Source organism: Cetorhinus maximus, chromosome 17, assembly GCF_964194155.1.
Source record: "Cetorhinus maximus chromosome 17, sCetMax3.hap1.1, whole genome shotgun sequence".
Lineage (NCBI taxonomy): Eukaryota > Metazoa > Chordata > Chondrichthyes > Lamniformes > Cetorhinidae > Cetorhinus > Cetorhinus maximus.
Window position 1 is genome coordinate 5,862,538 of NC_135895.1, and position 137,270 is coordinate 5,999,807.

General features: G+C 45.7%; 1 protein-coding gene across 1 annotated transcript; it reads right to left on the reverse strand.

Annotated features, from left to right (window-relative positions):
* Positions 1–392: 392 nt before the first annotated feature.
* dnai3 (dynein axonemal intermediate chain 3) lies at positions 393–115,864 on the reverse strand. Its single transcript, XM_078561804.1, has 21 exons — positions 115,740–115,864; positions 109,997–110,181; positions 109,075–109,179; positions 105,835–105,975; positions 100,426–100,625; positions 96,566–96,682; positions 91,756–91,946; positions 89,975–90,099; positions 81,567–81,656; positions 81,015–81,104; positions 57,576–57,698; positions 55,479–55,552; positions 52,439–52,586; positions 50,057–50,141; positions 35,879–36,006; positions 29,856–29,919; positions 21,230–21,360; positions 7,769–7,973; positions 4,933–5,024; positions 2,398–2,520; positions 393–753 (listed from the first exon to the last, which is right to left on the reverse strand). Exons 1-21 carry the CDS (start codon positions 115,831–115,833, stop codon positions 637–639), a joined length of 2,628 nt encoding a protein of 875 aa, XP_078417930.1. The 5' UTR covers positions 115,834–115,864; the 3' UTR covers positions 393–636.
* Positions 115,865–137,270: the final 21,406 nt, after the last annotated feature.

Consider the following 137,270-nt stretch of genomic DNA (forward strand, 5'->3'; position numbering starts at 1 on the left):
CCTTACCTGGTCCTGACTTAGATCCACAGCAATGTGGTTGACTCTGAAATGTATTCAGTCTGAGGGGCAATTAGTGATGGGGAGCAAGTGTTGGCCTTGCCAGTGATGTCCATGTCCCATGAAGAATTTTTTTTAAAAAGGCACCTGTCAAAGAGAGCAGTGGTCCCAACACTGACCCCTGGAGGACCTCACTGTATACTTACCTTAATCTGAAAAACCACTGTTCACCACGACTCTCTGCTTTCTGTCTTTGCCAACTTTGCATCCCCGCAGCCACTATCCTTTTAATCCCATTAGCTTCAAGTTTGCTTGCAAGTCTATTGTGTGATATTTCATCAAACGTCTTTTGAAAATCTAGATTCCCAACATATCAAATTAGTTCAACACAATTTGCCTTTTAAAAAAATCTGTTCTGCTGTTCGTTTATTAACCCTTAATTTTCTAAGTGGCACTTAATTTTTTATTTTACAATACTGAGGTCAAGGCTTTGATGGTAGCCACATGCGACTGCACTTTCTCATGCTTGATGGCCAAGTTATTTCTGTGCTGATAACACCATCGCGGTACTTATGTTTTTAATCCGATTACATTTTAATTTTTAATAGAAAAATATACATCAAATATTTTCGGCCTCCTTCACAATTTCCCAAGTTGAGCAAAGATGATCTTCTTCTCTTCCTGTAGGTAAGCTGCATGTTCCTTTTTTGCTTCCTCTTCCAATTGTTCCAATGTCTTTATTTCTACCTCGGGCGCCTGTGAAGATGGAACATAAACATTGTCCAGAAAAGCAAACAAGGATATATCCCTTTTCTTACACCTTATGCACCAATCCCTTCCGAAACTCATTCAATTGTCTGATGAGCCCATTTATACACTCCGCCTTAACAGCACCATATCTGGGCCCAATTTTAACTCTGCATAAGTGAGTGGGTTAAAAACTATGTCATCCCTGATTTTTAATAACATCAGAGTAAATTTTTTTTAAAAAATTCAACATTCATCTTCAGGTAGATCTTCGGGATTATAATAAATAAAGAAACAAAATACAGCTGCTATTCCAAGCTTAACAGCAAGGGTTGTGGTAATTTAATTGAAACACTTGTACATTTTTGAACAAAGTGGCTGGAATACAATGACTGTTTGAAACAAGCTATCAAAGCCTCCAGGGCGTAATGAGATGCCTACAAATTATGGAAGCCATTAATCGCATTCAGGTATATTTTTGTTTTAAAGTTGCGTTTGATTTTTTTTTTTCCTTTTCCTTACTCCCTCTTCTTTTTCGTTTCACTTTTACTCACTGCTCCATGAGAGCTCTTATCCCTCCGAGGGGTACCACTCCCCAAGTACCCATCCTTCACGCGTGTGCAGACAATCACCAGGAGTGTGCTTGATGGAGGGATGGCAATGTTGCTGCACAAAGGTCTAATCTTCTGATGGGGACAGTGCGTGTGTGTGTGTGTCTGTTTGTGTGTGTGTCTGTGTGTGTGTGTATCTGTGTCTGTGTGTGTCTGTGTGTGTGTGTCTGTGTGTCTGTGTGTGTGTGTGTGTGTTTTTTTAATTCCCTTTGACACCCTCTGACAGGACAAAGCAAGTGTTCTGGGTCAGATCCCCCTGATTCTGTGCTGGGCACTGAGACTGTGCATGGATGAGAGTCCTGCCTTTTAAATGAAGCCCCTCAATTTTCTTTGCCAACATGGAGTGTTTGAGGCGAATGGCACAGGTGCATTTAAGAGAAAGCTTAAGCACAGGAAGTAGGTGAGGGAGGAAGGAATGGGAGGTTATGGTGATAGGGCGAGATGAAGTAGAGTGGGAGAAGGCTTCGAGGAGCATAAACATCAAGACAGACCAGTTGGGCCAAATGGCCTGCTTCTGTGCTGGGAATTCGTTGTAAGATCGTATGCGCTGACAGACGACTCCGTGAATATCACATCACAGGCACCTCTCTCTTGTACTTGCCCAATAGTCCACCCGTGAGCTATTTCCAACAGGGCTTGTTGGATAGTGAGGAGAGGCAGGGAATCCTCACTATCCCCCCATCGCTCGCCTCACTACATTGGGGACACTGAGACCGATTGCTGTACTGCTATAACCACCTAACAGGAATTCAGCACAGAGCAACCTCACTGTGTGGTTTAAAGAGTTCCACAGACCTCATAAAGGTTTCCATGGAGGAAGTACTGCATTAACAGAGTAAAGTCAGGTCATAATTGCCCCATTGATTTGACTGCAGTTTTTTTTTTGCACTCACTGAGAATGTGAGTTCCAGCAGTACAAATAAATAATGGCAGGCAGAAAACATTAAAGGAAAACAGATGTGCATTTGGGTGAGGTGGCAAGTAGTAAACTTTGTGCATTCATTCCCAAGAATCTTTGAAAGGACCAAATTAATTTGCTCACAGGTTTTTCTTCCTCTTCCTCTTCCTCTTCCTGTTCTTTCTTTTCACGTCTTAATATTTTTCTTGCTTCAAAATATTCCAGTCGTTTAACTTCCCTGTCAAAATAAGCCTCAACGTTGGATTTCTGGAAGAAAAGAAAATATATTTTTTAGTGGTTTGCTTGAGCGAGTAAGAGCCTTTCAAATCAGTAGGTTCCTCCTCACTCTTTTTATATCCGACCTTTTTCAATCTATTCCAGTGGAAGATGCTTCATTATACAACCTGGCTTACCTTTCTTACCTGTACTGAGAGGCTGTGCTTATCACTACGGAGCAGTTCACCAAAAAGAAAACTCAATCCTGTTTCCAATGTGTCACCAAAGATCATATCGACAGAGTGGAGCAGCCAAAAGATTATGTGCTAAAAACTACCCTTTCACCCTATTTTTTTTGGAGTTGGTTTTGGCGAGATCCCAGACAGAGTTTTGATTTTTTTTTAATGACCTAACAATTCCTTCACCAGAAACAATTCAGCTTGTCCTAATCCAGTTCCCAATTCACGCCTAAAAGCACAATTTACAATGGCAAGATGGCTGAATAAAAGTGTAACATGTTAGCCAGAAATGATGATGCATGGGTTACTGGTAAATGCACTGGGAAGTGTATCCAAAGCCACACGTCTTCCATCGCCTCTCGCCTCTCCTCTTCTGAAAACACTGGCTCCTCCTGGGTTACGGATCAATATTTATTGATATGCCTCACTTACCCCACTTAAAGGCGTAGGCTTTACATGTGAGCCAAGGCAGTGAGTGTCAGAAGGTTACCTGACCACAGTGGGCACCATTGCTAAACACAAGTCTGTTCCCATATGACGCCTTCATTTAACGCCTCCCTCCCTACACACCCCGCCCCTGGCCTGGGTCTAAATAACTATAGCTCAGTTGGTGGCACTCTCACCTCAGAGTTAGAAGGGTGTGAGTTCAATCCCACTCCAAACACTTCAGCACAGAATCTAGGCTAACATACCTAGCACAGTGAGGGAGTTCTGTTAGATCCACCGTCATTCAGATGAGGTGTGAAACCAAGGTCCTGTCTGACTTCTCAAGGTGGGTGCTAATAATTCCACGGCACAATTTCAAAAAAGAACAGAAGTTCTCCCTGGTGTTCTGGCCGATATTTATCCCTCAACCAACAGATTATCAGGTCATTATCACATTGCTTTTTGTGGGAGCTTGTTGTGCAAAATGGCTGCCACATTTCTGACATTCCAATAGTTTTTTTATTCTTTCGTGGGACATGGGTGTCACTGGTTAGGCTAACATTTATTGCCCATTCCTAATTGCCCTTGAGAGGTGGTGGTGAGCTGCCTTCTTGAACTGCTGCAGTCCATGTGGTGTAGGTACACCCACAGTGCTGTTAGCCCAGAAGGAATTAACAGTTCGGACCAATATTCTTACTTCCCAGTTTTCACTGTTTTTTTCTTCTGGAAGGGAGGGAGTTCCAGTACTTTGACCCAGCGACAGTGAAGGAACGACATTATAGTTCCCAGTCAGGATGGTGAGTGACTTGGGAGGGAAACTTACAGGTGGTGGTGTTCCCATGTGTCTGCTGTCCTTGACCTTCTAGGTGACAGAGGTGGTGGGTTTGGAAGGTGCTGTTGAAGGAGCCTTGGCGGGTTGCTGCAGTGCATCTTGTAAATGGTACACCTTGCTGCACTGTGCGTCGGTGGTGGAGGGAGTGAATATTTGTGAATAGGGTGCCAATCAAGCGGGCTGCTTTGTCCTAGATGGTTTCAAGCTTCTTGAGCGTTGTTGGAGCTGCACTCATCCAGGTAAGTGGAGAGTATTCCAGCAAACTCCTGACTTGTGCCTTGTAGATGGTGGACAGGCTTTGGGGAGTCAGGAGGTGAGTTACTCATCACAGGGTTCCTAGCCTCTGATCTGCTCTTGTAGCCACAGTATTCATATGACTAGTCCAGTTCAGTTTCTGGTCAATAGTAACCCCCAGGATGTTGATAGTGGGGGATTCAGTGATGGTAATGCCATTGAACGTCAAGGGGTGATGGTTAGATTATCTCTTGTTGGAGATGGTCATTGCCTGGCACTTGTGTGGTGTGAATGTTACTTGCCGCTTGTCAGCCCAAGCCTGGTTATTGTCCAGGTCCTGCTGCACATGGACATGGACTGCTTCAGTAACTATACTTCAAAAACAATTTAGTTGGCTGTAAAGCATTTTGCAATGTGAAATTGTGCAAGATGCTATATAAATGCAAGTCATTTGTGTGATTAGCAATCAAGGACTTTTGCTCACTTGGGTGCTGATGAAAGACGGTGAAGCACGTTGCACAATCGTGCTTTTATTGTGAAGGGGTTGGATCATTACAGGAAGCTGCTTCACAGTCCACACTGCCAGACCTTAACCCTGCATCGTTCTACTAAAACAAAGCGACTTCAAATAACCAATTGAAATGCTTCAGGGGACAGACAGATTACTTGCAAGAACTTGTATTTTTTTAAAATTAAAATCTGAAAGTGCCACAGTAATATCCCTTCACTCACCTCCTGAGTTAATGGATGTCGCAAAGCCCAGGGCACCTCCAGTATGTGCAGTGTACCAAAGTCATCAGATACAGCCAGTAAATGTTGTCTTGCTGATGAAAAACGGAGATTAGGTTGGGGACAATGCAAATATTCCAACTGTTTACTACAGCTGAATACATTAAAATATATTTATATTATATTTCACTGGCTTATAAATCAAAGCATTGAGTTTTGTGTAGGCTTCAGTTCTAGTTCTTGTTGAAAACCACGTGCATCAGCGATCAGATTACAGGGACAACACTTTTCTAAAATCGCAATGCCCTCTGGATATGTGGCTCTCAGTCTGTGGCTATAAGCAAATTATCAACCCGGTGCCCTCAATTAATCATCCATGTATCATGGAATGATACAGCACAGAGGGAGGCCATTCGTACCATCGTGTTGGTGCCAGTTCTCTAAAAGAGCTTTCCATTTAGTACCAATAGCCCGCTCTTTGAACCCCAATAACAATTTGTATTTGTATTTCACACTTTTGAAGGAGTAAAACGTTACAAGGCACACCACAGGGGTGTTATTAGATAAAATATCATATTGAGCTACAAAAAGAGATGTCCGGGCAGATGACCAAGAGCTTGGTCAATGAGGTAGGCTTTAAGGAGTGTCTAAAAGGAGGAGAGAGAGGTGGAGAGGTTTAGGGAGGGAATTCCATAGCTCCGGGCCCAAGCAGCTGAAATCATGGCAGTAAGGGTGGAGTGATTACAATCAGGGATGTGCAAGAGGCCACAATTAGAGACATCCAGAGATCTTGGACGGTTGTGGGGCTAGAGGAGGTTACAGAGATGGGGAGAAGCGAGGCCGTGGAGGGATTTGAAAACAATTGTGAGAATTTTAAGACTGAGACATTGCTTAACTGGGAGCCAATATAGGTCAGTGAGCACAGAGAGTGAAGGGAAAGCTGGACCTTCTGCGATTTACAATATGGACAGCAGAGATTTTGATGACCTCAAGTTTCTGGAGGGTTTTCTGAGCCATTTCCCCATAGCTCTGTGATTTCTTTTCCTCCTTCACGTGTTTATCCAATTCCTGTTTGAAAGCTCCTATTGAATCTGCTCCCAGCACCCTTTCAGGCAGCACATTCCAGAACGTCTGTCGAGGGGCGGTGTTAGAATCGATCATTAAGGAGGTTATAGCTGGGCATTTAGAAAAACTCAAGGTAATCGGGAAGAGTCAAGATGGTTTTGTGAAAGGGAAATAATGTTTAACCGATTTATTGGATTTTTTTTGGAAGGAGTAACGTGCTGTGGATAAAAGGGAGTCCATAGACGTGCTGTACTTGGATTTCAAGAAGGCATTTGATAAGGTGCCTCATCAAAGGTTACTGCGGAAAATAAAAGATCATGGTGTAGGGAGTGAAATATTAGCCTGGATTGGCTGGCTGGCAGAAAGCAGAGAGTATGCATAAATGGGTCTTTTTCTGATTGGCAGGATTATGAAGAGTGGAGTCCCACAGGGGCCTGTGCTGGGGCCTCAACTTTTTACAATTTACATCAATGACTTAGATGAGGGGAGTGAAGGCATGGTAGCTAAATTTGCAGATGACACAAAGTTAGGTAGGAAAGTATACTGTGAAGAGGACATGAGGAGGTTGCAGATGGATATAGATAGGTTGAGTGAGTGGGCAAAAATCTGGCAGATGGAGCTTAACGTGGGAAAATGTGAAGTTGTTCATTTTGGCAGGAAGAATAAAAAAGCAGAGTATTACTTAAATGGAGAACAACTGCAGAATTCTGAGGTGCAGAGGGATCTAGGTGTTCGAGTGCATGAGTCACAAAAGGTTAGTATGCAGGTACAGCAAGTAATTAAAAAGGCTAATGGATGTGATCCTTTATTACAAGAGGAACTGAACGTAAAGTGAAGATGTTATGTTTCACTTAAACAGGGCATTGGTGCAACCACATCGCGAATACTGTGTGCAGTTTTGGCCTCCTTATTTAAGGAAGGATTGAAATGCATTGGAGGCGGTTCTGAGGAGGTTTACTAGATTGATACCTGGAATGAATGGGTTGTCTTGTGAGGAGAGGTTGGACAGACTTGGCTTGTTTCCACTGGAGTTTAGAAGAGTGAGAGGTGACTTGACTGAAGTATATAAGATCCTGAACGGTCTTGACAAGGTGGACGTCGAAAGGGTGTTTCCTCTTTTGGTAAGTCCAGAACTAAGGGGCCACCGTTATAAAATTATGGGTCATCCTTTTAGGACAGAGATGAGGAGAATTTTTTCTCTTAGAGGGTTGTGCAACTTTGAAACTCTCTGCTTCAAAGGCATTGGGGGAGTGGGGTGGTAGAGGGGGAGGCAGAGGTAGACAAATTCTTGTTAGGCAAGGGAATCAAAGGTTATCGGGGGGTGGGGTAGATGGGAATGTGGAAATCTAAACACAAACAGATCAGCCATGATCTTATTGATTGGTGGAGCAGGCTTGAGGGGCCGAATGGCTGACAGCTCCTATTTTGTATGTTCATATGTAGAACAGAACAACTTGTGAGGAAAGTTTTTCCTCAGGTCATAGAAACTCAGAGCAGAGAAGGAGGCCATTCTCCCCCTCAAGCATATGCTGGCTTTTTGAAAGAGCAGTCATGCTCAGGCTTCATCAATGACCTTCCCTCCATCATAAGGTCAGATGGAGTCTATTTTATGTGGCTCGGTGTCATATTTTGTTTTTGTAATACTCTTGCAAAGTGCCTTGGGATATTTTATTCCATTAAAGGTGCTATGTAAATATAAGTTGTTGTTGTTCACATAACATCCAGACACAAGCTTTGGTTGGTTTGGTGTCTTTCTTGCCAAAACGATACATACTTGAGACAATCCAGGGTCTGATGCAACTTATTGGAAGAGAAGAAATATTCTGTGACTGTGAAGGCTCATGTGTTTTTTCAAGTAAATCCCAAATATCAATGTTCCCATCTTCTCTTCCGATGATAATGACCCCTGGCCTGCTAAGGGACCAGTGACCAGTCTGACAGCGTTTTGTTGCACAGGCGGAATGTAGGAGGGGTCCAAGCTGAACATGTGACAATAGAAAAACAAACAAGGTTATATTCACAATAAACTCGATCACGTGCATTCAGGATTAGGCCCAGGCTGTTTACCTACAGCTTAGCCTGTCCTTTTTATCTTTGCTATTCACAAAAGCATGGAGGACGGTTCAGTGGCTGCTCAGATCTTCAACCGTTCTTGTTACCTTTGGCTCAAACATTCCAATGGTCTCCTGGTTAGCATCCCACTTCCCACCCTTAGTAAACATGAGCGTATCCGAATCTCTGCTGCCTGTATCCTAACCAAGTCCTGTTCCCCCAAAACGCTTGCACTCGCTGACCTATGTTGGCTTTGGCTCCATCTATACCTTAAATATAAAATATTCTTCCTTGTGTTTAAACCCCCTGCCCCCTCTACTTCGGTAAGCTCTTCCTGAAACCCTCAAAAAAAAACTCTGCGCTCTTCCAATTCGTCCCTGATTTCCTTTGTCCCAAATGTTGGGGGCTGTGCTTTCAGATGCCTTGGCCCTATCTTGTGCCAACTTTTGTTCCATAACAACCCTGTGAAGTACCTGGAGATGTTTTACTACATTACAGGTGATGCATGACCATAGATAAAAACTATTATAAAGGCTAAACAAGCTGGAACTGTCTCGCTCAGGGATTAATCTCTGATTTGTCCAGGGGTCACTCTCTGACATTGTTCAGGGGTCACTCTCTGACCTTAGTCAGGGATCAATGTCCGCCCTTGCCCAGGGGTCACTCTCTGATCTTGTTCAGGGGTCACTCTCTGACATTGTTCAGGGTCACTCTCTGACTTTGTTTGGTGTCACTCACCTTGCTCAGGGTCACTCACTGACCTTGTTCAGGGTCACTCACTGACCATGCTCGGGGTCACTCTGACCTTGTTCAGGGGTCACTCTCTGACCTTGTTCAGGGATCAATCTCTGACCTTGCCCAGGAGTCACTCTCTGACCTTGTTCAGGGGTCACTCTCTGACCTTGCTCAGGGACACTCACTGACCTTGCTCAGGCTCTGACCTTGCTTGGAGTCACTCTCTGACCTTGTTCAGGGGTCACTCTCTGACCTTGCTCAGGCTCTGACCTTGCTTGGAGTCACTCTCTGACCTTGCCCAGGGTCACTCTCTGACTTTGCTCAGGGTCACTCACTGACCTTGATTAGGGTTACCCTCTGCCCTTGCTTGGAGTCACTCACTGACCTTGTTCGGGGGTCAATCTTTGACCTTGCTCAGGGATCACTCTCTGACCTTGGTCAGGGATTAATCTCTGATTTGCCCAGGGGTCACTCTCTGACCTTATTCAGGGGTCACTTACTGACCTTGCTCAGGGATCACTATCTGACCTGGCTCAGTGTCACTCTCTGACCTTGGTCAGGGATTAATCTCTGATTTGTCCAGGGGTCACTCTCTGATATTGTTCAGGGGTCACACTCTGACCTTAGTCAGGGGTCAATGTCTGCCCTTGCCCAGGGGTCACTCTCTGACCTTGTTCAGGGCTGCTCTCTGACTTTGTTTGGTGTCACTCTCTCACTTTGCTCAGGGTCACTCACTGACCTTGCTCAGGGTGACTTTCTGACCTTGCTGTGGGTCACTTTCTGACCTTGCTCAGGGTGACTTTCTGACCTTGCCCAGGGTCACTGACTTTGTTCAGGGGTCACTCTCTGACCTTGCTCAGGGATCAATTCCTGACCTTTTTCAAGGGTCACTCTGCCCATGCTCGGGGTCACTCTCAGACCTTGTTTGAGGTCAATTTATGACCTTGCTCGGGGTCACTCACTGACCTTGCTCGGGGTCACTTTCTGACCTTGCTCAGGGTGACTTTTTGACCTTGCTCAAGGATCAATTCCTGTCCTTGTTCAAGGGTCACTCTCCCCTTGCTCGGGGTCACTCTCAAACCTTGTTCGAGGTCACTTTATGACCTTGCTCGGGATCAGTCACTGACCTTGCTCAGGGGTCACTGTTACCTTGTTTAGGATTCAATCTCTGATATTTCTCAGGGTCTCTCACTGACCTCCCTCAGGGTCTCTTTCGGACCTTGCTCAGGGGTCACTCTCTGACCTTGTTCGGGGTCACTGTCTGACCTTGTTCAGGGTCACTCTCTGACCTTGCTCAGGGATCACTATCTGACCATGCTCAGGATCATTCTCTAACCTTGCTCAGGATCATTCTCTGACCTTGCTCAGGGTCACTCTCTGACCTTGCTCAGGATCATTCTCTGACCTCGCTTGGAGTCACTCACTGACCTTGCCCAGGGTCACTCCCTGACCTTGCTTGGAGTCACACTCTGACCTTGCCCAGGGTCACTCTCTGACCTTGTTCATGAGTTAATCTCTGACCTTGCTCAGGGCCACGCTCTGACCTTGCTCAGGGCCACGCTCTGACCTTGCTCTGGGCCACTCTCTGACCTTGCTCTGGGCCACTCTCTGACCTTGCTCCGGGCCACTCTCTGACCTTGTTCGAGGTCACTTTATGACCTTGCTCGGGATCAGTCACTGATCTTGCTCAGGGGTCACAGTTACCTTGTTTAGGATTCAATCTCTGATATTTCTCAGGTCTCTCACTGACCTCCCTCAGGGTCTCTCTCTGACCTTGTTCAGGGGTCACTCTCTGACCTTGCTCAGGGATCACTATCTGACCATGCTCAGGATCATTCTCTGACCTCGCTTGGAGTCACTCACTGACCTTGCCCAGGGTCACTCTCTGACTTTGCTCAGGGTCACTCACTGACCTTGCTCAGGGTCACTCTCTGACCTTGCTCAGGGATCACTCTCTGACCTTGCCCAGGGTCACTCTCTGACCTTGCTTGGAGTCACTCTCTGACCTTGCCCAGGGTCACTCTGACTTTGCTCAGGGTCACTCACTGACCTTGTTCAAGCGTCACTCTCTGACCTTGCTCAGGATCATTCTCTGACCTCGCTTGGAGTCACTTACTGACCTTGCCCAGGGTCACTCTCTGACCTTGCTTGGAGTCACTCTCTGACCTTGCCCAGGGTCACTCTCTGACCTTGCCCAGGGTCACTCTCTGACCTTGCCCAGGGTCACTCTGACTTTGCTCAGGGTCACTCACTGACCTTGCTTGGAGTCGCTCACTGACCTTGCCCAGGGTCACTCTCTGACCTTGTTCATGAGTTAATCTCTGACCTTGCTCGGGGTCAATCTCTGACCTTGCTTGGGGTCAATATATGACCTTGCACAGGGTCGCTCTCTGACCTTGTTCATGGGTTAAACTCTGACCTTGCTCTGGGCCACTCTCTGACCTCACTCAGGGTCAAAGTCTGACCTCGCTCAGGGTCACTGTCTGACCTTGCTCAGGGTCAATATCTGACCTCACTCAGGGTCACTCTCTGACCTTGCCCAGGGTCACTTTCTGTCTTTGCTCAGGGTCACTTACTGACGTGGCTTGGAGTCACTCTCTGACCTTGCCCAGGGTCACTCTCTGACTTTGCTCAGGGTCACTCTCTGACTTTGCTTAGGGTCACCCTCTGCCCTTTCTTGGAGTCACTCACTGACCTTGTTCAGGGGTCAATCTTTGACCTTGCTCAAGGTCTCTTACTGACCTTGCTCAAGGTCACTTACTGACCTTGCTCACGGATTACTCTCTGACCTTGCTCAGGTTCGCTCTCTGACCCTGTTCGTGGGTTAATCTCTGACCTTGCTCTGGGCCACTTTCTGACCTTGCTCAGGGTCACTCTCTGACCTTGCTCGGGTTCAATATCTGACCGTGTTCAGGGGTCACTCTCTGACATTGCCCAGGGGTCACTCTCTGACCTTGTTCAGGGGTCACTCTCTGACCTTGTTCAGGGGTCACTCTCTGACCTTGTTCAGGGTCACTCTCTGACCTTGCTCGGAGTCACTCTCTGCCTTTGCTCAGGGTCACTCACTGACTTTGATTAGGGTTACCCTCTGCCCTTGCTTGGAGTCACTCACTAACCTTATTCAGGGATCAATCTTTGACCATGCTCAAGGTCACTTACTGACCTTGCTCACGGATCACAGTCTGACCTTGCTCAGGGATCACTACCTGACCTTGCTCAGGGTCAATATCTGACCTTGCTCAGGGTCACTCTCTGACCTTGTTCAGGGGTCAATCTTTGACTTTGCTTGGTGTCACTCACTGACCTTGTTCAGGGGTCACTCTCTTATTTTGCTCAGGTTCACTCTCTGACCTTGCTCAGTGTCACTCTCTGACCTTGGTCAGGGATTAATCTCTGATTTGCCCAGGGGGCATTCTCTAACCTTGTTCAGGGGTCACTCTCTGACCTTGCTCAGTGTCAATATCTGACCTTGCTCAGGGTCACTCTCTGATCTTGTTCAAGCGTCACTCTCTGACCTTGTTCAGGGGTCAATCTCTGACTTTGCTTGGTGTCACTCACTGACCTTGTTTAGCGGTCACTCACTGACCTTGTTCAGGGGTCACTCTCTTATTTTGCTCAGGTTCACTCTCTGACCTTGCTCAGGGTCACTCTCTGACCTTGCTCGGAGTCACTCTCTGCCTTTGCTCAGGGTCACTCACTGACTTTGATTAGGGTTACCCTCTGCCCTTGCTTGGAGTCACTCACTAACCTTATTCAGGGATCAATCTTTGACCTTGCTCAAGGTCACTTACTGACCTTGCTCACGGATCACAGTCTGACCTTGCTCAGGGATCACTACCTGACCTTGCTCAGGGTCAATATATGACCTTGCTCAGGGTCACTCTCTGACCTTGTTCAGGGGTCAATCTCTGACTTTGCTTGGTGTCACTCACTGACCTTGTTCAGGGGTCACTCTCTTATTTTGCTCAGGTTCACTCTCTGACCTTGCTCAGTGTCACTCTCTGACCTTGGTCAGGGATTAATCTCTGATTTGCCCAGGGGGCATTCTCTAACCTTGTTCAGGGGTCACTCTCTGACCTTGCTCAGTGTCAATATCTGACCTTGCTCAGGGTCACTCTCTGATCTTGTTCAAGCGTCACTCTCTGACCTTGTTCAGGGGTCAATCTCTGACTTTGCTTGGTGTCACTCACTGACCTTGTTTAGCGGTCACTCACTGACCTTGTTCAGGGGTCACTCTCTTATTTTGCTCAGGTTCACTCTCTGACCTTGCTCAGTGTCACTCTCTGACCTTGGTCAGGGATTAATCTCTGATTTGCCCAGGGAGCATTCTCTAAACCTATTCAGGGGTCACTCTCTGACCTTGCTTAGGGTCAATCTCTGACCTTGCTTGGAGTCACTCTCTAACATTGTTCAGTGGTCACTCTTGACTTTGGTGTCACTCACTCACCTTGCTCAGGGTCACTCACTGATCTTGCTCAGAGTCACCCTCTGACCTTGCTCGGGGTCACTCTCTGACATTGTTCACGGGCCACTCTCTGACCTTGCGGAGTGTCTCTCTCTGACCTTGGTCAGGGTCAGACTCTGACCTTGCTCAGGGATCATTCTCTGAACTTGCTCAGGGATCATTCTCTGAACTTGCTCAGGGTCACTCTCTGACCTTTCTCAGGGTCACTCTATGACCTTGCTCAGAGTCACTCTCTGACCATGCTCAGGGATCAATCTCTGACCTTGCTCAGGGTCACTTTATAACCTTGCTTGGGGTCATTCTGACCTTGCTCGGCATCACTCACTGACCTTCCTCAGGGTCACTGACTTTGTTCAAAGGTCAATCTCTGACCTTGCTCAGTGATCAACCTCTGACCTTGGTCAGGGATCAGCCTCTGACCTTGCCCAGGGGTCACTCTCTGACCTTGCTCAGGGTCACTCTCTGAGCTTGCTCAGGAACCATTCTCTGAACTTGTTCAAGTGTCAAGCTGTGACCTTGCTCAGGGGACACACACTGACCTTGCTCAGGGGACACACTCTGACCTTGCTCGGGGGACACACACTGACTTTGCCCAGGGGACACACACTGACCTTGCTCAGGGGACACACACTGACCTTGCTCAGGAGACACACACTGACCTTGCTCAGGGGACACACATTGTCCTTGCTCAGGAGACACACACTAACCTTGCTCAGGGGACACACACTGACCTTGCTCAGGAGACACACACTAACCTTGCTCAGGGGACACATTCTGACCTTGCTCAAGAGACACACACTGACCTTGCTCAGGAGACACACACTGACCTTGCTCAGGGGACACACACTGACCTTGCTCAGGAGACACATACTGACCTTGCTCAGGAGACACACACTGACCTTGCTCAAGAGACACACACTGACCTTACTCAGGAGACACATACTGACCTTGCTCAGGGGACACATTCTGAACTTGCTCAGGGGACACACTCAAACCTTGCTCAGGGGACACACACTGACCTTGCTCAGGGGACACACACTGACCTTGCTCAAGAGACACACGCTGACCTTGCTCAGAAGACACATACTGACCTTGCTCAGGGGACACACACTGACCTTGCTCAGGAGACACATACTGACCTTGCTCAGGAGACACACACTGACCTTGCTCAAGAGACACACACTGACCTTGCTCAGGAGACACACACTAACCTTGCTCAGGAGACACACACTGACCTTGCTCAGGGGACACACACTGACCTTGCCCAGGGGACACACACTGACCTTGCTCAGGAGACACATACTGACCTTGCTCAGGAGACACACACTGACCTTGCCCAGGGGACACATTCTGACCTTGCTCAGGGGACACACACTGACCTTGCTCAGGGGACACACACTGACCTTGCTCAGGGGACACACACTGACCTTGCTCAGGGGACACATTCTGACCTTGCTCAGGAGACACACACTGACCTTGCTCAGGAGACACACACTGACCTTGCTCAGGGGACACACACTGACCTTGCTCAGGGGACACATTCTGACCTTGCTCAGGAGACACATACTGACCTTGCTCAGGGGACACACACTGACCTTGCTCAGGGGACACACACTGACCTTGCTCAGGGGACACACACTGACCTTACTCAGGAGAGACACACTGACCTTGCTCAGGGGACACACTCTGACCTTGCTCAGGAGACACATACTGACCTTGCTCAGGGGACACACTCTGACCTTGCTCAGGAGACACACACTGACCTTGCTCAGGAGACACACTCTGACCTTGCTCAGGAGACACACACTGACCTTGCTCAGGAGACACACACTGACCTTGCTCAGGAGACACACACTGACCTTGCTCAGGGGACACACACTGACCTTGCTCAGGAGACACATACTGACCTTGCTCAGGGGACACACTCTGACCTTGCTCAGGGGACACACACTGACCTTGCTCAGGGGACACACACTGACCTTGCTCAGGCGACACACACTGACCTTGCTCAGGGGACACACACTGACCTTGCTCAGGAGACACATACTGACCTTGCTCAGGGGACACACACTGACCTTGCTCAGGAGACACACACTGACCTTGCTCAGGAGACACACGCTGACCTTACTCAGGGGACACACACTGACCTTGCTCAGGGGACACATTCTGACCTTGCTCAGGGGACACACACTGACCTTGCTCAGGAGAGACACACTGACCTTGCTCAGGGGACACACACTGACCTTGCTCAGGGGACACACACTGACCTTGCTCAGGGGACACACACTGACCTTGCTCAGGAGACACACACTGACCTTGCTCAGGGGACACATTCTGACCTTGCTCAGGAGACACACACTGACCTTGCTCAGCGTTCACTCACTGACCTTGCTCAGGGGACACACACTGACCTTGCTCAGGAGTCATTCTATGTCTGTGTGGCCCAGACTTGCAATGTACACTCACCCATGTATTTAGGCACATCTTGAACAATGGAAATATTTTCTTCCACTGAATTTTTTGGCTTGACCCACAGACTTTAGTATCTGTTACATTGGAAGAGGAAGATGCCATTCAGCCCCTCAATGCTGTTCCAGCGTTCCAATAGATGATGGTTGATCTGTATATTAACTATACTTACCTGCCTTAGCTCCGCAACGCTTAATACTGTTGGTTCATAAAAATCTATCAATCTTGGTTTTGAAATTTCCAATTGACTTCCCAGCCTCAGTCGCTTTTTTTGGGGTGAGAGCGTTCCATATTTTCCCACCCCTTTGTGTGATGACGTGCTTCCTGACATCACCCCTGAACAACGTGGCTCCAATTTTAATGTTCTGCCCCTTTGTTCTGGACTACCTCCCCCCTACCCCTCTCCCCACCGACCAGAGGAAATATCCAGACGGAATAAACGGTTTGGACTAGTATTCTTATTTCCCAGTTTTTACTCTTTTTTCCTTCTGGGTGGTTTCTCTCTACCTACCCTGTTGATTCCTTAAATACCTCAATTAGATTGCTCTATAATCTTAAAAACAAAAAGCTAAAAGCTACTGCGGATGCTGGAAATCCAAAACAAAAACAGAATTACCTGGAAAAACTCAGCAGGTCTGGCAGCATCGGCGGAGAAGAAATCAGTTAACGTTTCGAGCCTTCATGGCCCTTCGGCAGAACTGAAGCATAGTTAGAAGAAGGGAGAAATATAAGTTGGTTTAAGGTGGGTGGGGGGGGTGGTGGTGGGGGGAGAGACACATTGAGGGTGTGGTGATTGTGGAGATGAGCAGATAATCAAAAGATGTCACAGACAAAAGGGTCAAAGAGGTGTCGAAGGTGGTGACATTTGTCTGAGAAAAGTGCTAATTAAGAATGGAAGACAGGATATTCAAAGCGACTGTCTCTTCTGCCCTGCTCACCTTCATTGCTTTCCATTTCTCTCCTGGTGTTTGACAAGGTGTTTACTAAAACCCGCTTTCACAGCCATATCTCCTTTCTCAGTGACTGTCTCCGTCTCCGACTCACCCCACGTGGATTTCAACTGAAATTCCATCCCTCTTGTTTCGAACCCACCCAGGATTACAGGTATCTCCGGGACATAAAACGTTTCTCGGACTGCTGTTCCCGTCGCATTCTGAGATCCACACTCAATGCCATGCGCCGCCATATGAACACACTCGACCTCTCCCTCCAGCAGCACCGCCGCACCCTTTTTCAAAGCTGCGCGTGCCCCCAGTTTCATTTTATTCTTCGCCTCATCCGTCGCCTCAACAAGAAACTTTTTCTCTTTCTCTCAAGTGCTAAGGAACGCAAGCTCCAACAACTCATCGACTCCAACACCCATCTGGGACCCTCCACCCCTGCTTGTCCCTCCGTCCTCACTCCATCTTCCAATCCCAGCCCCAGCCGCGTATTCACTATACCCCCTGACCTTCCCCTCTCCGATGCTGAACGTTCAGTGCTCAGCAAAGGACTTAGTTTCATACCCTTACGCCCTCATCTCAATGAATTTCGGGCTCGGCATGATGCTGAACTCTTCTTCCACCGTCTTCGTCTCCGTGCTCACTTCTTTGGGCAGGAGTCCTCTCCCCGTTCAACGGATCCTTTTACCTACCTCCAATATTCTCCCTCCACTTGGACCCCTCCCTCTGGATTCTTACCTTCTCTTGATCTTTTCATTGAGAACTGTCGGCGTGACATTAGCCGTCTCAATTTCTCTGCTCCTCTCACCCATTCTAATCTGTCTCTCTCTGAACTCACTGCACTCCTTTCTCTCAGGTCCAACCCCAACATTGTCATCAAACACGCTGACAAGGGTGGTACTGTTGTTGTCTGGCGCATTGACCTCTACCTCGCGAAGGCTGAGCGTCAACTCGCAGACGTTTCCTCCTACCTCTCCCTGGACCATGACCCCACCACAGAACATCAAGCCATTGTTTCCAGGACTGTCACTGACCTCATCTCCTCTGGAGATCTTCCTCCCACAGCTTCCAACTTGATAGTCGCCCAACCTCGGACGGCCCGCTTCTACCTCCTACCCAAAATCCACAAACAGAACTGTCCTGGCAGACCGATCGTGTCAGCCTGTTCCTGCCCCACGGAACTCATTTCTCGTTATCTTGACTCCCTTCTCTCTCCCCTTGTCCAGTCCCTTCCCACCTACATCCGTGATTCCTCTGACACCTTATGTCACATCAACAATTTCCAGTTCCCTGGCCCCAACCGCTTCCTCTTCACCATGGATGTCCAATCCCTCTACACCTCCATCCCCCACCAGGATGGTCTGAGGGCCCTTAGCTTCTTCCTTGAACAGAGGCCCCAACAATCCCCATCCACCACTACTCTCCTCTGTCTGGCTGAACTTGTTCTCACACTGAACAATTTCTCCTTTAACTCCTCTCACTTCCTCCAAATAAAAGGTGTGGCTATGGGTACCCGCATGGGCCCCAGCTATGCCTGTCTCTTTATGGGGTATGTGGAACATTCCTTGTTCCAGTCCTACTCCGGCCCCCTCCCACAACTCTTTCTCCGGTACATCGATGATTACTTCGGTGCTGCTTCATGCTTTCGTCGGACCTGGAAAAATTTATTAATTTTGCTTCCAATCTCCACCCCTCCATCATCTTCACATGGTCCATCTCTGACACTTCTCTTCCCTTCCTTGACCTCTCTGTCTCAATTTCTGATGATAGACTGTCCACCAATATCCATTACAAGCCTACCGACTCCCACAGCTACCTCGACTACAGCTCCTCACACCCCGCTTCCTGTAAAGACTCCATCCCATTCTCTCAGTTCCTTCGCCTCCGTCGCATCTGTTCTGATGACGCTACCTTCAAAAACAGCTCCTCTGACATGTCCTCCTTCTTCCTTAACCGAGGTTTTCCATCCACGGTCGTTGACAGGGCCCTCAACCGTGTCCGGCCCATATCCCGCGCATCCTCCCTCATGCCTTCTCCTTCTTCCCAGAAACATGATAGGGTCCCCCTTGTCCTCACTTATCACCCCACCAGCCTCCGCATTCAAAGGATCATCCTCCGCCATTTCCGCCAACTCCAGCATGATGCCACCACCAAACACATCTTCCCTTCACCCCCCCTGACGGCATTTCGTAGGGATCGTTCCCTCCGGGACACCCTGGTCCACTCCTCCATCACCCCCTACTCCTCAACCCCCACTTATGGCACCTCCCCATGCCCACGCAGAAGATGCAACACCTGCCCCTTCACTTCCTCTCTCCTCACCGTCCAAGGGCCCAAACACTCCTTTCAAGTGAAGCAGCATTTCACTTGCATTTCCCCTAACTTAGTCTACTGCATTCGTTGCTCCCAATGCGGTCTCCTCTACATTGGAGAGACCAAACGCAAACTGGGCGACCGTTTTGCGGAACACCTGCGGTCTGTCCGCAAGAAAGACCCAAACCTCCCTGTCGCTTGCCATTTTAACACTCCACCCTGTTCTCTTGCCCACATGTCTGTCCTTGGCTTGCTGCATGGTTCCAGTGAAGCCCAACGCAAACTGGAGGAACAGCACCTCATCTTCCGACTAGGCACTTTACAGCCCTCTGGGCTGAATATTGAATTCAACAACTTTAGATCTTAAACTCCCCCTCCCCACATCCTCACCCCGTTTCTTTCCCCCCCGCCCCCGCTTTTTTTTTTCAATAATTTATATAGATTCTTCTTTCCCCACCTATTTCCATTATTTTTAAATCTAAAACTAAAACCTTTAGTCTTTCCACCCCACCCCCACTAGAGCTGTACTTTGAATATCCTGTCTTCCATTCCTAATTAGCACTTTTCTCAGACAAATACCACCACCTTCAACACCTCTTTGACCCTTTTGTCTGTGACATCTTTTGATTATCTGCTCATCTCCACAATCACCACACCCTCAATGTGTCTCTTCTCCCCCCCCCCCCCCCCCCCCACCTTAAACCAATTTATATTTCTCCTTTCTTCTAACTATGCTTCAGTTCTGCCGAAGGGCCATGAAGGCTCGAAACGTTAACTGATTTCTTCTCCGCCGATGCTGCCAGACCTGCTGAGTTTTTCCAGGTAATTCTGTTTTTGTTTTGCTCTATAATCTTCTCAACTTGAGGTAATCGCTGTTAGGCTCAGGCGTTCAGCACCTCTGCAGGTGATCTTGAAAGTGTTGAAGTCCCTGGGATGTCCCTGGGGAAACAGGAGTGCTCTCAAGTATTGGTTCATGAGGCCGGTGAAGAACTTTGGGTCTTGTTCATTTAGTTCCGAGATGCCGATTTTCCCAATATCTGCACAGCGTCACTATGAAAACACTCTTTACCACATCGACCCTGCTTGTGGTCTTTCCAACTGTGGCTAAACCTGATCCCGTGCCCACAAGAGTTTAGAGTAACTGGTGGCTGAACTCCACGTATATCAGGTTTCGGATGGGCAGAGAATGGAGACTTTCATCTGATGGGGTTTGTGTTTGGTTCAGACTCAGGCCCCAGCAATGAATGAAAGGTTTTATAACTCCGTGCGGAACCTCAAGCACTGAAATTCAATCCGGTTTTAATTCTATTTCTGTGAAGCGGTGTTTGAAACTGATAGCCTCAGCAGCTCTTCACTGCGAGAAAAACCCTAACAAGACCAAATGGTGAGAGGAAATCACAAGACCAGGATTGAAATCTCTCATAAATCAACAGGGTGTGGAATTTCTTCCAGTCTTCCATACTTTGGTGAAAAAAAACCTTTGACATCACTTAAATACAATTAGGTTTTAAAAATCTTAATAAAAGTTTCATAAAAACACAGGAAAATGGAATCAAAGCACGGAAGGAGGCCATTCGGCCCATCATGTCAGTGTCCATTCTCTGCAAGAGCAACTCAGCTTTTCCCACTCCCCCGCCCTTTCCCTGTCACCCTGAATTTGATTTATTTTCAGATAATTATCCAATTCCCTTTTGAAAGCCACGATTGAATCTGCCTCCACCACACTCTCAGGCCGTGCATTCCAGATCCTAAAGACTCGCTGTGTAAAAATGTTTTTCCTTGTGTTGCCTTTGGTTCTTTTACCAACCACCTTAAATCTGTGCCCTCTGTTTCTTGACCCTTAAGCCTATGGGAACAGTTTCTCTCTATCTACTCTGCCCAGACCCCTCGTGATTTCGAATGCCTCCAGCAAATCTCCTCTCAACCTTCTCCTCTCCAAGGAAAACAGCCCCAGTTCTTCAATCTATCCATATAACTATGTGTGTGTGTGTGTGTGTGTGTGTGTGTGTGTGTGTTTGTGTGCATGTGCACGTACGTGCAAGCGTGTGTGTGTGTGTTTGCAGTATGAATTGGGCTCTCAATGAACAAAGAATTTGGTGATACTCTCTGTCTCTGCTCACACATGAAGACCTCTGGAAGAGGAAGACAGTGGGACTGTACCTTTCAGGAGTGCACAGCAGGAGGTTGGGAGATGATAGTGCATTCTGGAAACCAGCATTCAATAATTGAGCAGAAAAACCGAAGTGGGGCGACTACTCACAGTGACGCCTTCTTTCCAAATGGCAAATGTCCATCCTCCTACAGTCAAAATGATATCCCTGAAGAAAGGTGACCTTTGCACTGTGTTTACAGGACCGTCATGGATTGCATAGCACTGAGTTGGTTTTGGAACTGTAATATTAATATACACCAAAGTATGAGTATGCATAATTTTTTTGAAAAAAAGGCTAGTATGAGGCTAAGAATTCAACTTTTCATCAAAGGAAAAATGTATCGAATGCAACGTGGGCTTTTTAGTTCCAATATTCCGTAAGTTCAATATTATTGAAGAACCTTCACAATCAACTTAATTCTATTTAACAAAACTGATGTTCATTTTTAATTATCAGGCAAATGGCTTAAAAGGGTTGGATAGAATTGTTATTAAACAACATGTGGCTATCAGTATTGCAGATACAAACAAGTTCTGTTTCTTTTTATTTGTGCACAGGATGTGGGTGTCGCTGGCTGGGCCAGCATTTATTGCCCATCCCTAACTGCCCTTGAAAAGGTGATGGTGAGCGGCCTTCTTAAACCGCTGCAATCCATGTGGTGTAGGTACACCCACAGTGCTGTTACAGATGGAGGTCCAGGAATTTGACCCAGCGACGGAGAAGGTACGGCAATATAGTTCCAAGTCAGGATGGTGTGTGGCTTGGAGGTGGTGTTCCCATGTGTCTGCTGCCCTTATATGAAAGTAAAATACTGCAGATGCTGGAAATCTGAAATAAAAACAGAAAATGCTGGAAAAAAAACTCAGTATGCCTGGTAGCACCTGTGAAGAAAGAAACAAAATTAACATTTCAAGTCCATCTGACTCTCCTTCAGAGCTGAAGAGAGGTAGAAATGTGATGGATTTTATATTGTTGAAGAGAGGGGTTGGAGCTGGTGGAGCAACAGGTCAGGGATAGGTGGGAGCTAAGGAGAGATTTGACAAGGATGTCATGGACACTTACGTCTTTTTTAATCCGTTTTTTTCCCCAACCCCACCCCACTCTCGCCACAGGGACCAGTCTGTCACTTGTCCACAGAGTGCTGACCCTTGTTCTGCTATTAACACATTCTGCTATCTTACCTTTATGCCACTATCAGCACCTTCTTCAGTCTTTAACACTACCATTAATACTCCCTTTGTCCTGTGTCAATGACATCCTTGTCAAATCTCTCCTTCACTCCCACCTATCCCTGACCTGTTGCTCCACCAGCTCCAACCCCTCTCCTAAATAATATAAAATCCATCACATTTCTACCTCTCTTCAGCTCTGAAGGACACTCAGATGGTCTCAAAACGTTAACTCTGTTTCTCTCTCCACAGGTACAGCCAGACCTGCTGAGTTTTTCCAGCATTTTCTGCTTTTATAGCTGCTGCCCTTGTCCTTCTAGGTGGTTGAGGTCAGCGGTTTGGAAGGTGCTGTCTCAGGAGGCTTGGTGAGTTGCCACAGTGCATCTTGTAGATGGTACACATGCTGCTACTGTGCGTTGGTGGTGGAGGGAGTGGATATTGAAGGTGGTGGATGGGGTGCTTTGTCCTGGATGGTGTTGAGCTTCTTGAGTGTTGTTGCAGCTGCACTCATCCAGGCAAGTGGGGAGTATTCCATCACACTCCTGACTTGTGCATTATAGACGGTGGATCAGAGTGTGGTCAAGGGCAAACACATCTGCATTAAGAGTCATACGGACTCGAAACGTTAACTCTGTCTTCCTCTCCACAGATGCTGTCAGACCTGCTGAGTTTTTCCAGCTATTTCTGTTTTTGTTTCACATCTGCATGAAATGTTTGTGGCTGAAGGAATTTTGGCTCCCAGTTATTGAGCTGGAGGCCGAACTGCAGACACTGCGGCATATCAGGGAGGGGGAAAGTTACCTGGACACTTTATTCCAGGAGGCAGTTACACCCCTTAGGATAGAGTCTTCTGATTTGGTCAGTGGTCAGGGACAGCAGGGTGTGACTGTAAGTGAGGCAGGTAAGGGGACCCAAAGGGCAGGAGTGCAGGAACCTCAACCCTTCCAATTGTCCAACAGGTTTGAGTTTTTTCCAGCTTGTTTGGATGTGAGTGGGGGCTGCAGGGTGGATGAGCTGATTGGCTATAGCACCGTGGTACAGGAGGCCATCCAAACAGGGGGAGTTACAAGGAATGAAGTGGCAGTAGGGGACAGTATAGTCAGAGGGATTGACACTGTTCACTGTAGCAAAGAGCGTGAGTCCAAACGGCTGCGTTGCCTGCCCCATGCCAGGGTTCAGGACATCTGCTCAGGGCTGGAGAGGAACTTGCAGTGGGATGGGGAGCATTCAGTTGTCATGGTCCATGTTGGTACCAATGACATAGGCAGGACAAAGAAGAAGGTTCTGCATAGTCAGTATGAGGAACTTGGCACCAAATTAAGAAGCAGGACCTCAAAGATCATAATCAGAAAATGCTAAAAAAAACTCAGCAGGTCTGACAGCATCTGTGGAGAGAGAAACAGAGTTGATGTTTCGAGTCTGTATGACTCTTAGACAGATGCTGTCAGACCTGCTGAGTTTTTGAAGCATTTTCTGTTTTTGTTTCAGATTTTCAGCATCCGCAGTATTTTGCTTTTATCTCAAAGGTCATAATCTCTGGAAATGAAGAACAGACCGTGACAGGATGGGACAGAGTGTACAAATCTAACAGTAAATCAACAGTAAAGCAGAGCTGGCTAAAGTGAATTGGCAAATTAGGTTAAGGGATAGGTCATCAGAGATGCAGTGGCAAACATTTAAGGGGATATTTCAGAATACACAGAATAGATACATTCCAACGAGTAAGATAAAGTCCAAGGGGCGGACACACCATCCGTGGTTAACTAGAAAGGTTAAAGATAGTATCAAGCTTAAAGAATTGTGCAAAGATAGTCGGAAGGCCAGAAGATTGGACAGAATATAAGGAACATCAAAAGATGACTAAAAGATTAATAACGAGGGAAAAATTAGAGTACAAGAAAGCTAGCCAGAAATATAAAAACAGAAAGTAAGAGTTTCTATAAATATTTTAAAAAGAAATGAGTTAACAAAGTGAGCATTGGTCCTAAGGAAAGTGCATCTGGGGAATTAATAAAGGAAAACAAGGAAATGGCAGATGAATTGAACAGGTATTTTGTATCAGTCTTCACTATAGATGATGCAAGTAACATCCCAGAAGCAGCTATAAATAAGGAAATGGAAGGGAGGGAAGAACTCAGGAAAATTACAATCATTAGAGAAGTGGTACTGAGTAAATTGTTGGAGCTGTGGGCTGATAAGTGCCCGGGTCCTGATGGACTTCATCCTAGGGTCTTAAAAGAAATGGCTAGTGAGATAGTTGATGCATTGGTTTTAATTTTCCAAAACTCCCTAGATTCGGGGAAGGTCCCATTAGATTGGAAGATAGCAAATGTAACTCCATTATTCAAAAAGGGAGGGAGACAGAAAGTGGGAAACTATGGGCCAGTTAGCTTAATGTCTGTCATAGGGAAATTGTTAGAAGATATTATTAAAGAAGCATGGTATAGGGGGTAACGTATTGGCATGGATAGAAGATTGGCTGGCTACCAGGAAGCAGAGATTAGGCATAAATGTGTCTTTTTCAGGTTGGCAAGATGTAACGAGTGGTGTGCCACAGGGATCAGTGCTGGGACCTCAACTGTTTACAATTTATGTAAATGACTTGGATGAAGGGATTGAAGGGATGGTTGCCAAATTTGCTGATGACACAAAGATAGGTAGGAAAGAAAGTTGTGAAGAGGACATAATGAGGCTACAAAAAGATATAGATAAGTTAAGCGAGTGGGCAAAGATCTGGCAAATGGAGTAAATTGTGGGAAAATGTAAAATTATCCATTTTGGCAGGAAGAATAAAAGAGAAGCATGTTATCTAAATGGTGAGAGATTGCAGAGCTCTGAGATGCAGAGGGATCTGGGTGTCTTAGTGCATGAATCGCAAAAGGCTAGTATGCAGGTACAGCAAGTAATTACGAAAGCTAATAGAATGGTATCATTTATTGCGAGTGGAATTGAATACAAAAGTAGGGAGGTTATGCTTCAGTTATACAGAGCACTAGTGAGACCACATCTGGAGTACTGTGTACAGTATTGGTCACCTTATTTAAGGAAGGATGTTAATGCATTGGAAGCAGTTCAGAGAAGATTTACCAGACTAATACCTCGAATGGACGGGTTGTCTTATGAGAAAAGATTGGACAGGTTAGGCTTGTAGCCACTGGAGTTTAGAAGAGTAAGAGGGGGCTTGATTGAAACATATAAGATCCTGAGGGGTCTTGATGGGGAGAATGTGGAGATGATGTTGCCTCTTGTGGGAGAATCTAGAACTAGGGGTCACTGTTTAAAAATAAGGGGTCACCCATTTAAAACGGAGATGCGGCAAAAATTTTTCTCTGAGGGTCATGGGTCTTTGGAACTCTCTTCCTGAAAAGTTGGTGGAAGCAGAGTCTTTGAATATTTTTGAGGCAGAGGTGGATAGATTCTTGGTAAGCAAGAGGTTGATGGGTTATTGGGGGTAGGTGGGATGCAGATTTGGGGTTACTATCAGATCAGCCATGATCTTATTAATGGTGGAGCAGGCTCGAGGGGCTGAATGGCCTACACCTGCTCCTTGTTCATTTGCTCGTATGATCATATCACAGGCTGCCCCTGGAAAGTCAGGAGGTGAGTTCCTTGTCGCAGGATTCCTAGCCTCTGACCTGCTCTTGTAGCCAAAGTATTTATATGGCTAGTCCAGTTCAGTTTATGGCCAATGGTAACCCCTAGGATGTTGATAGTGGGGCATTCAGTGAAGGTAATGCCATTGAATGTCAAGGGACAGTAGTTAGATTCTCTCTTGTTGGAGATGGTCATTGCCTGGCACTTGTGTGGTATGAATGTTACTTCCACTTGTCAGCCAAAGCCTGGATATTGTCCAGTTCTTGCTGCATTTGTACATGGACTGCTTCAGTATCTGAGGAGTCGCAAATGCTGCTGAACATTGTGCAATCATCAGCGAACATCCCCACTTCTGATCTTATGATGGAAGGAAGGTCATGGATGAAGCAGCTGAAGGTGGTTGGCCAAGGACACTACCCTGAGGAACTCCTGCAGTGATGTCCTGGAGCTGAGATGACTGACCTCCAACACCCACAACTATCTTCCTTTGTGCTAGGTATGACTCCAACCAGCGGGGAATTTTCCCCCTGATTCCCATTGACTCCAGTTTTGCTAGGGCTCCTTGATGCCACACTCGGTCAAATGCGGCCTTGATGTCAAGGGCAGTCACTCTCACCTCACCTCGGGAGTTCAGCTCTTTTGTCTATGTTTGAACCAAAGCTGTAATGAGATCAGGAGCTGAGTGGCCCTGGCAGAACCCAAACTGGGCATCAATGAGCAGGTTATTGCTGAGTAAGTGCCACTTGACAGAACTGTTAGTGACACCTCACATCACTTTGCTGATGATCGAGAGTAGACTGATGGGGCAGTAATTTGCCGGGTTGGATTTTGACATACCTGGGCAATTTTCCACATAGCCGGGTAGATGTCAGTGTTGTAGCTCTACTGGAACAGCTTGGCTAGGGGCGCAGCAAGTTCTGGAGCACAAGTCTTCAGTACTATTGCCGGAATGTTGTCAGGCCCCATAGCCTTTGTTGTGTACAGTGCCTTCAGCCATTTCTTTATATCATGTGGATTGAATCAAATCGGCTAAAAACTGGCATCTGTGATGCTGGGAACCTCTAGAGGAGGCCAGGATGGATCATCCACTCGGCATTTCTGGCTGAAGATGGTTGCAAGTGCTTCAGCCTTATCTTTTGTACCGATGTGTTGGACTCCCTCATCATTAAAGATGGAGATAGTTGTAGAGCTTAGATCTGACCTGTTGGTTGTGGGATCGTTTAGCTCTGTCTGTCGCTCGCTGCTTCTGCTGTTCAGCATGCAAGTAGTCCTGTGTCGTAGCTTTTAGGTCTGCTGCTCCTGGCATGTCCTCCTGCACTCTTCATTGAACCAGGCTTGATCTCCTGGCTTGGCGGTAATGGTAGAATGGGGGATATGCCGGGCCATGAGGTTGCCCATTGTGTTTGAGTACAATTCTGCTGCTGCTGATGGCCCACAGCATCTCATGGATGCCCAGTTTTGAATTGTTAGTTCTGTTCGAAATATATCCCATTTAGCATGGTGGTAGTGCCACACAACATAATGGAGGGTATCCTCAATGTGAAGGTGGGACTTTGTCTCCACAAGGACTGCATGGTGGTCACTCCTACCGATACTGTCATGGACAGATGCATCTGCGACAGGTAGATTGGTGAGTATGAAGTCAATAAAGTTTTTCCCTCCTGTTGGTTTCCTCACCACCTGCTGCAGACACAGTCCAGCAGTTATGTCCTTTAGGACTCGGCCAAGTCTGTCAGTAGTGGTGCTATAGAGCCACTCTTGGTGATGGACATTGAAGTCCCCACCCAGAGTAAATTCTGTGCCCTTGCCACCCTCAGTGCTTCCTCCAAATGGTGTTCATCATGGAGGAAAACTGATTCATCAACCATGGTACAGTACATGGTAATCAGCAGGAGGTTTCCTTGCCCATGTTTGACTTGATGCTATGAGATTTCATGGGGTCTGAAGTCAATGTTGAAGACTCCAGGGCAACTCCCTCCTGACTGTATACCACTGTGCCGCCACCTCTGGTGGGTCTGTCTAGGGATGGTGATGTTTGGGGCATTATCTGTAAAGTAGGATTCCACGAATGTGACTATGTCAGGCTGTTGCTTGTCCAGAATGTGGGGCAGCTCTCCAATTTTGGCACAAACCCCCAGTTATTAGTAAGGAGGACTTTGCAGGTCAATAGGGCTGAGTTTGCCGTTGTCATTTCCAGTGCCTAGGTCGATGCCAGGAGATCTGTCTGGTTTCGGTCCTATTAGACTTTGTAGCAGTTGATACAACTGAGTGGCTCGCTAGGCCATTTCAGAGGGCAGTTAAGAGTCAACCACATTGCTGTGGGTCTGGAGTCACATGTAGGCCAGACCAGGTAAGGACAGTAGATTTCCTCTCCTAAAGGACATTTTTATGAGACTAACTTTTTATATTCCAAATTTATTAATTGAATTTAAATTCCACCAGCTGCTGCGGTGGGATTTGAACCCATGTCCCCAGAACATTATCCTAGGCCTTTAGCTTACTAGTCCAGTGACATAACCACTATGCCACTGCCTCAACCAACATATGCTGATGTGTAATGTTGGTGTGAAAAAAACATGAAAATAAATCAAATGCAGGTACCTGGTCAGCTGCTAGATGAACACTAAATAAATAAATGGTTGTGTTTGTTGGTGGGTATAAGTTAATTTACCAAATCTTCAAGTGCCTGGTTTCCCTCGCAGCGTTTGTAGTTTATAAATGCAAGATCGAACTGATGTGCAAAGACCACTGAATAATTATATAGTTCAGTGAGTCTGCAGACCAACTGCTTGCAAATAAATCAAATAATGAATCATCTGCCAACTATCAATTAGTGAATTAAGTTAAAGCCTGCAGAGTTTAATTTATTTATTGGCTACATGTCTTCCTTCAAAGTCTGTGTGAAATTGTTCGAATAATGATCTTCCTCTGCGCTGTAAACCTTTATGGTTCTAAAAACGTGTACACATAAAATTAAATGATACTCCCAGGCTGCAAACTCAACATGGTAAAAGCACAAATTCAGAGAGAGCACCCTGTACTGGCTAAGACATCGTAATCCACTTCTCTGCTCACTTTCCTCTTATAAGGGGCTTCTTAAAACCTATTTCCTTATGTAGCTCAGTGTCAGATTTTGTTTCTAATGCTCCTGTGAAGGGCCTTGAGACATTTCATTACATTCACTCCTCCTTCAGATACCATGGTCTAAGAGGGAGTTGGTAACCATGGACTTCCATTGATTGGTCCATGATTATGCTTGCCAAAGTACTGCTGTGGTTTGCCATTGCCTTCTGCAGTATGGCTGACTAGGTAACTTTCCCACTCATCACCCCCTGCCATCAGGCATATTGGAAGGATTTTCAGGCTGCTAATCAACCTGTTTGGCCATGTTACAAATGTACTTTGCATAGTCATCAAGTCCTGAAGTGGGACTTGAACTCACAGTTTCTAGCCCAGGGGTGGGGACATTACCACTGTGCCACAAGACTTCCTTTCATTACGTAAAAGGCACTACATAAATATAAACTCTTGTCATTGTTTAGGAATTTTCTTTCCATATTTGATGTCACCATGAGATTGACTGGTGTATACAGTACTGCCCAAATCAGCCAGAAACTGCACATTTACAAATCAATTGATGCCAATTTGACCCTTTTAAAAGAGTTTTTTTAAAACGAGTTTCTTTCCTTTATCAGTTCTGACAAAAAGTCTCACCCAATCTGAACCATTGACTGTTTCTTTCCCATTGCAGATGCTGACAGACCTGCTGAATCCCTGGTCACATTTCAAGAATTTTCAGTTTTATCAATTTTTTGATGACATTTGATTGTAGTTAACACTGTGCTTTTACTGTGCCATAAATCATCCTTCCCAAACCATGAACAAGACCTCGAGACACACGGGATTTAGAAAGTTTCATTTGACAGTAACGTTTTCCAATATTTTGGAGCACTGTGAAATGTATACTTACTGGTCATTTTTCCAGTATCCATGTCTTTTTCAACTTGCCAGTCTACAGAAGTAACCTCTCCATCCTAAGGGATCCAAAATGAATTGTATATTTTCAACAAGGTTTCTACCCACAGATGTTCAATGTTACATATTCTATTTGAACCTGTTCCAACAACACCTTGATTTTAAAATTCCCATCCTTGCTTTCAATTCCCTTCATGGCCTCACCCCTCCCTATCTCTGTTAATCTCCCCCAGCCTGACAACTCTCCTGCGCCCCTCCAATTCTGGCGTCTTAACCACCTCCCATTTTAATCAATCCACCACTGGCAGCCATGCCTTCATCTTACCTGGGCCCCAAGCTCAGGGATTCCCTCTTTTAACCTCTGCCTCAGTACTTCTCTCTTCTCCTTTAAGATGCCCTCTAACACTTACCTTTTAGATCAAGTTTTTTGTCACCTGCCCTAATATCTCCTGAAGTGACCCGGTGTCGTACGTTGTTTTACAATGTTCTTGAGGCTGCTGACTGACAACATGACCGCCACTGTCCTGAGTGGAGGATCTGAAACTGACTCCTTTCACACCTGGACCAGGGTCAAACAAGGTTGTGTGATTGCCCTCCATGTTGTTCACCATTTACCTGACTGTCATCGTCCACCTCATCTGAAATGACCTACCACCTGGTGACAGCATTCAGTATCGTCTGGATGGGAAGCTCTTCAGCCTTGGTTGCTTCCGGACAAAAACAAAACTCCCACCACGGTGGTCATTCAGTTTGTGGATGACTGCTGTAATGGCTCACTCTGTACAGGACATGCAAAGGCGCTTGACCTCTTCAACACCTCATATAAGGGGCTTGGTCTGTCCTTAAACATCACCAAGATGAAGGTCCTTCACCAACCTTCCCCGGGCCAGTTGAGCATCCCCTGCCCCATCCACATAAGAACATAAGAAATAAGAGCAGGAGTAAGCTATTCAGTCCCTCAAGATTGTCCCACCATTTAATAAGATCATGACTGATCTGCCCCAGGCCTCAACTCCTCTTTCATGCCAGCTCCTCATAGCCCTCAACTCCCCGATATTTCAAAAATCTATCTATCTTCTCTTTAAATACTTTCAGTGATCTAGCCTCCACAACTCTCTGGGGTAGAGGATTCCAAACATTCACTACCTTCTGAGAGAAGAAATTCCTTCACATCTCAGTGAGATGAGTGACCCCTTATTCTGTAACTATGTCCCCTAGTTCGAGATCGCCCCACAAGTGGAAACATCTCAACATCTACCCTGTCAACACCCCTCAGAATCTTGTACATTTCAATGAGATCACCCCTTATTCTTCTAAACTCTAATGAATAAAGGCCTAACCTGTTTAGCCATTCTTGATAAGTCAACCCCTTCATCCCAGGAATCAGCCTAGTGAATCTCTTTTGAACTGCCTCCAATGCCAATATATCCTTTCTTAAATACGGGGACCAAAACTGTACACAGTACTCCAGGTGTGACCTCACCAACACTCTGTACAGTTGTAACAAGACTTCCTATTTTTAAACTCCAACCCCCTAGCAATACAGGCCAAAATTCCATTTGCCTTTTTAATTACTTGCTGCGTCTCCATGCTAACATTTTGTGTTTCATGCACAAGAACACCCAGGTCCCTCTGTGCTGCACTTTTTTGGAGTCTCTCTCCATTTAAATAATAGTCTGCCTTTTGATTCTTCCTACCAAAGTGCATGACCTCACATTTTCCTACATTAACTCCATCTGTCAAATTTTTGCCCACTCACTAAACCTGGCTATATCCCCTTGCAGATTCCTTATGTCCTCATCACAACATCACAACATGCCCTCCCACCTATTTTTGTATCGTCAGCAAATTTGGATACATTACACTCTGCCCCCTCCTCCAAGTCATTAATATAGATAATAAATAATTGAGGCCCTAGGACTGATCCTTATGGCACCCCAATAGTTATGTCTTTACAACCTGAAAGAGACCCATTAATCCCGAATCTCTGTCTTCTATGTGTTAACTAATCCTCAACCCATGCTAGTACATTACCCCCAATACCGTGAGCTCCTATCTTGCGCAATAACCTTTTATGAGGCACCTTACTGTATGCCTTCTGGAAATCCAAATACATTACATCTACCAGTTCCCCTTTATCAACTCTGCTGGCTATATCCTCAAAGAACCCTAGCAAATTTGTCAAACATGATTTTCCCTTTCACAAAACTATGCATTAAGCTTTTTTAAATGTCCTGCTATTTCTTCCTTAATAATGGACTCTAGCATTTTCCCAATGCCAAATGTTAGGCTGACTGGCCTATATTTTCCTGCTTTTTGTCCCCGTCCCTTCTTGAACATAGATGGGGTGGTTCTGGAGTATGTGCAGCTTCCCTTATCTCGGCAGTCAACTCTCCCAAGGGACTACCATCAATGAGGATGTCCAACACCGAGTCTGTTGTGCCAGCACTGTCTTCCTCAAGCTGCGCCAATGTGTCTTTGACAACAGGGACCTTTGGAAGTCAACAAAGGTTCTGGTTTATAAGGTGGTTGTGTTGACCACCCTCTTCTACTGCAGTGAAACATGGACTGTCTACCGATGCCACATTAAGATCCTTGAGAGCTTCCCTCAGAGGTACTTGCGTCAAATCCTGGGGATCAAATGGGAGGACCGGCGGACTAACGCAAGCGTCCTCCATGAAGCCGTGCCTGCCAGCATTGATGCCCTCCTCCTCTGCAACCTACTCCGATGGACGGGCCATTGCATCCGGATGCCTGGAAACCACCTCCCTCGGCAGGTTCTCCTCTCACAGCTCTCCGTTGGTCAACACTCAAAGGGTGGCCAAAGGAAAAGGTACAAGGATATGCTCAAGGTCGCCCTAAAGCACGGAGGCATTAACACCGCTGACTGGGAGGAGAATGCTGCCGATCGCTCGGCATGGCACCACCTGGTCCACCAAGGCGCAAGCCACCTCGAGGCTCAGCGACTCGACAGCGAGGCAGAACGGCAGGGGGCAGAGGAAGGAGGAGGAAGCCAACCCGGGGACTCAGTCATCTGAAGTCTCACCAAGCCTGATGGACGTCATCCTCGATTCTGATGGACCGACCGCCGCTGCCTCTGACAATGACGATGAAGCGCCTTGGGCCATTTCATTACATTATAGGCGCTATGGAAATGCAACTTAATGGTAGAAGAACAGGTGGAACATAAAAAGGCTAACTTGGCCATCAAAACAGTGCCTTACACAATCAGCTTTGTGGTGGATACTACTCCACTTATTTACTCACCTGATTGTCAGCTTTGCAAAGTTTCTCCCACACCTCCCCCACCCTCCAAAGAGAGAATTCCTACTCATTCCTCTTTTATTAAATTTGGACTGATGACAACTGTGCAGAATGTATTGTAATGTTTGAATGGAGTATTCAGACTTTAAAAGGAGAAATTGAATTTGTGGGATGCAACTTGTTGAGGTTTGACCTCATCAACCTGAAATGTCAACTCCATTTTTCTCTCCCTCCAAAGATGCTACCTGACCTGCTGAGCACTTCCAGCACTTTCTGTTTTTTTTATTTCAGATTTCCAGCATTTGCAGTATTTTGCTTTTGTGTTTGTGTTGTTGAGTTTCGAGTTCCGCTCCTCCCAGTGATGAGTTTACTGCGCGGTGTGCTGGACGCAGAGGAAACCCTCCTTCTCCCCCTGGCCCACAGGCAGTGCTGTAAAGACACTTACCTCATGAATTCAGCCCCTCTCACTTTTTTCAGCTGCCAGGTTTCCCAAGGTTGAGGGAACTTGGCAGCCTGTAGTTAAAATAGTTAAAATGAAAGCAGGCAGCCTCGTTATTAAATATAAGTAAACACCACGCTTTGCACGAGTGGATTGGCCACTCGCTCCTCGTGAGTGGGTTGAAGATTCAGATTGTTTGCTAGGTTCTTTACATTCCAACCTCTGACACAACCCATCCGTTTTTGGGATTGAAGTTTGAGTCCAATGTCTCATTGAGCGACAATGGAACAGGCTCTCTAGGGAGATGATGGAAGCTGTTAGTATTGAATCATTAAAGTGCAAATTCGATCGAGTTCTCCCAGAAAATAACATTTTGGGCTTCAGTATCTGAGTAATTGGAGACGTGGTGAATTTAATATGCTTGAGAGCAACCCACAAATTTGTACCTCTGGTTCCCAAGGCTCTTCAGCACTGGGGGTTTTCCTCACCTCATGTTTGGGTCTGTTGTTATCTCACTGATAAGAGGTTGATCACTGTCAACAGCCAACAGTAAAAACGATGCCGTCTATATTCTGTTAAATCAGGGGTGGAAAACCCCCGACCCAGGGAGCAGGTCCGGCCCACGGGGCGACGTCAAAATCGGGCCCTGCCCTCCGCCTCCGCCCCTCCATCCTCCCACGCACTGCATTCTGGGCCAGCCGCTGCCATCTCCTGTTGCCTGAGCCTCGGGTGCAGTCACCAGAGGCGTAGGCTGTGGGGAGAGAGAGCGAGGCCCAAGATCCAGGATCAGGAGCGGGGTTGGGGACAGGCAGCTACCAGCTGCCCATCGGGTGGTGAAGTGTGAGTACCCTGGACAGCCACAGTGAGTGGCCAACTCAATAGCCTTAATAGGAAAGATCTGAGAACAGATCTCTAGATCAACCATGGCTAGGCTGGTCAGAATGATGTGTGCTGTTGGGGAAGAGGAGAATAAAGGAGGGCAGGAAAAATTATTTTTATACCATGGAACAGAAAGAAGACAAACACATACTTTGGTATTCTTTATCCGCTTCTAATAATTTCCTGTTATGTTATCTACTTTTCAATAGGACAGTCAGTGTGCTAAATGATCTCAACTCGGAGAAGTTCATTCCCTGGATGGATCTGACAACAGAGAAACAATCCTTTTTAGGACAGGTGGCTGGTTTGGGGTGAGACAGAGTGGGAAAGGAGAGGGAGGGAGAGTGAAAGAGCGAGAGAGCCAGAGACACAGACAGGGAGAGAGAATGGGAAAGGCAAGCAAGCAAAAAGTTGGGCTGAATTTCCTGAGTGCTGTGACTGAGACACAGAAGCTGTGCTGCTCATTAAGGAAAAGCAAACTCGGCCATTGCATTAAGGCAGTGGGCAAATTGAGCTTTTCTGTATTCTCTCTCAAGAAAAATAAATTAAGTTGTTTTTTATGTGTGTGGCCCACGATTGATTTTGTCTATGTGCGTGCGGGTGGCCCTTGATAAGATAAAGGTTCCTCACTCCTGTTTGAAATAAATCACAGTTCACAAAGACAAGCCAACTGACCTCTAACATAAAAACAAAATACTGCAGACGTTGGAAATCTGAAATAAAAACAGAAAGTGCTGGAAAAACTCAGCCGGTCTGGCAGCATCTGTGGAGAGAGAAACAGAGTTAACGTTTTGGGTCCGATATGACTCTTTGTAACTCAGTTAATGTTAACCCAGTTAACAGGTTAACTCAGTACTGAAGAAGAGTCATACTGAACTCAAAATGCTCACACTGTTTCTCTCTCTACCAATGAGTGAGGTGGTAGTATAGTGGTAAGGTTGTTGGTCTAGTAATCCAGAAGCCCAGACTGGGAGACACAGGTTTAAATCCCATCACAGCAGACAGTGGAATATAAACTCAGTTTATAAAATCTGGAATTGAAAGCTCGTTTCAGTAATGGTAAGCATTTTGCGAAACTCCCATCAATTGTTGTAAAAAGACATCTGGTTCACTAATGTCCTTTACAGAAGGAAATCTGCCGTCCTTACCCGGTCTGGCCTACAGGTGACTCCAGGCCTACAGCAATGTGATTGACTATGGCCTAGCAAACCACCCAGTTCAAGGGAAATTAGGGATGGCAACAAATGTTGGCCTTGCCAGCAATGCCCACATCCCATGAAAGAATAAATAAAGATGCTGCCAGACCTGCTGAGGCTTTTCCAGCACTTTCTGTTTCTCAGTCAACTGGTCTGTTACCTTCTCATGAGTGGTATAGTACTGGGAAACTTACTGCCCTTGACAAACAAATAATCAAGGCTCAGGTTAATCAGACTTACTTCAGTACCAATAAACAAGAAGGTATTAATTTCAGTCAGATTTGTCAGATCCCTGTTCGAGGGAATATCCATGTTGCCATACACTGGAGTTTCCCCTTTATTCTTTGCAAGGTTCAACTGGGCCTTTTCTGTAGAAAAGAGAAAATAGATCACTGTAAATCTTACTGCAATTACTTTTAAAATTTAATTGTATAAAAAGAAGTTTAAAAAGTGCTTAAATGCAAAGAATGGTTTAAAGGTCTTTAAAAGGCCCTTGTGAAAATGTTCAATCTGGTTAGACGTAGAGAAATGTTTCCATTTGTTTGGGGAGGTCAAAACTAGGGGCTATAAATATAAGAAAGGCACTAATAAATCCAATAGGGTAATTCAGGAGAAACTTCTTTACCCAGAGAATGATGAGAATGTGCAACTCACTACCAGAGGGAGTGGTTGGGGTGAATAGTACAGATACATTTATGGGGAAGCTGGATAAACACATGAGGGGGAAAGGAATAGAAGGATATGCTGATAGGGTGAGATGAAGAAGGGTGGGAGGAGGCTCGTCTGGAGCAGAAACACCAGCAAGGACTTGTTGGGCTGAATGGCCTGTTTCTGTTCTGTAATTTCGAAGTGATTCTATGTATGTTAACAGTGTGTCTTGCCTGAAAGATATAATAATGTTATTGGAATTTATTGGAAAACAGTGGTATCTGTGTGTGTGTGTGTGTGTGTGTGGCGTGTGAGATTTAATTGGATTAAAGGCAGCTGGTCTGGAGGCTTTGATGTAACAAAAGATAAGCCAGGTTTGAAATGTTAAATAGGTAACCATTGGGGATGTTTAGCATGTAAGATATAAAAGGACATCTGCATTTTTAAATAAACCAAACTAGATTGTTTTCAAAGGAGGGGTGAAATGTGTCACCTAGCCAGGTGAAGTTCAGAAACAGTGTGTTTATTTTTCCCAAAGATTACTGGTAAAATTGGTACTATGATAATTTTTTATGATCAAGGAGGTAAAGCCCAAAGACATAGTGAAACAATGGGAATTTGCATTCAAAGGGGAAAATATGTATAAAGGAGAGAAGGCTGTGTATAAAGGCAGGCATTTTAAGATCTAACAAGTGTGAAATGCCTTCAGCATCTAAGCCTCAAGCCGCAGTCTACAAAGAACTGAAGTTAAGGAAACTCACTTTGAATTGAGTTGTTCAGAATATCATGACTCTTTGCCTGGGTCTTTTAAAATCTGTGTTTTACTGTTGCCTTAACGGAGATGTAACTGGGATTCAGATTAATTAGGGGATTTAGAAGTTATTATCGTAGTAATTTATAGACATATGTATGTGCTTAAAATCATTTCTGTTATTAATAAATGTTTAATTTAGTTTTGTAAAAACCTATAAGGCTCGGTGGTCTTATTATTACTGAATTCAAAGCCCGCATCTCGAAACATACAAATTGTAAAAATAGTTGTGGTAAATGTCTCAAGTTTCCCTCTGGGATTTGAACAACTCAGCCCTTACCATCGGCTGTGCCATAACAGTCTTTATTGGAATGGCAATGAAATGATTTAAGAAGCTGCCTTTCAAAAAAACTCTATTATAAAACACTTCGGCATGTCATTTTAATGCAGTAGAGAATGTATTTACATAAAACTACAGAAGAGTTTACAGCACAGAAACAGGCCATTCAGTCCATCTGGTCCATGCCAATGTTTATGCTCCACATGAGCCTCCTCCCGCCCTACTTCATCTCACCCTATTACCATATCCTTCCCCGTCTGTTTATCCCGTTTACCCTTAGATGTATCTATACTATTCACCTCACCACTTCCCTGTAGGAGCGAGTTCCACATTTTCACCACTCTGGGTAAAGAGGTTTCACCTGAATTCCCTATTATTAGCGACTATTTTGTTTTCGTGTGCCCTCGGTTTGGGTTCCTCCACAAATGGAAACATTTTCTCTACATCTACCCTACATAACCTCTTTAGAGTTATCAAAATCTCTCTCAGGTCACCCCTCAGCCTTCTTTATGTAAAGAAAAGAACACAACAGCTTGTTTAATCTTTCCTGATAACACTATCCCTTCAATTCTGGTGTCATCCTGTGATTCTTTGTTGCAACTTCTCCAGTGCCAAATACCATTTACAATATGGAGACCAGAACTGCGCACAGTGCTCCGAATGTGGTCTAATCAAGGCATACAAGAAGGGGCGGGGGAAAATGGAGTTGAAGCCCAAGATCAGCCAGCATTGTAATGAATGGAGAAGCAGGCTTGATGGGCCGAATGGTCTACCCCTGTTCCTATTTCTTCTGTTCTTGACTTCATAAGAATTAGGAGCAGGATGAGGCCATGCGCCTCTTCAAGCCTGCTCTTCCATCCGATAAGGATCATGGCTGATCTGATTGTGGCCTTAACACCACTTCCTTGCCTGTCCCCCATTGGCTCCCTTCTCTGTCAAAAGTCTATCCCAGTGAGACTAGGTCTGTGCACTGTGCTCCAAATGTGGTCTAACTAAGGCATATGGAGTTCAGAGCTATTCACAGCGTTCCTAGTGCAGTCTAAGCAGGTTGAAAGTCAGTGAGTCATACTGCTGCTGGGCCACCACGTCATTATAAAAACAAAAAACTACTGCGGATGCTGGAAATCCAAAACAAAAACAGAATTACCTGGAAAAACTCAGCAGGTCTGGCAGCATCGGCGGAGAAGAGTCGACGTTTTGAGTCCTCATGACCCTTCAACAGAACTGAGTATAGTTAGGAGAGGGGTGAAATATAAGCTGGTTTAAGGTGGGGGGGTGGGGGAGGGGGGAAGTTGAGGGTCGGGTGGTTGTAGGGACAAGCAAGCAGTGAAAGGAGAAGATAATCAAAAGATGTCACAGACAAAAGGATCAAAGAGGTGCCTCCTCAGGGGTCGCCTAAGTGGGTGACCGCTTTGCAGAACACCTGCGGTCTCTCCGCAAGAAAGACCCAAACCTCCCTGTCGCTTGCCATTTTAACACTCCACCCTGCTCTCTTGCCCACATGTCTGACCTTGGCTTGCTGCACTTGACAGCCTTCCGGGCTGAATATTGAATTCAACAACTTTAGATCTTAAACTCCCTCCCCCCATACCCACCCAGTTTCTTCCCCCTCCCTTTTGTTTTTTTCAATAATTTATATAGATTTTTCTTTTCCCACCTATTTCCATTATTTTTAAATCTACAACTAATACCTTGTCAGTCTTTCCACCCCACCCCCACTAGAGCTGTACCTTGAGTGTCCTGCCATCCATCCTTAATTAGCACATTTTCTTAGATAATATCACCACCTTCAACACCTCTTTGATCCTTTTGTCTGTGACATCTTTTGATTATCTGCTCCTATCACTGCTTGCTTGTCCCTACAACCACCCCACCCTCAACTTCTCTCCCCACCCCCCCCCAACCTTAAACCAGCTTATATTTCACCCCTCTCCTAACTATACTCAGTTCTGTTGAAGGGTCATGAGGACTCGAAACGTCGACTCTTTTCTTCTCCGCTGATGCTGCCAGACCTGCTGAGTTTTTCCAGGTAATTCACCATGTCATTATGTTTTAGTCTAAGTGGTCACAGAATGAAAACTGGCTTAAATCCAGCAAAATCAGGATAGCTGATGATTTTAATGCAGACAGAGCTATGATAATTCTTGGTGAGGGTAGTGGAGGAAAATAAGGAGACACATAATGTCACAAGTCACTGACTTCATCGTTTTCCCTTTTCCTTTTGCATTCTTACTGGGTCCCCACGACATAATAAAAAATAAAGTGCTCACAAAAATCTCAGCCAATATTTCCTTCCTCCTACAGCTCTCTGTTCTTTTACACTTTGCATTTTTCTGTGCCAAATTCTCAGTCTGTTTGTACTCCAGCCTCTCTCTCTCTGTCTCCCTCTCTCTGCCTTGCTCTCTCTTTCTGATACTCTTTCACAGTCTTTCTTCTAGTATCTTTCTGTAAGGTATCTTTTTCTGTTCTTCTGTAGGTCTCCGATTTCTCTTCCTGGCTTGTGCACATACCTTTACTGCTGCACTTCACTTCTACATAGGGAGAGGAGGAGGCCATTCAGCCCCTCAGTTATTCAGTGCAAACAAAGTGGATCTGTGTCCTAATTTGGTCCACCCACATTGCCTCCAGATCCCTTAATACCCTTGCTAGCAAAAATCCAGCAATCTCCCACTTAATATTGTTAATTGAGAGCGTTCCCTGCTTCTGCTGCCCTTTGAGAGAAGAAGTGTTTCCAAATTTCACTCCTGAACGAACTGGGTCTGATTTTAAGGTTATGGCTCCTTGTCCTAGACTCCCACCACCCCACCCCCACCCACTGCCCTGCACTGGAAAAAGCTTCTCTCAATCTGCCCTTTCAATTCCTCTCTCAATTCTACAAACCTCAATCAAATCACCCTTTGAACTTCTATGTTCCAGGGAATTCAAGCCCACTTTATGTCATAGCTCCTCATAATCGAACCCTTGAAGCTCAGATTCTGGTGAACCTGAGCTGCGCTAGTGCCAAAGCTTCCATAAGACCATAAGACATAGGAGCAGAAATTAGGCCATTCGGCCCATCGAGTCTGCTCCGCCATTCAATCATGGCTGATAAGTTTCTCAACCCCATTCTCCCGCCTTTGATCCCCTTACCAATCAAGAACCTATCTATCTCGGTCTTAAATACACTCAATGACCTGGCCTCCACAGCCTTCTGTGGCAATGAATTCCATATATTTACCACTCTCTGGCTAAAGAAGTTTCTCCTCATCTCTGTTCTAAAAGGTCTTCCCTTTACTCTGCTGTGTCCTCGGGTCCTAGTCTCTCCTACTAATGGAAACATCTTCCCCACGTCCACTCTATCCAGGCCTTTCATTATTCCGTAAGTTTCAATCAGATTCCCCCTCATCCTTCTAAACTCCATCGAGTATAGACCCAGAGTCCTCAAACGTTCCTCATATGTTAAGCCTTTCATTCCTGGGATCGTTCTCGTGAACCTCCTCTGGACCCTCTCCAGGGCCAGCACATCCTTCCTGAGATACGGGGCCCAAAATTGCTCACAATATTCTAAATGTGGTCTGACTAGAGCCTTATAAAGCCTCAGCAGCACATCCCTGCTTTTATATTCTAGTCCTCTCGAAATAAATGCCAACATTGCATTTGCCTTCCTAACTACCGACTCAACCTACAAGTTAACCTTAAGAGAATCCTGGACTAGGACTCCCAAGTCCCTTTGCACTCCAGATTTCTGAATTCTCTCCCCATTTAGAAAATAGTCTATGCCTCTATTCTTCCTACCAAAGTGTATGACCTCACACTTCCAACAGATCCTTTCTAAAGTGTGCTGCTCAGAGCTGTACACTGGGATCCAGATGTGACCCATAAACCAGATATATAAAACCAGGGTTTTATATAGTTGTAGCAAAACATTCTACCCATGATATTCTAACCCTCTAGATATAAAGGTGAACATTCCATTAGCCTTTTTGATTATTTTTTAAAAATCTGACCACTACATATATTATCCTATACATAAGGACCTCTTTTGGAACTCGACTGTTTTCAGCTTTTTATTACTGAAATAATGCTGTTCTTTTGTCCAAAATGGATGACATTGTTCTCACCCACATTGAAATCCATCTGCCACAGTTTTGCTCACATACTAAATCACCTTATCTTTGTTAACGCCCAAAAGGTGTCAGCCAACATGCTGCACATATTAGCAGGATCAAGTTGGGGTGGGCTCCAGACCCCACACAGTAATTGGTATTTTCTTTTTAAGACTGACAGTGAAAGCCCAAGTAAAATAATGCACTGCAGCTGAAACAAACTATTCAATGATGAATTATCGAGCAGATGGTAGCAGTGCCAATCAGTTCTCGTGATGTCCACTCTAAACGTATTTGTGTTGGACATAAATGAAGCTATTGTTTATTCAGTATTTGCATTTGGAACAGAATTAATGAAACTCTCTTGCATCACTCCACAGTTCAATGGTCTATGTTATAATCTCTGCCAGATGAATGAGATGATCTACATTCTCTAGGGATAGCATTGTAAATGTAATAATTGTTTCTCCATTGTGGGGTAGCACTATGACATAAAGGATGTTGACACTCTGTGCATTGTTGCTTTATTCTTCGACCTTTCAGGAGATATCTGTTAGCCTGGTAAGTGTTCAGCTGTCATTGTGTTCCATCATGTGTTTTTAATCCCAGATTAAATCTCTATCGTCTACTTCCTACCTGTAGGAAACTCATTCGAGTTACCAACAGTCACAGATTGCAACTCTTTTCGAGTACAATCACAATTCTTGGTTTCCGGGAGTGGGACATGAACCCACAACCCTCTGATTCAAAGGCGAGGGTGCTATGAACTGAGCCACAGCTGACACCTCCATCATGTGGCCTAAACATAGGGCAAGATCGTCCCAGTGCGGGAGTGGGTGGGTAAAAGTACGACCTGCTGGCCAAAATGGGGGATTTTCGCACCATATCATCCCATTCACAGCGTGTCCCACCTCTTTAATAATTAATTCCTGGAGAACACGCCGGATCGCTGCCAGGGCAGCATTGGATTCGCCCGCCCCATTGTCACCTCAGGCCTTCAGTAATCCGGGTGCCATATTTAAAGGGTGCTCCTGCATAGAGCTGGTGCTCTCTCTTAGGCATCGGAAGCTGCTGGAAAGTCATGGCTGCCAAAGGGAGGACACATGCTGCTCCCAAATTTAGCGATGCCTTCCTTGGGTACCTACTGGACATTGTGAAGGCCCGCTGTGAAGTCCTCTAGCCGAACTTTGGCCGAAGACCAACAAGCAAGGTCACCAATCCAGCATGGGAGGTGGTGGTCAGCGCCAATGCCCTGGAAAAGAGGACAGCTATCCAGTGTCGAAGGGGGATGAATGATCTTCTCAGTTCCACCAGGGTAATTCACTCTTCTCATCCCTCTCAACTAACACACTCACAAGGCCATCACATATCCACAGGGATCTCACTCACTGCCAGTTCAAGGGACATCACCATTCACTCTCTCACACACACCTTCACCTGCCCTGTGGATCGTGTCCTCATCCCATCCATGGCACCACTCACCACCCACACATACCAGGCATACTTATCATCTGGCCTGGCAGGTGTCTTGCTTACACTCTCTCCTTCTGTATTCATGCAGGATAAGCTGGTACACAACAAAAGGGAGAGGTCACAGGCTGGCGGAGGAATGCCTGACATCAAGGTCCTCACAGACTTTGAAAACAGGGCCATCCAGCTGGCCGGCGATGATCTGGACCGTTCCTGTGCTGATGGTGAGGTCGGTGGCCCTCGACCAAGTGAGGATCCAGAAGTGCAACATCCATCAGATACCCATGCTGTGAGTCAGTTCCCCTGTTCCGCAGCCCCCTGCCATACACTAATTATCTCTCCTTCTTTCACAGGCACATCTGGGAAGCAGCCAATCCAGACAACCACATCTGGTCCACGAGCCGGGTCCTCGACTCACATCCCGAAGGCACCTCGGAAGAAGAATCTAAAGACACCCTCATTGAATACCCGTCACAGCGCTCATCCACACCCTCCACCAGCACAGAGACACACACCTCGGTGGGACCTAGATCTAGAGTAGCCTCGGGGTCACAATCTGGTGAGCAGATCGCATTGTCTGATCCACAGCAGGCGGAGGCAGGGACTTCCCAGGTCCCCGTCACTCAGAGGATTGCTGGAGGCCAGAAATCTGCTGAGTCTGAATCAGATGAGGAGCCTCTGGACTCGGTCCCACCTCAGTTGCTGGAGCTGTAAAGGAAAACTCGGGAACATCAGGAAGGGATGTCTGCTGCACTCCTCAGGTTGCAAGGGGTGATGGACGAGTCCATCTGCCTTCAGTCTGAGGTGATAGCACCGACATGCCAATGTACTGAAGTCAACACTGGTAGAATGGCTGCCACCATGCAGACCTTGGTCCAGGACATCGGTTGCTGCGTAGGCTGAACTCCATTGCTGACACCATAGTTGGCCTCCAACAGTGTCAACACAAGCTGCAGGGCAGCTCGATCTCACTCAAACTTTCTCTTCTTCTCAAGGAATCAGCCAGGGGCCCTCACGGCACCTATAGGGAGGAGGATCAGCACATGCACACCATGGGACCACCCACCAGGTGACTCTGGGAGTGTCCAGCCCACCTGAATCCCCTCTCCCTGTGTCCCCAGCAGCTCCAGCTCCACAGGCCAAGGAGGGTGCCTCTTCCACACAGCAGGACCCCGAAGGCAGGCCGGGGCCCTCCAGGTCTCAGCCCTCCAGAGGACACCGGTCAAGATCATCACAGACAGCAGGCTGCCTCCACCTCCGCTGTGGATGTTGGGAGAGCACCAAGACATAGCGGCAGGGTTAGGAATGTTAAGAACAGTAGTTGCGCAGTCTGGACACGGATGTTAAACACTTGTACATAATGTTCGCTTTGTTAATACAATCTCAAGAATGTCTCCTTGCCTATGGCTCCTTGTTCTGATGAGCAGTGTTCGTGTCACTCAGATGCTAAAACTTGGTTCTTGCACAAGATAAGGGCAGGTGTCTCAGACCAGGGCCTCTTCCCTGTGCAGTGTGTAACCTTCAGACCAAAGTGATTGCAATGATTGTAAGTTAAACCATTTCTTACTGTTATGGGGATCATGTGACTATATAGACCAATCAGCCCTAAGTGTGGGAAATCTCAGGGACAGAGTTTTCTAGCCTTGGCATGGGGGAACAAGCATGTAGCCTTATCTGGAGTCTGTAAATAAAGTTTACTGTTTTTTATAAGAAACCTGCCCTGCATTCCAGGTTTATTACAACTGGCGATGAGGATAAATAGCTCCAACGCAGCACCTCACCTCGCCACTGTGAGAATTCCGATAATTTAAGGGAAGAAAGGAAAGAAGTATACTCACCAGCAATGCCTCTCTTTGGCAGAATTGACCCATACAACTTATCTGTCGAGGAGTGGGATCAATACATTGAGCGATTAGGTTAACGGAGGAGGAGAAACAGAAGGCAATTCTCCTCAATGTCTGTGGGAGCAAAATGTATAACCTAATCTGCAGCTTGATGGCTCTGAATGAACCAGATTCCAGTTCCTTCACCGAGCTAGCAGACCTCATGAAAAGACATTTTCAGCCTGAACCCTCAGTGATCATGCAAAGATTCAAATTTAACTCTCGGGTAAGGGGCCCCAGTGAGTCGATTGCAATGTACATCGCGAAGTTAAATCAGTTAATGGAGCGCAATGACTTTGGTGATACTTTAAACAACATGTTGTGAGATCATCTGGTTTGCAGCATAAACGATGATGCCATTCAGCGCCGTTTGCTTGCAGAAGTTGAGATAGACCTGAAGCGCGCCATGGAGATAGCGCTAGCAATGGAGAGCGCTGAGAGGGACTCACAGGCTCTGCACAGTGTGCAACATGGCACCGTTCTGCAGCTAGGGCAGGAACCTGCCGCCAGGTATGGCACAAAGACCAGGGAGGCTACAGTAAAGCGGGACATGGCCCCTCCTGCTAGAAAAATAAAAAGAGATGCTGGAAGCAGCTCACCAGTAACCTAGGAGTTAAAGTGTTACCGTTGTGGGGGAAATCATGTACCCGAAGTCTATAGATTTAAAGAGGCAGAATGCCACTACTGCCACAAAAAAGGGCATGTTGTTAAACAGTGCAGGACTAGATCAAGGCAGCCATTCAGACATCCGGTCAAGTTAAATAAAGTGCACAATATCGATGAGCCAGATGTCACTGAGGCTGATGTTTATTCCCTACACAATCTGAAGGCCAGGAAAGCTGAACCAATCACTGTTACACTTCAAGTAAATGGAAAGCCTCCGCTCATGGAGGCTGACACAGGAGCATTGACCACATTGGTGGGAGAACACATTTTTAAATACCTCAGAGAAGGTACCCAGCCATTGAGTTTGGAGAAAACCGCTGATCAGTTAAAAACATATACAGGCGAAGCAGTACAGGTGAAAGGCATCACCTCTGTACCTGTATCCTACAGGTAATAGACAGCTCAGCTGCCAATAATTGTTGTAACAGGAGAAGGACCTAGCCTCCTGGGCCGTGATTGGTTGAAAGAAATCAAACTAACCCGGTCAGAAATTTTTCAGGTCAGGACAGGAGGAATTCCAGAGTTGCTGAAACAATATGACAGAGTTTTCCAAGATGAGTTGGGGAAAATCAAATGTCTAAAGCTAAAATATACATGGACCCTGAAGCAACAGCTTGGTTTTTTAAGGCAAGACCTGTGCCTTACACTCTAAAAGACAAGGTAGGTGCGGAATTATGTCATTTGGAAAAGTTAGGAATACTACAGCCAGTCCAATTTTCAGAATGGGCAGCACCCATAGCCGCTGTGATGAAAGCGGACCAAACCATTCGCATCTGCGGGGATTATAAATTAATTGTGAATAAGGCTGCAAAATAGACAAATATCCAATCCCAAAGATTGAAGATCTGTATGCTAAACTTGCAGGAGGAAGATCCTACACTAAAATGGATATGAGCCACACGTGTCAACAGCTTGAGCTGGACAACACATCAAGAAGTTATAAACATGCTCAAGGGTCTGTACCAATACACATGCCTACCTTTTGGTGTGACATCTATCTGTGCGATTTTCCAAAGAACCATGGAAAGCCTGCCAAAGGACTCCCCTGAGTTATAGTTACCTGCACGACATCCTAATCACAGGATTGATGGAAGTCGGACATGTGGTCAACCTGGAAGAGGTTCTGAAGAGAATTTTGGAGGCTGGTGTTCATTTAAAAAAAGAAAAGTGCACTTTCCAAGCAAAGGAAGTTATGTATCTGGGTCATCGAGTGGATACCCAAGGGTTGCATCCATTAGGGGAGAATGTCAGGGCAATCAAGGAAGCGCCCTCTGCTACCAACGTCACGGAGCTCAAGTCTTTTTTAGGCATGGTAAATTATTACCGTCGATTCTTGTCTAATCTATACACAGTGTTAGCTCCTTTACACTTATTATTGAAGAAGAACCACAGATGGTCCTGGAAGGCACAGCAAGAGGAAGCCTTCACAAGAGTCAAGAAACTTTTACACACGTCGTGTCTGCTAGTGCACTATGACCCGTCTAAGGAACTGATACTCACTTGTGATGCAGCTCGCTATGGAGTGGGAGCAGTACTGTCACACAGGGTGGAGGATGGATCTGTAAGATCGATAGGATACGTATCCGGAACCCTTTCTGCAGCTGAGAAAGGTTCCTCACAAATTGAAAAAGAGGCTTATCTATTGTATTTGGAGTAAAGAAGTTCCATCAATATTTGCACAGTCAACATTTCACCTTCGTGTCAGATCACAAGCGACTGTTGGGTTTGTTTAGTGAAGATAAGACAAGCCCAATGATAGCCTCTGCTGGAATTCAAAAATGGGCTTTAATTTTGTCGGCATATGAGTACACTTTTAGGCACCATCCGGGTGTCATATAGCAAATGCAGATGCCCTCAGTTGTCTCCCTTTGCCAGACAGTATTACACATGTTCCAGTACCTCAAGAGGTAGTACTCTGTGTTGAATTTCCTGGACTCCTCACCGGTCTGCACGAGACAGATAAAGAATTGGAAAAATCGGGATTCAATTTTAGCAAGAGCCCGCGAATAAGTATTGCAAGGATGGTCAAATGCACAAATCTCTGAAGAATTAAAACCATTCTTTGCCAGGTGCACACCTTTTCAAGGCAGTTGTGAAGCACGCTATTCTGGAGTCACACCAATGTGGGCGGTAAATTTGACGTGGGGGGATGATTCCAGTGAGCAGGGCTTATTGTTAGATGCAAATGTATTGAAATGATATTCCCAGCATCCGGCGGTGTGAAATGCAGCCTGCCATTGATGGTGTTATGACCACAGCCGATGTGAATTGCTGAGCAAACCAAATCCCAGAGGGAAACTTGGCTTACGGACCATAACCCTTTTCTCGTAATCTGAAAACAAGAAGATGTACTGATCTCATCGATAAGAGGTCCAGTGACATGTTTGGGATTTTAAAAATTAAAAGCAAAAGTTTTATTAACAAGAATAAAATAAAACTTAAGCACACAAGATTACAGTTACACAATTAAGGTTAGTCTTACAAAACATTGCAAAAAACTACCCGCTATTTGGTCAAACCCACGGCCAACCCTCCCTTATAGATGTCTAACTATGAAATCCAGTAATATTACACAAGGCAAACTGCTGCAGCTTTACTAAAGGCATACCACATGACCTTTACCCTCTTCCACTCCACTGTGGAATCCAATTCAGAATAAAACTGCTTGTTGCAGCCCAAGAGTTTTCTGTCTTGACTGGATGGCTGATTCAAACAGCATCCTCTCCCAGCCCAGAGCTCTAGCTAGAGTTTAACAGCTCAAACAGCTCCAGCTATATCTATAGCTCCAGCTCAACAGCTACTCCAGCTATCCACAGTTAACTCTAAAATACCTCTTTTCCCTTTCATCTCTGGTTCCATTGTTCTCAGACCTCTTTGAAACTCAAATCCATCCAAATATAAACTCCTTTATGTCTCTATCTTGTCTTTGATTTTGAGTTGGCAACATATAATATTCCCACTGCTATTTACCTATGGAACCCCTTTGATATTCAAACAAACTCTCAACTTATCTTAAAATGCAAATGTTAGATCTAACCTATGCACTTGTACCCGAAATTTAACACCGCTATCCCTTTCATGTTTCAAACCTCCCAAACAACCTGACTCCTACCAATCTCTTGCCCAACTTAACTAAATCTCACACACGCACACACACACACACACGCACACACACGCACGAACACCACCCCCCCCAGTCTTCTTTACAGAATAATGCAATATTCCCCAAAAATATGTTTAAAAAAATCCATCCTCACAACAGATGGAGCAGACAATCGCAAACTGCTTTCATGACAGTGTAAAACCACTTTTTGGCTTTTTCACCATATTGTCCCCCACCCCGCCCACCATGACACCCAACGCCAATGGGGCCGGAAAATTCCGGCCATAGTATAAATTGGACAGCAGTTACACATTATAAATGGGTTGTTTTTCACATTGGTATAAGGGGAGAGAGAGTTCAAGTGACCGGTAGGATTTGGTGATTTGCTGATTTCTAAACTGATGGAAAACAACTCAAAATATTCCATGTGTTCATTGCACACCCTGACATTATTGTTTGCCAACAGGGTGGCCGCTGCCAAACCTCAGGAATACTGGACATCCCTGCCAAATCCCACACACGCATGTGTGCACTTTTATTTATTAAAATAAAATACCACACATAATGAACCCGGGGGCCCAGATTTTTGCAGGACTGTGGACACTCCGCAGACCTTTAAAAATGGCAGGCAGGATCCAGATCTGGAAGTCCTGCCCCCCATTTCCGACAAATCCCATTTTCACCGGGAGGGGAAAGGGTGGCGGGGTATGTGACCCAGACATGAGGGAGACCCAAGCTCAGCGGGGGCCATTTAAACTCAGTGCTGGGCCGGGCTCCACCCCACCACTGGCATTTTGAAGAATGAGAAGTGATCTCGTTGCAACAAACAAATTCTGAAGGGGGCTTGACGGGGTAGACACTGGGAGGTTGTTTCCCCGAGCTGGGTAATCTAGAGCACGGGGGTTACAGACTCAGGATAAGAGGTCGATCATTTTGGACTGGGAGGAGGAGAAATTATTTCAATCTGTGGTCTGTGAATCTTTGGAAGTCTCTTTCCACAGGGTTCTGGATGCTCCACATTCAAGACTGAGATGTTTTTGATCCCCATGGGATATGGGGAGCGGGCGGGAAAATGAAGTTGAGGCCGATCAACCATGATCATATTGAATGTCAGAGCAGGGCCGAATGGCCTACTCCTGCTCTTGTTTCTTATGTAGAGGGTGAAGAATTCTCTCAGTAAGAGTTGATGAACTCTCAGTGTAGCTTGATGAGCTCACAGTATGGGGTAATAATCGGATAATTACTGACACATTCAGTGCTCAAATTCAAATTAAAATGTAAGTAATTGTCACAAAAATATCCTAGTTTCAAGAAATGTTTGTACCAACTTGTCCTGTGAACATTCCCTTCACTTGATTAAAGAAACAAAGGACTTGTTTTTTTGGATCTAACAACTGAAGATATTTCTTGAAATATTTTTGTAAATCCTGATATTGTTATAAGTAGAAGGTATGAGATGTAAGTATATTTACCATAGGCTTTGTCAGTGCATTTCTCCCTCAAGCTAATTTTCAAAGGGCTGTATTCTCCACTGGCTGTAACCTTAGGTAATACCACCTGTTGGGGGTTTGGAATAAAAAGACTTATTCACACAATCGTAGAATGATAGAACAAGACTTATCAGCCCATGCCAGCTCTAAGATAGAGCTATCCAATTAATGCCATCTCCTGGTAATTTTTCGTTCCTGTTATGTTCTACTGTTGGGGCACTTTGCTCACAAACTCAGTTGCAGGCCTATCTAATGTCTGATGAATTGGCAGCAATATACTGCAGACTCAGGGACCAGTATAAGATGAAGCACATGCTGCTTATTTACACAGATAACAGGGCACTAACATGATAGGTGCTTCTCCCCAACTAGACCCTACTCTAAACTACCCTTAACATTGTAACCCGTGCTACACAGCCATTGGGTCATACAGTCACGTGGTCAATCTGCTCACATTCTCTTAAAGGTGTATCACACCTCAGATTACCACAGTTTCCTTTTGAGAATTTATCCAATTCCCTTTTTGAAAGTTGTTATTGAATCTCCGTACGCCGCCCTTTCAAGTGGCGCGTTCCAGATCACAACAACTTGCCACGTAAAAAAAAAATTCTCCTCCTCTCCCCCTCTGGTTCTTTTACCAATTATCTGCATCCTGTGTCCCTCCGGTTTTTCATGAAACATGTGACCCAGTAAATTGTAATTAATCCAAGTAAATTTATCTGTTTTGATTGGATTATTCACCTTTGGGCCCTGGCTTTCAGGTCTGACCCAGCCTTGTGTCCATGGTAACCAGGATCTTACAGCCAGAGATTTTGTATTGTCTCAATCCAATACCTCTCAGTATGAAGCCAGAGAACAAAACTGCCTCTAATTTGGCACCAAATTGGCATTCTCACTTCTTGGAAAAGCACAATATGAGTGGGAAAATGTTACACCAGGGTTACTATTTTTCAGGTTGGGTCTGAGTCATCCTATTGGATGATGTGGAAGGAGCTTTACTGTGTACCTAACATGCACTGCACATGCAAGAATGGCCGAATGTATAGCACCTCCTCAGGTGTGGCTAGCCTATTGGGCTGCAGTAACATCACAAGAATTGCTGCTTCAGCGACCCCAGTGCATTTGTACAGACTATACTTGATGGCTCACAATAAGCAAAAATCAGATGGGAATCTTTCTTCACTCATGTGTGCCATACAAGTGCCAGGCAATGACCATCTCCAACATGAGAATTTAACAATCTCCTCTTGAGTTCAGGAAATAAAACAGCGAGAGCTAGGGGGATAAAACAGCGAGAGTTCAGGGGATAAAACAGCGAGAGTTCGGGTGATAAAACAGCGAGAGTTAAGGAGATAAAACAGCGAGAGTTCTGGGTATAACGTAGCAAGAGTTCGGGAGATAAAACAGCGAGAGAGTTCGGGAGACAAAAAAGCGAGAGTTGGCGGGAAGAAACAGTAGCTGAACAATGGGCTACCTTCAAAGAGGAGATGGTTTGGGCACTGTCAAAGTATGTTCCCTCAAAAGGGAAGGGTAGAACAAACAAATCCAGAGCTCCCTGGATGACAAAGGAGATAGAAATTAAGTGCTTATGACAGGTATCAGATAGCAAATACAATTGAGAACCAAGCTGAATACAAAAGGTTCAGAAGGGATGTGAAAAAGCAAATATGAAAAGCAAAGAGGGATTATGAAAAAAGACTGTCAGCTAACATAAAAAGAAATCCCAAAGTATACTATAAGCAAGCAATAGTAAAATGTTGGTAAAAGGAGGAGTAGGGCCGATTAGGGACCAAAAAGGGGATTTACACATTGAGGATAGAGGCATGGCCGAGGTTTTAAATTAGTACTTTACATCTGTCTTTACCTACAAGGCAGATGCTGCCCAGGTCATGGTGACAGAGGAGGAAACTCAGTCACTAGAAGGGTTTAAAATTGATAAGGAGAAGATATTGGATAAGTTGTCTGTACTTAACGTTGATAAGGCACTGGGACTGGATGAGATGCATCCAAGAATATTGAAGGAAGTGAGAGTGGAAATTGCAGAGGCACTGGCAATAATCTTTCAATGTTCCCTGGATTCAGGGGAGGTGCCAGAGGACTGGAAAATTGCAAACATTACGCCCTTGTCAAAAAAGGCTGTAAAGATTTAGATGGGGGAGAGGGGAGGCACTGCCTGGTGATTGGCATTTAAATGTCAGACTAGATATTGCATTCAAATTCCTAGAGTGGGACTCGACCCCACAACCTTCTGACTTGGCCACATGAGTGCTACCCACTGAGCCCCAATGGTAAGATGGCTTTCACCAAGAGTATAATTCAGCCTTGGCTATGTCTTCATTTTCATATTAAATATATTCACCTTACCCTATGCATGGGCTTCCAATAGAGATCAATATGCTTAAAAGTGTCAGGTATTCCTTCAGGATTCTGAAGCTCTTTCTCCATTTTCTGTTTCTCGTGTCTTGTCAGTACGGTGGATTTGGGTCTTCGAATATCCCAGAACAATATAGAGCTGCAGGAAAGTGATGCCATAAACATTCCACAGCATGTGTACACTGACTCAGACAGAGGCCATAATAATGGCAGGCATTGAAAGATGGAAAATTCACCCTGTTACAGTGAGGAACAATCTTCCTAAGTGATGCTACAGGGACATTTACCTGGGTTGCGAGGACTGTCCTTTGAGGAGAGATTGAGTAGAATGGGTCTTATATTCTCTGGAGTTTAGAGGTATGAGAGGTGATCTCATTGACAGATGTGAAATTCTTAAGGGGCTTGACATGATAGCTGCGAAGAGGTTGTTTCCACTGGCTAGGGAACCTAGAACAGGGGAGCACACACACTCAAGGGGTTGGCTATTTAGGACTGGGATGAGGAAACATTTCTTCAGTTAGAGGGGCGTGAATCTTTGGAATTCTCTATCCTAGAGAGCTGTGGATGCTCAGTCATTGAGTATATTCAAGAGTGGGATTGATAGACTTTTTTTCTGGGTACCAAGGGAATTAGGGATATGGGAATTGGAAAAGAAAGGGAAGTTGAGTTAGTGAATGGCAGAGCAAGCTGGAAAGGCTGTATATTCTTATATTCTTAATATTGGGACAGATTAGAGGGGGATATTTGTAATGCACTGCTGTACCTAGACAGGAAATTGACCTTGGGTGACAGAAAGTGAGCAGCTTGGATTTTCCAAATTCGATTATAGTTCTCAGGAGAACATAACTTTGCTGATCTGTGGCGCCACTGTTAAACTGGTCTCCCAGTGGCCGAGAAAGGCAGGTACCCTGTGCTCATTCCTGAGTGCTAAACACCCTCCTGACACCCCAAGATGGTGGGCAGGAAGCACATGAGCTGGGAGCCTGCTGCCCGCCATGTTGGGTATGATGGTCTTCACTCCCATCAGAACTGTCCGTCAGAACAAATCAAAGTGGAAATAATTTGTTTAAATCAGAGCACTGCTTGTCTTTCGGGATCCGTTCTCAATGCGCAAATATTCCAGCCCCTCACACGCCGCGTGCTGAACTCTCGTAGCACAAAGTGACATAAAACAGACAGGAAGCCACCTTAACTCAGTGTGGAGCCAGGCGAAGCAGGAGCTCACTTTCCAACCCCCACGTTAAAGGAATACGTCCCCCTCCCACCCTCATCCACTGGGCTGGATTTTACAAGATAATGTGGTCTCCGTTCTCCACAACCACCACCACCCCCCCACCCCCTCCAGCTAAAACGTTGGGCTGAGGCTCCCCACCATTCTGAAGGTTGCCCTGAGGCAATTTAACGCTGGGAGCAGTGTTAATTGCTTTAAGGGCGAGACTGGCCACTGCTGGGACTACAGGCAGTCCCACCATGCTGAGGAACTCAGGTTCAGTTGAGGGGTGGGGTGGGGTGGGGAGGGAGAGGGGTGGGGGTCTGGATTCAAGAGGCAAGGGGTGGGGATGGGGGTAACCTCATGAGCAGTGATTCTGATAGGCCCAGGGGGTCTCCAAAGGCGTTACACTCCCTTACCCGACACCGGCACATGCAGCTAAAACTGCCGGGCTTCCCACATGGCATAAGCCTCCCCCCCAACTGCGGGTAAAATACCAACAGGGGGCATGATGACACCCTTATTAGCCATTAACTTAAGGGACTAAGTAGGCCCAAGGATGAGCGTGTCTCCTCTACCCCGTAAAATTTCAGATAGATTGGCGGCCGGATGCGTAGGTGGCGGGAATGCTACCCACTGCATTTCATGTGCCTCCCCGCCTTCAAACCCATTGGTGGGGGGAGTGTAAGATCCAGCTCTTTGTGTCTTCAGATGGTGCTGTAAAGGGGTAGCGTGCAGATGAGAAATAGGAGGGGGGCAAGGTTAGAACCTTGAGGGAGCGGTTCAAGAACAGGAAGAAGAACCAGTGCAGGCGATTCTCTATCTATTGTCTTGTTTCTTTTTTTAATGATGCACACAGTCCGTCGACATTGTAACTGAGCTAACATTATTGACAACACATTTCCCTAACATGAACACATATCTGCAGTGTCTGAATTCTATCAAGACAGGTTCCAACATGTGCTATCTGACCTTCAACCCCCAGGTCAGGTGACCCCGCATATAGTAGAGCACCGCATAGTATCTAATGCTGCAGTCCACAACCACAATCAGTTATTAGATAGATAAGAATGGAACCGGGTGAGAACAGTTCCACCCAGCTGGATGACAGGGGAGAGGTGTTGGCGGAGGATGGTTTGGTCAGCTGTGTCAAAGGCTGCAGACAGGTCCAGAAGGATGAAGAGGAATGGTTTACTAAGGCTGCAGTCAGATAAGACATCATTCATGATGTGGGATTGGAAGGCTCATTCCTGCTGTTCCTGGCTACACACAGAGTTAGGTTGGTTGGGTAAGTTACTGATGATGAGTGCAATGCTATGCTGTGTGATTTCAGTGCATAACAAGTGAACCACAGAGGGGAGAGTGGGTTGGGGGGTGCATTTGAAAATGGACAACAGGTCCCACGATTCAGTCAGGCTGTTTCAGTACTGTGGAAAGGTTGGAAAGCAGATTGGAAAGGTTCGAACATGGAGTTACATGAAAGATGGACACAGATTTGGAATAAGTGAAAAAGACACATATTACGGTGAGTCATTGACCAAGAGGGTATGCTTGACAAATTCCTTTCTCCTTTGCTAGCCAAGGCTCAACGAGAGCAGCTAGTAACCCTGCTGCCCTAACTGAGAGCGGTCACACTCTGCAAATTCTAAGAAATGAAGTGAGGATCTTCTGCGAATGTACCAAGGAGAACCTTTATCTGCTAGGCAATTGTGGCACAGGACCAAATCTTTGAAATTATGAAAAACTATCAGTTAAACCTACTTTAGAATTATGACGACTTGCAGATTGACAATAAACTAAATACAAATATTGCATACTTACCAATCGGGAGAGCACGTGACAAGTTGGACACAAACCCCTTCTGGATTCTCAATTGGGATTCCAAACTTTGTTATCTTGAAAAAGAACCAAATTGTTTTCATCAGCAAAGTGATCGACTTTGTACAGTGTTACAACAACAACCACTTGCATTTACATAACCCCTTTAATATAGTAAACCATTCAAAGGCACTTCACAGGAGCATTATCGGAGAATATCTGACACTGAGTCACATAAGTAGACATTTGTCGAGATAATCAATTGCTTGGTCAAAAAGGTAGGCTTTAAGAAGGATCTCAAAGGAGGAGAGTGAGATTTAGGGAGGGCATTCCAAAATTTAGGGCCTAGACAACCAAAGAAATGGCCACCAATGGTGGAACAATGAAAATTGGGAATGCACTGGAGGCCAGAATTACGTATTCTCTAAGAGTTCTTTTTTCAGTTTTAGTCTGGTGTGGTTAGAAATGCAGTGAATAAATATAAAAGCACAAAATTCTGAAAATACACAGCGTATCAGGAAAGAGAAATGGCAGATAATGACATTTCAAAGTAGGGTATGAGCTTTGGGTGGCAGTCTCAACTCTTGAATCAAAAAGTTGTCAGTTTAAGTTTCTCTCTACAGATATAAGCGCTTATTCCAGCTAACTTTCCCAGTGTAGTACTGAAGGAGCACCACAACGAGAGGAGATGTTAAACCAAGGCTCTGACCACCTTCTCAGGTAGATGTAAAAGATCCCACGGAACGATTTGAAGTAAAAACAAACCTGACATTCCAGTGTTCCTGCCAGCCAGCAACCAACATCCAACAAATTATCTAGTCATTTATCTCCTTTCTGTTTGTGGGACCTTTGCTGTGTTCAAGTTGGCTGCTGCATCTGCTGACATAGCAATGCTGACAAACCACTCCAGAAGTTCAGTCTTCAGTTCCATTTGTGACTCCTCAGTTACTGAAGCAGTCTGTGCCTGCATGCAGCAAGACCTGGGACAACATTCTTGGGCCCATAAATGGCAAGTAACATTCATCCTGAACAAGTGGCAGACAGTGACCATCTCCATCAAGACAGAAGATAGCTAACTCCACTTGATGTTCAATGGCATTACCATTGCTGAATACCCCATCATCAACATGCTGGGGATTAACATTGACCAGAAACGTAATCGAGCCAGTCATGCAAATACTGTGGCTACAAGAGCAGGTCAGAGGCTGGGAATTCTGCAGCAAGTAACTCACCTCCTGACTCAGCAAAGCCCGTTCACTAACTTTGTTTATTATTCTTTCATGGGATGTGGGTGCCACTGGCAAGACCAGCATTTGGTGCCCATCCCTAATTGCCCTTGAACTAAGTGGCTTGCTAAGCCATTTCTGGGGGCAGTTAAGAGTCAACTCATTGCTGTAGGTCTGGGGTCACATGTAGGCCAGACCAGGTAAGGATGGCAGATTCCTTCCCAAAAGGACATTAGTAAACCAGATGGGTTTTTACAAAAATCGATGGTAGTCTCATGGTCATCCATTACTAGTTTCCAATTCTAGGATTATTAATTAATTAAATTGAATCAATTATTTGAACTTAAATTCCACCAGCTGCCATGGCGGGATTTGAACCCATGCCCCCAAAGCATTAGTCTGGGCCTCTGGATTACAACATTATCACTGTGCCAATGTCTCTACCTACAAGGCAAAAGTAAGGAGTGTGAAGAAATACTCCTCACTTGCCTGGTTGTGTGCAGCTCCAACAACACTCAAGAAGCTCAATCCAGGACAAAGCAGTCGCTTGATTGGTAACCCCATCCACAAACATTCACTCCCTCCACCACTGACGCACAGTGGCAGCAGTCTGTACCATTGACAAGATGCACTGCAGGAACTCACCAAGGCTGCTTAGGCAGCACCTTCCAAACCAGCAACCTACACCACAGGGACTGCATCGGTTCAAGCAGGCAGCTCACCACCAGCTTCTCAAGGGCAATTAGGGATGGGCGATAAATGCTGGCCCGGCCAGCGATGCCCACACCCCGTGAACGAATACAAGAAAAGCAAAATAGCCACTAAACGGTAAAGTATCAATAACCATCGAGTTCCATATGAAATGTTTCCTTACCTCAAAGTGGTCTGGCAGCCAGCATAAATCAGTAATAAAGGATTTGTGTCCATTTGCGATTGATGACACTGCACAGTGGTGAGCAACGGGCACCTCCTGGTGAGGTACAGGATCTAACTCGGGCTGTAAGATGTAACATGAAAAAAAAAACCTTATCCAACATCTATTACACAAATTTCCAAAAAGCAGGATACATAAAATGGTTTCAACAGTGAGTTTGATCGAGTTGATAACATCTGACACCCAAGGATGCTTCCAGAATGAACCACATCTGTAATTCCAGTGACGTGGACACTGGGTACTTTAACAGCTCACTCATCATCGTTCCATCAAAAACCCGGGCTCATCTCAGCCTGGACTCCCCGTGGAATTCCTCGGGCTGGTACATTTCACCCTCTGCGTTGGCCAAAACAACAGATACCACCCCCCCACCACCCTCCCTCCCCCTCCCCCTCCACCCAGCCGTTGTTTCCAAGGCAGGTCAAAGCTACGGCAGGTTTTGACAGAAAAATTATATTTGCTGCTCAGTAAGTCAGTAACTTGAAGGCTGTAAATTTAAGGCTTTCACTGGAAGTGTGAAGGGTGGGCTAGGGAGAATATTTTTATGATGAGACATGCCATATCTTACCAGAAACAGTGGTATTCAATGGGTAAATATATTAGAGAAGGAGACACGTCATAGAGTATGGGGAAAAGAGAAGAGCTGTAAAAATAATCCCTTGACTCTAATTTTGAATATTGTTGAACAAATATGTTTATTTAAGCACGCAAGTAGCATTTTTATTCTAACATAGGATTTGATAGGATAGGAATGATCACTGGTTCAAGTGATTTTCTTATGCCCATTGTCTTACGTCATTGACTTGTTTGGGGTTGAGTTTCTGCTTTGGGTGCAATCAGAAAATTGTCCCCAAAATGCTCTTGAACTTTGTGCAGGTTAGTTTATGCTTCATTTAATTTGCATAATCGCTAACGTATGTTCTCCCATGAACCTGTGCAATTGGGCAGCAGAATAGAATATCCTTATTTGGTTTTGTTTCATTCCATTAAAAAGTATTCCTCAATGTGTTTAAGAGTCGTGCAGTTATTCTAATACAGCTGACAATAACCTTACACCAAAAATAAGCATTTTTAATAAGGGTGTCCAGTCCTCAACCTGGGAGCGACTTGATTTGGAATCACTGAAAATAACTTAGTGAATTGATTATTCTTTTGGAAATGAAGCAAGTTTTAAAATGTGCTGACCAGGTTCTGTGAAAAGAAATACGATTGAAGAGCCTTCCGGAACCAGCACAGCCTCGCAGTTTCAACTTGGCGGCCTGACCAGTTTAGCTGGAGGGGCCCGACTGGGAGAATTGAACCATGAACAATCATGGAAAACACAAACGTTTGTTGTTTGGGTCGTAAATCACCTCCGTTTTAAAAGTCACACAAGAGCAGAAGAATAGGAGCAGGGCCCTTTGAGCCTGCTCCGCCATTCGATAAGAGAATGGCTGATCTAATTGTTGCCTTAATTCCACTTTCCTGTCAGCACTTGATTTGCTTGTCAGTCAAGAATCTTTCTAACTCAGCCTTGAAAATACTCAATGACCCAGCTCCACCGGTCTCTTGGGAGCAGAATGCCAAAGACGAACGACCCTCTAAGAGAAAAAAATGTCTCCTCATCTCCATCTTGAATGAGAGGCCCCTCATTTTTAAACTGTGTCCCCCCAGTTCTGGACTCCCCCATAAGGGGAAATATCCTCTCAGCATCAAAAGTCTGATGGATCATATCAAACAGCATGTCCCTTCCGCTGTTTGCAACAGGCTAGGTACAGACCATACCCAACCAGCCCGTGCTTGCAAAACGCAGTGTCCAGCATTAGGCGTGATTCCGTGATTGGACAACATTTGCTAAATAATCCTCAGGGCGCTAAAAATTACGCTGACAACCAATTTAACACCATTAGTCAGGCTTGCAATGTGGCACATTTGCGTGTACTGGAAGCTACATATATTAATACACAGGGCCCTGTTCTTTGCAGACAGAAAAAACATGTACACACATTGTGCCTGTTTCAGCTAAACAAAATAAGTGACAGTCATTCGCTGACTCATTCCTCAGGGCAATGCCATGACCAAGCAGAGTCAAGCTGCCTGGTTTAAATTTCAAACAATGCTTGGCAGTTAACTGTCAGTCACCATTAACTGGTGCATTATCCATGGCAACGTCTCTACCAATCAGAGTCCACTTGCCAACCAATCAGCACTCCCTTCTAATACAATATAAAGTTGTTGCTTCCCCTGACATGGATAGTCTTGATGAATGCTGGACAAAAAGCTTTGACAAAATGTCTTTTTTTCAGCAATACCTATATGTTTCAATAAGATGACCTGCTCAACCTTTCCTCATATGATAACTCCTTCATCCCAGGAATCAGTCGCGTATACCCTGATTCTTTACCCCTACACTGATATAACCAGCAGAAATTCAACCCCTTTTATCTTTAACATGTTTATCAAAATAGCAAACAGAGGAATACCATTACAACATATTCAGTATTCCTCCACTGATACTCCCAAAAGTTACTTCTAGTCTCACCTCCCACCTCACAAGAATAAAGAGTCTTGCTACAATTGTACAGGGCTCTGGTGAGGCCACAGATGGAATACTGTGCGCTGTTTTGTTCACCATATTTAAGGAAGGATATACTTGCATTGGAGGCAGTACAACCAAGGTTCACTAGACTGGCCTAACCCTCCTATGATAGATGCCCAATAAATTGGGTTTATATTCTCTGGGGTTTAGAAGAATGAAGTGATCTTATTGAAACATAAACGATTCTGAAGGGGCTAGATAGGGTGGAGACTCAGAGATTGTTTCCCTCAGCTGGGGAATCTAAAATGCGGGGGCACAGTCTCAGGATAAGGGGCTGACCATTTAGGTCTGAGATGAGGAGAAATTTCTTCACTCAAAGGATAGTGACTCTTTGGAATTCTCTACCCAAAGGGCTGTGAATGCTCCATCCTTGCATATATTTAAGCCTGGGATAGACAGATGTTTGGTCCATCAGGGAATCGAGGAATATGGGACGTCAGGGGTGGGGTGGGGTGGGGTGAGGGGGAGAAAGTGGAGTTGAAGCTGGAGATCAGCCATGATCGTATTGAATAGCAGAGCAGGCTCGATGGGCCGAATGGTCTACTCCTGCTCCCATTTCTTGTGTTCTTATGTTATGTTCTCTTGCTATACATAGACTGTGTGGAACGGCAACTTAAAATATCTCCACGCGCCTTTCTAATTCCAATGGTTACAAAAATAAAGGTAAATAATTGGAAAGAAAATTAAAATGTGCATCAGTGTCAAGGTGTACAATGGAGTGACTCAACTGGTTGGCATGAGCTATCACTGTACTATAACCGTATGAGCTATTAATGTAATAGGTTCAACTCAATCAAGTTATAGATGAAGGACAGATTTAATTGTACCTGAAGGCATTAAGAACACCTGGAAGTTAACACCTGTGCAATGTTACAATGCACACACCTGAGCCAGTCAGATCTAAGTGGTTTAAACCACTCAGCATGTCAAATCTTTTTAATATATGTGAGAAAGTTCCCAAGAAAACTTCAATTAAAAAAGAAATCACATCAAAGGATAATATTTACACATATCCCTTGTAATCCATATAAAGAGTCTGGTTTCTTTATTGTTCAGAATATCACATGGTGATGATTAGTTACAATCATTATGGATTGAAATTGAATGTGTCTGGGCACTCTTTTTCTGAAGCAGTCTCTTTATCTATAATGATTTATTTATAAGATTTATAAGGTTTATCTAAATGGAGAGAGAATGTAGAACTCTGAGGTACAGAGGGATCTGGGTGTCCTGGTACATGAATCATTGAATATCTTTAAGGCAGAGGTAAATAGATTCTTGACCAACAAGGGGAATCAAAGGTTATCAGGAGTAGGCAGGATAGTGGCATTGAGGCCACAATCAGATCAGGCATGATCTTATTGAATGGCAAATCAGGCTTGAGGGGCCGAATGGCCTTCTCCTACTCCTAATTCATATGTTCATGTCTGAAGCAAATTAATTCCAATCAACAATTTAATGGACTTACAAAAATGAGGCTTGAAAATCTCAATCTGATTGTTGGCTGACCTGGAACAGAAGACCATGAACTTATATGCAGAAAATAAGTGTTATGCAGAGATTTGGTTCAGGGTCAGCCTGGAGTACTGGGTTCAGATCCTGGGCACCGCACATTAGGAAGGCTGCAGCAAAGATTCACCAGAAGGATACCGGGGAGGCAGCAGAGAGGGGTGACTTTGAGGGCTGTATATATATATATATATTTTATTCATTCACGGGATGCGGGCTTCGCTGGCTGGGCCAGCATTTATTGCCCAGCCCTAGTTGCCCTTGAGAAGGTGGTGGTGAACTGCCTCCTTGAACTGCTGCAGCCCATGTGATGTAGGTACACCCACAGTGCTGTTAGGAAGGTTGTTCCAGGATTTTGACCCAGCGACAGTGAAGGAACGGTGATATATTTCCAAGTCATGATGGTGAGTGACTTGGAGGGGAACTTCCAGGTGGCGGTGTTCCCATCTATCTGCTGTCATTGTCCTTTTAGATGGTAGTGGTCGCATGTTTGGAAAGCGTTGTCTAAGGAGCCTTGGAGAATTCCTGCAGTGCATCTTGTAGATGGTACACACTGCTGCTACTGTGTGTTGGTGGTGGAGCGAGTGAATGTTTGTGGATGTGGTGCCAATCAAGTGGACTGCTTTGTCCTGGATGGTGTCAAGCTTCTTGAGTGTTGTGGGAGCTGCACTCATCCAGGCAAGTGGGGAGTATCCCATCACACTCCTGACTTGTGCCTTGTAGATGGTGGACAGGCTTTGGGGAGTCAGGATGCAAGTTACTCGTCACAGGATTCCTAGCCTCTGACCTGCTCTTGTAGCTACAGTATTTATAAGGCTAGTCCAGTTCAGTTTCTGGTCAATGGTAACCCCCAGGATGTTGATAGTGGGAATTCAGTGATTGTAATGCCGTTGAACATCAGGGGGCGATGGCTGAATTCTCCCTTGTTGGAATTGGTCATTGCCCGACACTTGTGTGGCGTGAATATTACTTTCCACTTGTCAGCCCAAGCCTGGATATTGTCCAGGTCTTGTTGCATTTGGACATGGACTGTTTCAGTATCTGAGGGGTCACAAATGGTGCTGAACATTGTGCAATCATCAGTGAACATCCCCACTTCTGACCTTATGATGGAAGGAAGGTCATTGATGAAGCAGCTGAAGATGGTTGGGCCTAGGACACTACCCTGAGAAACTCCTGCAGTGATGTCCTGGAGCTGAGATGAATGACCCCCAACAACCACAACCATCTTCCTTTATGTTAGGTATGACTCCAACCAGTGGAGAGTTTTCCCCCTGATTCCCGTTGACTCCAGTTTTGCTAGGGCTGCTTGATGCCACACTTGGTCAAATGCGGCCTTGATATCAAGGCCTCACCTCACCTCAGGAGTTCAGCTTTTTTGTCCATGTTTGAACCAAGGCTGTAATGAGGTCAGGAGCTGAGTGACCCTGGTGGAACCCAAACCTGGCGTCAATGAGCAGGTTATTGCTAAGCAAGTGCTACTTGATAGCACTGTTGATGACGCCTTCCATTACTTTACTGGTGACTGAGAGTAGATGGATGGGATGGTAATTGGCCAGGATGGACTTGTCCTACTTTTTGTGTACAGGACATACCTAGGCAATTTTCCACATAGCCAGGTAGATGCCAGTATTGTAGCTGTACTGGAACAGCTTGGCTAGGTTTATATACCCTTGAATATGGAAGATTGAAGAGTGATCTGATTGAGGTTCTAAAATATTAAAAGGCAGGTGGAGAGAAACCATTTTCACTGGTGGGCAAATCAAGAACGAGGGGACATCACCTTTAAATGAAAGCTGTGCCATTCAGGGGCAAAATCAGGAGACAATAAACATGGAGATGTCACAAACAATCAAAGGAAAGTGAATCAGTGTACAGGAAGCTGGATGAGTTGGGGAGTTGAGCTGTGAGGTGAAGAATTATATACAATGTCTACAAGTGCAAAGTGACAGGACCAAGGAAGGCGAATAAACACTGGCACGGTAAATAAACACTGGCACGGTAAATAAACACTGGCACGATAAATAAACACTGGCACGGTAAATAAACACTGGCACGATAAATAAACACTGGCATGGTAAATAAACACTGGCACGGTAAATAAACACTGGCACTATAAACACTGATACTATAAATAAACACTGGCACGGTAAATAAACACTGGCACTATAAATAAACACTGGCACGGTAAATAAACACTGGCACTATGAATAAACACTGGCACGATAAATAAACACTGGCACTATAAACACTGATACTATAAATAAACACTGGCACGGTAAATAAACACTGGCACTATAAATAGACACTGGCACTATAAATAGACACTGACACTATAAATAGACACTGACACTATAAATAAACACTGGCACTATAAATAGACACTGGCACTATAAATAAACACTGGCACTATAAATAAACACTGACACTATAAATAAACACTGGCACTATAAATAGACACTGGCACTATAAATAAACACTGGCACTATAAATAAACACTGACACTATAAATAAACATTGGCACTATAAATAAACACTGACACTATAAATAAACACTGATACTATAAATAGACACTGGCATGATAAATAGACACTGACACTATAAATAGACACTGGCACGATAAATAGACACTGACACTATAAATAGACACTGACACTATAAATAGACACTAAATAGACACTGACACTATAAATAGACACTGGCACGATAAATAGACACTGACACTATAAATAGACACTAAATAGACACTGACACTATAAATAGACACTGGCACGATAAATAGACACTGACACTATAAATAGACACTGGCACGATAAATAGACACTGACACGATAAATAGACACTGGCACTATAAATATACACTGGCACTATAAATAGACACTGGCACGATAAATAGACACTGGCACGATAAATAGACACTGACACTATAAATAGACACTGACACTATAAATAAACACTGACACTATAAATAAACACTGACATTATAAGTAGACACTGACACTATAAATAAACACTGACACTACAAATAAACACTGACACTATAAATAGACACTGACACTATAAATAAATACTGATACTATAAATAGACACTGGCACTATAAATAAACACTGGCACTATAAATAGATACTGGTATTATAAATAAACACTGACACAATGGGCAGAAATGTCCCCCCCGTTGGGGGAGTTGTGTGGGGGTGGGTGCAAACCCGATCGGGGCCGCGCCGCTATTTTAAGTGGGTGAGCCAATTAAGGCCCGCCCAGCGTGACGCTCACCCGGAAGCGCTCAGCGCTCCCTGTGCAGGCTGGGGAGGGTTCCCTGAGTCCAGAGTGCGCTCTTTCACGCGTGCGCACAGAGGTGCCTCAGGGAGATTTGTTTAAGGTTTAAACATCTAAATAAAGAAATTAAAAACTTTTAAAACATGTCCCCTCAGCGACAGTGTCACATGCGCTGGGACACGTCGATGAATTTTTAAAACCATTTTTACTGAATTTTTAAACACTTTAAGAAAGCTCATCCCGCCTGTGGGTGTGGGAAGCCCCTGTACAGCGTTGCCCTGCTGCAGCACTCAGACTGGGGAGGGAGGACCCGTAGCGCTGCTCGCACCAGCTTTCCAGCCTGTCACCGGGAGGCCAGCCCCGGGCAGTTAAACTGGCCGCTGCTGCCTGTGGGGGTGGGGGAGGGAAAATCTTAGTTGGCATCCTCTAATTGGCTGTTAATTAACCTTAACGTTAAAACGCAGGTCTGTCGCCCTGCGTTACAGCCAGCGCCCCCCACCCCTCCAAAAGTGGCCCTGGGTCTGGATGGAGCTAAGGGACCCACACACCAGCCGGCTGAGCTATTTTTAGCCCCCTGCTTGCCTCTGATCCTGAGGCTGACTGGACCTATATACCCATCGATCCGCCTATGGTGATTTTTTGTTAAATCAGCCTGGATTTCCCGCAGCAGCATGAAACTGTATTTGTAAACTCTGTGAGGATATCTCAGTTGGTGCTGTCTGGATCAGCCTCCTGTCCACGTTGTCATCTTTTATATGTCGCCACCCTTGGCTTTCCCAAACTCCAGCAGAGACGACGTGAGCGTCGGGAACATTCCCATAAACTTTGTGCAGTTTGTCCACAAGGGGTGAGCGAGCCAGATGTCTCTGAAGATGTCTCTGGCACTGACCTGACTCTCTAAAGCCAAAAGTGGAACCAAAAGCGAAGCCAAAAGAAACAGAAAATGAATTGGGGGGGGGGAAATAAGAGGGAACATGAGGGAGCTGTGCTGGTCAATACAATCAAAGCATTGACAAACAGTTTAGAATTGCCTTGCTGGAGTTGAGGTAAATTTACATTTTTAGAATAACATACAGTCACCTGGGGCAGAACATTCAGCTTGGAGAGCAGGGGACAGGGCCCACTCGCCAAGGCGTAAAATGACGCGCGGTGAGGTCGGGTGTGTGTCCCGATGTCACCGTACGTCATTCAGATTTTCAGCTCGGTGGGCGTGCAGCTGACACGGATGCGCGTCCGCCGAACTGTCAAAGGCTTATTAAGGCCAGTTAACTATCAATTAAAACAATAAACTGAGCGGCCTGTCCAACCTTAAGGTTGGCGGTGGGGGGTCAGGCGAAGAGCCCAGGCGGCCTCCGCATTTTTCATGGAGCCTCATCCACGGGCGGGATGAGGCTTCATGAAGGTTTTCAAAGGTTTGAAAATTTTTAAAATTAAATTCATAGACATGTCCCAGCTCATGTGACAGTTTCACAAGAGGGGACATGTCCTGAAAAAAATTTTTTTCCCTGCATTAAAATTTTTTAAACTTAAACTAATCCCCCTGAGGCAGCTCTGTGCCTCGGGGAGATTTCTGCGTTCTTTCGCACGCATGAGTGAAAGAGCGCACTCCCCGACTCAGGCAACCCCCCCCACCCCGCCTGCACAGGGAGCTTCCGGGTGCACATCACACTGGGCGGGCCTTAATTGGCCCCGCCCACGTAAAATGGGGGCGTCCAGCCGATCATGGGCGGCGATTGGCTACGCGCAAGCCTGCGCCCGCTCCCGCACAAACCCAGCCCCAACGGGGAGAAAATTCTCCCCCTGGAGTCATCTGTGCACGATTACAGGCATGTATATATTGCTGTATTTGGTTGTAAGCAAGACTGTAGAGTTATGCAACGTAAGATCCCATTACAGCTAGGTTAAACTAGATTTGTACTAACTGCCGCTACTGTTTAATATCTATTTGGCATGATAACAACTTGCCTTTAACGTAATGAAACATCCCACGGTGTTTCACAGGAGCGATTATAAAACCAAGTATGACAGCGAGCCACATAAGGAGATATTAGGTCAAATGACCAAAAAGTTTGTTTAAAGAGGTAGGTTTTAAGGAGTGACTTAAAGGAGGAAAATAGAGTCGAGAGTTGGAGAGGTGTCCGGAGGAAATTCCAGAGCTTGGGCCTAGGAAACTGAAAGCACAGCCATCAATGGTGGAGCGATTATTAGTGGGAGTGCACAAGAGGCCAGAGTTAGAGGAAAGCAGATATCTCGGAAGGTTGTGGTGCCGGAGGAGATTACAGAGATAGAGAGGGTCTAGGCCATGGAGGACTTAAATACAAGGATGAGAATTTTAAAATAAAGACATTGCTTGACATGGAGCCATTGCAGGTCAGTGAGCACAGGGGGTGATAGGTGAAAGGGACTTGGTGCGAGTCAAGACACAGGCAGCAGAGTATTGGATGACTTCAAGTTTACAGAGGGTAGAATGTGGGAGACCAGCCAGGAGTGTGTTGGAATAGTTGAGTCTAGAGCAAATGAAGACATGGATAAGGGTTTCAACAGGAAATGAACTGAAACAGGAACAGGGTTGGGCCATGCTACAAAGGTGGAAATAGATGATCTTAATTATGGTGCAAATCTGAGAGCAGGTCGCAGCCAGAGGAGAGAACAAAATGTCTCCTGCAATTGGCTCTTGGAGCTGGAAATACAAAAAAACTGGGCAAAATTACGAGTGTCAATGAACATATAAGAGAAGCGTTCCTGTTCATTTCCGCCAGTAATATCAGTGCACTCTCTCGGAATCACCAGGACTAAGGATTGGGGAATTTTAAACGTAAGTGAGTTACGCCTCAAACTACTTACGCTTGTGTTTGCTCTGATCTTTTCCACTGGTTCAGGATTCAATCCCCTGAATTAGGCCCCACTCAAAAAATCTGGCCACGTCCCCAGGTCAAAGTTCTGAGATTCTGCCAAATGGACTGGTTCGGGAAGACTCTCCAACTTGCTTTCACTCCCTGACACGTACGGGCATTAGTCGGAAGGTTTTGAAAGCTTTTTCAAGTCAAAACATATTTAACTCACTAAGAAACTGACTGGCATTCACTACGAGACTATTAAATGGTTCATTGCAGTTTTTTTTAAAGCAATTTTCAGTGATCTTAAATCAGGTCACTCACAGGCTAAGGAGTAAACACGTTTATAAAAAAAAGCTCATTTTTGGTGTAAGACCCATTTTCAGCTGGAATTGTTAAACAGCACCAGTTATCATTCTTAAATACCTCAAGGAACACTATCTAGAAAAAAGAAACAACTAAATCCTATTACTCCACTCAACTGCGCTGGTTCATTGAAGGTTGTTGAGATATAGACCTCAAGCTATAAGTGTGGATATTTAGGTTGAGCCCAGTAATTCTGATGCTGAGCACTGACACATCAGAACATAAGAAATAGGAGCAGGAGTAGGCCATTCGGCCCCTCAAGCCTGCCCCGCCATTCAGTAAGATCATGGCTGATCTGCCCCAGGCCTCAACTCCTCTTTCGTGCCAGCTCCCCATAGCCCTCAGCTCCCCGATATTTCAAAAATCTATCTACCTCCTCTTTAAATACTTTCAGTGATCTAGCCTCCACAACTCTCTGGGGCAGAGAATTCCAGACATTCACTACCCTCACATCCTATGACTGTTGTGTATTGGAGATCCTATTTTTGGTTATCTAACCACGTGAAGGACAAAATCAACAACAGCAGGGTGAAACGTGCCAATAAAGTGCTTCACGAGGTAGAGAAGTTAGGCCCAAGCAATGAGTTCAGAGAACAACCAGATTAGGAAGCTGAAGGCATGGTTAAGTAGGGGTACGATGGAACTGTGGTCACATAACAGGCTAGTAATCCCGAGGACTGACCCAATGATCTCAACATATTTTCAAATCTCATCACTGAAGCCGGGTAATTTTAACTTCAATGAATTAAATGAAGCTACTTTCAATAATGTTGACCATAAAACACTAGTCTCATTAATTGTCTCAAAAACCCACCTGGTTCATTAATGCCCTTTAGGGAAGGAAATCTGCCATCCTTGCCTGGTCTGGCCTACATGTGACTCCAGACCCACAGCAACGTGGGTGACCCTTTACCCTCTGAAATGACCGAGCAAGCCATTCAGTTGCATGAAGGCAGCTCACCACCGCCTCCTTCAGGGCAATTAGGGATGGGAAATAAATTCTGGCCCTGACAGCAATGCCCATATTCCATAGATGAATCAGAAAGAGTTAATTTTAAGGGGACTTCTGAAGTTGAGGAGAGAGTGTAGCAAGTTGGAGAGATTAGGAACAGAGTCCCAGCGAGTGTACATATGATATTTGCGAGAGAGAGAGAGAGAGAGAGTGAGGGAAGATAGCTGCCAGCTCTCTCAATGGAGTGGAGGAAATACGTGGCAGACTGGTTCCTTTTTATTAATTTTGATCCATCCAACACTAGGCTGTCACCTTGAGTTTGCTCATCAGTAAAGGGGATTATTTGCAGTTTAAGTGAGGCTGCTGCACAGATGGGGAGCCAAAGAGTGAGGTGAAGTGCACAGACAATACAAAACCATTTCCACACTTTAGCCAGCTGTCGTTTCCAGGAGAGATCAATAAACACAGAGGCCTCCCACACAAAAATCTTGTGGTTCCTTTTTAGTGGTTTGCCAAGACTAACTATTTAAGGCACATCATTCTCTTGTCCTTTTGAGACAGGGCAGAATCTGTCTCTTAACTTTAATGCACATTTTTTCAGAGTATTTCATACCCAGAAGCCCTGTTTTATTCCAAAGCATTCTTTTTACATACACTGGACATCAGAAAACTGCTGTCAGAAAAATACTGGGAGAAAATCAAAGGGGTATTAAAAAACAATTAATCTTTAGAAACATTTCTTTGATTTATTATAAAATACATTGGTCATGTAGGAGAAAAAGATGGTTGTTTGACTGACCTTCAAGAATCATCCAATCGGAAGTAACAAAATATCTATTCAGTTTCTGATTGGTGAGGGAAAGCTGTGTATACCTGGCGATGGATGTGTCGAGTGACCATAGATTCATGGAATGCTTACAGCACAGTGGGAAGCTATTCAGCCGGGCTTTTCCATGCCAATTCTCCAAAAGAGCCAACTCACCCAGTCCCACTTTCTTTCTTCTTCCCCTTAGCCCTGCAATTTTTTTTTGCTTCAGTTAATTATCCAATTCCCCTTTGAAAGCCTCGATTGAATCTGCCTCCACCACACTCTCAGGCCGCGCATTCCAGACCTGAAACACTCGCTACATTTTCTTGTGTTGCCGTTGCTTCTTTTGCCAATCACCTTAAGTCCTCTTGCTTCTTGAACCGTCTGCCAATGGGAATAGTTTCTCCCTATCTACTCCATCTAGACCCCTCATGATTTTTCAAATCTCTATCGAATCTCTTCTCGATCTTCTCTTCCCCAAGAAGGACAATCCCAGCTTCTTCAATTCAATGAATTAAATAAAGCTAGTTTCAATAATGGTGACCATAAAATGCTAGTCTCATTAATTATCATTTGGTTTCACTAATGTCCTTTAGGGATGTAGCTCAGGTTCCTCGTCCTTGGAGCCATGCGAGTGAATTTTTTCCTCTCTAAGGCCTGCGCACCTAAATTGTGCTGCCCACCATTGGACATAGCGGTCCAGATTTTCGCTACAAGGGTGATGCGTTTCCTATTTTCGAGGAGGGGGGGGGGACTGCAGTCGGGCGGGGTTTGTCAGCTGCCTCCACGGAAGTGGGAATTTGGTAGGTCAGGAGTGTGAAACCCGGAGTATGCAGATTAGACTAGGTAAGAGGAGGTCTGAACTTGGTGGATTCATTACGACAGCCCGGGTACCCCTTTGGAGAGGTAATGTATCCCTTTGGATATTGTCCTGGGACACCTTTGGTGGGGGTAGGGCAGCCATCAGAGTTATTAAAATTAAACATGATTCTGCGTAAAAAAATGCATAAACTCACTGGAGTTGTCACGTTGTCAAAAAACTGTCAGCCCATCAAGGAACTGTCAAAGGATACTAGGTGAGTTGGCATGGAGGGGGAAAGGGCAAAGGGCGGTGGGTGGGGTCATGGGTTGGCATGAGTTGGCATTATTGTTATATGGGCTATAAAGGGCCATGGGGGTGTGGGGGCACAGGGGGTATGAGCGGCCATGGGGGGTAGCTGGAGAGGCATGGGTTGATATAGGGGGATGAGGGGCCATGAGGGGTGGGTAGAGGGGCACGGATGGGGCATGAGGAGTGTGTGAGGGGGTTGGCTGGAGGGCTGTTTTTTGTTTCATTCTTTTTAAAATTTATTTCAACACAGTGCCGGAGCACAGAGGCAGGCATTCCGGCCAGCAGCTTCCGCACCCAGCAGCCTCCCCACCCAACGGCCTCCGCACCCAGAAGCTTCCGCACCCAGAAGCCTCCACACCCAGCAGCCTCCGCACCCAGCAGCCTCCACACCCAGCAGCCTCCGCACCCAGCAGCCTCCGCATCCAGCAGCCTCCGCACCCAGCAGCCTCCGCATCCAGCAGCCTCCGCATCCAGCAGCCTCCGCATCCAGCAGCCTCCACACCCGGCAGCACCCAGCAGCCTCCACACCCAGAAGCTTCCGCACCCAGAAACCTCCACACCCAGCAGCCTCCGCACCCAGCAGCCTCCGCACCCAGCAGCCTCCGCACCCAGCAGCCTCCGCACCCAACGGCCTCCGCACCCAGAAGCTTCCGCACCCAGCAGCCTCCACACCCAGCAGCCTCCGCACCCAGCAGCTTCCGCCCAGCAGCCTCCGCCCCCGGCAGCCTCCGCACCCGGCAGCCTCCGCCCAGCAGCCTCCGCCCAGCAGCCTCCGCACCCGGCAGCCTCCGCCCAGCAGCCTCCACACCCAGCAGCCTCCACACCCAGCAGCCTCCGCACCCGGCAGCCTCCGCCCAGCAGTCTCCGCCCAGCAGCCTCCCCACCCAGCAGCCTCCGCCCAGCAGCCTCCGCACCCGGCAGCCTCCGCACCCAGCAGCCTCCCCACCCAGCAGCCTCCGCACCCGGCAGCCTCCGCCCAGCAGCCTCCGCCCAGCAGCCTCCGCACCCGGCAGCCTCCGCCCAGCAGCCTCCACACCCAGCAGCCTCCACACCCAGCAGCCTCCGCACCCGGCAGCCTCCGCCCAGCAGTCTCCGCCCAGCAGCCTCCCCACCCAGCAGCCTCCGCCCAGCAGCTTCCTCACCCAGCAGCCTCCCCACCCAGCAGCCTCCTCACCCAGCAGCCTCCCCACCCAGCAGCCTCCACGCCCAGCAGCCTCCGCACCCAGCAGCCTCCGCACCCAGCAGCCTCCCCGCCCAGCAGCCTCCACGCCCAGCAGCTTCCACACCCAGCAGCCTCCGCACCCAGCAGCCTCCGCACCCAGCAGCCTCCGCACCCAGCAGCCTCCGCACCCAGCAGCCTCCCCACCCAGCAGCCTCCACACCCAGCAGCCTCCACACCCAGCAGCCTCCACACCCAGCAGCCTCCGCACCCAGCAGCCTCCGCACCCAGCAGCCTCCGCACCCAGCAGCCTCCGCACCCAGCAGCCTCCCCACCCAGCAGCCTCCACACCCAGCAGCCTCCACACCCAGCAGCCTCCACACCCAGCAGCCCCCAGCAGCCTCCCCACCCAGCAGCTTCCACACCCAGCAGCCTCCACACCCAGCAGCTTCCACACCCAGCAGCCTCCACACCCAGCAGCCTCCACACCCAGCAGCCCCCAGCAGCCTCCGCCCAGCAGCCTCCGCACCCAGCAGCCTCCCCACCCAGCAGCCTCCACACCCAGCAGCTTCCACACCCAGCAGCCTCCACACCCAGCAGCCCCCAGCAGCCTCCGCCCAGCAGCCTCCGCGCCCAGCAGCCTCCCCACCCAGCAGCCTCCGCACCCAGCAGCCTCCTCACCCAGCAGCCTCCGCGCCCAGCAGCCTCCGCCCAGCAGCCTCCACACCCAGCAGCCTCCGCGCCCAGCAGCCTCTACGCCCAGCAGACTCCGCCCAGCAGCCTCCGCGCCCAGCAGCCTCCACGCCCAGCAGCCTCCACACCCGGCAGCCTCCACACCCAGCAGCCTCCACACCCAGCAGCATCCGCGCCCAGCAGCCTCCTCACCCAGCAGCATCCGCGCCCAGCAGCCTCCGCATCCAGCAGCCTCCACGCCCAGCAGCCTCCACACCCGGCAGCCTCCGCACCCAGCAGCATCCGCGCCCAGCAACCTCCGCGCCCAGCAGCCTCCGCATCCAGCAGCCTCCACGCCCAGCAGCCTCCACACCCGGCAGCCTCCGCACCCAGCAGCATCCGCGCCCAGCAACCTCCGCATTGCTCCGGGGAGGCGGGTCCTACTTCCAATGCAGCCCCTCCCACCGCCCCCACCCCCAACCATTCCAAAAACCCAACCCACAAGTGGCCATTTGTATAGGTTCGCAGAGCCGGGAATTCTCCTGTCTCGGCCCCGGCCCAGGAGCAGGAATCTGGGCCAATAAAAAGGTTCATCGTAATGTCCTTGCTTTTGTACTTCCTGCCTCTATTTATAAAGCCCAGGATCCTGATGCCTTATTAACTGCTTCCTCAAACTGTCCTGCCACCTTCAATGACTTCTGCACATATACCCCTAGGCCCCTCTGCTCCTGCACCCTCTTTAGAATTGTACTCTTGATTTTATATTGTCTCTCCATATTCTTCCTACCAAAATGATTCACTTCATCTCGGAATTCTGCAGTCATTCTCCGTTTCAGTAATACTCTGCTTTTTTGTTCTTCCTGCCAAAGTGAACAACTTCACATTTTCCCACATTAATCTCCATCTGCTATATTTTCGCCCACTCACTCAACCTATCTATATCCATCTGCAACCTCCTTATGTCTTTGTCACAAAATATTTTCCTACCAATCATTGTGTAATCTGCAAATTTAGCTACCATCCCCTCATCTAAGTCATTGATGCAAATTGTAAAAAATTGAGGTCAGGTACAGACCCCTGTGGGATTCCACTCGTCACATCCTGCCAATCAGAAAAGGACCCATTTACGCATACTCTCTGCTTTCTTCCATCCAGCCAATCTTCTATCCAGGCTAATATGTTACCCACTACACCATGAGCTTTTATTTTCTGCGATAACCGTAATAGGAAGTTCTGAGGAACAAAGGGACCTTGGTGTATGTGTCCATAGATCTCTGAAGGTGGAGGGGCATGTTAGTGGGGTGGTGAAAAAGGCACATGGGACACTTGCCTTTATCAATCGAGGCATAGATTACAAAAGTAGGGAGGTCATGTTGGAGTTGTATAGAACCTTAGTGAGGCCACAGCTGGAGTACTGTGTGCAGTTCTGGTCGCCACATTATAGGAAGGATGTGATTACACTGGAGGGGGCTGCAGAGAAGATTCACCAGGATGTTTCCTGGGATGAAACATTTAAGTTATGAAGAGAGTTTGGATAGACCTGGGTTGTTTTCATTGGAGCAGAGAAGACTGAGGGGTGACCTGATGGAGGTGTACAAGGTTATGAGGGGCATGGACAGGATGGATTGGGAGCAGCTGTTCCCCTTAGTTGAAGGGTCAGTCACAAGGGGACTTAAGTTCAAGGTGAGGGGCAGGAGGTTTAGGGGGGATGTGAGGAAAAGCTTTTTTACCCAGAGGGTGGTGACGGTCTGGAATGCACTGCCTGAGACGGTGGTGGAGGCAGATTGCCTCACATCCTTTAAAAAGTACCTGGATGAGCACTTGGCATGTCATAACATTCAAGGCTATGGGCCAAGGCTGGGATTAGGTAGGTAGGTAGGTCAGGTGTTTCTCACGTGTCGGTGCAGACTTGATGGGCTGAAGGGCCTCTTCTGCACTGTGATTCTGTGATTCTGTGATGTGGCACCTTATCAAATGCCTTCTGGAAATCCAAGTACAGCACATCTACAGGCTCCCCTTTATCCACAGCACATGCTAATCCTAATAAATTGGTGAAACATGATTCCCTTTTCACAAAACCATGCTGACTCTTTCTATGTGCCTGGCTATAACCTTTTTAATGATCCATTCTAACACCTTCCCCACGGCAGACGTCAAGCTAACTGGCCTACAGATTTCTGTTTTCTGTCTCCCTCCCTTCTTGAATAGAGGGGTTATATTTGCTACTTTCCAGTCAGATGGAACCTTTCCAGAATCTAGGGAATTTTGGAAAATTAACACCAACGCATCTGCAAACCCCATTAGCCACCTTTTTTAAGACCTTAGGATGAAGTCCATCAGGTTCCGGAGAGTTGCCAGTCTGCAGCTCAGTATCACTTCCCTAGTGATTGTAATTTCACCAAGTTCCTGTCTCCCACCTCCTGATTTACAAGTATTACTGGAATGACTTTTATATTCTCAATAGTGAAGACAGGGCAAAATATTTGTTCATTTCATCCACCATTTCCTTATTATCTACTATTAACTCCCCACTGTCACTCTCTAGAGGACCAACACTCAATTTACTTAATCTTTTCCTTTTCAAATACCTGTAGAAACTCTTGCTATCCATTTTTACATTTCTAGCTAGCTTCCTCTCATACTCTAATTTCTTTCTCCTGATTAACCTTTTACTCACTCTCTGCCGTTCTTTATATTCTGACCAATCATCTGACCTGCCACTCATCTTTGTGCAGTTATATGCTTTTTCCTTAAGTTTGATGCTTTCCTTAACTTATTTAGTTAATCACGGATGGTGAGTCCTCTCTTTAAAATGTTTCTTTATAGTAGGAATATACTTATTCTGAGTATTCTGAAATATCTCCTTAAATGTCTGCCACTGCTTCTCTATTGATCTATCCCCTAGCCTAGTATCCCAGTTCACTTCAGTTAGCTCAGCTTTCATGCCCACAAAGTTGCCCTTATTTAAGTTTAAAATACTAGTTTTAAACCCACTCTTCTCCCTTTCAAACTGGCTGTAAAATTCAATCATATTGTGGTCGCTGCTACCTAGGGGTGCCTTCACTCTGAGGTCATTAATTAATCCTGTCACATCACACAATACCAGGTCTAAGATAACCTGCTCTCTGGTTGGTTCCAGAACATGCTGCTCTAAGAAACTACCTCAAAACCTCCTCACAGTTCACAACACTTACATGTTTTGTGCCATCCATAAACCAAAGTAATGTCACAGAATCTCAGAATCTTTATAGTGCAGAAGGAGACCATTTGGCCCATTGAGTCTGCACTGATTCTCTGAAAGAGCATTCTACCTAATCCCACTCTCCTGCCTTACCCCCGTAACCTTGCACATTCTCTCTTTTCTGGGAGCAATCCAATTCCCTTCTGAATACCTCAATCAAACCCACCTCCACCACCTGTTCAGGAAGTTCATTCCAGACTCCAACCACCCTTGAAGTGAAATTTTTTTTCCTCATATCACTTTTACTCCGTTTGCCTATTATTTTTAATCTGTGCCCTCTAGTTCTTGTTGTACTCTTGAGAGGGAACAGTTTCTCACTACTTACCCTGTCCTTACCCCTCAGGATTTTGAATACCTCTATCAAGTCTCCTCTCAGCCTTCTTTTCTCCAAGGAAAACAGTCCCAACCTCTCCAATTTATCCTCATAGCTACAGTTGTTTATCCCTGGAATCATTCTTGTGAATATCCTCTGCACTCTCTCCAATGCCTTCACATCTTTCCTCAAGTATGGCACCCAGAACTAGACACAGTGCTCCAGATGAGGCCTAGCTAGTGTCTTATACAAGTTTAACATGGCCTCCTTACTCTTGTACTCAATGCCCCCATTGATAAAACCTAGTATACTAAATGCTTTATTGACTGCTCTCTCAACAGCCCCTGCCACTTTCAATGACTTATGTACATATATACTGATGTTCCTGCACCTCCTTTATTTTATATTGTTTTTCCACATTCTTCCTGCCAAAATGAATCACCTCACACTTCTCTGCATTGAATTTCATCTGCCATTTATCTGCCCAATCCACCAATATGTGTATGTCCTTTTGAGGTTTAAGACTATCCTCTTCACAGTTGACAACGCTTCCAATCTTTGTATCATCCCCAAATTTTGAAATCATGCCCTGCACACCACAGTCTAGGTCATTAATATACATCAAGAAGAGCACTGACCCCTGGGGAACTCCACTACAAACCTTCCGCCAATCTTAAAAACAACCATTTATCACTACTCTCTGTTTCCTGTCACTCAGCCAATTTCTTATCCAAGTGTCTCGCTGCTCTCTCCTTCTCGTACTCTTTATGAAGTCTCGCTGCTCTCTCCCTCTCGTGCTCTTTATGAAGTCTCGCTGCTCTCTTCTTCTCGTACTCTTTATGAAGTCTCGCTGCTCTCTCCCTCTCGTGCTCTTTATGAAGTCTCGCTGCTCTCTCCCTCTCGTGCTCTTTATGAAGTCTTGCTGCTCTTTGGCTCTTACATTCTTTATGAAATCTCGCTGCTCTCTCCCTCTCGCCTCTTTATAAAGTCTTGGTGCCCTCTCCTTCTCGCGCTCTTTATTAAGTCTCACTGCTCTCTCCCTCTCGTGCTCTTTATGAAGTCTCACTGCTCTCTCCCTCTCGTGCTCTTTATGAAGTCTCACTGCTCTCTCCCTCTCATGCTGTTTATGAAGTCTCACTGCTCTCTCCCTCTCGTGCTCTTTATGAAGTCTTGCTGCTCTCTCCTTCTCGCGCTCTTTATGAAGTCTCACTGCTCTCTCCCTCTCTCTCTTTATGAAGTCTCGCTGCGCTCTCCCTCTCGTGCTCCTTATGAAGTCTCGCTGCTCTCTCCCTCTCGTGCTCTTTATGAAGTCTTGCTGCTCTTTGGCTCTTACATTCTTTATGAAATCTCGCTGCTCTCTCCCTCTCGCCATTTATAAAGTCTTGGTGCCCTCTCCTTCTCGCGTTCTTTATGAAGTTTCACTGCTCTCTCCCTCTCGCACTCTTTATGAAGTCTCGCTGCTCTCTCCCTCTCATGCTCTTTATGAAGTTTCACTGCTCTCTCCCTCTCATGCTCTTTATGAAGTCTCGCTGCTCTTTCCCTCTTGTGCTCTTTATGAAGTCTCGCTGCTCTCTCCCTCTTGTGCTCTTTATGAAGTCTCGTTGCTCTCTCCTTCTCGCGCCTCTTTATGAAGTCTTGGTCTTTTTAAAATGAAGTCTCCCCGCTCTCCGCACTCTTTTTAAAAATTGTTATTATATATCAAGAAAAGTAGTGGTCCTAGTACTGACCCCTGGGGAACCCCACTGTATATATCTTTCTCCTATTGAAAAAAACCACCGTTTACCATTACTTTTTATTTCTGTCACTCAGCCAACTTCACATCCATGCTGTCATTGGCCCTTTTATTCCATGGGCTTCAATTTTGCTGACAAGTCTATTATGTGACATTTTATCAAATGCTTTTGGAAGTCCATGTACATCACATCAACAGCATTACCCTTATCAACCCTCGCTGTTAACTCATCAAAAAACTCAGTCAAATTAGCTAAACACGTTTTGCTCTAAACAAATCTGTGCTGGCTTTCCTTAATTAATCCATATTTCTCCAAGTGACTGTTAATTTTGTCTTGAATTATCATTTCTAAAAGCTTTCTAACCCCCGAGATTAAACTGACTGGACAGTAGCTGCTGAGATTATCTTTCTATCTTATGCTCAATCAGGGTGTTACATTTGCAATTCTTCAGTCCTCTGGCACCATCCCTGCAACTAAAGTGGATTTGAAAATTATTGCCAGTGCCTTCCCAATTTCCACCCTCACTTACCTCAGAATCCTTGGATCCATCTGATCTGGTCCTGATGACTTATCAACCTTAAGTACAACCTTTTCTAATAACTCCTCCTTATCAATTTTAACCATCCAGTGTCTGAGCTACCTCCTCATTCACTATGACCTGTACAGCATCTTCTTCTTTGATAAAAACAGATGCAAAACATTCATTTAATATCTCAGCCATGCCCCCTGCCTCTACACATATATCCTCCTTTTGGCCCTTTTCCATGCTTTTATTTTTTAAATGTCTATTGAAGACTTTTGGATTTCCTTTCATATCAGCTGCCAGTCTCTTCTCTTACTCTCTCTTTGCTTCTCTTATTTCATTTTTACTTCCCCTCTAAACTCTCTATATTTAGGCTGGCTCTCAATTGTATTACCTACCTGACATAGGTTATATGCATCCTTTTTCTGCTTCATCTTACTCTCTGTCACTGTTGTCACACATGGAGCTCTGGATTTGTTTGTCCTATTTTTGCCCTGGTGGAAATCAACCTCGACTGTACCCAAACTATCTCCCCTTTGAAGGCAGCCCATTGTTCCATGATAGTTTTTGCCTGGCAATTTTTGATTCCAGTTTACCTGGGCCAGGTTCATTCTTACCCTATTGAAGTTGGCTTTCCCGCAATTAATTATTCTTACTCTGATTGTTCCTTGTTCTTTTCCATAGCCAATTTAAACCTTATGATACAATGACCACTGTCTACTAAATGTTCCCTTTACTGATACTTGATGCACCTCATTCCCCAGAACCAGATCTATCAATGCCTCCTTCCCCGTTGGACTGGAAACATACTGATGTGAAAAATTCTCCTGAACACACTTCACTTAAACACTTCCCTCCCCCTGCCCTTTACACTGTTACCATCCCAGTCTACATTTTGATCATTAAAGTCCTCCATATTCTTTGGCTTTTGCACTTTTCTGTAATTTTCTTGCATATGTGTTCCTCTATATCTTTCCCACTAATTGGTAGCCGATAGAATGCACTAGACAGTCTAATGAAACCTCCATTCTTTCTTAGCTCTAACCAAATAGATTCTGTCCTTAACCCTGTAGGACATTATCTCTCTCCATCACTGTAATGTTCTCTCAGTACTGTTACGCCACCTTCTATCTTTTGTTCCCTATATTTGGTATTCTTGCGAATTGCCCTGATGGGTGCAAGATGAAAATCTTCGACAAAAAATGTCTCATTTTTCAGCAATATTCAAATACAGGGGATGAAAGATAGGAAGCGGCGTAACTTTTTTTCCTTTTTTCAGCAATACTCAAGTTCTGTACTACCAAAGGACTATTCCCTATGTATCCTGAACATCTTGTATCCAGGAATATTTAATTCCCAGTCCTGTCCTTTTTGGAGCCAGGTCTCCATTATCACTATGACATCATATTCGCATGTATATGTGCCCACAGTTCACCGCCTGTATTTACCACACTTGGCACATTCACATACATGCACAGTAAACCTACGTTAGACCTTATTTCATTCCCTCATACTCTGACCCTATCTAAAACCATACTATTTCCTCCTCTAGTTCTATCCGTCTCTCCCAATTCTTTGTGCACCTTGTTTCTCTTGTTGATATTTCCTGGTTCCCACACCCTTTCTAAATTGGTTTAAACTCTCCCCGATAGCCCCACCAAAGGCGATTGATCCCAGCTCCATTAAGGTGCAACCTATTGCACCTCCTCCAGAGCTGGTTCCAATATCCCAGGAATCTAAAGCCCTCCCTTCTACACTATCTTCCCAGACATACATTCACCAGCTCTATCCTCTAAATCAAATCAAAAACAGGTCACAGAAATAGTTAGTGCTTTTCAAAAACTTGTCCATTCACAACATTGGACAGACACTCAGTCACAATGATGTTCTATCATTAAATTTCACCCACAAACTACCACTAGCACTGACTAAGATTAAATCAAGTGCAATAGATTCAGGCAGCACAGGAGAGTGCTGTGAATGTAGAACTCACTTGCACGTGGTACTGGGATTAATCCAGGGAGTACTACCTTTGGTGAGAGTACGTGGGGTTGGGTTGGAGTGGGACACCGGATGGGGCAGTGAGGGTTGGGGGGGGGGGGGCGGTGTGTGGGCGGATGGTGACCGATAGCTAGAGGATGGGGAAGGAAGTTGTACAATGAAACTTCAGGAATATGTGTCGACGTGAGATGCTGAGATGCGTCTGAAATGAGTAACTGTTGTCAACCTGGAACATACTGTGACAAGACTGCTGACCAGCCCCTCTTTCCGCACAGTTTTTGTGGCTCCTCAGCTTACTCACCAGCAGGTTTGCTTTGACGGTCTCGGGCTTTGCTGCTGGGAGTTGACCCTGCAATCTGTGCGCGAATTCAGAAATGTCCCACAGCACCACCTGCGCAGGGAAATATGTAGAACAATTATCAGCAGCAGCAGCAACAACCATTGGTATTTAGATAGCATCTTCGACATCATAAAACGTCCCCTAGTGCTGCACACGAGCGATTCTCAAACAAAATTTGGCATTGATCCAAGTAAGGTGACCCAAACCTCGGTTAAAGAGGTAGGTTTTAAGAAGCATCTTACAGGGTGCGGGAGATGCAGAGAGGTGGAGGAGTGTAGGGAGGGAATTCCAGAGCTTAAGGACCAGGCAGCTGAAGACACGGCAGTTATGGTGGGACAAAGGATATCAGGCATGTGCAGACAATTGTAGCTCCTTGAGCTACCCTGAATTCTGAAATACCCGTCATCTTAGTTTTAAATTACAGAATGATTTATTTTTTGGACTATTCTCTCGTCTTAAAATGTGGGCTAGTCCTTTTGACTCTTTGTAACTTACACGGATGTGTTTCAGTACCTGGCCATTTTTGCAGCCACCAGCCACAATGTTTGGATCAGTGGGACAAAACTGAAAGCTGTAAATATCATCCGGACCCTCCAACATTATCTAAAAAGAATCAAAAACAGGACACACAAGAAGTTAGAACGGTTCAGAAACCCCCCCATTCACATCTTTGGAAAGGAACTCAGTCACAAAGATGTTCTATCATTAAACTCAATCAACAAACTACCACAAGCACAGGCCGATCCCATAGGTTCAGTCAGCATAAGAGAGTGCTGTTAATGGAGAACTCACTAACACTACGAGAATCACAGAATCACAGTGCAGAAGAGGCCCTTCAGCCCATCGAGTCTGCACCGACACATGAGAAACACCTGACCTACCTACCTAATCCCATTTACTAGCACTTGGCCCATAGCCTTGAATGTTATGATGTGCCAAGTGCTCATCTAGGTACTTTTTAAAGGATGTGAGGCAACCCGCCTCCACCACCCTCCCAGGCAGCGCATTCCAGACCGTCACCACCCTCTGGGTAAAAATGCTTTTCCTCACATCCCCGCTAAACCTACTGCCCTTCACCTTGAACTTGTGTCCCCTCGTGACTGACTCTTCAACTAAGGGGAACAGCTGCTCCCTATCCACCCTGTCCATGCCCCTCATAATCTTGTACACCTCCATCATGTCGCCTCTCAGTCTTCTCTGCTCCAACAAAAACAACCCAAGTCTATCCAACCTCTCTTCATAACTTAAATGTTTCAATCCCAAGCAACATCCTGGTGAATCTTCTCTGCACCCCTCCAGTGCAACCACATCCTTCCTATAATGTGGCGACCAGAACTGCACACAGTACTCTAGCTGTGGCCTCACCAAGGTTCTGTACAACTCCAACATGACCTCCCTACTTTTGTAAGCTATGCTTCGATTGATAAAGGCAAGTGTCCCATATGCCTTTTTCACCACCCCACTAACATGCCCCTCTGCCTTCAGAGATCTATGGACACACACGCCAAGGTCCCTTTGTTCCTCAGAACTTCCTAGTGTCATGCCGTTCATTGAATACTTCCTTGTCAAATTACTCCTTCCAAAGTGTATCACCTCACACTTTTCAGGGTTAAATTCCATCTGCCACTTATCTGTCCATTTGACCATCCCGTCTATATCTTCCTGTAGCCCAAGACACTCAACCTTACTGTTAACCACCCGGCCAATCTTTGTGTCATCCGCAAATTTACTAATCCTACCCCCCACATAGTCATCTATGTCATTTATATAAATGACAAATAATAGGGGATCGAGCACAGATCCCTGTGGTACGCCACTGGACACTGGCTTCCAGTCACTAAAGCATCCTTCTGTCATCACCCTCTGTCTCCTACAACTAAGCCAATTTTGAATCGACCTTATCAAATTACCCTGTATCACATGTGCATTTGCCTTCTTTATAAGTCTCCCATGTGGGACCTTGTCAAAGGCTTTGCTGAAATCCATATAAACTACATCAACTGCACTACCCTCATCTACACACCTGGTCACTTCCTCAAAAAATTCAATCAAATTTGTTAGGCATGACCTCCCTCTGACAAAGCCATGCTAACTATCCCTGATCAAACCTTGCCTCTCCAAGTGGAGATAGATTCGCTCCTTCAGAACTTTCTCCAATAGTTTCCCTACCACTGACGTGAGACTCACTGGCCTGTAGTTCCCCCGCTTATCTCTACAACTCTTCTTAAATAGCGGAACCACATTAGCTACTCTCCAGTCCTCTGGCACCACCCCCATAGCCGGAGAGGAATTAAAAATTTGGGTCAGAGCCCCTGCGATCTCCTCCCTTGCCTCCCTCAGCAGTCTGGGACACAAATCATCTGGACCTGGAGATTTATCCACTTTTAATCCTGCCAACACCCCCAGTACCTTGAAAAACTCAGCAGGTCTGGCAGCATCGGCGGAGAAAAGCACAGTTGACGTTTCGAGTCCTCATGACCCTTCAACAGAACTAAGTAAAAATAGGAAAGGGGTGAAATATAAGCTGGTTTAAGTGGGGGGGGGGGTTGTTGGGACAAGCAGCCAGTAATAGGTGGAGATAACCAAAAGATGTCACAGACAAAAGGACAAAGATTATGCCTCCCTAGTCTTCAACTCCCCGAAATAGTTACTCTCAATATACCCTATCTGTTCCCCTTCTTCTTCAGTTCTCTGCCTGAAGGCAGGTCCAACCACAGTGTCACAATCTCCACCACAGGCAGGGCACAGAGGCAGGTCCAGAATCCACCCCAGCCGGAACCGGGATCAAACCCCATGTTGCTGGCACCAATCTGACCCACACCTGCTGTCCAGCCAACTGAACCAACCCTAGGCTGAACCATCTTCAGCTGCTTCATCAATGACTTTTCTTCCATCATAAGGTCAGAAGTGGGGATGTTCGCTGATGATTGCACAATGTTCAGCACCATTCGTGATTCCTCAGATACTGAAGCAGTCCATGTCCAAATGCAGCAAGATCTGGACAATATCCAGGCTTGGGCTGACAAGTGGCAAGTGACATTTGCACCACACAAGTGTCAGGCAATGGCCATCTCCAACAAGGGAGAATACAACTATTGTCCCTTGACATTCAATGGCATTACCATTGCTGAATCCCCCACTTTCAACATCCTGGGGGTTACCATTGACGAGAAACTGAACTGGACTAGCCATATAAATACTGTGGCTACAAAAGCAGGTCAGAGGTTAGGAATCGTGCGACGAGTAACTCACCTCCTGACTCCCCAAAGCCTGTCCACCATCTACAAGGCACAAGTCAGGATTGTGATGGAATACTTCCCACTTGCCTGGATGAGTGCAGCTCCCACAACACTCAAGAAGTTTGACATCATCCAGGACAAAGCAGCCCGCTTGATTGGCACCACATCCACAAACATTCACTCCCTCCACCACTGACGCACAGTAGCAGCAGTGTGTACCATCTACAAGATGCACTGCAGGACTTCACCAAGGCTCCTTAGACAGCACCTTCCAAACCCATGGACCACGACCATCTGGAAGAACATGGGCAGCAGATAGATGGGAACACCACCACCTGGAAGTTCCCCTCCAAGCCACTCACCATCCTGACTTGGAAATATATCGCCATTCCTTCACTGCCACTGGGTCAAAATCCTGAAACTTCTTCCCTAACAGCACTGTGGGTGTACCCACACCACATGGACTGCAGCGGTTCAAGGAGGTAGATCACCACCACCTTCTCAAGGGCAACTAGGGCTGGGCAATAAATGTTGGACCAGCCAGCGAAGCCCACATCCCGTGAATGAATTAAAAAAAACTTATTTCCATCACATGGCTGACCAGGAATGTCTCCCATGTGTGTATGTTCAGAGGTTTTACAAGTTGAAATCAACTTGTTTGGCCACATTACACACCTTCTTTGGCCATCAAGTCCTGGAGTAGGACTCAAACCTGGAGCTTCTGGTTCAGAGGCAGGGGTGCTGCCCACTGCACCACAAGACCTCCTACCTGTTTCCCTTAACATATTGAAAAAAATGGATCAAATCTCCCTTTAACCTCTTAAATTCCAGGGAATACAACCCAAGTTTGTGTAAATGATCCTTGTAATCTCTTGGAAAGGCTGAGATCAATGGTAGAAATAGGCTCATCTGGACCATAAACACTGGCACAGAGCAGTTGGATTGCTGTAAATTCAATGTAATGTCTCCCAGGATTACTTGTAGGAGGTTCTTCAGCCCCCTCTCTGTAACTTTGATCTCAAATTAGGCTGAAATTGTTTCATACGATTTGTTTATTAGGATAGGGAGTAAAAATGCACAGCGGCGCCCACTTCCCATGAAAGAATAAAAAAAGCCTCTTTGTATAATGTCTGTAATGTAGAAAAGCATGAGAATCAATGTTCATGACTAGACAGTGAGGTGAAACTAGGGTAAGAAGAGTTGAGATCTTTCTTTCATTCCCTTGATGTCTCTTCCTGAGTTGAGCTACAACCTTACTTGGGACTCACTGTTGTGACTTGTTCCCTCCTTGTTTTGCTGCAGTTGTAAAGGGCATTGGTGAGACCACATCTAGAGTACTATGTACAGTTTGGTCTCCTTATTTAAGAAAGGATATAAATGCGTTAGAAGCAGTTCGGAGAAGGTTCACTGATACCTGGGACGGCAGTGGGGGAGAGGAGTGGTGTTGGACAGGCTGGGCCTGTATTCATTGGAGTGTATGAGAGGTGATCATATAAGATCTTGAGGGGACTTGACAGGGTGGATGCTGAGAGGATGTTTCCCCTTGTGGGAGAGACTAGAAGTAGGGAACACAGTTTAAAAATAAGGGGTGTCCCATTTAAGACAGAGATGAGAAGAATTTTTTTCTCTCAAAGGGTCATGAATCTTTGGAATTGTCCTTCCCAGAGAGCGGTGGAGGCAGGGTCAATGAACATTTTTAGGGCAGAGGTAGATAGATTCTTCACTAACAAGGGAGTCAAAGGCTACAGGGGGGTTGATGGAATGAGGAGTTGAGGCCACAATCAGATCAGCCATGATATTACTGAATGGCGGAGCAGGCTTGAGGGGCCAAATGGCCTACTCCTGCTCCTAGTTCATATGTTCGTGTGTTCATATGAAACAGAGGCACCAAGAACAACAGTTAGTACACTGCTGTTTTTTCTTTACCTATTCAGCTTCGGATGAGTTCAATTTAAAAGCAAAATGAAAATCAAACAATGTTTTAATACATCTGTAATGTGAAAGGCATTTGTAGATAGAACTATATAGAATTGAGGGAGGTGGTGGCATAGTGGTATTGTCACTTGACTAACATTCCAGTGATCTAGGGTAATGTTCTGGGGTCCTGGGTTCGAATCCCACCACAGCAGATAGTGAATTTTGAATTCAATAAAAATCTGGAATTAAAAGTCTAATGAAGACCATGAAATCATTGCCAATTGTTGTAAAAACCCATCTTGTTCACTAATGCCCTACATGTGACCCCACACCCACAGCAATGTGGCTGACTCCTAAATGCCCTCTGAACAAGGGCAGTTAGGGATGGGCAAAAAATTCTGGCCTAGCCAGTGACACCCTCATCCCATGAACGAATATAAAAAAGCAAGACATTTGGCCCAACTGGTTCTTGCTGGAATTTAATCTCCACATAAGCCTCCTCTCAACCCTTTTCATCTCACCCTATCAGTATATCCTTCTATTTCTTTCTCTCTCATGTGTTTATCCAACTTCCGCTTAAATGTATCTATAATATTCACCTCAAATATTCCATGTGGGAGAGGGTTCTAGATCCTTGCGTCTCTGAGTAAATAGGTCAAAACATTCCCTTCACACCTAACCTAACAAATCCTTCCATAATTTTAAAGATGTCTGTCAGGATACCCCTCAATCTTTTCTTTTCCAGAGAGAAGAGCACCAGCCTATTCAGTCTTTTTCTAATAGTTATAACCTCGCAGTTCTGGTATCTCTGCTGTGAATCTTTCAGATGAATTATCCAGCTGGTTGTAGACATGTTTTAGCATGGGTCGTGTTTACAGTCTGCAGTGGGACTGTGCAGAGCTCCATCTGGTGGCCCAATTGAAAGCAAAGAACAAATTCAGTGAGCTGAAACAATCCTGTTGAAGCGACGGGAATTGCCTGGATATTAATAACCAGCAACCTCAGGACCGACTTAACACCAAACTTGGAGATCTTCAGGCATCGGTACAAAAATGCAAAGTGCAATCGTGTCAAAATTTGGGTTTTGCTCTGGGATTCGAAATCAAGGGTGGCCCACGTGTGACCTGTACCATTTTCAACAACAACAATAAATTGCATTTACATAGCGCCTTCAATGTCATCAAATGTACCATAGTGCTTCGTGGCAGTGTTACCAGGCCTAATATGACACTGACCCGCCGCATAAAGAGATACTAGGACAGGCGACAAAAAGCTTGGTCACAGAGGTAGGTTTTAAGAAGTGCTTTAAAGGCGGAAAGTGAGGTGGAGAGGAGGAGATGTTTAGGGAGGGAATTCCAGAGCTCAGGGGCCCCCAGCTACCTATTCTGGAGAGGTCAGCAATGTTTGAGCGGCCAGGATCGGAGGCGTGTAGAGGTTTCAGAGGCCTATAGAGCTAGAGGAGGTTACAGATATAAGAAGCGGTGAGGACACGGAAGGATTGAAAACAAGGATGTGAATTTTAAAATCCAAGTGTTGCTTAACTAGGCACCGATGTCAGTCAGTGAGCACAGGGTTGGCAAGAGTAGACAACATACAGTTATAATCCCACTACATTGGGAAGAAGAATGGTGGCCACAAGAGTAGGTCAGAGGCTGGGAATTATACAGCAAGTAACTCAGCTCCTGACTCCTTAAAGTTTGTCCACCATCTACATGGCATAAGTCAGGAGTGTGATGGAGTACTCTCCATTTGCCCGGATGAGTGCAGCTCCAACAACATTAGAGAAGCTTGACACCGTCCAGGACAAAGCAGCCCACTTGATTGGCACCTCATCCACCATGTTAAATATTCAGCTTCGATTTGTATAGAAACTGAACTGGACCAGCCATTTAAATACTGTGGCTACAAGAGCAGGTCAGGGACTAGATATCCTGCAGCGAGTAACTCACCTCCTGACTCCCCAAAGCCTGTCCACCAGCTACAAGGCACAAGTCAGGAGTGCGATGGAATACTCTCCACTTGACTGGATGAGTGCAGCTCCCACAACACTCAAGAAGCTGGACACCATCCAGGACAAAGCAGCCCACTTGATTGGCACCCCATCCACCACCTTCAACATTCACTCCCTCCACCACCGACGCACAGTGGCAGCAGTGTGTGTACCATCTACAAGATGCACTGCAACGACTCACCAAGGATCCTTCGACAGCACCTTCCAAACCTGTGACCTCTGCCACCTAGAAGGACAAGGGCAGCAGATAGATGGGAACACCACCACCTGGAAGTTCCACTCCAAACAACAAACCATCCTGACTTTGAACTTTATCACTGTTCATTCACTGTCGCTGGGTCAAAATCCTGGAATCTTTTCCTAACAGCATGGTGGGAGTACCTACACCACAAGGACTGCAGCGGTTCAAGAAGGCAGCTCACCACCACCTTCTCAAGGGCAATTAGGGATGGGCAATAAATGCTGGCCCAGCCAGCAATGCTAATATCTCAGGAAAAAAATTAAAAAACAGCTGATGTTTGAGTTTGAATGAATGAATCCATTAGCAGTGATTGCTGAAATAATCAAGCCAAGTTGGACTTGGGCAACAGATAAAATTGTAGCCAACACAACCTCATCGTATATGACAGTGAAGACCACTTGTTTGTGGTTTTCAGATGAAAATGGACAAAGTCACAGGACACATCCCCAAATTGCTAAGAACCCCAAAAATCAAAATTAACTCATACAGTCATTATCAACACATGGCCCCAGTTACAGCATTACAATGTTTTGAACTTAATCATGGTTTTTGTTTACCTTGTTTTGTCAACAATTGTGCTTTTAAATAATAGAAAGTGTAAACCTCCCGCTCCTTTAAACTAAATTTATAAAGTTACTCAAAAAGGAGGAATATTAATGTCAATGGAAAGTGAGTGGGAGATTATGATTCAACAAAGGAATTTGTGGAGGAGAATACCATCACAACGTTAATGGGCCAAATGAACCTTTTCAGCAACTGCTTATTCTAAGGATAAACAAACTTATAAAATTTCCAGGCATCTGTTTGATCAAGCCTGGTCCACAATTATGGGCATCATGACAAAACACTTCTTCCCTCCCCTTCCCTCCCGCCACCACTCAATCTCCTGGGAGAGATGAACAAAACAGAGAAAACCCGAGGGCCCATAATGGAAAAAATATTCCAGAAAATCCTCCCCGGCTTCCTGAAGGCAACCAAAACCCACAGGGACTGCAGTGGTTCAGAAAGGCAGCTCACCACCACCTTCTCAAGGGCAATGAGGGCTGGGCAATAAATGCTGGCCCAGCCAGCGAAACCCACATCCCATGAATGAGTAAACCAGAAGCCCCAGAGACCACACGGGCCAAGTGCTGTGAGAAAGGGAATTCTAGGATTTTGACCCAGTAACAGTGAAGGAACGGCGCTATAGTTCCAAGCCAGATGAGTTAGAGAGGATCTTGCAGGTGGTGGTGTTCCCATCTGTCGGCTACCCTTGTCCTTCTAGGTGGTAGAGGACGCGTTATCTGTACATTTGATCTATTTGACCTTCTAATTGTAATGGTTTCTGCTCCGGTCAAGAACCTCTTCAGCTGTCTCTTGAGTTATATAGAACTTTACCCACCACCATATTACCAGGCCAGGCATATTACTGAGATTGTTAACTGTATCATAATCACACAGGTAAAGCTACGGTACATTGTATATGCCTTTGAGTGGTTGGTTCACTAGTAATGTGCAACAGAACTTTGGATACCTGAGGGCGGATGGGATCAGTGAAGTTCCAGAATAGAATATATGAATGACTCCGGAGTAATCTGTTGGTTAAGTTCATCCTATCCTCCATGGTAATGTGATCCACTACTGACACAGCCACTAGCCCTGATCATAAACAGAAGAATTTACACATTTAACTGAAAAATCATGGTTAAAACTAGCACCCAGCCTCCAAAAAAACAGATTACGCTTTTCAGAATAATAGCATAAGAATAAAATAAATGGGCACTAGAACACAGGCCCTTTGATTCTGCTCCACCAGTCAATAAGACCATGCCTGATTTTCTATCGCAGCTCCACTTTCCTGCACCATTCCCATATCTCTCAATTCCCTTAGTGTCCAAAAATCTTCCTTGGATATACTCAATGACGGAGCAGCCGCAACTCTCTGGGGTAGAGAATTCCAAAAATTCACAGTGAATTCACAAAATTTGAGTGAAGGAATTTCTCCTCATCTCCATCCCAAATGGCCGACCCCTTATTCTGCGACTGTGGCCCTGTCATGATTACCCAGTCATAGGAAACATCTCTTCAGCATCGACCCTGTCAAGCCCCTTAAGAATTTTATCTGTTTTAATTAGATCTCCACACATTCTTCTAAACTCCTGGGAGCGTAGGCCTAGTCAACTAAATCTATAAGGAACCTAATCATTTTTTTCTCCAGAGTTTATTTTGGTTAAAAGAAAGAAAATGCTAGAAAAACTCAGCAGGTGTGATAGCACCTGTGGAGAGAGAAACAGAGTTAAGGTTTTGAGTCTGTATGACTCTTCTTCAGGTGCTCCAAAGAGTCATATGGACTCGAAACATTAACTCTGTTTCTCTCTCCACAGATGCTGTCACACCTGCTGAGTTTTTCCAGCATTTTCTGTTTTTATTTTAGACTTCCAGCATCCGCAGTATTTTGCCTTTATATTGGCTAAGCCTAAATTGACAAGGGGTACTGGTGCAGATTCTACTGCCTTGCACCAGTGAGCACATCATGAGAGCACAGCCTGTGATTTGCCATCCATTCATTCCGGTTGACCGAAAATGGTAAGCTATGTGTGCTCGTGGTTTTCAATGATGTGCTCCTTGTGAGTGATACTCCCCACTGTCAGCACCAAATTAGCCCCAACATTATTGCCATTATCTAATAAAAATGCGTGTTGTGCAGGGATATTTTGTGATAGAGAAATTGCGGGTAATTTTGCCATTGGGAGATTGATTTTACATAATGATAGTGAATTGACTGTCTGTTTCATCTCTCCTGGTTTTGTTTTTCACAGTCTGCCCTTTCACAGTCTCAGGACGTTACAAAGCACTTTACAGTCAATGGAGTACTTTTGAAGTGAGTGTAGTCGGAATGGATCGCAGCAGCCAATTTGTGCACAGCAAGCTCCCACAAATAACAACAAGATAATGACCAGATAATCTGTTTCAGTGATATTAGTTGAGGAATAAACATTGGCCAGGACACAGGGAAGAATTTTCTGACCCTTCTTCAAATAGTGCCCTGGGATCTTTTTGAGGCAGAGGGCAGAGGGCAGCTTGGATTAATACCTCATCTGAATAAGAGTACCTTGTACAGTTTAGATCTTCCTCAGCGCTGGTCTGGAACGTCAAGCCTAAAGTTTGCACTCAGGTCTCCGGAGGGGTATGGAGTGAACAACCTCTTGAGTCAGGGGTGAGAGGGTTACCCACTGAGCCAAGCTGCACCTTAAGAGTGCTGAACCTTCACCCTTGCAAGTGTACAAATAATTCCTATGGTGAAGTTCAACTTACCCAGAATGGTCGGGTGCCATTCAATGTTGTTAACCCTCTTTCCTTGGCTCTTTTGAAGGTCGGTGAAGGACTGGTACTCCTTTAGGTGGCAGTCTGCCTTTCCCCCAAATGTACTATCCTGATCCGAAAGCCCCCTCCAGTCATCGTAGAAGACATCCATAATTTCATTTTGCTGTAAGGCTAACTCAAACCTGCCATGAAAGAGCAGCGTGGTTGGTGCTAATGATATGCATCCAGACGGCGTCAAGAGTAACTGCATTCAGTTCTGAGCACTGCACTTCAGGCAGGGTTAGAATAGAATAGAATCGAATTGTTACAGCATAGAGTCCTCTACGACTCTATAGGCTACGGGCCTAGTGTTGGGAAACGGGATTAGAATAGTTAGGTACTTGTTTCACCGGCGTAGACTCGATGGGCCGAAGGGCCCTTTTCTGTGCTGTGGCCCTCTATGACTCTAGGAGAAGACCATTCGGCCCATCATGTCTGTGCTGGCTCCCCAAAGGAGAAATTCATGTACTGCCGCTCTCTCCCCTCTCCTCACATCCCTGCGCAATTCCTCCCCTTCAGACATTTCGAAAATGTAGAGAAATTTACAGCACAGTAGAAGGCCATTCCGCTCACACTGTCCGGTCCAGCCAAAAAGCGAGTCACCCGACCTAATCGCATTTTCCAGCACTTGGTCTGTCTATTGCCCTCGGAAGTGCAGGTTCATCAGAATGATACCAGGACTAACCGGGTTAAGTTATAAGGACAAGTAGTATAGAGTAGGCTTGCATTCTCTTAGGTATAGGAAATTAAGGAGTGAACCAATTGGGGTGCTTAAGATAATTAGAGGGTTTGATCAAAGTTTTCACTATATTAAGGGGAACAGATGGCGTAGAGAGGGAGAAACTATTTCCATTCGTTGGGGAGCCTAGGACCGGGGGCACAGACTAAAAAGTAGAGCCAGGGCTGGAACTTCTGTGGGGTGGCACTCACAGTCGGATTGCCACTCTGCTCCTAGTTACTTACCCTGAAATGCGGCCGCTCCTTTCTCGCCCGACCTTCTCACTCGGGCCGGGTGAGAAAGGTGCTGTGGGCTCCCGAGGCCTTGTGTCAAGACAAGCTGAGTCGGAGGTAAGGAAGCTACGCCCCCATTTTTACAGCACTAGCTGCCATAAAGCAGGCAGATTTAAACATTCAGCCGTTTTGAGATGCCAGGGAGAGGGTAAGCATATAAGGTTAAATGTGAAGGATTGGGGAGGGGGACGGGGTAGGGTGGATGGTGGTGTAGGGTGGGTAGGGGATTGGATGGTAAGTGGGGGTGTAGTTACTAAGGGGTGTCAGGTGGTCAGTGGGGGGGTCAGGTGGTCAGTAGGCATGTTGGTCGCTGGGGGGGGCGTTGGGTGCTCAGTGGGGGTTTGGGGAGGGTAGTCAGGGGTTGTGGGATGTATTGGGGGTGGGGTTGTTGGTGGGGGTTGGCATATAGTGGGAGGAAAAAAAACCATAAAACAGATTGAAAAAAAATTGGCCAATTTAAGTCAAAGAAGAATTCTGGTAAATTCCTGTCCTTGCAGTCTGCTCTTCGATCTACTTAGCTTGTCAGACAAAATCACTTCCAACAGAAATTACATCAATCTTTTACTTTATTACCTTTTCTGTCTCTTCTGCTCTGAAGCAGAGTCATAAAGACTTGAAACGTTAACTCTGTTTCTCTCTCCACAGATGCTGCTGGACCTGCTGAGTTTTTGCGGCATTTTTCTGTTTTTGCTTCAGGTTTCCAGCGTCTGCAGTATTTTACTTTTATTCTATTATTTTGCGATCTCTCTCCATGTATTTCAAACTCTCCTTGTACCTCTCCTCCCACCTCCCTTCTCCAGTATCTTGACCTTCTACTCTGAAGGAAGAAGAAACCGAGGAAGAATAATGGACTGTCATCGATTTGTGCCATCGCTGTTTGGCAGATCAACACAGGGGCCGGAGGAGGCTATTCAGCCCTTCGAGTCTGTTTCAGCATTCAGTGAAATTCCGGTTGATCTGTATCCTAACTCTACCCACCAGTCTTGTTCCATATCATTTTACCCTCATCTAGCCAACATTTAACAATCTTTGATTTCACATTGTGCACTAAGCTGACATCTACTGCTTTGTGCAGGTGAGAGTCGAACACTTCTATTCGTATGACAAGGTTTTAGCTAACCTCACTCCTGGCTCTGATTCTAAGGTCATGTCCCCCAGTCCCAGATCACCAAACAGCGATAAAGGTTTCTCTCTCTCAACCTTAGCAACTACGTTTCAATATCCTAGTAGATTCAATTGTATCAGAACACAACTTGCATTTATAAATCACCTTTAATGCACTAAAAGATCCCAAGGTGCTTCACAGCGTTGATTATTCGATCAAACTTGACACTAAATCACGTCAAGAGATCTTCGGGCAGATGACCAAAAGATTGGTCAGAGATAAGTTTTAAGGAGCATCTTAAGAAAAAGGTAGAGAAGTTTAGGGAGGGAATTCCAGAGCCTAGAGACCAGGCAGCTGAAGGAACGGTCACCAGTGGTGGTGCAATCAAAATTGGGGATGCTCAAGAGGCCAGAATTGGAAGAGTGCAGGTATCATGGAGGGTTGTAGGGCTGGAGGAGATCACAGAGACAGGGATCAGGCAAGGCCATGGAGTGATTTGAAAACACACATGAGAATTTCAAAGTTAAGGTGTTGCTTAAACAAAAGTCAACGTAGGTCTGCAAGCATGGGGTTGACGGGTGAACAGGGTGTGCTGTAAGTTAGATCACAGTGGGCAGAATTTTGGATGACCTCACATTTACAGATGGTGGAATATGGGAGGTCAGGCAGGAGTGCATTGCAATAGTCAAGTCTAGATATAAAAAACGCAAGGATGGCTTTTGGTCTTCTCAATAGTTAGTTGGAGGAAACTTCTAATCCAGTGGTGGATGTTGAATAAACAGCCTTACAGTTTAGAGTGAGTGGAGGAGTCGGGAGAGGTGGTGATGAGGTAGAGCTGGGTGTTGTCAGCGTCCATTTGAAAACTAATGTCGTGTTTTCGGACATGGGGCAGCATGTAGATGAGAAATAGGAGCAGGCCAAGGATAGATCTTTGGAGGACACTAAAGGTAATGATGGGGGAGTGGGAGAAGGCATTGCAGGTGATTCTCTGGCTACAATTAGATGGATAAGAACGGAACCAGCTGAGAGCAATCCTACCCAGCTGGATGGCATTGGAGGAGAATGGCGTGGTCAACCATGTCAAAGGCTGCAGACAGGTCGAGAAGAAGGGAAAGTTTATCACAGTCACTGTACAATGTCACTTGTGACTTTGATAAGAGCTGTTTCAGTACTGTGACAAGGCTGGAAACCTGATTGGAGGGATTCAAACAGGAAGTCCCTTAACCTTCTATAATCCAGGGAATGCAAGCCTTGTTTATTTCATCTCATAATCTAACCCTTGGAGTTAGACTCCCTTGGTATATTTCTTCTGCATCCTGCCAAGGCCTATATAACCTGTATATTATACAATGAGGGCTGTTAACCCTCCAGGACTGCCCTTGAGTTTTTAGGAATTAAATAGTAATCTCCTGGGCACTGCTGTGAGCAAACACTAGGATAAAAATCTGTGGGAATTTCTGTGTATTGTTATGATCCAGCTGATGTTAATACTGGGCAAGTCACATCCCAGGGTGAAACCTTGCCTGATAGATCCTAACATTTTTGTAGAAACTGTGGAGGAAACTTACTGAACAAATTCACAACAGTCTGCTGATGAACTTTTAACATAAAGAGTAAAATATTTATTAAATACCAGACAAAAAGGTGGGAAAGATCTCAATGCGAACACAAAATTCCCACTATTCCTTTACCCCAGTAATATCTTTAACAGACACTTAAACCAGCGAAGAGTTACCACTGGCTTGATACAAAGGCTTCTCGCTTGGGACTGGCACAGTTGCAAATGATTTTCTTCCAGTGAATTCCTGAGCGCTCACTTGATGCTTTTCACCCAACTTGTATCTCTCCCCAAGACACCCAAAAACTGCACTCTAAATTCAGTCTTCCTGTAGCACCTCTGCTAATCTGCTCACTTTACTGAGTTCTATAACTGACTGTTCAATCAACTAATGTCCCAATACCCTTGTAACATTTTCTTCCCAGAGACCTGAAAATCCAAGTCTTCACTCTCTGACACACACTGAACTCTCTCTTCTATCAACTCCAGTTTTTTTTATGTCTGTGTCTCTGGACCACTGTTGCTAGACAACTGTAAAGTTTTTCTACTTTGTGTTCCCCCCCCCACAATCACTAAACTTCTAACCCACCTCTTTAACTTCAGGGATTGTAAAACCTCATAAAAAATGTATATATACAAACAAACCCAAAAGACCTGACTTTTTAGTCAAGAGTCCAACCAGACTTCCCAGCGCCAAGGTTCACAAACAGAACCTAAATGAAACTGGTACCAATTTACCTTTCTTAACACACGTGCGCACATACACGCACACACACACATGCACACACACACACGCACACACACACGCACGCATGCGCACATACATACACACACACACGCACACACGCGCGCACACATATATTTGTAAATATTCATCTTAAAAATTATATATTGTTCATAACAGTATTTTCCATTTTCTTTGAACACTCTTATTATCAATATATATGTAGATGGGGATGCGGGGTGGAACTGGTGGTGTAAAAAAGACTATTTGACTGTGAAGTTAGGATGGTCATGTGATGTAACCTCCAGTAATATATCCAACCAGACTTGGCAACTCTATATACAACTGCGATCTGCCACCATACCTCAATGCAACTGAGTTGATAAATGTGTTGAGGGCTTCAGATTTTAAAATTTCATCTTTTTCCTCCTGTGTAAACTCACTGGGTGTATACTGGGTGCAAGCATTCCGAGGGTAGGTCCTGAAACAGCAACAAGCCACAGTTAAAATGTAAATCAGTTTTTCTTTATTCACTCTTTCAAAACCTTTCATAATTTTGAATACCTCCATTAGATGTTCCTTAAACTTCTCTAACCAAAACAACTCCAGCTTCTCTGGTTTCTTCATGTAATTAAAGTCTGTATCCCTGGTACCATCCCTGATCAATCTCCTCTGCACTGAATCTGCATCTGTTTCCATTATCCTCTCAGGTACTGTGTTCTACAGCGTAAGAACTCATGATGCAAAAATCTCCTCATCCCACTCTCTGATTCTTGAGCTATCACCTTTACTGAGCTATGATCTGGCCATTGCTGGCAGATCAGCATTTATTGCCCTTCTCTAACTGCCCTTGGCAAGGTGGCGGGGAAATCACTTTCTTGGCAACTGAGTGGCTTTCTAGACCATTTCGGAGAGCGGGTAAGAATCAAAAACATTGCTGTGGATCACCTAGAGGCCCAGAGCAGTAAGTACTGGAAATTTCTTTTCCTGCAGAACACCAGGGAACCAGATGGGTTTTTACGACAATCCAGTTGTTGGCTGGGGCAGAATTTTCAGCTCGGCATGCAGGCGCGCGCCCAACGCACACACAAGCGTGAAGTAACGCGCGATGACGTCGGGTGAGCATCTCGACGCCATCGCGCACTCGCACGATATTTCGGTCGGTGGGGCACGCACCAGAGTCGGCAGCGCGCCTGCCAACAATTAAGAGGGCCCACTAATCAATTAATTAAATTGAAATTTTCGCTGCCCTTATGATTGACGGGTGGGCGGGCGAATAGGTCAGGCGGCCTTTTCATTTTTCGCTAATACTCATCCACGGGCGGGATGAGGTTTCCAAAAGTGACTGAGAAAACAATAAAAACATTTGTAAATCATTCTTCACAGGTCCCTGTTCATGTGACAGACACATGTGGGGACACGTTTTCCTTATTTTTCAAATCTTTACTTTTCATTTTAAAAATCTTCAGCTCCCTGGGGCAGCGCTGTGCCTTCAGGGAGCTTTGGGTGCACACCCCCACCCCTTGCATGCACAAACTTCAGCGCCCGCGCTCCTCCCGCCCCGCCCCCCACCCCAAGCAGCACTGAGGCTCCCAGTGTGCGTTTCACACTGGCTGCCCATTAACTGGCCGACCGGCGTTAAATCGTGGTCAGGGCCCGAGCGTGGGCGGCAGACCACCCACCACGCCCGCCCGACGAGGGGAAAATCCTCCCCGTGGCCGCCATCGCTGATACTAGTTTCTTCAAATTCCAGATTTATTTCATTAATGGAATTTAAACTCCCCAGCTGGGCGTGTGTGGGGATTTGAATCCTTGGCCGGGATTTTCCGCCCCTCTTTGCCGCGGGTGTGTTCGGTGGCGAGATCGGAGAATCCCAAGGGATTCCCTAATCGCGTTTCCTGACAACCTAAATCCAGGGCGTGATTGTCCCCTCCCCCATCAATGGCGGGCTGCATTTCCCACTGTCGGGTGTCGCAAACTTAATTGTAACAATTAGCATCTCATTATTGTGGCCAACGCCAGAATCAAATTGAAGTCCCACGAGAGAGTGTGTTTTCACGACAGCGTGACTTACAACTGCCTCCAAAAGGCATGAACCTGGCGATCTCAACTTCCAGGGGAACTCGGATGTGAGGGCACACGACTCTGCGCAGCGCTCGTGATGATCCCAGCGGCTCCGTGGGCTCGGTGGGGGTCACAGGCAAGTCTCCACAGCGGCTTCTTCGTGGCTGGCTTGTGGTGCCAGGGCAAGGGGCGACAGTGCAAAGGAGGAAGGAGGAGAAGGGAGCCTCGGGGTAAGGACTACAGGGCAAGGGGGAGGCGGGGGGGTGTGGGTTAAGGCAGCACCAACTGAAGTTTGAGCACAAACACAGGCTGGGGGAATGGAGGGGGAATGAAAACAGCCGGGCAAGTGCCAAAACATGTCAAAGATAGCACTCCTTCACAGCTGAGCGCATTTAGCTTGAGCTCAGTTGACATGCTCGGAGTCAGCCTAGGCAAGCAACTGTGCCCACACAAGCAGCACTAATTCCTGACAGGGCCAATGATTTGCTCCACTACTGTTAACCCCTCGTGCGCAGACTTCAAGCTCGAATGATGGTGCTGCAGAACCAGTGGGCAACTGGGCAAACTTGAGGATGCCCTTGGGAAAGGTGCCCATCGAACACTGACGGAGGGGGGCGCTCCTGGTCCCTTGCATTATCTTCCAGTTGACATTGAAAAGTGCCCTCGTGGTCCAAGCAAAACCGTGAAGCCTTGGAGTCCAGATTAGGACAACGCCTGCCCCTGAGGTGAGAGTTCAGGATGCGGTCAAGTGGCTGAAGCTGTCGCCAGTCGGTCATGTGGTGTTGGCGGGGGGGGGTGCGCTGGGGTTGTGGGGGGTGGTGGGGGGGGGTTGCTGGGTGTGGGCACGGTGAGCCAGCATGGGCACTAAATACTGGGCATCCATGTGGCTGCCTGGACTCTCTGGCATGCGTGAAGGGGCCCCGAGAGGCAGCCACAGGTGATGACTTGACCAAGAGTGGCCCTTAGGAGACAATTGCTGACCCTGGTACCTCTCTCTTTGATACTGCAGTGAGGAGACCATCAGGAACATGGAGCCCAGTGATCTCGCTGTCTGCCTCATTGCTTATAGGCAGGAGAGAAGAAGGAGAAGAATGAAACAGAGGCACCTGGCTCACCAAAGGAGGAGCAGAACCCTGAAGACCAAGGGACAACTTGGCCCTCTCTGCACACAGAGGATGAACCCCAGAGAGCCGTCATTCATAGGCGGATCACTGGACCCAGGGTCTAAAGATGGCGCATGTACTATCTGCAGATGAGCGAGAACCACTGACACCTGCACATGTCAAGGGAACTGGTCATTCACATATGCCACCTTCTGCAGGATTTGGCACCACGGGGATGCGGAGGGCATCCATTGCCATTGGCAGTTACAGTTATCGCCGCGCTCAATTTCTACAGCAGTGGCTCCTTCTAGGGCTCCACTGAAGACCTTTGCGGGATCTCGAAAGCCTCCACCCACAAACGTACCCAGGAGGTCACAGATGCCATTTTTTCCAAGGCACACACCTTTGTCAACTTCGACAGGGATCAGGTGAGCCAGGAAGCGAGAGCGCTGGGATTTGCTGAGATTTCCGATTCCCACAGGTGCAGGCTACTATCCACTGCACCCACGTGGCTCTTAAATCTCCCCGGCAACAAGCAGTCTGGACTGTGAACCGCAAAGGCTTCCACTGTCTCAATGTTCAGCTGGTCTGTGACCATAACAAACGGATCATGCAGGCGTGTGCAAGATACCCCAGAGGCATCAACGACTCATACATCCTCAGCAGGTCCAGACCCCTGACATCCTCCAGGGGTCACACAGGCTGCAGGGCTGGCTCCTCGGGGGTAAGGGAATCCCTGCGAAGGACGTGGCTGATGATGCCCGTGTGCCGGCCTCAGACTCTTGGTGAGAGAAGGTACAACGAGGTTCATGCCACAACCTGGAGTTTGGTTGAACACACCACTGGCATCCTGAAAATGAGGTTCAGGCGCTTGGGCCGATCTGGCACCCCAGAGGCTGTCGTGCATCATACTGTGTGCGACACAAAGCGGGGAGGACCTGGATGATGAGGAGATGCAAGAGCTGCATGTCTCCTCCAGTGATGAGGAAGTTGGAGGGGATGAGAAGGTAGGTAAGTTATGGTTAGGACTGCACTGGTTAATCAGCATGTAACTCACCATTCTGTCTGTGTGCTGCTTTCCTCTAATATCTTGACAGCCTGTATCCCTATATCCCTCTCCAGCTTTTTGATGCTGAAATTGTTGTCCTGGTAGGATGTGCACTCCATGTAACTATCCTTTGTTTCAGCATCATTGCGATCATCAAAGACCACCGGTGCCCCAAATTCTTTGCGGATACGCGAAATCATAAATTTCACCTGCATTGAACAAATAAAACATTTTGCAATCGGAATTACAAATATATGCCACAATGTTTCTTTTTCTTTCTAGGACTAGGCCTGATATCAAGTAAGACAAATGATTTTTTAAATAATCATCCTTGCATTATGAGTAATACATTTCTAATTGCCCTTGAGAAGGTGGTGGTGAGCTGCCTTCTTGAGCCGCTGCAGTCCATGTGGTGTAGGTACACCCACAGCACTGTTAGGGAGGGAGCTCCAGGATTTTGACCCAGCGACAGTGAAGGAACGGCGATATATTTCCAAGTCAGGGCGGTGAGTGACTTGGAGGGGAGCTTGCAGATGGTGGTGTTCCCATGCATCTGCTGCCTTTGTCCTTCTAGGGCTAGAGGTCACGGGTTTGGAAGGTGCTGTCAAAGGAGCCTTGGTGAGTTGCTGCAGTAGATAGTACACACTGCTGCCACTCTGTGTTGATGGTGGAGGGAGTAAATGTTGAAGGTAATGGATGGGGTGCCAATTAAGCAGGCTGCTTTGTCCTCAATGGTATCCAGCTTCTTGAGTGTTGTGGGAGCTGCACTCATCCAGGCAAGTAGGGAGTGCCTTGTAGATGGTGGACAGACTTTGTGGAGTCAGGAGGTGAGTTATCACAGATTTCCTAGCATCTGACCTGCTGCAGTAGCCACAGTATTTATATGGCTAGTCCAGTTCAGTTTCTAGTCAATGGTAACCCTCAGGATGTTGGTAGTGGAGGATTCAGCAATGGTAATACTATTGAATGTCAAGGGGGGGATGGTTAGATTCTTTTTTGTTGGAGATGGTCATTGTCTGGCACTTGTGTGGTGCGAATGTTACTTGCTACTTATCAGCCCGAGCCGGAATGCTTTCCAGATCTTGCTACACATGGGCATGGATGGCTTCAGTATCTTAGGAGTCACAAATGGTCCTGAACACCTCAATCAATAGTGAACATCTTCACTTCTGACTTTATGATGGAGGGAAGATCATTGATGAAGCAGCTGAAGATGGTTGGGCCCAGGACACTACCCTGAGGAACTCCTGCAGTGATGTCCTGGGGCTGAGATATTTGGCTTCCAACAACCACAACCATCTTCTTTTAAGCTAGATATGACTCCAACCAATTAAGAATTTTCCTCCAATTCCCATTGATTTTAATTTAGCTTGGGCTAAATGCCAAACTCAGTCAAAAGCTTCCTTCATGTCAAGGGCAGTCACTCTCACCTCACTTTGGGAATTCAGCTCTTTGTCCACGTTTAGACCAAGGCTGTAATGAGGTCAGGAGTTGAGTGGCCCTGGCAGAACCAAAACTGAGCATCAGTCAGCAGGTTATTGCTGAGTAAGTGCCACTTGATAGCACTGTCGACAGCACCTTCCACCACTTTACTGTTGATCGAGAGTAGAATAACGGGGTGGTAATTGGCCAGATTGGATTTGTCATGCTTTTTATGTACAAGATATACCTGGGCAATAGATCACATTGCTGGTAGATGCCAGTGTTGTAGCTGGGCTGGAACAGCTTGGCTAGGAGTGTGGCTAGTTCTGGAGCACAAGTACTACTGCTGGGATTTTGTCAGGGCCCATAGCCTTTGCTACATCTTGTTCCTTCAACTGTTTCTTGATATCATGGTTGGCAAGAGAACCAGAGGTGACTTTTTTGGGGGGATTTTACAGGATGTTGTCGTCGCTGGCAAAGCTCATCCCTAATTGCTCTTGAGGTAAGTGGCTTTCTAGCCCATTTCAGAGGGTAGTTAGGAGTCAACGATATTGAGTCTGGAGTCACATTTAGGCCAGACCAGGTAAAGATGACAGGTTTCCTTTCCTTAGGAAGATTCATGGACCAGATGGGTTTTTACAATAATTGATAATAATTTCATGGTCACCATTATAAGAATAGTGTTTAATTCCAGATTAATTTATTGGATTTAAATTCCACCAGTTGCAGCAGTGGGTTTTGAACCCATGTCCCCAGAGCATTAGCCTGGGCCTCATTAACATCACTCCACTTTGGAGTATATTGTCTGATTTGGAATGTAAGGCCTGATAGGAGGTGGATATAGATTCAACAGTGACACTCACATCTCATGAAAAATTTTTAAAAAATCACTTTAAGTATATGTCCTCTGGTTATTGGCACTTCAGTCATTAGAAACAGCTTCTCCTTATTTATCCTTATCTGGTTGTAACACCTCTTTGCATCTGTGTCTGGGTGTCGGACAGACATCAAGAACCATTTCTTCAGACGGTGACCCTGATCCCCCAGCAGCCACCCTGAACAGGTGAGGCACCTGCTACTTTCGAAGGATAAAGGCACTGCCCAGGAAGTGAACACAGACCTCGACCATGCACTTCCTGTGGTCACAGGTCAGCTAGACACTCAGTGAGCGGAACATATTGTCATGGGCTTAGGTGTACAGGAATCTGATTGGCTGGTCTGTAAGGGCTATGTAGATACAGCTGATGACCCCCTGGACCTATGGGAATCCAGTGATGGTGGCTGCAGTGGTTCAAGAAGGCAGTTCACCACCACCTTCTCAAGGGCAATTAGGGATGGACAATAAATGCTGGCCTACCCAGCGATGCCCACATCCAGTAAGTGAATAAAATAAAGAGAACCCCAATGCCCTCTGTGCCTTCATTGGTCAATCTGTCTCAAAATGGATGTTGTTCCCTGCTGTCTGAAATAGGGTAGCCATGAGTTGCCTGGTAGCACGATGAGCTGTCGACTGCAAGATGTCACCCAGGTCTGCAGCTGATTCCTGGTACAGCCCAAATGTATAAAAATTCAGCACCGCGATGACCTTGACGCCTGCAGCTAGTGGGCTGCCAAGGGAGCCACGGGGCATCAGGTCATTGTGGACCAGAGAAAAATGTCCAAGACCAACCGCCTGTAGAGGTGAAGTCTCCTATAGCACTAGTGCTCTGTTATTTGCAAGTATCTGACTCTTGAGTGATAAAGATGACGATGTGGGGAGTGCCTTCTCCCACTTGCAGCCCCTTGCTGTAGTCCTCTGGCCTCCTCCTGATGAGGGGGATGTCTCTGCTGAAGCTGCTCCTTGTTTTTCTCTCCCTCTCCCACTCCCATCTCTACACCCTTGCCTGCTGCTCGTTGATTTGCCAGGGCTTCCTCTGCCCACCTCTGATGTCCAATGTGGTGCCAACGGCCTCACATCCCTCACAAGAGTCCAAACGCTCATTCCTCACAAAGGCAAGCTTCCCAGCACCAACAATGCTTTCCTGTGCCACTGCTCGAGCGTCTGAGTTTAAATCTCCCATGTTCAACGACTTTTACTCACTGCAGTCATGAACACTCATGGCTCCTCACTCTGTTCCCCACAGCCCTGCACTAACATGTTCCAAACTCCCCCTTTTCCCCAATGCTTCTCAATTGAAAATTCCAAACTGTTGCTCTCTTGACTCCTAACGAACTCCACAACGAGCTCAACAAGCACTTAATTTGAGGCATGGGGGTTGCCGTCTCCCCCTCCCCCAATCCCTTGGGAATCGCACACTGAGACGTCAGGAGCCAATGACGCCTTCCAAGTGTGTGATGTTCTGGGCCCACTTGCACCCGAATTCATCCTCATGGGCAATTGAAAATTCAGTTTTATGTCTCCAGTCACAAAGCCCCAGTTTCCCATTTACTTCACTAACTGCCCTATTAACCAATCCTGTCACCTTCTAAGACTTGTGCACCAAGTCCCCCAGGTCTCTCTGCTCGTGCACCCCCTTTAAAATTCAACCATTTAACTCATATTGTCTCTCCTCATTCTTCTGAGCAAAAAGTGTCACCTCACACATATTGTGTGAAATTTCATCTCTCTTGTCTGCCCTTTCCACAAACCTACGTCCCTTTGAAGCCCATTGCTATCTTCGTCACTGTTTACTACACTTCCAAGGCACCCCCACTGGGCGTGATTGAAGGGGCCGGAGCATATTAAATGCGAACACACGAATTAGGAGCAGGAGGAGGCCACTCGGCCCCTTGAGCCTGCTCCGCCATTTAATAAGATCATGGCTGATTTGAATGTAACCTCAAACCCGCATTACTGCCTATCCCCGATAACCTTTCACCCCCCAGGTATCAAGGCCACTGTCTTCCCACCCACCCTGAGCTGTCCCCTATAATACAGTAGATGGGTAAGGCAATTAAGGGCCAGTTAAGGGCCTAATTCTGTCTCTCCAACATAATATGGTGGCCGGTGGTGAAAAGTCAGGAAGGAAGGGACGGTTGGCTCTTTTGGGTGGGGGAGGGGTACCCTTTCAGGGCCCCGTCCCCTAAGTTGGTACCCTCCCTTAATGCCTCAGTCCCAGCATCCTAAACCCTCCCTCTACCCTCTCCTACCCCTCCATAGGGTCCCCGATCCCTCCCCACCCAAAAAGCCCCGACTTAAGTCAGGCTGGCATCCATGACACATCTTCCCGGGGACTCCCTTGTAATCCCAGCAGAGGCTACTACTTGCCTCTGGCGTTACTAGGGCTACTCAGCCGCCAGCCAATCAGAGGGGCCCTGAGGGTCAGAAGTCCCACACTCAGGTTGTTAAGGCCCCCCCCCACCCCGGCCTCACCAGTGTATTATCTCGGCAAAGAGACCTTTTTTAAAACCAACCGATTTTACTCATGAGGGGAGTGAGGGAGGTGAGCTGTACGCCCTGCCTTAAAATCCAGAGCCAAGTTTTGTGTCATCTGCAAATTTCAAAATTGTGACCCGTGCACCCAAGTCCAAGTTATAATGAGCAGATAAGATGTTTTCTTTATTGATGTTGATTGAGGGTTAAATATTGGCCAGGACACTGGGGAGAACTCTTCTGCTCTGGTCCAAAATATTGTCATGATATCTCTTGCACAGAGCAGGCAGAGACTCTGTTTAATGTCTCCTCTGTAAGACAGCATCTCGAACAGTGCAGCAGTCCCTGCAGTACTGCAGAGTCAGCTTGGAGTTTGTGCTCTGGCTGTCCGCTGTGGGGCTATGAACTCATAACCTTCTGATTCAGAGGCGGGAGTGCTACCCATTAAGACATGGCTGATACCTTATTTATTTATAAGCAAAAGAGCAAAGGCCCATTGTCCAGTGCAACATTGTACAGATGTGCAAAGTGAAGCAAGAAATTGGCCAAATTAGAGAAAGGTACTGACTGGGCTCTTTGAAATTTACTTTGAGCATGCTCTGTCCCAATTAAGATGCCACAAAAGCGAAGGAAACATATTTGACCTTAGTTGATGACTCTTCAGATTTTTCTTGTTCAATTTCAATGCTACTGCCCAAATCGGTCCAGCTCCTAAAAAGGAAATCTTTAACAGATAGTTCCTCGTCCTCTTCCTCTTCCTTCCCATCCTGTTTCTGTTCAAGTGACTGCAAGGGGGAGAAAAATATATTTTTTTAAAACACATGGTTTCATTGACTTTTTCATAATCTTTCACTACAGGCAGTTAGACCACAGCAGCAGGCATGTTAAAACACTGGGATCACTGGGAAATCCAGAACTCTCCCTTCCATAAAAAACTGTTAAGGTTAGGCAGTCATGTCAAAACCGAGAATGATAGGCTTTTGTTAGGCAAGGGTGTGAAAAGGGTATAAAACACTAGTTCAGCCTCAGCTGCAGTATTGCGTCCAATTCCGGGCACCACACTTCCGGAAGGATGTGAAGGCATTAGAGAGAGAGTGCAGAAAAGATTCACGAGAATGGTTCCAGAGATGAGGAACCTCAGTCACATGGATGGATCGGGGAAGTTGAACTGCCGAACCTTGGAGAAGAGAAGGTTGAGAAAAGATTTGATGGAGGTGTTCAAAATCATGACGGGTCTGCACAGAGTAGACAGGGAGAAAATGGTCCCGTTGGCGGAAGGATCGAGAACGAGAGGGTACTGATTTGAGGTGACTGATGAAAGAAGGAATGGTGACATGAGGAAAAACTTTTTCGCACAGTGAGTGGTTAGGGTCTGGAATGTGTTGTCTCAGAGTGTGGTGGAGGCACGTTTAACCGAGGCATTCAAAAGGGAATTAGACTGTTATCTGAAAAGGAAGAATGTGCAGGGTTACTGAGAGAAGGCAGGAGAATGGCACTAAGGGAATTGTTCATTCAGAAAGGCTGTGCAAACACGGTGGGCCGAATAGTCTCCTTCTGTAACAATTCCGTGATTCCTGTCAACAGATATGAAACAAAGTGGGTAAACAGGGTTGAGGGACAGGTCAGCCATGATGTAATCGGATAGCAGGACAGACTCAAGGGGCTGAATGGCCTCTTCTTGCTCCTGTATTCCTTCTACATTCCACCAGGGATTTCCAGCTCTAGGCTGTTTACCAAGGTCAGCAAAATCAGCTCATCATACATGCTGTCAATATGCACTTCCTCGGTGAACTCAGGATTCTGTAGGTGAGGTCAGGCAATTAATCACATACTGGGAGTTGTTTCTGCAGCATTCACAAGCCAAGTTTTTATTTTCAAATAACATAAACGTGCCTTCTGTTTCCAGTCAAGATTCAGAGTGTTCTTCACACACTCAGGGGTTTTAATTCGGGGGATGTGGGCGTTGCTGGCTGGGCCAGCATTTATTGCCCATCCCTAATTGCCCTTGTTCAGAGGGCATTTAAGAGTCAACCACATTGCTGTGGGTCTGGAGTCACATGTAGGCCAGACCAGGTAAGGCCGGCAGATTTCCTTCCCTTTAGTGAACCAGATGGGGTTTTACAACAATCGACAATGGTTTCATGGTCATCATTAGACTTATAATTCCAAATTTTTATTCAATTCAAATTCCACCATCTGACATGGCGGTATTCAAACCCAGGACCCCAGAGCATTACCCTTGGATTACTAGTCCAGTGACAATACCACTACGCCATCGCCTCCGCACTTAAGAAAGATGTCAAGGCCTTGAAGAGGGCACTGGGGGAACATTCCCAGGGGAATAGCAAGAATGAGGAAGTTCAGTTATGTGGGAAGATTGGAGAAGTTGGAATTGTTCTTTGTAAAGTAGAGAAGGTGAAGGAGAGAATATATAACAAAATATTCAAGATTATTCAATCAAAGATCATAGAATTAAAATAATTGGCAAAAGAACTAGAGGGGAAGGGAGAATTCCTTTTCACACAGGCCTGTTAAGGCCTGGAAGGTACTACCTGAAAGGCTGGTGAAATCAGATTCCAGAGGAACTTTCAAAAGGCAAATGAAAAATGTACTTGAAGAGGAAGGTTATGGGGAACAAGCCCGGCTGTGAAGCTAATTGGTTAGCTCGTTCAAAGAGTTGGCATGACGGGCCTGATTTTAACCCACTCAAAGCCCATTCAGTTCAAATCGAGCGTAATGATGAATCGAATAATTCCCTTCCATGCTGTAAGGTCCTCTGATTTTTAAAAATTGTTTCATGGGATGTGAGAGTCACTGGCTAGGCTGACAGTTATTGCCCATCCCCAATTGCCCTTGTGAAGGTGGTGGTGAGCTGCCTTCTTGAACCACTGCAGTCCATGTGGTGTAGGTACACCCATAGTGCTGTTAGGGAGGGAGTTCCAGGATTTTGACCCAGCGACAGTGAAGGAAGTGATTCGGTATTGTGAGGCCAGGAGTCGTTTAGATGTTATTGATCCTGTTTGAAAGCAACTGGCCATTTTCCCCCTCCCCTAGTTTTTCTCCTTGATGGGTTTTGATGAGGCGTTACAATGGATTTGAAGCATAGCTTTCCCTATCATCGGCCGTCACCCCCCTCCTGTGCAACCCATGACAGGACAGGGGTCTATCTTGCAGCAGGAGAACCTGGATTATTTCTCTGGGGAGCTCCTACTTTCCCAGGCTCAGCCCAAAATGGCAATCGGAGTCCTCAGTCCCTGACTTGCCTATTACAGCCTGGGAAAATGAGGTCTTAGGCGACCCTGCTAGGTCGCTTAGAGAGGTCACTGACCTCTCTGCTGGGTGCTAATGGCCACAGAAAGGATGCCAACCCCATCGTGAGACAATTACCTGTTCTCCCCGTGCCCCCCCCATCCCCAGTTATGCCAGCCCATAGCTGTGAAAAATTCACCCCAAAATTAAGCCACCGCCCTTTTACTTAAGATGGCTGAATTGCATCTCCTGGTAGCTATGATTTCAAAAGGAATGGATTTGAAAGATGGAGAGATACCTTTCCCCCTGGTAGGGGTGGGGGAGTCTAAGACAAGAGGAGAATATCAGGGCTAGGCCATTCAGGAAAGAAATTAGGAAAGACTTCTTCACACAAAGGGTGGGGGAATTAGGGAACCCCCCCACCCAACCACACAAAAGTGGTAGATGCTAGCTCAATTAATAATTTTATATCTGAGGTTGATAGATTTTACCGGACAGGCATATAAAAAGGGTATGGAGCCAAGGTGGGTGGGTGGAGTTTGGAGACAGATTAGCACGATCAGACTGAAAGGCAGAACAGACTTGACGGGTTGAATGGCTTCCACCCTCTCCCTATGTTAAAAAAAAACTCATACCTGTAAAATCGCATCCTTCATCGTTTCACTTAAAACCATGTAAAAACTTTGACCATACTTGAAATCTTTATCAAAAACAATTAGAAAGTCTTCTGTTGAATGTTCCTGGGTTAAAAAAAAAATCAAAGCTGGTTTAATGGTAATCAGTAAAATTCCGATAAAGCTGTGTGCAATCACAGCCATAGCTTGACATGAGCGTTGCTGTATTGATATTGTAGACACTCAAACCCCCTCAAGTGCCAACTGTGACTGCAAATTCCATTTCTTTTTAAAATTATTCATTGTTCAAGCTGCATTTCAAGTCATATGCAGAATTGAATCTTAGCACATTCATATAGACATCCTAATGCTTGAAAAAGGGCATTTATTTCCCTTGGGAGGGATTAATGTGAGACTTGAGTATTGCTGAAAAAAGATGCATATTGTCAAAGCTTTTTGCCTTGCACTCACCAGGACAATTCGCAAGAATACCAAATTGTAAAGAGAACAACTTATGTTGCATGAGAAAAGAGTGCTGATTCCACTTGTCAACCAATCAGCACTCTCTTCTCACGCAGCATAAATTGTTGTTCCCTTTACAATTTGGTATTCTTGTGAATTGTCCTGATGAGTGTAAGACGAAAAACTTCGACAACATGTCTTCTTTCAGCAATACTCAATTTCTGTACTACCAAATGACTATTTGTAATATGATACTGTTAATGCCACAGTGATACTTTGAGAATGCAAGTAAACCCACTCTCAGTCTGTCTGAATTATTACAACAAACAGGATGAAAAGCCTAAATATTGCAAGCTTTATTTTGGCCAATTATAATATTATCTCAATGATTTGTAGTTGAATGGTGGTTGGTAAGAGCTCTTAACCTCTATATATACTTTCCAGATGACTTAATCATGTCAGATTTAAATACATTACTAACCAGGATCTGCTGTTTGAAGGGGTAGAAATCAGAGGTGCCTCCCCTTGCCTTTATGTCGCTAATAATATCTTCCCTTTTAATGAGCTTGTAAGGTTGCTCCTCCGTGACATCCTGGTCGATCACACACTGGAAGATTTCTCGACTCTTGGAGGTGAGAACAAGAGGAATAATATCCTCTGTGAACACTGCAAACAAGGATTGAAATCTTTATTATTCCACATTGTTTTGTGGTAATGCTCTGGTTTTCTATTTGAAACGCCTTTCAAGTTTAATGCATTCTCATACCAGGCACTTTCGGGGAAGGTGATAAAGTGTTGCTTTGTTTACACCAGGTTACCAAACTGAAACCAAATTCCTTTGCATCAATTCACACAAGACGATCTATATTAAATGGTGTAAAATGGGAATGCAGAGAGGATTAAAACTCGGCAGGTTTCAAATCTGGCGGTTAGATGGGAATTATGCAGAGGAGTGTCCTCCCATGCTGACTGCACTACAGTCATGGGGTCAGTGGGAAATACTGGTCACCATGGAAGAAGCAGACACAGGTACCGCTTCAAGTTCTCCTTCTGCCCACCTATCGTCCGACGGATGGGGGGATTGTGGCATTACCCAGGCCTTCTAACCATAGCCTACATTCCCACGGCCTGCCTTGGAATCTATCCTCCCAGCCAGGGGAACCACCATGGACCAAGTATATGACCAGAATAGGATGTCCTGACAATTCTTGAGCTGGGCAGAAGCGACACACTTTACCATGAGGAAACCACAGTCAGTTGTGGTGCCAGCTATGGCTCCATGGAGCATCACTCTCGACTCTGAGTCAGAAAGCTATGGGTTAAAGTCCCTGCACCCCAGAGACTTGAGCACAAAAATCTAGCCTGACACTGCAGTGCTGTACCGAGGGAGTGCTGCACTGTTGGAAGGGCAGTGCTGAGGGAATGCTGAACTGTCGGAGGAATAATACTGAGGCAGCGCTGTACTCTGAGAAACAGTACTGAGGTAGTGCTGCCCTGTCGGAGGGTCAGTACTGAGACACTGTTGTACTATTAGAGGTGAATTACTGAGGGAGTGCTGCACAGTCAGAAGGGCAGTACTGGGAGCACCGAGAGGGCTTGTCTTTCAGATGAGTCATTTAACTGAGGCTCGTTCTGCTCTCTCAGGTAGATGTAAAAGATTCCATGCCACTGTTTGCAGAGATGCAGGTAAGCTCTGCCTGGAGTCCTGACCCATAATGATCCCTGAATTAACGGCATAAAAACAGAATCTCTGTCATTATCTCATTGCAATTTAAGGGAGCTTGCTGTGCACAAATTGGCTGCTACATTTCCCACATTTCTAGGCTTTTCCAGTTTTGTTGAATATTGTAGATTGTATTAAGTATCTTTAGTATCTGGCTTTGTCTGTTCCGTAGGATTTGGACATCACCACCGCCTTCTCAGGCACAATTAGGGTTGGACAATACATACAAACCTTGCCAGTGATGCCTACATCCTGTGAATGAATTTTAAAAATCCTCCTAATCGCCAGTCAGTGGTTGTGTGTCAGTTATTGTTGAACAAGGATAACCCTTACATAAGGCTTGAGTTAATAAGAAATGTGTTCTGCATGTGGAAACTGCCATCTAGCTGCAAATGTGAGAATAAGTGTTTTTGAAGGAAAGCCTGAAGTGAATTAAGTTGTCTGACCTCCTTCACATGCTGCAAAAGGAAACTTAGAACAAAGGACATTAATTGATAATTGTAGCCAGGAAAGAGATAGCGAGAGAATCCATTGGTACATTTAAGAGTAGACATATAATGCTCTTTATCTGAAATCTACATCCACTACCTGGGTATAATTATTTGGCCAAATTTCCATTGTGTGAAATTGGAAGGATAAGGTCATTAGATCACAAGAATAAGGATTATAAGATATAGGAGCAGGAGTGGGCCATTTGGCCCATCAAGCCTGTGCCACCATTTGATGAGATCATGGCTGAACTGATTGTGGATGTAGACACAATTATGTCAAAGGTGAAGCTTGTCTGGATGAGTGCAGCTCCCACAACACTCAAGAAGACTGACACCATCCAGGACAAAGCAGCCCCGCTTGATTGGCACCCCATCCACAAACATTCACTCCCTCCACCACTGACGCACAGTAGCAGCAGTGTGTACCATCTACAAGATGCATTGCAGGAACTCACCAAGGCTCCTTCGACAGCACCTTCCAAACACATGACCACAACCATCTAGAAGGACAAGGGCAGCAGATAGATGGCAACACCACCGCCTGGAAGTTCCCCGCCAAGCCACTCACCATCCTGACTTGGAAATATATCGCCGTTCCTTCACTGTCTCTGGGTCAAAATCCTGGAACTCCCTCCCTAACAGCACTGTGGATGTACCTACACCACATGGACTGCAGCAGTTCAAGAAGGCAGCTCACCACCACCTTCTCTCGGGCAACTAGGGATGGGCAATAAATGCTGGCCCAGCCAGCGAAGCCCACATCCCGTGAATGAATTTTAAAAAAGCAGTTATCTGGACCCACTTTTTATCAATTTTAGTTAAAGAAAAATGGGGGAAAATATACAAATAGAAAAACTGTGGCGTTTTGGTAAGAAGCCTTCATCAGTACGGGAAATCAGTCGGTTATGATCCACATTCAGGACATCCTGATGACACCTCTTCAATGCAATGCACTCAAAACCTACTGGCATTGGTACCTTCATTGTGTTAAAGTCTTTCAGGTTTGGTATGTTCCACACAGCAGTAAGGTAAAAGATGACCACTTGACCCTAATTAACTTCTTGTGTAGCTTAATGCCCAAAGGGACTCCTTTATACTTGAAGCATTACTCCCAGCATCTCTGGCGCTAATCACACACATTTCCTTTCTTTTCAAGAGGCACTGCATATATTGTGTAACCATAGTAACCTCCTTCTTTAAGTGATCCTTTCCTCTATCTACCATGGACAATGAAACTAGTTGGCCCAAAACAGAAGGTTAGTCTATGTCTTGGAGACAGCGCTGCGTGGGGCCTCTTCCATCCACAAAACAAATCAACCCCGGAAGGATAAAACAGTAAAAACTGGGAAATAAGAATACTGGTCTAAACTGGTCTTGTATACCTTAAAATGGAACATTAGTAAAACTGGGAAATAAGAGGACTGGTCCAAACTGTTTTGTTCCTTCTGGGCCATCATCTTTGGTCTTTTTTCACCAGTCAAAATTCACAGCAAGGGAACAAGGTTAAGCTTTACCATCTCAAACCAAACCGTGTCCCTTTTAAATTTTTAATTTTCTTGAATAAAAATAATTTTGAGGTCATTTTGAGGACCATTAGAGTTCCTCTGTGATTTTGTTTCTCTCATATCCATAATCACCTGCCTGATGGCATTCTGTGGGCATCTCAACAAAACCAACTTGAATTGTCCATACTCGAGGGAGTAGGAAGAGAGGAGAATTTTAGTCATTGGTCTTGTCTCAGTTGGTAGCACTCCCACCTTTGAGTCAGTAAGATTGTGGCCTGGGGAAAATGGCCGGTGAGCAGAATGCAGCCTATAAACTGGCACACCAAGCATTGATGCAAATTTTTGCACCAGTCTTCCTCCGTGCCCAGTCCCATCTGGGGCAAAGAAATCCTCCCCCTTTCTCATAATTCAGGCTTAATCTTCAGTGTAATAATGAGGGAGGGCTGTACTGTCTTCAAATTGGGATTTAATTTAAAGGACTGTCTGCCCCATGAGCTGGATGTAACATAACGCTGGGCAAATTTGACGAAGAGGACGTGGGTTCTCCCAATGTCCTGGCCATTGTTTATCCTTAACTAATACCACTAGGAAACAGATCATGCTGTCATTTATCTCATTGCTGTTACTGGGATCCTGCTTTGTACAAATTGGCTGCCACAGTTCCGACTTTACAACAATAACTACAATTCGGAAGTAAACTGGAAGTCCTGAGGTCATGATAGGCGCCATATAAATTAAAGTTTGTTCTTTTTAACTTTCTTCTAATGGTTGGTACAAATGTGCTTCATGCACAAACACCACAAGCAAACCATCTTTCCCATTAACGAACTGGAACAAGTTACATCGCAAAGGTTTTCCTTCTTGGTGATGGAAGGAAGAAAGTATTGCTAGAAAACTCATTTTCAACGGGCTCCCCAATCTCCTCTTTCTTTGCTGAAATAGATCAACATAAATGACATCTTTCAAGAATCATACGGACTCGAAAGGTTAACTCTGTCTTCCTCTCCACGGATGCTTCAGACCTGCTGAGTTTTTCCAGCAATTTTTGTTTTTGTTTCAGATTTCCAGCATCCGCAGTATTTTGCTTTTAACAACTTTCAAGAGTTGATACAATTGGAATAAAAACTTGCCCAGCCTAACAAGTTAACTAATCCCCACCACAAACCTCCCTCCAAAGACCACAGGGTAACTGGTGTAGGAAATAGAATTTGTGTAGTAGGGGACATTTTCCTCAGGAATATTGTTGGGGTAGAGTTGAAGTTTACTTTGCCAGCTACGCTGGAGACAGAGATGCCATGTTCTCATTATTAGCACCGTCCACCTTACAAAACTCTCCCAGCTGTCTTCACTTTGTTGGTGGTACAAACACGAGGTCTCTCTGCATCCTTATAAAAGTCAACTGTTGAATCATGCATTCCTGCAAACAAGTATGATATCACACCCATCTGTACAAGAAAAGATGCTTGGGGTTGTTGTCCATTTAAATTTTAACCCCGTAAATTGGCCCCTTTAACTCACCGCGCAAAATATTTACATTCTGGGTGGGAGTGGGGGTGGGGGTGGGGGTGGGTGGCCCAGGCTGATGCTCTGAGGACATGGGTTCAAATCCCACCATGGCAGCTGGTGGAATTTAAGTTCAATTAATAAAATCTGGAATTAAAGCTAGTCTCTGTAATAGTGACCATGAAACTGTTGGCGATTTTCGTAAAAACCCATCTGGTTCACTGATGCCCTTTAGGGAAGGAAATCTGCCATCCTTACCTGGTCTGGCCTACCTGTGACTCCACACCCACAGCAATGTAACTGACTCTTAACTGCCCCCTGAAATGGCTGAGCAAGCCGCTCAAAACAAGGGCAATTAGGAATGGGCAACAAATACTGGCCTTGCCAGCAACTCCCAAAACCCATGAAAGAATAAATGAAAGAAAAGTTGCCCGTGCACTTAAACAAATCAGCCACACAATATGAAATAGAGAGTACATTCCCTACACTTTCTTTAAGGTCAATAAATGCTTCCTTTATCTTTGTCATTTTCCTAATGATTAGTTAAATAAGCCATTTGAGCCGCTTCATTTCAAGTGTAAAGCCTTGCATGTTCAGGTAATGGTAGCATGGCTATTTTACTGGAGCGGTAATCCAGAGAACTGGATTAATGATCCAATGACAGGAGTTCAAATCCCACCATGGCAGTTGGGGAAATTTATATTCAGTCAATAAATAAATCTACAATTTAAAAAAAAAACTAACAGTATGGATGACCTTGAAAAAGTACTGAATTGTTGTAAAAGCCCAGCTGTTTCACCCGTGTCCTTTAGGGAAGGAAATCTTAGTTTACCCGGAAATCTTACTAGACCTCACTTAGTCTGGCCTACACCTGCAGCAATGTGGTTCACTCTTAACGGCTTACTGCAATGGCCCTAGCAAGTTAGGGGAAATTAGGGATGAGTAACCAATAATGGCCTTGCCAGAAAGGCATCTCACACCAAAGGATAAAGAAAAACTCACCACCAGATCTGGCTTTTCTTGCTGACTTCAAGCGGGTTTTAGACCGAGGTCTGTCTTTCAATTTCTGTGTTGGTCTCAAGTCGGTAGGTGTCATAGATCTTGATCCGGCAAGATCAATATCCTTTCCTAAAATCTGTAGAAATTAACACAATGTAAGTAAGAAACAAAATGTAGACCATGAAAAATGCCGGTAACCTCAATAAAATGCGTTGGATAAACTGCAGGACCTTCCGTCCCTATGAACACCAGCAGAGAGTTTTCTATTCCAATTTTGAGTTGTGTGAAATTACCTGGTTTGGATCGATTCAAATTTTAACTCTACTTGCCAATAATGACAATGAAAAGTGTTAATATTTATAACACACAAAAAATTGAAGTTTATTGATGTTGACTTGGCTCCACTAGAGGCACGCTTGCCTCTGGGACAGAAGGTTGTGGGGCTGAATCCCCCCATGTTGGCTTTTGCTGTGGCAGCGACAGTGACACAGTCAGCATTTGCTGTCATCACTCCGCTGAAGCTGACAGCAACTTCGCAAGTTCACGCACATGCAGAATAACGTAGAAAGCCAGGAGATAAATGGTCTGTGAGTCTACACTCCTCCATTGAGTGTGTTATTAGAGACTCCCACAGACTGCAATCTCAACTGCAAGCATGATTTGACAAAAACTTGCACTTTAATAATATTACTTTCACAGTAAAACTCTTGAAACTCTGTAAACAGCTTGTTGAATGAGGTGTAACTAGGTTTTTAATGGTATGCTAACTTCGTAAGTACTGCTAAATACCCTCACTGGCCCTGAAAAGCTAATTTTTTATTTGTGGATTGCCAAATTTCCTGATAATGATTTTAAAAATCCCCATATCCTTTAAAAAAAGTTATTTTTAAAAGTTTGCTTATTGTTATTTTTACCTTAAAGATGTAAAAGCAATAGGGTTGTTGTGGTGGGTGATTTTAACTTTCCCTATATTGACTGGGAATCACTTAGTGCTAGGGGTTTGGATGGCACAGAATTTGTAAGGTGCATCCAGGAGGGCTTCCTGAGACAATATGTAGATAGTCCAACTAGGGAAGGGGCAATACTGGACCTGGTATTAGGGAATGAACCCAGCCAGGTGGTCGAAGTTTCAGTAGGAGAGCATTTCGGAAAAAGTGACCATAATTCAGTAAGTTTCAAGGTACTGGTGGATAAGGATAACAGGAGTCCTCGGGTTAAGGTGCTTAATTGGGGGAAGGCTAATTATAACAATATTAGGCAGGAACTGAGGAATCTAGACTGGAGGCGGATGTTTGAGGGCAAATCAACAACTGACATGTGGAGGGCTTTCAAACGTCAGTTGATAAGAATTCAGGACCAGCATGTTCCTGCTAGGATGAAGGATAAGCATAGCAAGTTTCAGGAACTTGGATAATGAAGGATATTGTGAGATTAGTCAAAAAGAAAAGGGAAGCATTCGTAAGGGCTGGAAGGCTGGGAACAGATGAAGCCCGTGGAGAATATAAAGAAAGTAGGAAGAAACTTAAGCAAGGACTCAGGAGGGCTAAAAGGGGTTATGAAAAGTCACTGGATTAAGGAAAATCCCAAGGCCTTTTATGCATATGTAAAAAGCAAGAGGGTAGCCAGGGAAAGGGTAGGCCCACTCAGGGACAAAGGTGGGAATCTGTGTGTGGAGCCAGAAGAAATGGGAGAGATACTAAATGAATACTTCTCATCAGTATTCACCAAACAGAAGGACTTAGCGGTCGATTTGTCTAGGGAAGAGTGTGTAAATAGCCTGGATCATGTTGAGATCAAAAAAGAGGAGGTGTTAAGCGTCTTGAAGAATATTAAGGTGGATAAGTCCCCAGGGCCAGATGGGATCTACCCCAGAGTACTGAGGGAGGCAAGGGAGGAGATTGCTGGGGCCTTGACAGAAATCTTTGTAGCCTCACTGGCTACGGGTGAGGTCCCAGAGGACTGGAGAATGGCCAATGCTGTTCCATGGTTTAAGAAGGGTAGCAGGGATAATCCAGGAAATTACAGCCGGTGAGCCTGACGTCAGTGGTAGGGAAATTATTGGAGAAGATTCTTCATGGCAGGATTTACTACCATTTGGAAGCAAATAGGCGTATTAGTGAGAGGCAGCATGGTTTTGTGAAGGGGAGGTCGTGTCTCACTAACTTGATCGAGTTTTTCAAGGAAGTGACAAAGATGATTGACGATGGAAGGGCAGTGGATGTTATATACATGGATTTCAGTAAGGCCTTTGACAAGGTTCCTCATGGCAGACTGGTACAGAAGGTAAAGTCGCACGGGATCAGAGTTGAGCTGGCAAGATGGATACAGAATTGGCTTGGTCATAGAAGACAGAGGGTAGCAGTGGAAGGGTGCGTTTCTGAATGGAGAGCTGTGACTAGTGGAGTTCCACAGGGATCAGTGCTGGGACCTTTGTTGTTTGTAGTATACATAAATGATTTGGAGGAAAATGTAACTGGGCTAATTAGTAAGTTTGCAGACGACACTAAGGTTGGAGGAGTTGCAGATAGTGAAGAGGATTGTCAAAGGATACAACGGGATATAGATTGGTTGGAGACTTGGGCAGAGAAATGGCAGATGGAGTTTAATCCGGACAAATGTGAGATAATGCATTTTGGAAGGTCTAATACAGGCAGGAATTATACAGTAAATGGCAGAACCCTTAAGTGCATTGACGGGCAGAGGGATCTAGGTGTACAGGTCCACAGGTCACTGAAAGTGGCAACGCAGGTGGATAAGGTAGTCAGGAAGGCATATGGCATGCTTGCCTTCATCGGCAGGGGTATTGAGTATAAAAGCTGGGAAGTCATGCTGCAGCTGTATAGAACCTTGGTTAGGCCACACTTGGAATATTGCGTGCAATTCTGGTCGCCACATTACCAGAAGGATATGGAGGCTTTGGAGAGGGTGCAGAGGAGGTTTACCAGGATGCTGCCTGGTCTGGAGGTTATTAGCTATGAGGAGAGGTTGGAGAAACTCGGATTGTTCTCACTAGAACATTAGAGATTGAGGGGCGACTTGATAGAAGTTTACAAAATTATGAGTGGCATGGACAGAGTAGATAGTCAGAAGCTTTTTCCCAGGGTGAAAGAGTCAATTACTAGGGGACATAGATTTAAGGTGAGAGGAGAAAACTATAGAGGAGATGTGCGGGGCAAGTTTTTTACACAGAGGGTAGTGAGTGTCTGGAATTCGCTGCCAGAGGAGGTGGTGGAAGCAGGTACGATAGTGGTGTTTAAGAGGCAGCTTGGCAAGTACGTGAATAGGATGGGAATAGAGGGATAAGGACCCTGGAAGTGCAAAATGTTTCAGTTGACGGGCAATATGATCGGCGCAGGCTTGGAGGGCCGAAGGGCCTGTTCCTGTGCTGTACTTTTCTTTGTTCTTTGTTCTTATTTCTTGATCCAATTATAAACAACTATTTCACTGTTTGAACATTTAAACTACAAATGCAGAAGATTAAGTGGTCTTAACTTCATGATTTGCTGTATGTGAAGACCTCAATTCAATTGGTTGCCTTGCTGCTTGTTGACATCACCGCTGCTGCACCCCAAGACATCCCCCAACATGGTGTGGATTCAACCTATCATCAAGGAAGGGGAAATCCACACCTCAGAGATTGCTAGGTCTTTGTGGGCAGCATTTTTTGAGTTCAGCTGTGAGTGCTGTTGCTTTATTCCTGACCACAAATTCAGGGCTGTGTTGTTGTACTCACCAATCCTCCCAACCTTACAAACGTCCACTATTTCTTCATGCCTCAGATATCAAACATTTTCACCCTAATCTGGAAATCCCTCCATGTCATTGCTTCAACTTTTCACTGCGTCCTGGTTCAATGAAGGGTGCAGGAGGGCACACCAAGATTAGTACCGACAAAGACGGTGTCAACCTGGTGAAGCTACAACACAGGACTGCTTGCGTGCCAAACAGTGGAAGCAACATGCGATAGACGGAGCTAAGCAAACTAACCGGTTAGATCCAAACTAAAATCAAAATACAGCGGATGCTGGAAATCTGCAATTAAAAACAGAAACTGCTATAAAAAGTCAGCAGGTCTGACAGCATCTGTGAAGAGAGAAACAGAGTTAACATTTCGAGTCCATATGACTTCATGGGCTCTGAAGAAGAGTCATACAGACTCAAAACGTTAACTCTGTTTCTCTCTCCACAGATGCTGCCAGGCCTGCTGAGTTTTTCTAGCATTTTCTGTTTTTACTTTGGGTCAGGTCCGAGCTCTGCAGTCCTGCCACATACAGTCGTGAATAGTGATGGATAATTAAACAACTAACAGGAGATAGTGGCTCTGCAATTATCCTCATCATCACTGATTGGAAAGGCCAGCACATCAGTGCAAAAGACAAGGCTGAAGCCTTTAAAACCTTCTTCAGCCAGAAGTGACAAGCAAATGATCCATCTCAGCCCTCTCTTGAGGTCCCCAGCATCACAGATGCCAGTCTTCAGCCAATTCAATTCACTCCACATGATTTCAAGGAACGGCTGAAGGCACTGGATACTGCAAAGACTATGGGCCCTGACAATATTCCGACAATAGTGCTGAAGACTTGTGCTCCAGAACTTGCTGCGCCCCTAGCCAAGCTGTTCCAGTACAGCGACAATACTGGCATCTACCTGGCTTTGTGGAAAATTGTTCAGGTATGACCTGTCCACAAAAAGCAGGACAAATCCAATCCAGCCAATTACTGACCCATCAGTCTACTCTCGATCATCAGCAAACTGATGGAAGGAGTTGTCGACAGTGCTATCAAGCTGTACTTACTCAGCAATAACCTGCTCACTAACGCCCAGTTTGGATTCTGCCAGAGCCACTCAGCTCCTGACATCATTACAGCCTTGGTCAAAATATGGACAAAACAGCTGAGCTCCCGAAGTGAGGTGAGAGTGTTTGCTTTTGACATCAAGCAGCATTTGACCGAGTGTGACATCAAGGAGCCCTAGCAAAACTGGAGTCAATGGGACTCAGGGGGAAAACTCTCCATTGGTTGATGTCATATCTAACACAAAGGAAGATGGTTGTGGTCGTTGGAGGTCAATCATCTCAGCTCCAGGACCTCAATGCAGGGGTTACTCAGGGTAGTGTCCTAGGCCCAACCATCTTCAGCTGCTTCAGCAATGACCTTCCCTCCATCATAAGGTCAGAAGGAGGGGGTGTTCACTGATGATTGCACCATGTTCAATACCATTCATAACTCATCAGATATTGAAGCAGTCCATGTCCACATGCAGCAAAATCTGAACAACACTGAGGCTTGGGCTGATAAGTGGCAAGTAGCACTTGTGCCAAACAATTGCCCAGCAATGACCAGCTCTAACAAGAGAGAATCTAAACATCACCCCTTGCATTAAACAGCATTACCGTCGCTGAATCACCAACTATCAACATCCAGGGTGCTGCCATTGACCAGAAACTGAACTGGGGCAGCCATATAAATACTGTGGATACAAGAGCAGATCAGAGACTGAGGTTTCTGTGATGAGTAACTTACCTCCTGAGTCCCCAAAGTCTCCACCATTAACAACGCACAAGTCAGGACCGTGATGGAATACTCTCCACTTGCCTGGATGAGTGCAGCTCCCACAACATTCTAGAAGCTTGACACAATCCAGGGCAAAGCAGCCCCACTTCATTGGCACTCCACTCACCACCTTAGCCATTCACTCCCTCCAGTCCGAATGCACAGTGACAGCACTGTGGACCATCTCCAAGATAAACTACGGCAAATTGACAAGGCTCCTTCGACAGCATCTTCCATACCAGTGAACTCTATCATGTGGGCAAATGAGGACCGCTGGCATATGACAACGGCAACAAGTTCCCCTCCAAGCCACTCACCATCTTGACTTGGAAATATATCGCCATTCCTTCACTGTCGCTGGGTCAAAATCCTGGAACTCCCTCCCTAACAGCACTGTGGGTGTACCTACACCACATGGACTGCAGCGGTTCAAGAAGGCAGCTCACCATTACCTTCTCAAGTGGCAATTAGGGATGGGCAATAAATTCACCTTCAACACCTCTTTGTTCTTTTGTCTGTGACATCTTTTGATTATCTGCTCCTATCACTGCTTGCTTGTCCCTACAACCACACCCGCCCCCCCCCCACTTCTCTCCCCCCACCCACTTCCACCTTAAACCAGCTTATATTTCACCCCTCTCCTAATATTACTCAGTTCTGTTGAAGGGTCATGAGGACTCGAAACGTCAATTTTTTTCTTCTCCGCCAATGCTGCCAGTCCTGCTGAGTTTTTCCAGGTAATTCTGTTTTTATTATGGGCAATAAATGTTGGCCTAGCCAGGACTTTCTACAGCTCATGAATATACCAACAATTAATATTCATATAGTGCCTTTAATGTAATTAAATCTCCCTAGGTGCTTAAAAGAAAACCTGTGCAGCTCTGTCCCTTCGGGCTTGCATCTCTGCTCTTGTCAGTGTGACACACTGTGCAGCTCACCTCTCTTACTCAACCTCTGAAGGCAGATCCTTCAGCTGCCCTGGCAAGATGCCTTCATCTTCACAGAATTCTCACACTATATCCTTCCACCTTGTCTCAAGTTTTCCCGTCTTTAAAAACATTCTCAATATCTAACTCTTCAAGTTTGCTTTCAGTTCAAAGAACAAAGAAAAGTACAGAACAAAAACAAAAATACCTGGAAAAACTCAGCAGGTCTGGCAGCATCTGCGGAGAGGAACACAGTTAATGTTTCAAGTCCGAATGACCCTTCAACAGAACTAAGTAAAAATAGAAGAGAGGCGAAATATAAGCTAGTTTAAGGGGGGGTGGGACAAGTAGAGCTGGATAGAGGGCCAGTGATAGGTGGAGATAACCAAAAGATGTCACAGACAAAAGGACAAAGAGGTGTTGATGGTGGTGATATTATCTAAGGAATGTGCTAATTAAGGGTAGAAAGCAGGATGAGCAAGGTACAGATAGCCCTAGTGGGGGTGGGGTGGGGTGAAGGAATCAAAAAAGGTTAAAAGGTAGAGATAAAACAATGGATTGAAATACATTTAAAAATAATGGAAGTAGGTGGGAAAAGAAAAATCTATATAAATTATTGGAAAAAAAGGGAGTGGGGGGGGAATCGGAAAGGGGGTGGGGATAGAGGAGAGAGTTCATGATCTAAAGTTGTTGAACTCAATATTCAGTCCGGAAGGCTGTAAAGTGCTTAGTCGGAAGATGAGGTGCTGTTCCTCCAGTTTGCGCTGAGCTTCACTGGAACAATGCAGCAAGCCAAGGATGGACATGTGGGCATGAGAGCAGAGTGCAGTGTTGAAATGGCAAGCGACAGGGAGGTCTGGGTAATGCTTGCGGACAGACCGAAGGTGTTCTGCAAAGCGGTCACCCAGTCTGCGTCTGGTCTCTCCAATGTAGAGGAAACCGCATTGGGAGCAACGAATGCAGTAGGGAATTGAGGGAAGTGAAAGTGAAATGCTGCTTCACTTGAAAGGAGTGTTTTGGCCCTTGGACGGTGAGGAGAGGGGAAGTAAAGGGACAGGTGTTGCACCTTCTGCGGTTGCATAGAAAAGTGCCATGGGAGGGGGTTGAGGTGTAAGGGTGTGATGGAGGAGTGGACCAGGGTGTCCCAGAGGGAACGATCCCTGTGGAAGGCCACCGGGGGGGTGAAGGGAAGATGTGTTTGGTGGTGGCATCATGCTGGAGTTGGCGGAAATGGCGGAGGATGATCCTTTGAATGCGGAGGCTGGTGGGGTGATAAGTGAGGACAAGGGGGACCCTATCATGTTTCTGGGAGGGAGAAGAAGGTGTGAAAGCGGATGCGCGGGAGATGGGCTGGACACGGTTGAGGGCCCTGTCAACGACCATGGGTGGAAAACCTCGGTTAAGGAAGAAGGAGGACATGTCAGAAGAACTGTTTTTGAAAGTGGCATCATCAGAACAGGTGCGACGGAGGCGAAGGAACTGAGAGAATGGGATGGAGTCTTTACAGGAAGCGGGGTGTGAGGAGCTGTAGTCGAGGTAGCTGTGGGAGTCGGTAGGCTTGTAATGGATATTGGTGGACAGTCTATCATCAGAAATTGAGACAGAAAGAAAAGTACAGCAGAGGAACAGGCCCTTCAGCCCTCCAAGCCTGCGCCGATCATGTTGCCCGTCAACTGAAACATTTTGCACTTCTGGGGTCCATATCCCTCTATTCCCATCCTATTCATGTATTTGTCAAGCTGCCTCTTAAACTCCACTATCGCACCTTTCCCCTCTCCCCCTCCCAGTTCCTGTCTGAGATCTGATTTTTTTTCCTTTCTTTCAAAACACCTTGTGATGTTTAAACATATGAAAAGTCCTATAATAAATAAACGTAGGTGCTATTGATACTCCATTACAGCATAACATCAGCGAACATCCCAAGGTGCTTCGCTGGACCATTATGAAGCAAAATTTGATGCTGAGCCATACAAGCTGACATTACGGCTAATGGCCAAAAGCTTGAGCTTTTTTTCAAATTTTGGTCAATTAATTGTAAGGATGAACCTAAAGGAGGAAATTGGGGAGTTAAAGGACGGAATGCCAGAGTCTTGGGCCCAGGCAACCAAAGGCATGGCTGCCTGTGACAGAGCAATTAAAATCGGGAGGCCAGAATTAGAAGGGTGCCGAGATCTCAGGGGATTGTGGGGAATACAGAGATAGGGAGGGGGGAGAGGCCACGGAGGGAATTGAAAACAAGGGTGAGAATTTTAAAATTGAGGCGTTGCCCGAACACAAGTGTCATGAAAGTATAATAAATTTTCATAATAGTTTTCTCGTTTATTGTAAAGTAGGGTTCTGGGGTGAGTATAGTTGGGTCCATCTGTGTGTGATTTAATTACATTTGTAGTCAAGTAGACAGCAAGCTTTAACTCATCAAAAGAAGCTATGTGCTTAATATGCTAATGAGTAAACACGGGAGCTGACTTAGCATGTAAGGTGTGAAATGAATTTGCGTTTTTAGATAGATGAAGGGAGATTTGGATTTCAAAGGGATTTTAGTCTGTTTATAACTAGCCGGATAAGGAAGGCTAAGGAATGAGTTTATTTCCCCAAAAGTTGCTGGCAATATTGGCACCATGAAAGTTTTTATGTTATGATGAAGATACAGTTTCAAAGACATGTGAAACAATCGAATTTGCATATTAAAAAGAGAGAAATGCATATAAAAGAGAATGAAGGGCTATGTAGAAGGAGAAGGCTATGTAAGATCTAACAGAAGTGTGTGAAATAGCCTAAATGAATCCTCCAATATTTGTGCATAAGTATGCTGTCTACCGAAACTGAAGTTGGAGAAAAGACATTTGGAATTCCACTGTCCAGGGTATTGTGTTAATTTGCCGGACCTGTTTAAAATCTATTTTTGGACCGTTGCCTTAAAGGGGGTGTAAGTGGGATTCAGGTTAAGTAGGAATTTTAGGAATTATTAATAGCAATTGTAGTCTTACGCCTGTGCTTGACATCTTTTATTTTGTTAATAAATATTTTAATTTAATTTTTTTATGTCTCTAAAAGTCTCGGTGAACTTATTACGTCTGAATTCAGTGCATGCATCTCAAAATAAATACAAACTGCAAAACCACTGTGATAGCGCCATCAAGTTTCCCTCGTGGATTTGGTCCATCTGGCACACGTCATCTGCTGCGTCATAGCGACAAGTCAATGTCAGCCAGTGAGCACAGCGGTGATAGGGGCACAGGACTTACTGTGAACTGGGGTACGAGCAGCAGATTTTGGATGAGCTCCAAGTTTACAGAGGATGCAAACAATTAATATATATATATATATTATATTGAATATGATAGTGTTGGATAGAAACAATTAATTTACCTATGTAATTGACTAAAATGTGTACTAGGTGTCTAATATTACATTTGCATCAGGTTCAATCTGGTTCCTGAAACAGGATTGAATCACATTGGGTCAGGATGAGGGTGGAAACACTTGCCCTTCGGGTAGAATTGGATATTTTTTCTTCGTTTTCTGAATCTTAAAATAAGAGACCTTCACTCCCACACATTGTGTTTTTTTAACCCGAATTGTGTAAATGTTGTACAAATCCCCAGGGTTAAGGAAGGGTTTCGGGCAGATCACTTACATTCATGTTGGCTCAATGCGAGACCGCTCGCTTCCTCCTTTGTTGTCCCGCAGACTCTTCCGGCGTCTTTCGTTTCTATGGCCGTTGCTATGAACCACCGGAAGACCAGGGTGATTGGCAGGCATCGCAGCCAATCGTAGCCCTCGCTCCATGGAACCTGGAGACATTGAGCATCATTGACCTGTGGATTCTTGTTGTCTCTCTCCAGCATTTCCAGTTTGTATCCCCAACAATCCAATTTTGTTTTTTTTTGTCTGGATAGCTGACTACTCAACATTGAGTTCAACAACTTCAGACCATGAACTCTCTCCTCTATCTTCACCTCCTTTTTTAAAATCACATTTTATTTTTTAAATCTATTTTTGTTTATTTTATTTACTTATTTTTATCCCTTTTTAAATCCTTTTTAAATCCCTCTTTTCCCTTTCCCCCCAACAGGTCCATCTGTCACTTGTTCCATGTTGTTCTTTCACAGAGTGCTGACCCTTGTTCCGCCATTAACGCATTCTGCTTTCTTACCTTTATGCCACTATCTTCACCACTCCCATTAACACTCCCTTTGTCTTGTGTCCATGAAATCTTTATCAGTCTCTCCTTAGCCCTCACCTATCGCTGACCTTCTATCCTGCTTTACCTGCTCTAAAGAAGAGTCATAGGGACTCAAAACGTTAACTCTGTTTCCCTCTCCACAGATACTGTCAGGTCTGCTAAGTTTTTCAGCATTTTGTGCTTTTATTTCAGATTTCTAGCATCCTCAGTATTTTGCTTTTTCTTAATAAATAAAAAATCGGGACTGTCTCTGCAAAACTGGGACATCTGGTCACTCAATACATTAGAATAGTGGCTACATTCCAAAAATACTTTATTGGCTGTAAAGCAGTTTGGACGTGCATGTTTGTAAATGAAAGTTATTTCTTTCTCATTTTGCATATTATCCTCAATGTTATTCAATCATCAATTCCATTAGTTTACTGGAATGGAAGTCATGTTCACACAGTCTAAGTATCTCAATGTCCTGGGCTGCTTGGGGATGAGTTTAAAGCAACTTTCTGCTGAACAAGGATGTACTCTGTACGCTGAACTCAGAAAACTCAGGTGAGGGCTGGTGAGATGTGGAGAATTCATTCATATATGTTTTTGAGGTACATAATTAACTTGGTCACTAGTGTTTATGGTAATAAAATGATCAGAAGAGTTTGTGAGGGCAATATACTGTGGTAACAGAACAATAAGAAGGAATTGTGGGGGGTGGGCGGTGCTAAGTGTTGTTTTGTTGGTTTCATTTTGTTGCTCTGATATCTCTTTGTTATACTGTGATTTATATCAGTGCCCTGCATGGAATAGAGGGATCAAAAGGTAGAATTAGTATAAGACGTGCGAGTGGACCACTGTATAAGCATTCATTCATACTGGAATTGTGAAGTGTAGTGGCTCAATAAAGACCTGATCCTGCATTATTACTGCTGCATGTGTATGTACTCTGGTGTTTAATGGGCAGAATTCTCCCCCCGTCAGTTGGGGGGGGAGGGGAAGTTCAAGAGCTGGCGCGTGGAGGTGCACCTCCGATCGGCGCCCCCGATTGAGGGCGCGCCACCATTTTACGTGGGCAGGCCAAGTAAGACCCGCCTAGCGTGACGTCCGCAAGGAAGCGCTATGCACTCCCTGTGCGGGCAGGGGGGGATTCCCTCAGCCATGCGCGCGAAAGAGCACACTCATCTCCCTGAGGCTAAGTGCTGCCTCAGGGAGATCGGCTACACATTAAAAAATCTGAAAAATAGAAAAAAAAAAAATTCCCTGACATGTCCCCTCATGTGACACTGTCATATGAGTTGGGACATGTCCATCACTTTCAATTACACTTTTAATAAAATCTATAAACCTCAGCTTGTGGATGAGGTTTCAGGCTTTTTCTAATTCCCGCCAGGGCTCCCGGCCTGCCCGCCGACCTTAAGGTTGGACGGGCAGGTCCACTAATTACATTACTTTGTCAATGGCCTCAATTGGCCATTAACAGGTTGGCGGACGCATAGCTGATTCGGTTGAACCCCCGCTGACCTGAAAATTTACATGGGGCGGGGTGACATTGGGAGTTCTGCCCAACGTCATCCCGCGTCATTTTACGCGTCGGTGAGTGGGCCCCGACCTCCCACCCCCCGTTCGCCAACCAGGAAATCCTGGCCTCTTGGATATCATCCATCAATTTTACTTAGATATAAATTAGTTTGAAATAAAAGCTAGTAAACAGAATTCACAGATCTCCCTGCCACTGAGAACATGAGTAGTGTATAGCACATATCCTAACATCACAGTGAAAGAATAATTGATTGCTACTTGGAAAGGTGCTGTAGGATAATGCAGTCAAAACCTTAGGTTCATTCATGATGCTGTAGCCATCATGGTGTGGGGCAGGCTTGGTGGACCAGCTGATCTTTACCTATCCATTGATGTTGGTAACATACAGTTAGAGGACATGATTGAAGGGTGGGAGGAAAAAGGAAGAGAGGACAGATGAGAGGTGATGGGACAATGGTTTGCTCTATCAGTGTCTATCTTGTGATCCAGTTACCAACACAGCCAGAAGAAGGTGAACAATGAGAAAAGGCTATTCAGTCCCTCAAAGCTCATCTCTGCAGTATTCCAACTTTTCCAATTTAGCCACGATTGTGTGTAGTGAAACCCCAAGTCTACCATACTGCCTGGCAGATCACTACAGACATACTGAAACATTTCACTGAAAAAATAATTGTATTATGTAACTATCAGTAACTAAGTAATGTTGACCATGAAGCTATCATCAATCATTGTAAAAACACATCTGGTTCACTAATGCCCTTTAGGGAAGGAAATCTGCTGTCCTTACCTACATGTGACTCCAGATCCATAGTAACTGCCCTCTAAAAATGACCCTGGAAGGTGGGCATTGCTGGCTGTGCCAGCATTTATTACTCATCCCTAATTTCCCTTGAGAATTGAAGGACTTGCTAGGCCATTTCAGAGGGCATTTAAGACCGGTGAGGACGGCAGATTTCCTTCCCTGAAGGGCATTAGTGAACCAGATCGGTTTTTACGACAATCGGCAAAGGTTTCATAGTCATCATTAGACTTATAATTCCAGATTTCCTCCAATCTGAAAAACAACCATTTATCACTACTTTCTGTTTCCTGTCACTCAATTTCTTATCCAAGTGCCTACTTTTCCTTTTATTCCATGAGCTAGAATTTCGCTCACAAGTCTGTTGTGTGGCACTGTATCAAATGCCTTTTGAAAATCCATATGCACCACATCAACAGCGTTGCCCTTATCAAACTTCTCTGTTACCTCCTCAAAAAATTCCAGCAAGTTAGTTAAACATGATTTTCCCTTAAATAATCCATGCTGGCTTTCCTTAATTATCCTTCACTTGTCTAAGTGACTATTGATTTTATCTTGTACTATAGTTTCCAGAAGTTTCTCTGCCACTGAGGTCAAACTGACAGGTCTGTAGTTGCTAGCTTTATCCTTGCACCCCTTTTTGAACAAGGATGTAGCATTCGCAATTCTCCAGTCCTCTGACACCACCCCTGTGTCTAAGGAAGACCAGAAGATCATCACTAGTGCCTCTCGCTAGTGATTTGCACTTTCACTTCCCTCAGTACCCTTGGATGCATCTTGTCTGGTCCTGGCACCTTATCTAGTTTAAGTAAAGAAAGCCGTTCCAGCTATCGTTCCTCTCAATTGAAAGTTCTTCTTGTGTACCAGTTACCTCCTCTCTCACCTCGGCCTGGGTAGGATCCTCTTCCTTTGTAGAGATAGATACAAAGTACTTGTTCAACACTCCGCTATTTCTCCAGCCTCCACATGCAAGTCCCCTTTTTTGCCCCTAATCGGCCCTACTCTTTCTTTTACCACCCTTTTATTATTTACATGCTTGTAGAAAACCATGGATTCCTTTTTCATCAACCTCTTTTCATCTCTGTCCTTGCTTTCCTGATGAATTTCTTCACTTTCCTTCTGGGTCCTTCTATATTCAGCCTAATTTTCCATCGTATTTTCTACCTGACATCTGTCGTACATGCACTTCCTTTTCATCTTTGTCTCTTTCGTCATCCAGGGTGCTCTGGATTTATTTGTCCTACCTTTCCCCTTCAAGGGAATATACATTGACATTGACTGCAATACTTTTCCTTTGAAGGTGGCCCATTGATCACTCATCAGCTTTTCTGCCAAGATTTGATTCCAACTCTTGACTCACATGCATTCTCAACCCATCGAAGTTGGCTTTCCCCCAATTAATTATCCCTGCTCTGGATTGTTCTTTGCCCTTCTCCATAGCCAACCTAAACCTTATGATACAATGGTCATTGTTCCCCAGAGGCTCTCCCACTGATATTTGATCCACTTGGGCCAACTCATTCCCCAGAACTAGGTCCAAAAGTGCAAAAGTCTCATTGGATCGGAAACATGCTATTGCAGGAAATTATCTTGAATACATTCTAGGAACTCTCACTCCTCCTGTCCCTTTGTACTATTCCTATCCTAGTATTTGGATAATTGAAGTCCCCCATTATGATTACTCTATAATTCTTGCACCTCTCTGTAATTTATTTGCAAATTTGTTTCTCCACATCCCTTCCACTAGTTGGTGGTCTATATACTACACCGATCAATGTTATTGTACCTTTTTCATTCCTTATCTCTTGCCAGAGAGGTTCTGTCCTTGACCCCTCTGGAACATCCTCTCTCTCCAGGACTGTAATGTCATTTTTAACCAATATTGCCACTCCCCCAATTTTTTTCCCATCCTGTCTCTCCTAAACACCTTCTACCCAGGAACATTTAATGCCTAGTCCCACCCTTCTTTGAGCCAGGTCTCTGTTATAGCAATTATATCATAATTCCATTTGTCAACCTGTGCCTGTAGTTCACCAATCTTATTAACCACAATATGTGCATTCAAATACATGCACATTAGCCCTGATTTAGGCTTTGTTCCATTCCCCCTTATTCTGGCCCCATCTTATGACTTACTATTACCTACTCTAATTCCATCAAGCTCTCCAGGTATTCTGTCTACCTTGATACTACTCCCTGATATATCCTCATTATCAGTTGATACTTCACTACTTCCCACTGCCAGTTTTTCTCCTCTCCACCCTGAATTTCCCTTCAGGTTCCCACCCCCCCCTGCCAATCTAGTTTAAACCCACCCCAACAGCACTAGCAGGCCTCCCCGTGAGGACATGAGTCCCAGCCCTATTAAGGTATAACCCATCCTTATTGTACAGGTCCCACCTGCCCCAGGTGAGGTGAGAGTGACTGTCCTTGACATCAAGGCAGAATTTGACCAAGTGTGGCATCAAGGAGCCCTAGCAAAACTGGTGTCAATGGGAATCAGGGGAAAACTCTCCGCTGGTTGGAGTCATACCTAGCGCAAAGGAAGATGGTTGTGGTTGTTGGAGGTCAGTCATCTCAGCTCCGGGGGTTCCTCATGGTAGTGTCTTCGGCCCAACCATCTTCAGCTACTTCATCAATGTCCTTCCTTCCATCATAAGATCAGAAATGGGGATGTTCGCTGATGATTGCACAATGTTCAACACTATTCACGACTCCTCAGATTCTGAAGCAGTCCATGTTCAAATGCAGCAAGAACTGGACGATATCCAGGCTTGGACTGACAAGTGGCAAGTAACATTCGCACCACACAAGTGCCAGGCAATGACCATCTCCAACAAGAAAGAATCTAACCATCGCCCATTGATGTTCAATGGCACTACCATCACTGAATTCCCCCGCTATCAACATCCTGGGGGTTATCATTAACCAGAAACTGAACTGGACTAGCCATATAAATACTGTGGCTACAAGAGCAGGTCAGAGGCTCGGAATCCTGCGATGAGTAACTCACCTCCTGATTCCCCAAAGCCTGTTCACCATCTACAAGGCACAAGTCAGGAATGTGATGGAATACTCCCAACTTGTCTGGATGAGTGCAGCTTCCACAACACTGAAGAAGCTTGACATCGTCCAGGACAAAGCAGCCTGCTTGATTGGCACCACATTCACAAACATTCACTCCCTCCACCAACGATGCACAATAGCAGCAGAGTGTACCATCTACAAGATGCACTGCAGGAATTCACCAAGGCTCCTTAGACAGCACCTCCAAAACCCACGACCACTCCCATCTAGAAGGACAAGGGCATCAGATAGATGGGGACACCAACACCTGGAAATTCCCCTCTGAGTCACTCACCATCCTGAAATGGGAATATATCATCGTTCCTTCACTGTCACTGTGTCAAAATCCTGGAACTCCCTTCCTAACAGCACTGTGGATGTACCTACACCACATGGACTGCAGCGGTTCAAGAAGGCAGGTCACCACTACCTTCTCAAGGACAACTAGGGATGGGCAATAAATGCTGGCCCAGACAGCGAAGCCCACATCCCATGAATGAATTAAAAAAAAGAACCGATTCCAATGCCTCAGAAATCTAGAGCCCTTCCACCTGCTCCATTTCTCCAGCCACGTGTTGAACTGCCCAATCTTCCTATTCTTACGCTCACATGGCACTGGGAGTAATCCTGAGATTACTGCTCTTGATGTCCTGCTATTTCCCTTCCTAACTCCTTAAAATCTGCTTTCAGGACCTCATTGCTTTTCCTACCTATGTCATTCCCAATATGAACCATGACCTCTGGCTGTTCACCCTCCCCCAAAAGAATGTCCTGCAGCCGCTCTGTGACATCCTTGACCCTGGCACCAGGGAGGCAACATACCATCCTGAAGTCAGGTCTACGGCCACAGAAACACCTGTCTGTTCCCCTGACTATGGAATCCCCTACTCCGATAGCACTTCCACTCTTCCTCCTCCCATCCTGTGCAGCTGAGCCACCTGTGGTGCCATGAACTTGGCTCTTGCTCCAATCCTCTGAGGCACCATCTCGCTCACCAGTATCCAAAATGGAAAAGTAGTTAGAGAGCGAGATAGCCTCAGGGGATTCCTGCACTACTGTCTGTTTCTCTTAGATACTCTGGTGATCATCCATTCCCTCTCTGCCTGTGTATTTCTTAGCTGCGGTGTGGCCACCTCTCTAAATGTGCTATCCACGTAATCCTCAGCCTTGCGGATGCACCACAGTGATTCCAGCTGCCGCTCGAGTTCCGTACCTCGGAGCTCAAGTTTCTGCAGCTGGTGACACTTCCTGCAGGTGTAGTCATCGAGGGCACTTTGTGCCTGCACAACTTCCCACAACCCACAGGATGCACATTCCACATGGCCGAGCTGCATTGACATACCTTAAACTTTTTATAGCATGTTTACTGCAGTATTTATTTACTAATTTATTTTAATGATGTTGATTGAGGGATAAATATTGGCCAGGACACCAGTGTGAGCTCTCTTGCCATTCTTTGAAACTGTTCCCTGGGATCTTTTACATCTACCCAAGAGTGTAGGGGGGCCAAAAGACCACATCTCCAACAATGGTAGGACCCTGGGAAGTACCGAGGGTCAGAGGGACCTTGGTGTGCATGTCCACCGGTCCCTTAAGGTAGTGGGACAGGTAGATAAGGCGGTTAAAAAGGCATATGGGATACTTGCCTTTATTAGCCAAGGCATAGAATATAATAGCAGGGAGGTTATGCTGGAACTGGATAAAACGCTAGTTAGGCCACAGCTAGAATATTGTGTGCAGTTTTGGAATCCGCATTATAGGAAGGATGTGATTGCATTAGAGAGAGAGTGCAGAGGAGATTTACCAGGATGTTGCCTGGGCTGGAGAGTTTTAGTTATGAGGAGAGATTGGATAGACTGGGTTTATTTTCCCTGGAGCAGAGGAGATTGAGGGGGGACATGATTGAGGTGTATAAAACTATGAGGGGCATAGATAGGGTAGACAGGAAGGAACTTTACCCCTTGGTGGAGAGATCAATAACCACGGGGCATAGATTTAAGGTAAGGGGCAGGAGGTTTAGAGGGGATGTGAGGAAGAATTTTTTCACCCAGAGGGTGGTGGGAATCTGGAACTCTGCCTGAAAGGATGGTAGAGGCAGAAACCCCCATAACATTTAAGAAGCATTTGGATGTGCACTTGCGATGCCATGGCATACAAGGCCATGGGCCTAGTGCTGGAAAATGGGATTAGAATAGTTAGGTGCTTGTTTGACCTGCGCAGACTCGATGGGCTGAAGGGCCTTTTTCTGTTTTGTAGACCCCTATGTGCAGCGCTCCTGGGTACCGTACTGGGAATGTGAATCCCCAACTCACTGGAACAAGACTTGAACTTACAACCCTATTGGGCCAAAGGCAATAGCAGCAGCCACTCAGCTAGACTGATACACGGTGGGAAGGATGAAAAGGAAGAGGATTAAATGCCAATCTCCCCGAATGCTGGTCCTGATCAGGAAATGCGCCACATTTCATTGTTTGGTTTCAAACGTCCAGCATTTGGAATCTTCCGCTCTTGACTGAGGGATGCTCAGGGACTGGGGGGGGGGACCCCCAAAAAATCTTAACCACATCCCCGGGACTGCGGCTCTTGATGGACAGGCAGACACCGGGTGACGTGCCTGCGGAATCAATAGCAACTCCCGCAAGCTGCGCTGCGGGTCCGGAGAGCTCATCCTGAGCTCCAAGGAGATGCAAGTGTGGAGCTCAGTGCACGGGGGACACTCGAGTGCAATTAACACCTTTCCCCGCCTCACGAGAGGTGAGTCCTTATTGCATTTGGCAGCGAGGGGTTAGATTTTAACGTGCAATTCGGTCAAAGAAACGTTCCTCGTGAATCACCGGGTCATGTTGTCACTGCAACATTTCAAAATAGGTGAGGGAGGGAGGTTATAAAAAATCACTGGGATAGTTTTATATCTGTGTAAATATCAATGAGATGGAAAGCGCTGTAAGAGAGTCCACGGTGTGTGAAATGCAGTTTCTGCCCGGACGTTCATCATTTCCTGGCAAAACACAAGGTCAGTCCTTTAACGACCAGGAAACAATTGGACGTGGAAATAAGGTTGATTACTTTATTTAGCCCTGAGTTAAATATAACCTCCCCACCCGCAAGATCGGATGTGCCCTTTGATGGGGGACAGTGACCTCATTTCCAATCATATTCCCAATTGTAGGACTCCAGCAGGATTCGCATGAAGCTGTATTTGGTGTTATTATGATGTTTGAGTTAAATTGTCGGGTCTCCTTTTTATTTTTCTCTGCTGGTTTTGGTCAACTAGGTCGGAATTCTCTTCTCACTCTCTTGTCTTTTGAAACCAGTTTCCTGGAGTCGGTCGTATTAAATCTGTTATCCAAAAATAAAAGACCCGAGGGTTTTAAATCTGAATCTAAGCTCATCCTTATCACCTGTCGATGTGATGTATGTTTTGGTGTTCGCATGAGGCTTTCAGAACTCAAACGAGTGCAGTTTAATTCCAGCTTAAAGTATTCGGTAGGAAAATATCTCCATGAAGGGCCTCTGGTTGTCTGAGGTACCCCTTGCACGGCATTCTCATATTTGTTATTATTTATGACCAAAATAACCTCGCTTTTGACTTGATAATATAAATGATCCCGAGGATCATCGTGCATTGAATGTGCTGCCTGACATTCAGTTTATTTAATTGAAATTCTAGTTTGTTGGAATTTGCCTTCCCAGCCCCAGAGTATAATTAGAAGCTTCTTGCCCAAGTGTGTATTGTTCCCATGGTAATTTTGTTTGTGTCACCATGGCCCATTGGTGCCAATCATCCCTCTGGTACCTCAGCCCATGTGACAGTAATTCATCTGTTTGTCTTGGCAGGAAGTGGCAGCAGGAGACTTCACTGCTCAGCTCTTCTGGAGTGATGTCCATATGTGCGTTTTCAGCAGAGCCACTAGGTTCACCAATAGGAAACGGCTGATTTTGCTCTTCCCTCTATTGTGCTGAAACCGTTTGTTTGTAGCCATGTTATTGCCCTGATTCAGGACAGACCACCTGCAAACTCTTCCTCTTCGACCTGTATGCAACCTCTGGTATGATTGTTAACTTTGTCTCTCATCGTGTGGTATAACTCCACGCCTTTTTACTGGTCACCATTCCGCTTGTCCTGCTCCAGTTAGTACATTGCCTCGAATACCTTTGAATCCATGATGGCCAATTGCTTGCCTGGTGCCATGTGGTGAATGATACTAAATGTTCTCCATTTGCATGTTGGCAAGACTAAAGCTATCTTATGTGACCACTATCAGAAACTTTCTGCCTTGGGTACTGATTCTACCATCCTCCTCCACTGGTTACCCAAACTGAACCTGAATGTAGGAACAGGATGGCCCATTTCAGCCCCCTCGAGCCTGTTCCACCATTCAGTGAGATCATGGCTGAACTGCAACCTAACCTCATATACCTGCCTCAACATTTCAACATTTTAAAAAATTCATTCATAGGATGTGAACATCGCTAGCGAGGCCTTGAGAAGGTGGTACGTAGACTGGGTGACTGCTTTGCGGAACAACTGTCTGCAAGCATGGACCAGACCTTCCTGTCGCTCCCCATTTCAGCTTAGCACCCTGCTCCTGTGCCTATGTTTCCATCCTTGGCCTGCTGCAATGTTCCAGTGAAGCAAACTGGAGGAACAGCACCTCATCTCCCGATTAGGCACTTTTACAGACTTCCGGACTTAACTTTGAGTTCAACAACTTCAGACCATGAACACTCTCCTCCATCTTTTAGCCCTTAATCCCATTTTAAAAAATTTATTAATTTTTTTTATCCTTTTCCCCACCCCGCACCACCCAGGGACATCTGTCACTTGCGTTTGTGTTGTTCTTTCACAGAGCACTGATCCTTGTTCTGCTATTAACACATTCTGCTTTCTTACCTTTATGCCACTATCAGCACCTTCTTCAGTCTTACCATTAAGAAGGGTACCATTACTACCATTAACACTCCCTTTGTCTTGTGTCCATGACATCTTTGTCAATCCCTCATAAGCTCCCACCTATCCCTGACCACCTATTTTGCTCCATCCCTTCTTAAACAATGTAAAATCCAAGACATTTCTACTTCTCTTTAGCTCTGAAGAAGAGTCATACAGACTCAAAACATTAACTGTTTCTCTCTCCACAGATGCTGCCAGACCTGCTGAGTTTTTCTACCATTTTTCGTTTTATTTTAGGTTTCTAGCATCTGCTGTATTTTGCTTCATCTTGAGAAGGTGGTGGTGAGCTGCCTTCTTGAGCCGGTGCAGTCCATATGGTGTAGGTACACCCACAGTGCTGTTAGGGAGGCAGTTCCAGAATTTTGATCCACTGACTGATGGAACAGTGACATAGTTCCAAGTCAGGACGGTGTGTGGCTTGGAGGGGAACTTGTAAGTGATGGTGTTTACATGCGACTGATGCCCTTGTCCTTTTTAGGTGGTGGAGGTTGTAGGTATGAAAGGTGCTGTCGCAGGAGCTTTGTCAA

Excerpts from the sequence above, each read along its gene's own strand:
- dnai3 (XM_078561804.1), bottom strand. The coding sequence starts at position 115,833 with ATGACACCTACCGACTTGAGACCAACACAGAAATTGAAAGACAGACCT. Across the intron at positions 100,626-105,834 it reads CTGAAGAGTCATCAACTAAG|GTGAAATTTATGATTTCGCG; the intron begins GTCAAATATGTT and ends TGTTCAATGCAG. Across the intron at positions 90,100-91,755 it reads ATGGCACCCGACCATTCTGG|GGCTAGTGGCTGTGTCAGTA; the intron begins GTAAGTTGAACT and ends GTTTATGATCAG.